General features: G+C 35.0%; 1 long non-coding RNA gene across 3 annotated transcripts; it reads right to left on the reverse strand.

The window, feature by feature from the left end:
- Positions 1 to 10,599: 10,599 nt before the first annotated feature.
- Positions 10,600 to 121,630, reverse strand: LOC306654182. Of its 3 annotated transcripts, XR_013761896.1 has the most exons (4): positions 121,397 to 121,630; positions 60,014 to 60,061; positions 57,058 to 57,145; positions 10,600 to 10,868 (listed from the first exon to the last, which is right to left on the reverse strand). It is a non-coding gene; the product is annotated as an uncharacterized lncRNA (long non-coding RNA). The 3 variants fall into 3 exon arrangements; XR_013761897.1 differs by lacking the exon at positions 10,600 to 10,868 and having other exon boundaries at positions 56,332 to 57,145; XR_013761898.1 differs by lacking the exons at positions 10,600 to 10,868; positions 121,397 to 121,630 and adding an exon at positions 116,272 to 117,160 and having other exon boundaries at positions 56,332 to 57,145.
- Positions 121,631 to 121,896: the final 266 nt, after the last annotated feature.

The raw sequence follows: 121,896 nt of genomic DNA on the forward strand, positions 1-121,896 counted from the left end.
TATTTGTCTTCTTGTTGTAGAGTTTTTTGAGTTCTTTATATATTCTGGAAATTAGCACTCTATCTGAAGTATGAATATGCTTGGGTTTCTTATACTATCTTGTAATTCAATGATTTTTCCCAAGACTGATTCAAAGTTTGCCATATTTCAATCTTTCTTAAAGGCAAGAAACAATCAATTTTTTGCAATTCAAGGGTCTTCTTTGCATTTGACAAAATTTGGGGGGGGGAATAAATATAAAATTTTCAAATGAGATACAATTAACGATAGTTTCCCAAAATGATAACAAAGTAAGCCCATAAATAAAAAAGGAAGAAGCATAATAAAGATAACATCACACATTTTAATTCTTAGTTATACTTACTGGTCACTTTGTATGTATTGATCTCTACCTCCTCATTAGATGTGTTTTAGCACTTGAAAACCATGGCAAGGATTTTCCTAAATTTGGAAAACAGTTATCCCATGTCTTCTAAGGTAACTGGAAACATACACAATGTCCTGGTGCCTCTTCTTTCAGACTGGTTGTTAGTTTGACACTTAGACTTCAGATTTCATATCTTATACTAGGTCTTGTTTCTGGAATGCTGTCTAACACGGATTCCATTCTTAGGTCACTCAGAGATCTAAGACCGAGAAAAAGCACCCACCCCGACACCCAGGCTCTGTGCCTAAGACCCAAATTCAGATCTAGCCTAGATTTGGTGAGACACAATAAAACCTGAAGAAGACTGGTGATATGACTTCTAATTCTTCTCTATTTCTCAAGTATCCTCATGTTGATGGTATATTGCCCATTAAATGCTAGGACTGGTGGTGTCCTCAAAAGTGACATTTAGTAAAATGATCCACAGATGGCAACTCTGAATTTACCAAGAGCGTTAGAAGAGCTGATAAAGATGGTTGGGTTTTCATCAGTTCTACAGGATAAAACAGAGTTAATTTTTTTTATATATAAACAGTTGACAGAATCATTAGGAGCACAAAGTGTATAGGAAAGGATTTTCATCCTTCTTATATTTTTATGCTGCTCAGGCTCAAAACCTTAGAAGCTTCCTTGAATCCTTCCATTCTTTTACTCCTCACTTTCTGTCAGGAAATTCCATTAGTTCTACCTCTAAAATATCCAGAATCCAAACGCATTTTTACCAAGTTCAATGCTAAATCACTATCATTTTTCATCTGGATTACTGATATAATTTCTTAATTGGTCCTCCTGCTTCTACCCTAGCTAGAGTACCTGCTCAGCCCAGTGCCTGTCTCCTGCAACATGAACAGCAGATCAGGTCAGCCCTCTGCTCAACCTCTTGGCTCCTGACTGTACTCAGTGCAAAAGCTGAATTCCTGGCCATGGCCTGTAAGGTTCAGCGCAATTCCTGGTGCTTTCCTTTTCCCTGACTCATCTGCTATTATTCTCTTGTTCGTTCACTTTGCTCCATCCACTTTGGTTTCCTTGTTGTTTCTCAAACAAGCATCAAACTTCAAATACATCCACTTCAACCTCTTTCCATTTGTTGTTTGCTCTGCCTGAGTTGTACTACCCCAATACTCTCTACTCCTTCACTAAATTCTTTGCATCCTTCATAATCTTTGTTCCAATGACATCTTATCAATGAACTCTTCTTGACCACCTTATTTGACTACAGTTTCACCTGTGCCCTTATGTTACTGCCTGCACCCTCATTCTCCCTTAACCTACTTATTTTTTGTCTCCCCTTACTAACATGTAAGTTCTATGACAGTACCAGTGTAGAACCCAGCACATTGGGGGTGTTGAACAGGCATTTGCTGATAGAATACATTTAAAAAACAACACAATGAATGATGTTATGGGTTTTGCCCAAAACAAATGCTACAACTCAAAGGCAACTATGTAAAAAGAGAAAAGAAAATAAGGAGTTGAAAACTCATTTGGGTAAGCACCCAAGGAGCACAAGTGTCGACGGAAGCGAGGTGTCTGATTCTGTAAGAAACCACCTGTCAGTCACAGTGGCTGTATCTTTCTGCATTCCCACTAGCCTTGCGGGAGCTCCATGTGCCACACCTGTGATCCCAGCAGCTGGGGAGGCTGAGGCAGGGGGATCGAGAGTTAAAGGCCAGACTCAGGGGCTGGGGAGATAGCTCAGGCGGTGGAGTGCTTGCCTTGTAAGCACGAGACCCTGAGTTCGATTCCCCAGCCCCCCCACCCCCCAAAAAAGGCCAGACTCAGCAATTTAGCAAGGCCCTAGGCAACTCACAAAGACCCTGTCTCTAAATAAAGTATATACATACTTTTTAAAAAATGGGCTGGGCATGTGGCTCAGTGCTTAAGGGACCCTGAGTTCAATTCCAGGGTATTAAAAAAAAATGTTCCCATGGTTCTTTCTTCTCCCCAGCACTGGGTGGTGGTGGTGCTGTGCACTCTGGCCATTCTCACAGGCACGTAGTGCATCTCATATTGTTTTAATTTACATTTACATTTCCCTGGTAGCATATGATGTAGAGCATCTTTTGATTAATTAATTAGTTAATTAATTTTAGAGATAGAGTCTTGCTATGTTGCCCAGGCTGGCTGAGAACTCCTAGGCTCAATTCTCCCACCTCAGGCCACACCTGAGTGGACTGGAGCGTCTTTTCATAGACTTATTTGCATCTATATATCGTCTTTGCTAAGTTGTCTGGTAAAGACTTTGTTCTCTTTTCACCTTCTCCCGTCCCCTGCCACTACTGGGCTTCATGCATGCTAGGTAAGCTGAGCTACATCTCCAGCCCCCCCCCCCCCTTTTTTTTTTTTTTTTGCGGTGCTGGGGATTGAACCCAGGGCCTTGTGCTTGCAAGGCGAGCACTCTACCGACTGAGCTATCTCCCCAGCCCTCCAGCCCTTTTTTATTTTGAAACAGGGCCTTGATAAATTACCGAAGCTGGACTCAAACTCAGAATTTTTCTGCCTCAGCCACCTGAGTAGCTGGGGTTAAAAATGCATACCACCAGGTCCAGAGAAATGTCCATTTCTTGCACAAAGGTAGCATTCTACATACGTGTGTATATATATAGCATTCTATATCTAGCTTTTTCATGGAAAAATATCTCCTGGTCCAGCATGGTGCACACAGGTGTGTGCACACCTGTAACTCTAGAAGCTAAGGTGAGAGGATCTGAAGCTTGAAGTCAGTCTTGAAACTTAGAGAAAACCTATCTCAAAATAAAAAATACAAGACTGGGGATGTAGTTCAGTTGTAGAGCACTCCTGGATTTAGTCCCCAGTACTGATGGAAAAAAAATGTTTTATTTTAAAAAGAGCTGGGACGGTAGCTCTGTGGGAGAGCACTTGCCTCACATTTAGGGGACCCTGGGTTTAATCCTCAGAACTGCAAAAAACAAAACAACTTCCTGACAATCATCTCCAGTGCAGACATTGTCCTTGTTCTTTTAACAGCTGCATAGTACTCCATAGCTGGAGTTGATGCAAGGATAATTTTTAGAAACCATAGAGAAATGTTGTGTCCCACTTGAAGTTGGATGTGGGAAGAAGAAGAGGTCACCAAAAGGAACTCAGTCACATGCGGGTGACATAAGGTTGAAATAAAGCCATACCCTGTGTGTAGAAGATGGCCTCCCGAGAAGGGATTGATCCTTTGGGACTTAGAAGGGAAATGAAATCTTTGAAGGAGGACCTTTATTTCTGTTCCTCTGGAGCCTGAGCTCTAATGGATTTAAACTGGCTTTTGATTGCTCCTTTGCTTAAAACCATTCATACACACTCTATTGCTGTTAATAATTTATCATGATTTTCCAGGGCTGTGGCAGATGCCTGTAATCCAAACAACTGGGGAGGCTGAGGCCAAAGAAAGATGAGTTCAAGGCCAGCCTCAGTAATTTGCCTATCCCCTGCCTCAAATTAAAATAAATAAATAAATAAAAAGGGCTGGGGATGTGGCTCAGTGGTAGAACACCCCTGGTTTTAACTCCCAGAACTGAAAAAAGAAAAAAATTAAAAAAAAAAAAAAAAAAAAAAAAAGAAAATAAGGTGAAAGAAAAGCAATCATTCTCTTACAATTTATTTGATTTAATTTATTTATTTTGGTACTAGGGATTGAATTTAGGGGGTATTCCACAACTAAGCTATTTAATCCCAATCTTCTTTATTTTTAGTTTGAGACAGGGTCTTGCTAAGTTGCTTAGGGCCTTTCTAAGTTACTCAAACTTGCAATCCTCCTACTTCAGTTTCCCGGGTCACTGGGATTTCAGGTATGCACACTATGTCTGGTACAATTTATTTTAGATGAGCACAGAACTAGAGAGAATACGTAACAGCTATGTAAGGCAACATTAACTGTGATTATAGAATAAAAAGTGATTTTAAAGGTAAAAGATTACTCAGTAAAGGATTGTCCTTGGCATGCTAAAGCAACCAAAGAAATGAAAACTTCATCTCATTATAATTATATTTGAATCATTAAGTACAAACAATGATTATTTCAAGTATACCTAAAAAAGAGTTTAATTTGGCAATAACTGCTAAATTTTACTTTAATATTTTATATTTTATCTTAAAACTGTAAATCATTTCTACTTACATGTAGAATATAAATCATTTCTACTTAAGTCTGAGTGAAAACTACTATAGAATTAAGGAAAGTATCTCCAACACCTAGCATAGTATCTGAGCTATGAGCGCATGGCAGTTGTTTGATAAATGCTCATTAGTTTATAGATCATGTGTCAACATACTTCCAGTGCTCACCTTGTTCCTTCTCTCTCTGCCTATGTAGACTTTAATAGCACCTTAATAAAAGGGGGAAAGTAATACAATCTTCTTCACCTACCTATCATATATAAAATATAAAATTGCAAAAGTTGGTCAACTCTTTTAAAAATTATTGTTAAATGAATATAAACACATTTCTCCCACTCAACAGTGCAATGGACTCAAGATCAGATGAGGGAAAATGAGTAACACCCCTCCTTTGTAATCTCAGGATTTCTCAACCATGAGGTAGAAACAAAGGAGAAAAGACAAAGGGCAGATGCACATCAGAGAATTTTGTTTCAAGGGATTTCGTTAGCACTGGATTAAACTCCTCATAATTCTGATGCAAAAAAATTAAAAAGGCTCATAAAACAAGCAAGTCCTGTGAATTTAGTTTGTGAATTATCATAATGCCAGTTTATGTGGTAATTCACTGAAAAGGTTAATGGAACTTATGGCGTGTCTGAGAAGCATCATGAGGGACAAAAAATAGCTCTCTCTACGTAGGATACCTTGTGTCCTTTGTTAACTTAGTAGAGATTGTCAAAATTATGACCTCCCTAATAAACTTAAATATTTAAATATCTTTAGCCCAGGCTTATTACCAGATGATTGTCTACGTATCAGAATAATGTATGTCTTTTACAAAATGCTGTAATACCAGAGCGCAGAGATCCAACAAAGGGTAAGGAAGTATGTATAACCCAAATCATTCATTATGGTGGAAAATCTTTATTAACAACAGCTAATACTTACTGAGCCATCATGATGTGTCAGTTACTGAGCTAGGCATTTTATCTGCATAATCTTATTTGAGCCTCACAAATCCACTATTAGGCACTATTCTATTTTAAAGATAAATACACTGGAATTTGGGAAGGTCAAGTAACACACTCAAGGCTACACAGCAGACCTGGGACATTAGTACAGGGCTGTATGCCATTAAACTCATGCAGTCTTAACTACTAAGTCATATTACCTTAAATTTCTCATCTTAGGTTCTATTACTTGTCCCCAGCCCATCTTATATAAAACATTTATACTTATTTAGTGAAGTTTCAGAATCATTCTAAATAGTTTTTCCAAAAATTTTAAGAAGATGCAAACTTAGAGTCAGATTAGTGTGGTAGAACTTCAGATTTGGAGCCAATAACCCAATTTCGTGCCTTTGGCCAAAATACCTTGTGTTATGGTTTGATTATGAGGTGTTCCACAAAGCTCCTGTTAATGCAGGAAGTAAAATGATTAGATTATGAAAGCTGTCACTTAATCAGCCCATCCTAGTTTGAATGGACCAACTGGGTGGGTAAGAAGGCAGGTGGGATGTGGCTGGAGGAGGTAGGTCACTGGGGGCATGCCCTGGAAAGTTTTATATTCTCTGTGGCCCCTTCTCTCTCTCTGTTTCCTAGCTTTCATGAATGGAGAAGCACTCCTCCGCCACATCCTTATGCCATGATGTTCTGCAGAGCAGTGGAGTTGACCTACCATGGAATGAACCTCTGAAATCTTTTTTTTTTTTTTATTGTAAACAAATGGGATACATGTTGTTTCTCTGTTTGTACATGGCGTAAAGGCATACCATTTGTGTAATCATAAATTTACATACAGTAATGTTGTTTGATTCATTCTGTTATTTTTTCCCTTCCCCCCACCCCTCCCATCCCTCTTTACCCTTTATACAGTACTTCCTTCCTCCATACTTGCCCCCCTCCCTAACCCTAACTCTAACCCTAACACTAACCCTTCCCTCCCACCCATTATGTGTCATCCTCCACTTATTAGCGATATCATTCATCCTTTGGCTTTTTGAGATTGGCTTATCTCACTTAGCATGATATTCTCCAATTTCATCCATTTGCCTGCAAATGCCATAATTTTATCATTCTTTATGGCTGAGTAATATTCCATTGTATATATATACCACAGTTTCTTTATCCACTCATCAATTGAAGGGCATCTAGGTTGGTTCCACAGTCTGGCTATTGTGAATTGAGCAGCTATGAACATTCATGTGGCTGTGTCTCTGTAGTATGCTGATTTTAAGTCCTTTGGGTATAGGCCAAGGAGTGGGATAGCTGGGTCAAATGGCGGGTCCATTCCAAGTTTTCTAAGGAATCTCCACACTGCTTTCCAGAGTGGCTGCACTAATTTGCAGCCCCACCAGCAATGTATGAGTGTACCTTTCTCCCCACATCCTCGCCAACACCTGTTGTTGCTCGTATTCTTGATAATCACCATTCTAATTGGGGTGAGATGGAATCTTAGGGTGGTTTTGATTTGCATTCCTCTTATTACCAGAGATGTTGAACATTTTTCCATATGTTTGTTGATTGCTTGTAGATCTTCTTCTGTGAAGTGTCTATTCATTTCCTTAGCCCATTTGTCGACTGGATTATTTGCATTCTTGGAGTAGAGTTTTTTGAGTTCTTTATAGATTCTGGAGATTAGTGCACTATCTGAAGTATGATTGGCAAAGATATTCTCCCACTCTGTAGGCTCTTTCTTCGCATTGCTGATAGTTTCCTTTGCTGAGAGAAAGCTTTTTAGTTTGAATCTATCCCAGTGGTTGATTCTAGCTTTTATTTCTTGTGCTATGGGAGTCCTGTTAAGGAAATCTGATCCTAGACCAACAAGGTGAAGATTTGGACCTACTTTTTCTTCTATAATCTGCAGGGTCTCTGGTCTGATTCCGAGGTCCTTAATCCATTTTGAGTTTAGTTTCGTGCATGGTGAGAGATATGGGTTTAGTTTCATTCTGTTGCATATGGATTTCCAATTCTCCCAGCACCATTTGTTGAAGAGGCTATCTTTTCTCCATTGCATATTTTTGGCACCTTTGTCTAGTATTAGAAAGTTGTATTTATTTGGGTTTGTGTCCGTGTCCTCTATTCTGTACCATTGATCTACCTTTCTATTTTGGTACCAATACCATGCCGTTTTTGTTACTATTGCTTTGTAGTAGAGTTGAAGATCTGGTATTGCAATACCCCCTGTTTCACTCTTCCTGCTAAGGATTGCTTTAGCTATTCTGGGTTTCTTATTCTTCCAGATGAATTTCATAATTGCTTGCTCTATTTCTGTAAGGTACACCATTGGGATTTTAATTGGAATTGCATTGAATCTGTATAGCACTTTAGGTAGTATGGCCATTTTGACAATATTAATTCTTCCTATCCAAGAACATGGGAGATCTTTCCATCTTCTAAGGTGTTCTTTAATTTCTTTCTTTAGTGTTGTATAGTTCTCATTGTAGAGGTCTTTCACCTCTTTTGTGAGATTGATTCCCAAGTATTTTATTTTTTTCGAGGCTATTGTGAATGGGGTAGTTTTCCTAATTTCTCTTTCTGAAGATTCATCACTTATGTATAAAAATGCATTGGATTTATGGGCATTGATCTTGTAACCTGCTACTTTACTGAATTCACTTATGAGTTCTAAGAGTTTTCTGGTGGAATCTCCAGGTTCCTCTAAATATATAATCATGTCATCAGCGAACAGGGATAGTTTGAGTTCTTCTTTTCCAATTCATATCCCTTTAATTTCTTTGGTTTGTCTAATTGCTCTGGCCAGAGTCTCAAGAACGATGTTGAATAGAAGTGGTGAAAGAGGGCATCCCTGTCTTATTCCAGTTTTTAGGGGGAATGCTTTCAGTTTTTCACCATTTAGAATGATATTAGCCATGGGCTTAGCATAAATGGCCTTTACAATGTTAAGGAATGTTCCCACTATCCCTATTTTTTCTAGTGTTTTGAGCATGAAGGGGTGCTGTATTTTATCAAATGCTTTTTCTACATCTATTGAAATAATCATGTGATTCTTGACTTTAAGTCTATTAATATGGTGAATTACGTTTATTGATTTCCTGATGTTGAACCAACCTTGCATCCCTGAACCTCTGAAATCTTAAGCCCAAAATACACTTTTCCTCCTCTACATTGTTCTTATAAGGTATTTTGGTCACAGTAATGACAAGCTGGGTGACACAGAAATTGGTGCCAGAAGTTAGGCTTTTGCTGTTACTAGACTGACAATGTGGTTCAAAAGATTTTAGAACTGGTTTTCAGAAGTTCAGAAAGGTTCGTAGATGCAGACTGGAGAAGTCTTAGAATGTTGTAAGCAAAGCTTAATGGGTGATTCTGGTGGGACCTCAGAAGATTGGCATGCTGATTAGAATGCAGTCAGTCAAGATTATGATCATGAAGTTTCAGAGGGAAATGAAGACTCTATTGAGAATAGGACTAGAGGTCATTTGTGTTACATTCTAGCAAAGAACTTGTCTATGTTTTGACCATGTCCTGAGACTGTGTGAGACTGAATTTAAAAGAGATGGGCAAATTAATCTGGAAGAGGAAATTTCAAGGTAGCCTGACATTCAGGCATGGCATGGATATTGCTGGCAGTATATAGCCAGGTTTACTGTGAGAATTGAGAATACAAAGAATAGTTCAAAAATTTTTAAAAAACATTCATTTTGACCAGAAAAGTGCCTGTAAAATTGGAGCCAAGGAAGCTATGGTAGTTAAAGAGATTACAGTCAGTAAAGAGATATTAAATACTTTGCACAGAGACAATAGGAAAGTTGCCTTGAGGGAAACTCAGGAATTTGCAAGACAACACTTATTCCAGGTTTATGGGTGAAGAAGTGAAAATTCCTTTAAGAGATGATGGTGGATGGACTAAGGACCTCGGAATCAGACCAGAGACCCTGCAGATTATAGAAGAAAAAGTAGGTCCAGATCTTCAACATGTCGGCTTAGGACCAGACTTCCTCAACAGGACTCCCATAGCACAAGAAATAAAAGCAAGAATCAATAACTGGGATAGATTCAAACTAAAAAGCTTTCTCTCAGCAAAGGAAACTATCAGCAATGCGAAGAAAGAGCCTACAGAGTGGGAGAATATCTTTGCCAATCATACTTCAGATAGAGCACTAATCTCCAAAAAACTCTACACCAAGAATGCAAATAATCCAGTCGACAAATGGGCTAAGGAAATGAATAGACACTTCACAGAAGAAGATCTACAAGCAATCAACAAACATATGGAAAAATGTTCAACATCTCTAGTAATAAGAGAAATGCAAATCAAACTACCTTAAGATTCCATCTCACCCCAATTAGAATGGCGATTATCAAGAATACAAGCAACAACAGGTGTTGGTGAGGATGTGGGGAAAAAGGTACACTCATACATTGCTGGTGGGGTTGCAAATTAGTGCAGCCACTCTGGAAAGCGGTATGGAGATTCCTCAGAAAACTTGGAATGGAACTACCATTTGACCCAGCTATCCCACTCCTTGGCCTATACCCAAAGGACTTAAAATCAGCATACTACAGAAATACAGCCACATCAATGTTCATAGCTACTCAATTCACAATAGCCAGACTGTGGAACCAACCTGGATGCCCTTCAGTTGATGAATGGATAAAGAAACTGTGGTATATATATACAATGGAATATTACTCAGCCATAAAGAATGATAAAATTATGGTATTTGCAGGCAAATGGATGAAATTGGAGAATATCATGCTGAGTGAGATAAGCCAATCTCAAAAAACCAAAGGATGAATGATATCGCTAATAAGTGGATGATGACACATAATGGGGGGAGGGAGGGGTTAGTGTTAGGGTTAGAGTTAGGGTTAGGGAGGGAGGCAAGTATGGAGGAAGGAAGGACTGTGTAGAGGGAAAAGAGGGGTGGGAGGGGTGGAGGGAAGGGAAAAAAATAACAGAATGAATCAAACAACATTGCCCTATGTAAATTTATGATTACACAAATGGTATGCCTTTACTCCATGTACAAACAGAGAAACAACATGTAAACCATTTGTTTACAATTAAAAAAAGAGAGATAATGGTGATGCCCTGATTACACATGGGTGCCTAAAAAGTTGTTTCCCCAGGATTTGTTTCACCATGCATGGCTACCCAAGCACTCAGAGATTGTTGCAGCTTTGTTTCAAGGCAGCCCACTACTGCTCAAGCTGGTGGCAGAACTTGGTGTCATTCCCACTGTGCTATTTCTGCAGGAATGCAGGATGCTGAAGCTAGGAGGTCATGGAGGTTTCCAAGGAGATTTCATAGGAAGGTCTGGGAGGCTAGGCAAAGTATAGCAGGCTGGAATCCCTGTGGGCAGCCCCTGAAAGGGATATGAGTGAACCTGTAAAACTGAAGCTGAAGCTGGAATGGAGATCCTAGAAAATAAGAGATGCCAGTAACATTGACGGCTAAGGAGAGCCAGTAGCCATGGAGAGCGCCAGGCTGAGAAAGACCATGTAAGCTCCAATCAACAAGGTCAAAGGGACAGGACTGCCCAAGTCCTTTGGAGTCACATCTGGCCAACATATACCCTGGATGCTGGATGTGGAGTTACAGGATGTAAAGTTTTCCTGACTGGGTTTTGGTCTTGCTTTGGTCCCATCTTTCTCGCTATGCCCCTATTCCTCCAATGGGAATGGAAATGTTTACTTTGTGCCATTATATATTGGATGCACAGAACTTGCTTTTGATCTTTACAGGGTCTTATGGCAAAAAGTCTGTCTTCAGCCTAAGATTAAATTTTGGACTTAGACTCTAGAGAAATGTTGGAACTGTTAAGAGTATGAGCACTCTTTTTTTGTCGGGGGGTAGGCACAGGGATTGAACTCAGGGGTACTTGCCCATGGAGCCACATCCCCAGTCCTATTTTGTATTTTATTTAGAGACAGGGTCTCATTGAGTTGCTTGGCACCTCACTTTTTCTGAGGCTGCCTGAACTGGTGGTCCTCCTGTCTCAGCCTCCCAAGCTGTTGGGATTACAGGTGTGCATCACCATGCCTGGCTATGAACACTCTTTGAGATAGATTAAATGCATTTTGCATTGTGAGATGGACTTAAACTTTTGGGGAGGAGGAGTAGAATGTTATGTTTTGGATAGGAGATGTCCTAACACTTCTGTGTTGAGACAGAAGGCAATATGATTAGTTTACGAGAGGTATAATATAATCAGTCCATCCTAGTTTGAATGGGCTAACTGGGTGGTAACTGTAGGCAGGTGGGGTGTAACTAGAGGAGATGGGTCACTGGAGGTGTGTTCTGGAAGGGTTCATCTCCCCTGTAGTCCCTTCCCCTCTCTCTACTTCCTGGCCATTATGAATGAAGCAGCACTTCTCCACCATACCCTTCCTCCATGATGTTCTGCCTCACTTTGGCCCAGAGCAATGGTCAGCTGATCAAGGACTAAACTGCTAAAACTGTGAGCCCAAAATAAAATTTTCCACTTCTAAGTTGTTCTTGTCAGGTATTTCAGTCACAATGATGAAAAGTTGACTAACACACACTGTGAAGACAGTTTTCTTATCTGTAAAACAACAATCATCATATCTATATTTTATGATTATTAAAATGACTTTAGGTAATGTAATATGCAAATATTACATAGAGTACAAGAAGATAACATGCAAATATTATCTATTAAATTCTAATGTTGAATCATCTGAAAAAAATTATGATTCTATGAATGAAGGAAATGTTTTGATGATATAGCAACTTTTTTTCTTCAAATATTTGACAGCTTAGTTTCTCAAGAATCAGGGTAGGAATTTTTTCCTTTGACTCTCATTCTATTTTTGTATTTGGTGCTGTTGATTTTGTTACATAACTGAATTAAAACTTATTGTTTCTTACAATAGTCTGGAAAAGTATAATTAATAATTTAATACTAGTGGAAAGGTTAATTTAGTGAGTTCTTTTAAATCATAAAATTACTATTTTGTCACAGTTTACATTCATATGTAGCATAAAGTTAATTATCACATTCACTTATTTATTCAGTAAATTTTTTATATGTATTTATTTTAATTAAAAATCATAAATTTACATAGGGCAATGTTGTTTGATTCATTCTGTTATATTTCCCTTCCCCCCCACCCCTCCCACCCCTCTTTTCCCTCTATACAGTCCTTCCTTCCTCCATTCTTACCACCCTCCTTATCCCTAACCCTAAACCTAACTCTAACCCTAACGCTAACCCCTCCTACCCCCCCTTATATGTCCTCATCCGCTTATCAGCGAGATCATTTGTCCTTTAGTTTTTTGAGATTGGCTTATCTCACTTAGCATGATATCCTCCGATTTCATCCATTTGCCTGCAAATGCCATTATTTTATCATTCTTCATGGTGGAGTAATATTCCATTGTATACATATGCCACAGTTTCTTTATCCATTCATCAACTGAAGAAGATCTAGGTTGGTTTCACAATCTGGCTATAGTGAATTGAGCAGCTATGAACATTGATGTGGCTGTATCTCTGTAGTGTGCTGATTTTAAGTCCTTTGGGTATAGGCCAAGGAGTGGGATAGCTGGGTCAAATGGTGGTTCCATTCCAAGCTTTCTGAGGAATCTCCATACTGCTTTCCAGAGTGGCTGCACTAATTTGCAACCCCACCAGCAATGTATGTACCTTTTTCCCCACATCCTTGCCAACACCTATTGTTGCTTGTGTTCTTGATAATCGCCATTCTAATTGGGGTGAGATGAAATCTTAGGGTAGTTTTGATTTGCATTTCTCTTATTACTAGAGATGTTGAACATTTTTTCTTATACTGTTGATTGCTTGTACATCTTCTTCTGTGAAGTGTCTGTTCATTTCCTTAGCCCATTTGTTGATTGGATTATTTGTATTCTTGGTGTAGAGTTTTTTGAGTTCTTTATAGATTCTGGAAATTAGCGCTCTATCTGAAATATGAGTGGCAAAGATATTATCCCACTGTGTAGGCTCTCTCTTCACATTACTGATAGTTTCCTTTGCTGAGAGAAAGCTTTTTAGTTTGAATCTATCCCAGTTATTGATTCTAGCTTTTATTTCTTGTGCTATGGGAGTCCTGTTAAGGAAGTCTGATCCTAAGCCAACAAGTTGAAGGTTTGGACCTACTTTTTCTTCTATAAGATGCAGGGTCTCTGGTCTGATTCTGAGGTCCTTGGTCCATTTTGAGTTGAGTTTTGTGCAAGGTGAGAGACAGGGATTTAGTTTCATTCCTTAACATTGTAAAGGCCATCGACGCTAAGCCCATGGCCAATATCATTCTAAATGGTGAAAAACTAAAAGCAGTCCCCCTAAAATCTGGAATAAGACAGGGATGCCCTCTTTCACCACTTCTATTCAACATCGTTCTTGAGACTCTGGCCAGAGCAATTAGACAAACCAAAGAAATTAAAGGGATATGAATTGGAAAAGAAGAACTCAAACTATCCCTGTTCGCTGATGACATGATTATATATTTAGAGGATCCTGGAAATTCCACCAGAAAACTCTTAGAACTCATAAGTGAATTCAGTAAAGTAGCAGGTTACAAGATCAATGCCCATAAATCCAACGCATTTTTATACATAAGTGATGAATCTTCAGAAAGAGAAATTAGGAAAACTACCCCATTCACAATAGCATCAAAAAAAATAAAATACTTGGGAATCAATCTCACAAAAGAGGTGAAAGACCTCTACAATGAGAACTACAGAACACTAAAGAAAGAAATTAAAGAAAACCTTAGAAGATGGAAAGATCTCCCATGATCTTGGATAGGCAGAATTAATATTGTCAAAATGGCCATCCTACCAAAAGTGCTGTATAAATTCAATGCAATTCCAATTAAAATCCCAATGGTGTACCTTACAGAAATAGAGCAAGCAATCATGAAATTCATCTGGAAGAATAAGAAACCCAGAATAGCTAAAGCAATCCTCAGTAGATAGAGCGAAGCAGGGGGTATCGCAATACCAGATCTTCAACTCTGTTACAAAGCAATAGTAACAAAAACGGCATGGTATTGGTACCAAAATAGACAGGTAGATCAGTAAATTTTTATTGAGTGCTTATGTGTGCCAATCATTGAACTAACCTAGAGAAAGCATATGTCTACTGATGATATTTTATAAATAGGACAATGGACTCTGATTTTTGATAGGATGCTTATTTAGCAAGGCTGAGTGCAAAGGGAAGAATCTAGGCTGACTTATGGGTTTCTAGTTTAAACTGGAGGCACAATTTGTAAAGTGATGTGCTAACACAGAGTATTTTCTCCTTAACATCTAATTCATGGAATCATTCATGATATTTAAATCTATAATAAAAATGTAAGGGATAATTATATCAAATTTTGGTAAAAGAAGATTAATAGAAAAAATAAAATGCTAACAAACATAACTAGTCACATCACCATTATAAAAATTAGATGTAATACTTTAGAATGATAAAAAAATCATTGCAAAGATAGGCAGAAATATTAGCTTACTGATTTATGAATCACCTTGAATTTTCATTTCCCCTTTGTTCTATAGGAACAGTCTCCTGTGTCAGCAGTAGGTAGTCAAAAGACATAGCTTACATTCATCAAAAGATATAGCTTTAATGTTCTCATTAGAGTGAAACTCAAATTTGGTTCATTATACCCCTCAAAAACTTTGAGACTTGTGTTCCAGAGTCATTTCAGCACCTGTGTGTCCAATTTGCTGCAATTATAGCAAAGCCATGTAGCAGAAGAAAGGATATAGTCATCGGATAAGTCTGCTCTTTAAAAATCTAATTAAAGTTTCAAGTGCAAGCTGCTTGCTGAACAAGAATCCTCAGACACAGTCAACCACAAAATTTCAACTGAATCTCAAGAATTTTACAAAGAAATGATATACTGTTTGTTCAAAGAGAATGAAACACCTGTTTCTAAGAGTGATTTAAGTCAATAACTAATAAACTAAATCTTTGTTCTGAATGCATTCTGGTGTCTGAATGACTGTTGCCCTTTCGGAGGGCAAAGTGCACAAAAGATTCAGTGACCTTCTGACTTGACAGTCAAATAACCACCATTATGTTCAGTCAATGTAAATAAGCATGGCTGACAATTTGCTAATTGGCCGCCTCTGGTCAGCCAAGTGTACTTTTGACCTTAATGAGAACCTAATCAATTAATACTTAGGGCAATAAAGACCTCTTGCTGATTGAGTTAGACAGAAATTATCTTTTTCTAACAGGATTAATGCTGCAAAGTGGCAAACTTTTAATTTAATATATGATAATCCTCTCTTTTAAAAGGACCCTCCTATTATGCTAGCTTTGTGAAATTGAATTATAAAATGTTAGATCTGTGATTCAACTATGTTTAAAGCTTTTTAAAAGAAAAAAAAAAAAAAAACCCACAAACAAGCAGTGTAATTTAGATACTAAAAAGAGAACTTCTGGTATTCATTTGAATTATATGGTAATCAATTAATCATGATAAGATCATTGAATTGAAAAAACACAAATTTTTTTTTTTAAACCCAAAGAAAGTCCACATTAAAATTCTAGAGAGAATAGTGAAATATTTAATATGTATGTTTTTCAATTTGGGGTTCTCTTCTGGCAACTATAAGATGATAGTAGCTAGCATTACAGGGGCATTAAAGTTTCCCTTTTCATTATAAAGAAAGATGTTACTATTGGCTTTCATGAAGATATAAAAAATGCTTTTAGAAATGGTTCATTATGTTACAAGAGAAATTGTCACAGAGTGGACTGTTCTCTGTAACATGGCTGATATAAAGCAGCACTCTTTAATGCACTCTGTAGAGTAGGTAAATACTCTCTATGCTGAAATGCAGCCATAATTCGTAGGAACTTCCAGAATTACTTTCTGTTTACAATATATGATATCTGACTTGGCAAAGGAACAAGTTTATCATTTTGGGTTAAAAATTTATCACTTGGACATAACATCTAAAAATTTATAATTCTCCTCTGTCAATATGCTTGCAACTCCTTTGGCTCAGACCAAATATGTATGTATTTTATGTAGTACAGAAGACATGATTCTTTTAAAAAATAGTTAAAAAGCAATAGTTGTGTATCTGCAATAACTGTTTCATGAGGCTTTTAATACAGATAAATATGCAAATATGTCATACTATTTTTAATACACCATTTTTACGCAGTGTAGTGACTGAAAACAGAGCAAACATTCTGTGTATTTAAATTCATAATGAGAAACATTCACTATTCAAAACTGGAATTATTGTCATGTTGTAGTGAGTAATAAAAATATGTTTTTGGATGGTAAATAAAACAGTGCTAAATCATAACAAGAACATCGACATTCCAGGGCAGATTCTACTACCATGTCATTGGTATTGTTTAAAAAGCTACAAAGCACTGCTCACATTTTTCTGTTGATGAGGTAACATCAGGTTAACATCTAGTTGTATTTTGTAATTAATAAGTAATAATGCAATTTTATCTATATTCTACGTTATGAAGACAGGACCAACTAGGTTTCATAATTTAGGTTAGTCATTGAAGTAGCTAAGTCAAGAATCGTATGAGAAATGCATAATGCAGTTAGAATTAAATTCCACAGGTTTATTTGAACCTTACTGTGCTTTTTTTCCTAATAAAATGTGCAATGATTTTTCACATTAATTATAAAAATGTCAAACACCAAATTAGAGTTTTACACTGAGTATCTGTAGCACCACTGATCATCATTACCATTTCAAGATATTTACTGCATCATATATCTACCACATTTCTTTTAAATTTTGACCTCCTTAAAAAAAACAGTAGACTGTATTTTGGGGTTAATTTCAGTGTTATAGAAAATTGAAGAGGAAAATGCAGAACTCCCACATATCCCAACACTCTCCCTACTTTCCTCTATTGACATATTGGATTAGTGTGGTATATTTGTTACAACTGATGAGTCAATATTGCTAAATTATTATTACCTCAAATCTATAGTTTATGTTAGAGCTCACTTTTTGTGTGGGTATTCTACAAATTTTGACAAATGTATGACACATGAACATCATTACAGTGTCTTAGAATAGTTTTATTGCCTTAAAAAAATCCTCTGTGCTCCACCTGTTTATCCCTCCCTCCCTCCTCTGAAACTCTGGCAATCATTGATATTTTTTATTGTCTCTCTAGTCTTGTCTTTTTTAGAATGTCATATAGTTGGAATCTTACAGCAAGTAGCATTTTCATATTGGCTTATTTTTACTTAGCATCCATGTCTTTTTGTGGTTTGATAGTTCACTTTGGTGTTGAGTAATATTCCATCAGATGGATGAACTAATGTCTATTCACTCATCTGTTGAAGGATATTTCAGTTGCTTCCAATTTTTAGAAACTATTAATAAAACTGCTTTAAATATTCATGTTGGTTTTTTTCAGTTGATTCTACGTTTTCAGCTCATGTAGGTAAATAGCAAGGAGGACAACTGTTGGACTGAATACTAAGAATATACTCAGTTTTGTAAAGAACAGCAATCTGTCTTCCAAAGTGGTTGCAACGTTTTGCATTCCAATCAGCAATGAATGAGAGTTCCTCTTGCTCTATATCATTGCCAGCATTTGGTGTTGTCAGTTTGGGATTTTAGCCATTCTAATAGGTGTGTATGGATTTAATTTACATTTTTTATTGGTACTTTATGGTTGATGAGATTCATTGTTACATATTTGTACATGTACACAATATAACAATATAATTTGGCCAATATCATTCCTCAGCATTTTCCCCCTTCCTACCTACCACACCTTGATCCCTCTTCTCTATCTATCTCCCTTTGATTTTCAGGAGATCCATCCCCATCTTTGTTTCCCTTTTTCCTCTCTAATTTCTGCATTTGAGAGAAAATAGGACCCTTAACCTTCTGAGTTTGACTTATTTCACTTAACATGATGGTCTCCAATTCATTCATTTTCCTGAAAATTCCATAATTTCATTTTTCTTTATGGCTGAATAAAACTCCTTTCTTTATCCATTAATCCATTGATAGGCTATTGTGAATTGTGCTGCTATAAACATGGGTATGCATGTATCACTATAGTAAGTGGACTTTAATTCTTCAGAATAAATTTTGGAATAATTTTATATTATAGAAAAGTTTCAAGGATAAAAGAGATGTTTCCTTTATACTCTTCAACCAGTTTCTCACAGCATTAAGATCTTAAATTTCATGGTACATTTGTCAAAACTAAGATATCAACATTACTACATTTATGGTAACTAAACTACAGATATTATTCATATTTTATCAGTATCTCCATTAGTATTCCTCTTGTTCCAGGATCCATAAAGGCTATCATACTGTACTTAGTAATTTTTTCCCTCGTGTCTTCATGTCTCTGAAAGGTACTTGGTCTTTCCTCATCTTCAATGACTTTGAGAATTTTGAGGCAATGTACATAACTTATCACTGGTGGTAAGTTCAATCATTTAAGGCAATATTAATAAGATCCCTTACTATAAAGATGCTATTCCTCCCTTTCAAACTCTCCTAGTTGGAAAAGAGTCATTAAGTGCAGTTCACACTCAAGGTAGTAATTATTTATATTAGTATGGACTCACGTATATTTATTTTATACTCTGGACTTTGTTGATTAAACTATTTCAGCTTTGGATACTGAAGGCTTATTCAGAGTGGCTTCCCTGTCTACTTGACATGTCCCTGTCCTTTTTGTGTTGTTGTTGTTTGAATATTGTATTTCCTTATTTTCTGACATGACATTAGCTTAAGGCCCATCTTGTATTCTCCCTGATGCAGAAGTAGAATCAACCATTTCTTCAAGAAGATCTGGTTCTTTTTGTTAGAGTATGGTATTTAGAAATCAAGATCTAGGCATTATCACTATTGTGTTACCACAAGTTTTTTTTTAAACTAGCAATGTAACATGAGGATAAACTTTTGAAAATTCAACTCTTAAATTAAATACCTGAGAAGAGTTAGATCAGCAAACTACTTGAATTTTTTTGTTTTATTTAATGTCTTAAGAAAATGGTACTATTCTCAGTATTTTTATTTGGAATTTTAAGCAGCTTTATTTGAAGCTTTAGAAAAAATTAATTTATTATATAAATGACCAAACATCAAGAATAGCTGTGGATGCATAAGCATCTATTTAGTGTTAGCTATCTTCTTTTTTGTTTGTTTGTTTTCTTTTAAGCTAAAAGACTTTGGTCTCCTGTTATATTTTTTTCTGGATGATGAAATTCTTTCCTCTGGTACTAATTAATATCTTTCTTTTATCCTCATATACATAGATTTATCAAAATTAATTTGTTCACTAATTAACTGATATGTGAGAATGCATATCCTACATACATTTTAAAAAGGTAAAGAAAGAATGTGGGGAAAAATTCACACTTGTTCATTGCTGGTGGAGTTGCAAATTGGTGCAGCTACTCTGGAAAGCAGTATGGAGATTCCTCAGAAAACTTGGAATGGACCCACCATTTGACCCAGTTATCCCACTCTTTGGTTTATACCCAAAGGACTTAAAATCAGCATACTACAGTAATGCAGCCACATCAGTGTTTACAGCAACTCAATTCACAATGGCTAGATTGTAGAACTAACCTAGATGCCCTTCAACAGATGAGTGGATAAAGAAAATGTGCTATACATGCACAATGGGATATTATTAAGCCATAAAGAAGAATAAAATTGATTCTACTTCTGTATCAGGGAGAATACAAGATGGGCCTTAAGCAAATGTCATGTCAGAAAATAAGGAAGCACAATATTCAATTTGCTGGTAAATGGATGAAATTGGAGAATATCATGCTAAGTGAAATAAGCCAATCCCAAAAAACTAAAGGCCGAATGTTTTCCCTGATAAGTGGAAGATGATATATAATGGGGTTGGGGGTTGGGGTTGGGGGGAAGAGAAGAATGGAGGAACTTTATATTATGTAGAGGGAAATGAGAGGGGGAGGGGCAGGGGTATGAAAGATGGCGGAATGAGACAGACATCATTATCCTATGTACATGTATGATTACATGAATTGTGTGAATCTACATCATGTACAACCATAGAAACGAAAAGTTGTACCCCATTTGTGTACAATGAATCAAAATACATTCGGTAAAAATTAAAAAAATGCTTGAGGGATTTAAAAAATGTCAATTATAACACATTTTAATTAATAAAATTAGAATTAGAAAAAAAGAATAACACAATTATGGTTGTATAAAAAGCTCTATATGTACCAGTCAAAATGGCATATCATCAAAATGGTCTCACGCATAGTGAAAATAATACTATCCCAAGACTCAAGAAGTCAGGGATGCTCTCTCTCTCTCTCTCTCTCTCTCTCTCTCTCTCTCTCTCTCAGTGTGTGTGTGTATGTGTGTGTTTAAAATGCTTCTTTAGAAAAGAATCACAGTACAGTACAGAAATGTACAGCAAGGACAGCCAAAATTCTCTGAAATCCTAATATTCAGAGATAACGACTTTCACTCTTTTAGACCACTCCAGTGTCCTTTTGGACCACCTTTTATTTATATGGAACCACACACATGTGGACAATGGAATAATTCAGTTTATATATAAGCATTAATGTACATGTAACTTTACATGATGGGACTATATGACACATACTGTTCTGCTATCTGCTTTACTCATTGACAATAGTCATGGAAATCTTCTCTTGCAGATGAATGTAGATACAGACATGTAACGGCCTTTTTAATGCTGCATATTTTCCCAAGGTACTATTATGTTATACTTTATGTATTATGTTTCTACCAGAGGATAGTTAAATTGTCTGCAAAGTACTGTTATAAATTATACAAAGATCAACATTCTCTGTTGTCAGAGTATTTCCTTAAAATAAACTCTGAGAATCACAAACTTAAAAGATATGGACATTTTAATCAGCATAAATATTTTTAAATTGTCCTTTGGAAGGGTTGATCAAAGTACACACTCATCAGCAGAATTGTATTTTAAGGTGTTCTTGTCATCTATTTTTCCAGGTTTAAAACACCATATATTCAAATGTGTATTTCTTATTTGTTCTGCATGAGAAATCTTTCCTTAATCCTGGAATGATCTATTCGAGTACTGATTTAACTCCATTCTAATTAGTTTTTCTTCCAGAGCACTACTGGACACGTGTCAGAGATCCCAGTTTCTATCTTTCATGTTTTTAACTTCTGTTCCATACTATCCACGATTTTGTCTTGCTGCGCTGCACTCTGGATAACTACTTCAGCTCTGCATTTCTGTTTGCTCGTTCTCTTTTCAAATGTGTCTAATTTTCTGTTAGTTCATCCTCAGAATTTAAAATTTAGTTCTAATGACCTATTTTTACTTTTAAGAAGCTCCCAAGGTTCTAATTCTGCTGATTTGTTTGCTTTCCTTTTCACCTCTTCATTTGTTTTATGTCTGATGATCCTTCTCTGTAGTGGCTTGTTTCTTGATGTATTTTGTCATTTGGCACAGTGTCTAATGGTTGTGTGACTTTTTCTGTGCAACTACTGTAAGACTTGGATTCAGTGTGCATTTCTTCGAAGGGAATTTGAACTAGCAGATGCACTACACAACCAATTTACTGATTTGGGATGACTTGAAATTCATTAATCTCTTTAAGATTTTCAGGCCCACAAGTTCAAATTTGAGGGAAAACGTACATGTTTGAATTCCCAGGGGAGTGCTTTTATTTTGGTTAACTCACCATCTGAGCCATGACAAACACATTTCAGACTGTATCCTTTTGTTGGTGAGCATATTTTCTTAGTCTACCGTTTTGTGGAGATTCTGTAACCTTCCAGAGCCATGGCTTGTAGAGAGGCCTCAGATCCTGCTCACCTCTTTGTGCCCTCCAAATCTTTGTTCCTAAATGGCCAAAAACATGCATTCTGATTACTATGATCAGCTGTTAATTTCCATAGTTTAGGTTTCAGTTTACCAAATTCTCTTCCATTTGATCCTCTAAATATTTCTTTTACTTTCTTAGGAACTCAGTTGCACATTTTAAAAGATAGTTTGTCTTTTTAATAAAAGTCCAATAGTTCTAGTTGGGAATTGAGGATACTTTTCAGATTACTTAGGGTTGCAAGCAATACAGGATGTCCAGTTATGTACGAATTTCAGATAAAAAAGGAATACTCTTTCAGTGTAGATATATTCCAAATATTTTATGGGCCATACTTACACTAAATGATTATTTACTTTTTATGTTAATTTAAATTAAACTGGCCATTTTATATTTTTATTTGATCTATATGACAACTGTGGAATTAAATGCATCACATTTTGGAAATGAAAGTCTGAATTATGGCCTAAGTAAAATTTTACCAACTCAGATGTGAGTCCTGCATTATATATTAGAAGTATAATTTTTGTCTTAAGAATATTGTTATTTAATACACGTGGCTTATACCTGAAAATTCTATAGAATGTGTTCCATCATCTTCATAATTATAATGTGAAAAAAATCTGAGCCCCAATACCTCTTTTTAAGAGATCTGCTTCTTTCTAAATTCTAAACTTTTTCTTTACCCTTACAGTTTAATAACAAATATATATTACAAACTCATTCATTCTAAGGATTTTTCTATAACAAGTGACATTTTTTGACCTATTGATTTGGGTTTTCATTTTTAGTCCTGGAGATTTTTCTTTTAATTTTTGTGTGTTCATTTATTTTGATTCCCACCTCCATCTCCATTATATAATAAGTAGAAGTTGGCTTTCAATTGTTCTTCACATCTACTCTAGCATGTTTTAAGTGCTTGACTCTTGACCTCGTTTTTTAAAGTTTTTTCTAAACTAACCCTTTGATTTTTAAATTTTTAATTTTTTTTCTTCTAATTAGTTATACATGACAGCAGAACACATGTTGACTCATTGTACAAAAATGGAGCACAGCTTTTCACTTCTCTGGTTGTACATGATGCAGCCACACCATATGTGCAATCTTACACATACATAGGGTAATAATGTCCTTCTCATTCCATCATCTTTCCTACACTTATACCCCCTTCCCTCCCCGCCTCTGCAGTATCCAAAGTTTCTCCATTCTTCCCTTATCCCCCGTCACTATGAATCAATAACCACTTATCAGAGAAAACATTTGGCTTTTGGTTTTTTGGGATTGGCTTATTTTGCTTAGCATGATATTCTCCAACTCCATCCATTTACCAGCAAATGCCATAATTTTATTCTTCTTTAAGGCTGAATAATATTTCATTGTGTAGACATACCACAATTTCTTTTCTCATTCATTTGCTAAAGGGTATTTAGGTTGGTTCCACAGTTTAACTATTGTGAATTAAGCTGCTATAAATTTTGATGTGGCTGCATAGTTGTGGTATGCTGATTTTAAGTCCTTTGTGTATAGATTGAGGAGTGGGTTAGCTGGATCAAAAGGTGGTTCCATTCCAAGTTTTCTAAGGAATCTCCATAATGCTTCCAGAGTGATTGCATCAATGTGCAGTCCCACCAACAAAGAATGAGTGTACCCTTTTCTTCACACCTCACCAACACTTACTGTTACTTGTATTCTTGATAATTGCCATTCTGACAGTCATAAGATGAAATCTTAGAGTAGTTTTGATTTGCTAGTAGTTTCTAATTGCTAGAGTTGTTGAACATCTTTTCATATATTTGTCAATTGAATGTATATCTTATTCTGTGAAGTGTCTGTTCAGTTCTTTAGCCCATTTTATTGATTTCATTTTTTGTATTTTTGGTGTTAAGTGTTTTGAGATCTGTAAATATCCTGGAGATGAGTGCTCTATCTGATGTGTATGTGGTAATTTTCTCCCATTCTGTAGGGTCTCTCTTCACATTATTGATTGTGTTCTTTGCTGAGAAAAGCTTTTCAGTTTGAATCCATCCCATTTATTGATTCTTGTTTTTATTTCTTGTGCTTATGGATTTTTGAGATTGGCTTATCTCACTTAGCATGATATTCTCCAGTTTCATCCATTTGCCTACAAATGCCATAATTTTATTATACTTTATGGTGGAGCAATATTCCATTGTATATATATGCCACAGTTTCTTTACCCATTCATCAATTGAAGGGCATCTATGTTGGTTCCACAATCTGGCTATTGTGAATTGAGCAGCTATGAACATTGATGTGGCTGTATCTCTGTAGTATGCTGATTTTAAGTCCTTTGGGTATAGGCCAAGGAGTGGGATAGCTGGGTCAAATGGTGGTTCCATTCCAAGCTTTCTGAGGAATCACCACACTGCTTTCCAGATTGGCTGCACTAATTTGCAACCCCACCAGCAATGTATGAGTGTACCTTTTTCCCCACATCCTTGCCAACACCTATTGTTGCTTGTATTCTTGATAATCGCCATTCTAATTGGGGTGAGATGGAATATTAGGGTAGTTTTGATTTGCATTTCTCTTATTACTAGAGAAGTTGAACATTTTTTCATATGTCTGTTGATTACTTGTAGATCTTCTTCTGTGAAGTGTCTGTTCATTTCTTTAGCCAATTTGTTGATTGGATTATTTGTATTCTTGGTGTAGAGTTTTTTGAGGTCTTTATAGATGCTGGAGATTAGTGCTCTATCTGAGCTATGAGAATTTTTACATCTATGTTCATCAGAGATATTGGCCTGAAATTTTCATTCCTTGATATGTCTTTGCCTGGTTTGGGTATCAGAGTAATACTAGCCTCATAGAATGAGTTTGGAAGAATTCCCTCATTTTCTATTTTATGGAATAATTTGAGGAGTATTGGTATTAGTTCTTCTTTGAAAGTTCTTTGTAGAACTCAGCTGAGAATCTATGTGGTTCTGAGATTTTCTGAGGTGGTAGATTTTTGATGACTTCTTCTGTTTCATTGCTTGAAATTGATCTGTTTAAATTGTGTATGTCCTCCTGATTCAGTTTGGGTGGATCATATGTCTCTAGAAATTTGTCAACATCTTTGAGATTTTCTACTTTATTGGAGTTTAAATTTTCAGAATAGTTTCTAATTATCTTCTGTATTTCAGTAGTGTCCATTGTTATATTTCCTTTTTCATCACTAATTTTAGTAATTTGAGTTTTCTCTCTCTTTGTTAGTATGGCTAAGGGTTTATTAATTTTATTGATTTTTTTCCAAAGAACCAATTGTTTGGTCAATTTTTTTCAATTGTTCCTTTTGTTTCACTTTCATTGATTTCAGCTCTGTTTTAATTATTTCCTGTCTTCTACTATTTTTGGTGTTGATCTGTTCTCTTTTTTTCTAGGGCTTTGAGATGTAATGTCAGGTCATTTAGTTGTTGACTTTTTATTCTTTTAATGAATAAACTCAATACAATGAACTTTCCTCTTAGCATAGACTTTATAGTGGCCCAGAGATTTTGGTATGTTGTATTAGTGTACTCATTTACCTCTAAGAATTTTTTTTTGTCTCCTCCCTGATGTCTTCTGCTATCCATTGTTCATTCAGTAGTGTATTATTTAGTCTCCAGGTGTTGGAGTAGTTTCTATTTTTTATTTTATGATTTATTTCTAATTTTATTCCATTATGTTCAGATAGAATGCAGAATAGTATCTCTATTTTTTTTTTATATTTGCTAAGAGTTGTTTTGTGGCATAATATATGTTGACCTCTTATTTTTGTGTGACTTTTCATAATCCTGTCTTCTGTCACTGGATTTTCTATATTGCCTAATTTCTTTTTGTTGTTTTTAATACATTAAATTTTTTCCTGGGGTGTTATTTTCTTCTCACTTTCTTTCATTAATTTTGCTAGCTTAGCTTCCTTTTCATCTTATTCCTTGATTTACCTCATATTTTATCTATTACTTCATGATGCCCAATTTTCTTCAATTTTCATAAGTGTTCAAAGAAGTTTCAAAAATTTTATATTCTTTTGAAGTGCATTTTCTTACAAAGTGTCCTCTGTATTTGAATTTTACGTGTTCTGGTTCTTCATTTGTTTTTCCTTTGGGTGGAAGCAAAATGTATTTGATAGATCTCGTTTCTGAATAGGGTCATTTTATCCAAACCTCATTAGTTCCAAGATATGTGGGTGTATTCCCTCAGATTTTTCTTTCTGAATATCCAGAAACCTAATAAATTCTGTATATGCAGTGGGCATATGGTAGATTTCAGTGATCTGTTTTATGTCTCAGATGTCATAGAGAATTCTATTTTTGATAGACCCTCCTTAATCCTCCTGATATATTGGTTAGCTTTGCAGGTGGGTAGTTCTCTGTACGTTACTTCGTTTCCCTATTTTAGCATAATGCAGATATTTCTTTTATGATCTGTATGGCTTGACCACATATTTATTTCACTGACTTCATTAGTTGCTGCTTGCTGCTCATGATCAGGTCAATTGTGCATAGTGATTATTTCCTATTTCTCTTTTTCACCACTATTGGACCCAGAACAGAAAAGACTAAACTTGGTGGCTATTCAAACTAGGGATTGAGGTTACTGTATTGAAATAACAAGGGAAAGGGACTTCTAAATAAAACAATCAACATATTTTTCTCTGCCCTATTTTTACCCCTAATTTCCGCACCTCCAAACTGAAATACAATTGGGACAATATCAGTGAGTTTTTAAAACACTTTTTAAAAAGATAGAAACCATATTCTTCACTTTATATTACTTTCTAAAAGAGGAATTCAGTGTAGATTGCCACCATTTTATTTCAATTTGACTTAAAGTTGTATATTTAGATAATGACTTTTGATCCTTCTTTAGATATAGCATTGGTCATTCTTCTTTTGTTTTCACTTCTTTTTGATAATTTTTGTAAGTGCTACAAAAAAATGTGAAGCTACTCTTACATTGCCTGCCATTTTTCCTCTAATTGCCAATTATTTTAAAAAAAGGTTTATAACCTCGGGAAAGTCATTTTACTTCTTGAGGCCTCAACTTATAGAATGAAAGAACAGACTAAATGTGGGGTCCTATCCATTTCCATAATGACATGAATCATTAAATTATATTTTTTTCGATGCCAACATAGAGAATTAAATGGCAAATCTGGCACTCTGTGTCTTGTCTGGCAAAGATTACTTGCTTTGTAATTAGTATCCCTATTTATGACTTCAGATTCCCTTGTCTGAAAATTGGTCTAAGGTATGTGCAGAGAGTTCATCTGCAGTAAGAGGAGGAAGGTAGGCAGAATATTAAATGTGGAAGGGAAGAGTGTGGAAGTTTCCCTCTGATGACTTCTATTTTCTCACTGAATTAAAGTCATCCCCAGAAAGGAGGAAATACTGAGCATTTGGAAGGAAAGGAGAAACTGAACTAGTCACCAAAAAATGTCAGAGAGGGAATAAATTTGGGAATATAGTAAGACTGCTAGTTTAGTACAAAGTGCATGGTTAAGACAAATACTCAAAAATTCAAAGTGAGAATAGTCAATATAATGTGATTTTTGTTTGTTGGCCATGAGTGTGTGTTTGCATTTCCCATGTTTAATTATCCAGATGCCAGTGAAGAGTCGAAAGTGAATTGATTTTAACTGGCGTTTTGTTGAGTGATCATAATATAGGAAGGAAGAGAAAGAGAGGATGATGAGGAAAATTCATGCAGTGATCATAATTATGCACCATGAGATCTACCCAGGGAAAGGAAGAGAATATAAGAAAGGGCTTAGAATGGTTAGGAGATGCAAGGATTGGTGATTATAGGCCCCACTGTAATGAGAGCATTATAAGAAGTGGAAAGAGGAGTCGGCAATCAGAGAGTAAGATACTTAAAATGAGACTTGCTGTTATTGGTGGACAAAGATCAGTGTATGACCATGAGATTCAGTGACTGTGGATAGAGAACAGTTAGGTCAGGTGTTGGAAAGACTGCCTAGTTTACCTTGGGAGGAAATGTAATCATCAGGCACTGATAAAGAACCTGCAGTTGAAATGTTCAAGGAATGAGGGAGAATAATCCAAGTCTAGATGACTAAAATAAGAACTTCTGTGGTATTTTTCCTCTATCAGATATGCAAAGATAAAATAAAGATTGACAGGTTCCAGAATTGGCCAAGTGTGGGAGGAGTATGGTACAACATTTTCATAGGCAGTTTAGCAATATTTATCTTAACTCTCATACTTTGACTCAGCAATCCATTATAGGGAATTTCTCCCACATAAACAGTTGAACAAGAATGCAAAGACATTTGTACAAGAATGTTTAACTGAAGGAATGTTTGCAGTAGTGAAGAACTGTAAATAACCTGGATCTCTATCAATAAATAATTATTGAATGAATCATTATATACTCACCAGTGGAAATTATACAGGGGTATTACATGAAATAATGCAAAATATTACAGGGACTCACAAAGGAGTATTACATATATAGACATGAAAAAGTGCCCATGGTATTTTATCAGCATGAGGGGAGATGTAAAATAGTTCTAAGTTTTTTGTTTTTTGTGTGTTAAAATAATTTTGAAAAATTATTAACTTTAGAAACATATAGAATAAATATATTTAAATAGTAAAAAATGTAAAGATATTCTAATACCAATGCTATAAAAAGAAATCACTATTGTATAAACAAACAAAAAAAACCAAAAACTCATCAAGAATTGTCAAGGGTTTGTGGGGTGCTCAGTGGCTTCAGTCCAAGAGCAGAAGTGGAGAATGGAGACTGCAAGAATCAGAAGGCCAACACCAGCCGAACACTAACCTCCCTCAGAGAGACACAAAGGGCTCTGCCTGAACTTGACCCTGTGCCCCTTCTACTGTACCCACCTCTCCCCTCATCACTCACCACTCCAACCACTACCTTTTTCCTCTGTTCTCTAGTTGGCTGTTTATTATTCCTTCTTGCCCTTGGGTTTGATTCCCACTGCCTTCAATACCCTGGAACGTTGCATGTCCAGCTTCTTCTCATCAATCAAATGACCCTGCAAACATCACTCTTGAGATAAATGTTCCCCTTCCCCAACTTCAAGTTCATCCTGTTTTATTTTCTTCATAAGCTGAACCACTTGCTAAAGATATCTGATTTGTTCGCCTCTTGATTACTGTGTATGACCCTCCATCTGGGGCAGCAGGCACCCACTATGTTTTGTTCACCATGTACCTATTATCTGGTTCATAACAGGTGCTTGATATTTATTGACTGAACACAGGAAGGAATGGTTAGGACACAGTCAGAGACCTCTGGGTCTAAGCCTCACTCTATGGCTGTCCTAGTTGGATTTAAGGACGTTCCTGAAGACATCCAGTTAAAAAGCCATGCCTAGTGACAAACCTCTGTACCAAAAGAGAGTGTTAGCGAAGTTTTTTTTTTTTTTAATTTATTTGCAGGGGTTGGGTGATGAGGTGACAGTGGTGGTGGTATATATTATGCTTTATGCACCATAGCCTGTCGTCTGGGAATTCCTTTTACCTCTTTGCACTGAAACTAATTCTGCTAATTCCAATTGCGTTTGCAACTTGACTCAAACACTTTCATGTCTATAGCATGAAAATAGTTAGGTTCAGAATATAGTCAACCTAAATTTATAGTAAGAATAAACCATTAGTGGCTATTTGCTAATTTCTCCTGATATGTATTTCTTCTTACTTTCTACTATTATCCTGAATGTCTAAATCATGACATATGAACAATGCTGATTCCATTCATGGAATCAACAGGAGCTGTGTGAACTTAAACCAGTTTTAGTAACAAACATGTAACAGGCTTAAGCCAATGAACATATTGCATTTCTCTGACCTTATTAATTGGAGTAGGATTGGGCATGAGACCTAGACTGTATCAATGCAAATAATTCAGTATTTTTGTTGGGACAGTTAGGATACAAATTCCCCCTTTTCCATTTGTGCTTTGTGGTATGAGTATATAAAACTTGGAACTGCTGCAGCAATGAGAGAGATGGAAGGTCCTATCAGGAGGAAGTAAATCCAGGGGACATAGAGCTGAGAGATGGAATCTGATGGTGTTGTATGAACATGTATCAAGCTACATCTGAAGAAAGAATTATTCAAGTTCTGTACCCTGGAGTCAAAATATTCTTAACTGATTTCAAGGAAATCCTAAATCTTAAGTCAGCTTCTACTTCAATCTCTGGTATCTGGGAGACAGTTTGTAACAGACAATGTCAGTGCTCTGTTCAGTAAAACTTTTACCATTTCTGTGCATGAAATTCCCTTTGATGTGAAAAATATATCCCTTGGGGATACTGGAGCTTCTGGGCCCACAGGTAACAGAATTCCTGGGAATTTCCCAGTGACTGTCTATTCCAACAGTAGAAAACTCCAGTTCTCTTCCACTGGTTGAGACAATTTTGCTCTAGGTTGCTCTAGGTTGCATCTTTCCTTTCCTGCCCTGAGCAGTCCTCATAAACATTTGCATACAAATTTTTTATCTCAGAGCCTGACTCTAGGATGGAGCCTCATCCATGGTTTAAAACTTCAGAATCATTAAAAGTTATAGCTGTCCAGATTTTAGCTTTTTAAAATGGAGAATCATTTTGCAAATACTTGAAAGTCTATGTACCAAGGTATCTGCTTTTAAAATTATTTTTATTATAGTATGCTATATACACTGTGGTAAATTTGTTGTCTGGGTCACAGGAAAATATGCGTCTATTGCCGGATATTCCACTTAGAAACTACCGATTGTGCCTTCAAAGTTTAGTATGTGGTATATTTTCTTAGTTAGAAAAGAACCCTCCCCCCCAAAAAAACTGTGACTATTAATATACTAAAATAACACTACCACATATGCTTATTTTAATGTGTAATAAAATGAAATTAACTAAGTGCTTTCTAATATACTATTTATGTAGCACTACACAGTTTTCTGGTTTTAAATTATATTCTCAGTGTCAATATACATACAACATAAGATGTAACATATTAACTCAGCATTACACTACTAATGGAAAAGGATTGTACAAATTTGAATTCTGTGCCATTATAAATGTCATTATAAAAATAAGAAGCTTCAAATTAGATTTTGGTGAAAATTTTCACACAGGAATATATGTTGGATGGTTAAAAAATATGGGCCATGGAATCTCTTAAAGGAATTTGCCACATTGTGATCACATGTTAGAAAATGTTGTACTGTAGATAATCAGGTATCTGCTATTTATTACAGCTATCTGCTATCTATTACAGTGGTTGTCTGTGACTTTGTGTCCTTTCTGTAGGCCTGTAAGCTAGTATAATTTAATGAGTTTTGAAAATTATTAGTAGTTGCTTTAATTTATAATATACTCTGGAAGATGTTTAGTTACTCAATGTCCTCAAACTGGTACCATTACGTACTACTTTCTGTCGCCCTTTATGTATTCTGTTAATAAACACTACTTGTATGTCAGTTAGGAAAAAAAAAATTGGCTCACCCATACTACTTCTTCTGATAAGTTGTTGAGGGAACTGGTCCTGAGTATTCTAAAAAAAGAGTTAAGTGGTTAAGAAAATCTTAGGGAAATTTAAAGAAATGCTACTCGTTAGCAGTATAAACCTCTTATCACCTCTGAATTTCACTATTGGGACATCATACTTCCGATACAATACAATTATGGAAGTGTTCAACATAATATCTGTAATGTTTCAAATATAATACAGATAATAAGAAAAAATATGGACCTTTGGGGTTAGATCTGAGTTACAATCCAGTTATTTTCTACTTAGGAGCTATGTGAACTTAGGTCATCTAGTTAACATCCCTCTAAGTATCATTTTAATGATATGCAATAGCTCCTTTTATTATCTGTGGGTAGGTATTCAGAGATTCAACCAATCGTGGATTGAAAAATATTAGAAAAAATTATGTCTATAGTGAACATGTACAGACAATTCTTATTGGCCTTATCCTCTAAACATACAGTTTAATGACTATTTATATCACATTTACATTATATGAAGTACTATAAGCAATGTGGTGAGGTATAAAGTATATGGTAGGATATGCATAGATTACATGCAAATACTATGTACCATTTTATTTCAGGGACTTGGATATTCATGAGAGGTCTCGGAACCAATCTCCATGGATACTGAAGGACAATTGTATATAAATAATGGGATGAAAATATCTTTCTGTAGAGGTTGGTGATGTGGGCAATGTGAGTTAATGCATAGAAAAGTTCTAGCTAGCTCTTAATAAACAATAGTTGTTAGTGTTATTTTTCATAGTGATAGAAAATTCATGAGATTAGAAAATTAATTATGGGCTGAATGTTAATCTTGACCCATAGTGACATGAATCAAATCAGGATAAATGGTAAGAATTTATAGATTGTTCACCTGGCCTTAGGTCCTGTTGACTTCTTTGTAATAATCCATACAATTCAAATCAATATTCATTTTTCAAGTGCCTCTTAGAAGAATTTAAGAGATTCATGCCCCAAACTAGTTTACAAGCCAGATGGGATAACTGCAGTGAACTGTAACATAAGGCAAAGATGGTAAGAGCTCAGGGTTTTAAAGAAACCGTTGTTCTGTTTCAATAGTGATAAAGGAGTAAAGTGAAAGAAAGCAAAAATCACCATCATCTTTTACTGTGACATTAATTTTCTAAAGATGAGAAAGAGAAATATTTGGTCATGTAGCTTACAAGTAACAGAGGCAGAATTCAAACTGTATCTGCTCAATTCCCAAGTTCATGATTCCAACTTCAGTACTAAACACCTCAGCCTGTCTCCATGCTATAAATGTCATATTGTACACCATAATTAATGCTGACTTGGGGAGTTGGAATGGATGCACTTAAGGAATTGTTTGATGGTAATCCTTACATAGAGTTTCCCCGCATTTCTTGATTTGAAAACCCAGCATACAAAGAGTAACCATTAAGCAGTAAAGTCTTGCTGTCAGGACTGCCAGGCAAGAATTACTTCTTACAAAATCACTTTATCAGCAGTGGTTGCCTTTCTTCACTACTGGGCAACATTTTATTACAACATTTCAATATGCTTCCTGCTTTAATTAGCTATGCAAATCGTACATCACCTTCAGGAGTTAATTCTACTGAGAACTGAGCTCCTTGGGGAGCCAATTTCCAGATCTGTCACTCAGTAATGAGATTATTTGGACAAACCTCTTCATGTATCTGTGGTTCTCTGTATCTCCTCGGAAATCTGGGACAAAACAATGTTGTCTATTCAACTCAGTCATATAACTCCTTTCTATTTTGCAACACAATTATTTATAAACTATTTTTATTTGTCTTACCAATGTGTAAGCTACTTCAAGGCAATCGCTAATGTACAACCCTGCAAGAGACCAATAATTATTTGATAGATGATTCGTAAAACTGAAATATTTTCAGTAAATGTTTGGGCGTTTAATGCTCAAGAAAATAACTATTGGATTATAGTTCAGAATAGTCATGACAGCTTTGAAGAAAAGACACTTTTAGCTTTTAAGCTCCTTGAAGGCAAAAGCTGTATACAAATGTCAATTTTTCATGCTCAGATAGGAGTGGGATGTACAAATGATATTAGTTAATACTTTCAAATCAGTATAAAATGTAAATGATTCATAATGCAATCAGCATTTCAAGTTTCTAAATTACTGCTTTCTATGGCATTTTTGCCCCCCTTCTATTTTTTCTCCCCTGTGGGAATTAGAAAGAATCCCTTGAATGACCTCTTTAAACGACAGACCTTCTCTATAGCACTTTAGTGTCAAATCTTTTCTCCTTCTGAAAGCTAGAGGGAACTTCCTAATGATTGATTGGTGAGGTGTCCCCTGGACACACTGGTGCAAACACCATGCAACCACTGATTGATGGGCTCTCTCTTTCACGATCATATTCATTTTCTCTTCTCTAACTCACACAATTTATTCATCCCACGATGCATTTATACATCTATTTTCACTGTCTTTCAGTCTTTAAGCAGGTGAAAAGATAAAAAGTTAATGCTTATAAGGCGTAAGGCAAGCCTATCTTAAGTAAAAAAGCAATCTTCCCACATATCCAGAAGAATATTTCTTCCAGAATTTCTTTTATTCTAATTAATTAAAATTCAAAACAACTTTGGAGTGTGCAAGAAGAAAGCTCAGGGTGGAGGAATGAATGTAGAGGTAGATGTCTTGGAGATCAGAAGATCAAAATTCTAGATAAGCTTCTGTAAGTCTGTTTGTTTGGAAAAGTCAATTAAACTTTGTGAGATTCAAAAGTAAAATGTGAGGATTTAATTAGATGGCTTTGAAGGCTCTTTCAAGCTAAAATGTTCAGTGACCTTGTTGCTGCCACTGACAGCAGCATCATGAAGGATTTTGATATCCACAAAACATTTAGATCAAAGTGGTCACGCTTTGGGGGGAAGAATAATCATGGCAGATATCATTAATGGGACTCAAATATGCACATATGCCTGATCAGGAAATATATGGACAATTTATAAGAGAATCTGTCATGTAACTCTGTAAAAGCAGAAACAATTGTCTAAAAGGCATATAGTTTAGGTGCAAAATTAGTCTTATGAATATTTCTGGGTCATTGTTTACACTGGGATAAGAAGGGAAAATTTTGTGAAGGAAAGTAGAAATTGAATTCAAAAACTTATTAACTTCTGTGTTTGCAAAGGAGAAACAGTTTCATATGATGCAAGGAAAGACTGTTTTCATTTTCTAAGGATATTTATTTTCATATGGCTTATACTCCCATGAACTGAAGAACAGTTTTCTCAAATTAACCAGATCAACACATTTTAAGTATTTATGAAATTAATATTTTGAAGTGTTTTAACTCAAGAACCTCCCACAATAAAACAATGTACAGTGCTACTATCAGATGTTATTTACAAGTACAGAAGAAGGTTAAATGGTAATATTCAGAGCATACTTAAATACTGAGTCTAAGAGAAAAGTTTTATTACCAGGCTAAAACATGCTATTGAACATTTATTTCTTCATTCATTAATTCAAATATTTATTGAGCTTTTCATTGTCAAGCACTTTCATGATTTTATTTTTCCAATACTCTTACTGGACATGACATATATTCAGTAGATAATTTGGACATTCAGTTAGTCCCCATTTCCTGCTTCCTTTCCCCATTGATATCTCCCTTTCCAATAGTATTTTTCTTCAAAGCACTGCCTGCCTTTTACTGAGCAATAGGATTAGTGCCAGACTGCAATAAGCAATTTGTTCATCCTTGGAGAGCACATTTGCACTACCCCATGATACAGGCATTTAAATGATTTTATTCGTTCACCTGTGTTGAACATTAAGGGGGTAAATTTTCAGTCCAGGGATTCGGCTTTAAAACTCCAATTGATGTTAATGAGAGTTGGTAATGAGCCCCTTCTTCTTAATTAGTGGCACCATACCTGTGACTGTAGGAGGCATGGCTCAGACGTGGGGAGCTTAACGAGGTGATAACAAGGAGAAAATGTTTAAGCCTGGATTTTGGCCTGGTCCATACTTTACTATGCAAACATACTTTAAGAGCTGATGCTTTACAGTGAATTTATTACCTTGCTTTTATGGCTGTGTAGGCCTTCCCTAAGAACAATTCGTCTTTTCTATAAAAATTCTCTTGCTCCATAGAAAAAGAGTGAGGCAGAAGAAGCTAAATCAAAAGAGCAAGAATATGATCTGATTTTTCTCTCCTAGTTTGTATAGAGCAATTTTTACATTGAAAAACACTATCTCTTGCTGATTAGGCTTGCCTCAATTAAGAAATTCCAGTTTATAAACCTCATTCCACATCAATTGGCAAAATTCCTTCCTTTAGGAAAACTGAGCCTTTAAAATATTATTCATAATATTAAGGGATGATTTAAGGAAATCAGTCTGACTTTTACAGCATCTTTCCTTGAATATTATATGATTATTATGGCATGTTGGTAAAAACACGTTTTGATCTTGCTTATTCTATCTACTTGAGCTGCTTCTTTTTCCTATAGTACATGACCTAATCTAGCAAGAATGAAATGATCATAGAATAATAAAAATTTTCACTGTACCTAGAGAAGGACATAAAAGTTGGATTACTGATTTTGTTTGAATGATGTGCTGTAATTTCATACGCCAACAGAGTGGAGCACAAATCCTGGCCTGCCAGCTTTCATTACTGAAACTCACTTTCTTGCCACCAAGTAAATTCTACCAAGTCAAAAGATAAATCTGGATTTCTTAACTTACTGAAAGTATCTCTTTAGCCTCAAACAATTAATGGAAACTTCAGGACTATTGAAGATCTCCTTCAATCAGGAGGAGGAAAAGAAATATCTCAGTTGGAGACTTTACTATTTCCTCTGCTGTGCAATGATCTCTGTGCCCAAAGATAAAGTAATATGCTTTCTCAATCTTTACTCCTCAATACTGTTTTTGGTTCATTCAACTAGTTTCATTATGTTAGTTTAAAAAGTAATGATGATAAAAGTAAAGAAAGAATCCTGTACATCAAAATAGGAATTGGGTTAAAAGATCAAAGCAGCCAAGTGTTGTTAAAAACACAATTTTTAACATGGAGCCAAGTCTAAATCCCTTATTAACTGTCTACCAATTAAATCTCACTGATTCTACAGATAAAATGTGTGAATGGCAGTATAATATCAATGGTGAATAGTACAAAATGCATTATGTAAATTTGCCAGTAACACAACCCTTATGGAAAGAAATACACATATGAGAAGTTCATGTGTAACTAAACTTCTTGAATATGCTCTACAAGTCACAAACCATTATTGACTGAAGTGGCAAGAGTTTTGTTAAATAAATGATATATGCCAATGATATTAGAATTTTACCCAATCTAGAGGAGCTGTGGATATCATTCCCAGTAATGGTTATATAATTTAAAGGGCAAATAATGCTTAAAGTTTCAAGCAAGTTTTTCTTGCTTGCTCTAATAAAATTCCTCATAAGAATGTGTCTAACATGTCAGAATTAACAATGAATGCAGAGAGAGGACTTACAGCACTAGAGAAAACTGAATTACAATACGGAATTCCAGACCTTTGGAGTATTTTAAAAATACTTGCAGAGGAAGTGATCTATCTGAACACGAAGGTTAATATAGTGACTGAACACATTAGGAATATATATTTTTTAACATTTTTAGTTGTAGATGGACACATTATCTTTATTTATTTTTATGTGGTGCTGAGGATCAAACCCAGTGCCTCACACGTGCAAGGCAAGTACTCTACCACTGAGTCACAACCCCAGCCAGGAATATATTTCTTTTGTTGAACAACAGGATGGTCTCCGTACTTACAAGAGTGCAGCCCCTGACTTGATTTTCACAAAAGCATCGCCTTATAAAACTTGTTTACCCTTGTAGATGAAATTTTGCCACCTGAAGGAATCCTAAGATATTATTGAGAATTAGGAAAAATATAATTAGAGAAAAGTATCTATATTGAAAACGTTGAGTATTTAAATAAAAACAGCTTTGGAAAGTGAGAATTATTTTATGGTCACATTTCCTTGTCGAAACAAAATTTCCTTTTCTTAAAGAACTCTTAGGGATACTTAAGGAGATACATAGCATAGAGCTACATTCCTGGGGATAACACAGATAAGGATAAGTTATATTATGTAAAATTCTTTATGATGGAATGAACAATTATTAAAACTTTTAAGATCTTCCAGTTTTATATTGGTTATATTTTACTTTTCATGTCTTCACAGGTGAGATTTATAATCTTAGTATTGCTTAAATAGAGTATATAGCAGAAAGTAAAATGTGGCTCCCGTTTGAGAGTTAAAGAAGACCCTTAAAAAGAGCATATTAGTTCTGAATTTGGAGCTGATAATGTCTTTTCTGTTGTCATTTAAGATTGTGAGATGTGTTAGAGAAGGGGAAACTGGCAGAACATAAAAGTAAATTTAAATACTTATAAGCACAGCATGAGGTAACAGGAAGAGCAGTCAACCAACTTCTGATAAAATTGTATAAGATATAACCTAATGACTTAACATCTCCAGAAACTAGAGCTTCCTGTGTCTTCAAAGTGAAGGCCATGCCAATAAGGAATTCCACAACAGGAAAGAGAGGCTTATTACTAAAGTAGATGATTTAAATTGTCCCTGCCACAATGTGAAGAGCTGTACAAACCAGAAAAACTGGCACTTAATAAACATCAATGAAGAGTTTGGGTTTATTTTTCCATTAATGTTCATGTAACATGGCAGATCAAATGTATGTTGTAGGCCAATAAAATCTCAATGTTTTGAAGGTAAAGAAACACATTATGCAAAAGTTATCATATGATATTTTATAATAATATTGCCTAATGTTTTGATTTTTTTAATTTTCAGAATGAAATCATAGTAAGGGTTTCTAAAGTACAATATACTCAAACTATTTATTAAGCACCTACTATGTGTCAAATGCAGATGGATCTGGAAATATAAGACAAACAAGATCCAAGAAACTCAAAAGGGGAAAGGAGAAAAAGACGGGAGGGAAAAACGTGAAATAATAAATGTAATCAAAACATTGGAAGATCTTTAGCTGAGTGTTGGGTTTCATAAAACAATACCCTAGAACATGGCACTTTGGTATAGCTTGAAATTGTACCAGAGTAAGCTATCATGGCTGATAGCTTGAAAGTGAAAGACCTTGGAAAGCAGTAACTGCAGGGAGAGGATTCCTCTGAAGTTCCCTTCTTGACCTCCAAGTCTGGATCCTGCAGAAGGTATTCATTTGTGAATCCCTTCCCCAGATATCTCATCAACATGGGGAGGGAGATTTATTCATATTGGAAGAAGGAAGACTAGGATTTACACCTTGGCCAAAGCCCAGACAGACTTTGCCAAAAGCCATCACCTCTTTTTCAGGCCCATTCTTCTTCTCGAAAAATCATTGACAGGGCGATCTAAGATGGTGGGCTAGAGGGTGACTGCATCTCCTGTTGCTCCAGAACCCAGGATTCAAGAAGGGGAGGCATTGAGAGACTCAGACTAAAATAGAACCACAGGGTGAGTTTCCCCCACCCAGTGAAGCTTGGCCTGGGCTACAGGCCCGGATTTGGGCGGCTTATTATAGTAGGGCAGGGCAGCTAGAGTCTCCCCCAGGCAGCCCTGAGCACTCCTGCGGTGGGATCCTCCCACAGGGCCAGATTCTCCAGCTTCTCGGAGCAGGCCCCCCAGTGAGAGCCTTTCTGCACAGAACCAGCTCCAAGTCCCTGAGCCACCACGGTGAGTTCTAGCCCCCAGGTAGGTTCAGGGACCAGGACAGGGCAGCCAGGGACTTCCCCAAGCAGCCTAGCTCCCTCTGGCAGGAAGCACCTTTCTAGGCTAGCTTCTTGGAGCAGACCACCCAGTGAGAGCCTTTCTACACAGAGCCAGCCACAAGTCCCCAAGCCAGCGGAGACCTCCGACCCGCAAGCAGCCTCTGGGACCAGGGCAGGGCAGCCAGAGATCTCTCCAGGTCTCTCTCCCTGGAACCAGTAGCGGGCTAGGGGCAGCTTTCTTTGGAAGCACTGCATTATCAAGTTACTCCAAGACTTCAGGCTACTGAAGGCAGGAAGGTGATACACTGGAAATCTACAGGGACACTACAAGCCAATAGAGGAAATCTGCAATATCACAGAGTCCCACTGACATCTGACCAATATGAGAAAACAAGGGAAGAAAATGTCCCAAACCAACCTATATACTATATCAATAAAACCCAATGACAGCACAGCATAAGAAATGTCAGAAAGGGAGTTCAGAATGTACATAATTAAAACAATCAGTGAAGCAAACGAGGAGATGAAAGAGCAAATGTAGGCATTGAAGGAGGAGATGAAAGAGCAAATGCAGGCATTAAATGATAGCACCAATCAACAGTTAAAAGAGCAAATATGGGAAGCAAGAGATCATTTCAATAAAGAGTTAGAGATACTGAAAAAAAAAAAAAAACAAACAGAAATCCTTGAAATGAAGGAAACAATAAACCAAGTTAAAAACTCCATAGAAAGCATAACCAATAGGATAGAACACCTGAAGACAGAACCTCAGATATTGAAGACAAAATATTTAATCTTGAAAACAAAGTTGACCAAACAGAAAAGATGGTAAGAAATCATGAACAGAATCTACAAGAATTATGGGATATCATGAAAAGACCAAATTTAAGAATTATTGGGATTGAGGAAGGCTTAGAGAAACAAACCAAAGGAATGAACAATCTATTCAATGAAATAATATTATCAGAAAATTTCCCAAATCTGAAGAATGAAATGGAAAACCAAGTACAAGAGGCTTATAGGACTCCAAATATACAAAATTACAACAGACCCACACCAAGGCACATTATTATGAAAGTATCTAACATACAAAATAAAGACAGAATTTTAAAGGCTGCGAGAGAAAAGAATCAAATTACATTCAGGGGAAAACCAATAAGAATATCAGCAGATTTTTCAATCCAGACCCTAAAAGCTAGAAGGGCCTGGAACAACATTTACCAAGCCCTGAAAGAAAACGGATGCCAACCAAGAATCTTATACCCAGCAAAACTTACTTTCAGATTTGATGATGAAATAAGATCCTTCCATGATAAACAAACGCTAAAGGAATTTACAAAAAGAAAGCCAGCATTGCAGAACTTTCTCAGCAAAATATTCCATGAGGAAGAGATGAAAAACAACGATGCAAATCAGCAATGGGAGGAACTAGCCTAAAGGAATAGCCAAATAAGGGGGAAACCAAATCATGTCAAAAAACAAAAATGAGTCAAATGACTGGGAATACAAATCATATCACAATAATAACCGTGAATGTTAATGGCCTGAACTCATCAATCAAAAGACATAGACTGGCAGAATGGATTAAAAAGAAAGATCCAACAATATGCTGCCTGCAAGAGACTCATCTCATAGAAAGAGATACCCATAGACTAAAGGTGAAAGGATGGGAAAAAACATACCATGCACACGGACACAGCAAAAAAGCTGGAGTATCCATCCTCATTTCAGATAATGTGGACTTCAAGCCAAAACTAGGCAGAAGGGATAAAGAAGGACATTAAATACTGCTTAAGGGAAGCATAAATCAGCAAGACATAACAATCATAAATATCTATGCCCCGAACATTGGCTCATCATGTATGTCAAACAAATCCTTCTCAATTCCAGAAATCAAATAGACCACAACACAATAATACTAGGCGATTTTAACACACCTCTCTCACCACTGGATAGATCGTCCAAACAAAAATTGAATAAAGAAACCATAGATCTCAATAACAGAATCAACAATTTAGACTTAACCGACTTATATAGAATATACCATCCAACAAAGAACGAATACACTTTCTTCTCAGCAGCACATGGATCCTTCTCTAAAATAGACCATGTCTTATGCCACAAAGCTACTGTTAGCAAATACAAGAAGATAGAGATACTACCTTGTACTCTATCAGATCATAATGGATTGAAATTAGAAATAAATGACAGAATAAAAAACAGAAACTTCTCCAATACCTGGAGATTAAATAATACACTATTATATGATGAATGGATAACAGAAGACATCAGGAGGGATATAAAAAAATTCTTAGAAGTAAACAAGAACAAAGACACATCATATCAAAATCACTGGGACACTATGAAAGCAGTACTTAGAGGAAGATTTATTTCCTGGGGCGCATTCAACAAAAGAAGTAGAAATCAACAAATAAACGACTTAACACTACAGCTCAAAGCCCTAGAAAAAGAAGAGCAGACCAACACCAAAAGTAGTAGAATACAGGAAATAGTTAAAATCAGAGCCGAAATCAACGAAATTGAAACAAAAGAAACAATCAGAAAAATTTACAAAATAAAGAGTTGGTTCTTTGAAAAAATAAACAAAATTGATAAACCCTTAGCCACACTAACAAAGAGAAAGAGGGAGAAAACTCGAATTACTAAAATTCGGAATGAACAAGGAAATATCACAACAGACACGAGTGAAATACAAAACATAATTAGAAGCTATTTTGAAAATCTATACTCCAACAAAACAGAAAACCTCGAAGACATCAACAAGTTTCTAGAGACATATGAATTACCTAAACTGAACGAGGAGGACATACACAACTTAAATAAATCAATTTCAAGCAATGAAATAGAAGAGGTCATCAAAAGCCTACCAACAAAGAAAAGTCCGGTCCAGGTGGGTTCTCAGCCCAGTTCTACAAAACCTTTAAAGAAGAGCTCATTCCAATACTTCTCAAAGTATTCCATAAAATAGAAGAGGAGGGAACCCTCTCAAACTCATTCTATGAAGCCAATATCACCCTGATACCTGAACCAGACAGAGACACATCAAGGAAAGAAAATTTCAGACCAATATCCTTAATGAACATTGACGCAAAAATTCTCAACAAAATTTTAGCAAATTGCATACAAATATATATTAAAAAGATAGTGCAGCACGATCAAGTGGGTTTTATCCCAAGGATGCAAGGTTGGTTCAACATCCGGAAATCAATAAATGTCATTCACCATATCAACAGACTAAAAGTTAAGAATCACATGATTATTTCAATAGATGTAGACAAAGCATTCAATAAAATATAGCATTCCTTCATGCTCAAAACACTAGAGAAAATTGGGGTAGTGGGAACATTCCTTAACATTGTAAAGGCCATCTATGCTAAGCCCATGGCCAATATCATTCTAAATGGTGAAAAACTGAAAGCATTCCCCCTAAAAACTGGAACAAGGCAGGGATGCCCTCTTTTACCACTTCTATTCAACATCATCCTTGAGACTCTAGCCAGAGCAATTAGACAAACCAAAAAAATTAAAGGGATACGAATTGGAAAAGAGGAACTCAAACTATCCCTGTTTGCTGATGACATGATTATATATTTAGAGGAACCTGGAAATTCCACCAGAAAACTCTTAGAACTCATAAGTGAATTTAGTAAAGTAGCAGGTTACAAGATCAATGCTTATAAATCCAATGCATTTTTATACATAAGTGATGAATCTTCAGAAAGAGAAATTAGGAAAACTACCCCATTCACAATAGCCTCAAAAAAAATAAAATACTTGGGAATCAATCTCACAAAAGAGGTGAAAGACCTCTACAATGAGAACTACAGAACACTAAAGAAAGAAATTAAAGAAAACCTTAGAAGATGGAAAGATCTCCCATGTTCATGGATAGGAAGAATTAATATTGTCAAAACGGCCATACTACCAAAAGTGGAATACAGATTCAATGCAATTCCAATTAAAATCCCAATGGTGTACCTTACAGAAATAGAGCAAGCAATCATGAAATTCATCTGGAAGAATAAGAAACCCAGAATAGCTAAAGCAATCCTCAGTAGAAAGAGCGAAGCAGGGGGTATTGCAATACCAGATCTTCAACTCTATTACAAAGCAATAGTAACAAAAACGGCATGGTATTGGTACCAAAATAGACAGGTAGATCAATGGTACAGAATAGAGGACATGGACACAAACCCAAATAAATACAATTTTCTCATACTAGACAAAGGTGCCAAAAATATGCAATGGAGAAATGATAGCCTCTTCAACAATGGTGCTGGGAAAACTGGAAATCCATAGGCAACAGAATGACATTAAACCCCTATCTCTCACACCCTGCACAAAACTCAACTCAAAATGGATCAAGGACCTCAGAATCAGACCAGAGACCCTGCATCTTATAGAAGAAAAAGTAGGTCCAAACCTTCAACTTGTTGGCTTAGGAGCAGATTTCCTTAACAGGACTCCCATAGCACAAGAAATAAAAGCAAGAATCAACAACTGGGGTAGATTCAAACTAAAAAGCTTTCTCTCAGCAAAGGAAACTATGAGTAATGTGAAGAAAGAGCCTACAGAGTGGGAGAATATCTTTGCCTCTCATACTTCAGATAGAGCGCTAATTTCCAGAATCTATAAAGAACTCAAAAAACTCTACACCAAGAATACAAATAATCCAATCAACAAATAGGCTAAGGAAATGAACAGACACTTCACAGAAGAAGATGTACAAGCAATCAACAGATATATGAAAAAATGTTGAACATCTCTAGTAATAAGAGAAATGCAAATCAAAACTACCCTAAGATTTCATCTCACCCCAATTAGGATGGTGATTATCAAAAACACAAGCAACAATAGGTGTTGGTGAGGATGTGGGGAAAAAGGTACACTCATACATTGCTGGTGAGGTTGCAAATTAGTGCAACCACTCTGGAAAGCAGTATGGAGATTCCTCAGAAAGCTTGGAATGGAACCACCATTTGACCCAGCTATCCCACTCCTTGGCCTATACCCAAAGGACTTAAAATCAGCACACTACAGAGATACAGCCACATCAATGTTCATAGCTGCTCAATTCACCATAGCCAGATTGTGAAACCAACCTAGATGCCCTTCAGTTGATGAATGGATAAAGAAACTGTGGCATATATATACAATGGAATATTACTCTGCCATGAAGAATGATAAAATTATGGCATTTGCAGGCAAATGGATGAAATTGGAGAATATCATGCTAAGTGAGATAAGCCAATCTCAAAAAACTAAAGGATGAATGATCTCTCTGAGAAGCGGATGAGGACATATAATGAGGGGTAGGAGAGGTTAGCGTTAGGGTTAGGGTTAGGTGTTTAGGGTTAGGGATAAGGAGGATGGTAAGAATGGAGGAAAGAAGGACTGTATAGAAGGTAAAGTGGGGTGGGAGGAGTGGGGGGAAAGGAAAAAATAACAGAATGAATCAAACAACATTGCCCTAAATTAATTTATGATTTTTAATAAAAAAATAAATAAAAATCATTTACTCTTTTTCTAAAATTATTTACATTCCCCTTCTCTCTCCCCTGTGAAAAGCTTTAAGTCTCATTGGGTTACTGGGTACTAACTTTCCTGCAAAGCCCCCAAATTGTGATAAATTCATGTCTTATTGTCTCTGATTAGTTAATTTTCATAGACTCAGATTTTCAAACCTTCAGGGGACAGAGGGAATATTCCCTTTGCCATGTGTAAAGTTTATAAGTATGCAGATAAAGAAACATTTTTCAGTATTATTTTAAAATTCATATGTGACATTTTACATTTAATTTAAAAATTATATTCCCATATACTTCCAGTAAGTTACTTACTGGAAGTCATTTCTGATCGGTATTATCAGTAGCTCTTATGAGTTGTGCTAAGTAATCCACATATCAATTAGTGCCCCTTCAGAAGTATTGTTATAAAACTTCTAGCATGCTGCAGACAACATTTTCTGTTTAAAAACTCAGTATCTTGATTTATAAAACCAAGTTGAATCACCATTGATACAACATCCCAAATTTGACATGCCGGTCTTATCCTTGGTTACTCCATTTTTCTATTTCCCTTCCTTCAATTAATTGGTCATGGATTCTTGTCAATTCTCTCCAGAAAGGCCTCTTCAATATACGGACCCTCTTCACTCTCTCTGCCCACCTCAGTTCAGACTCCTATCACGTTTTCCTGCCTCGCTTTGTCTTTTGCTCCTCCAGCCCCTGCTGCCAAGTTTTCTTTTTAAATAAACGAAACTGTACATGCCATTCTTATGCATAAAAATAGTGACTTTCTTTGTTCTCTGTGGTATAAACCTCCACATTCTGAGCATGAACTCTAGGTCTTTACTTTGACTCCAATCTGGCTTGCCAGTGTGCCATGTCCCCTTGCCTTGTTCATGATCCTCTGCGTACTCTCCTTCACCAGAGAAGTTAAAGTCATTTTCTTCCTCTAGAATTTCCCTACTTATTTTCTAGCTAGTTTCTCAAAGATCCAGAAGCTTGCTAATTCTCAGTTTAGGAATTGAGGTCCTCTGGAGTTGACAATACGCCCTTTGTCCTCAGCGCTCCCACAGTCCTTGTCTGTGAAGTCCTTGTCTATGAATTGGTCCTTATCACTTTGCTCCATAATTCTTCAGCTGACATGTCTGCTTCACCTCATTTAAGCCAATTAATTCATAGAAACCTCAATTCCAACCTAAGTCCTTTAACTGTATATGGTGTACTGCACAGCTACACCCACTAAACCCAGATGAATAAAACCGTGGCATTGGTCTTACAGAAGAATAACAATATGAACAATATGACTATTAATAAATAGTACCAATAGAAAGCACTTAGGTTACACAATGTGATAGACACTATTCTAAGTATTTTACATATATTAGCTCATTTAATACTCGTGCCAGTATATTACCTACACTTATAGATGAAGAAATTGAAGTGTAGTGAAATTAAAGATGTTCTAGCATTCTCCAAATTTCCAAAAAAGATGGTAGTTGGTTTTAAAAGAAACAAACATATAGGTTAAAAAAATTAAGTTCTTGTGTTAAATTCTTTGTAACTCCTGGGTTAAATTGAGCTAAACGAGTGTTTTCTTGTTTTGCTTAATTATTTTTTAATTAAACAACTTCTTGGATCTGTTACCCAGCCAACAAACACTGTGATGATATGAATTTCTACTAAAGGTATATGTGCCCTCATTCTCAGGCTATAGAACAACCTTTTGGTGGTCAAGCACCTTGTGGAACTAGTGATCTGACGAACACACTTAAAGAAACACTGATGCGAGGTTACTTAAGTAAAACCTGTCATCAGTTAAGGCTTATGTGGCTCTTTTTTATTACCTCTCCCTATGTGGAGATAGGTCATAAGTTCTGAGGCTTATAGTGAACAAATTCACTGTATAGGACAAAAATTAATTTCCTTTATTTTATTTCTCAATTTTTAGATATTTTAGTTATACATCAAGAAACACATATTCTGTATAATTTTTTTTACTGGTATCTAGTTTGTTCTTAAATTGTATTATTAATGTTTTTGTACTCTGATACTAGAAAACTTAAGATATTTACTATATCCAGTTGAGAAATGAAGAATGAGCTTCAAATGAGCTTCTGTGTGTTTCTAAAGGCAGAAAGCAGGGTGTATACAGGGTTTGGAAAAAAGAGACCTGAGCTTATAACAGTTACCTGAGAAGTCTTACTATTGCCTCAGTTTCTTTATGAATGTATGAAGGGTATTTGAATAGTGGTCTCTCAAATATCATCTAATTCTAAAATTCAAATACACACAAATGACCCCTCTAAATTCATTGAAGCATAGAACAAAAAATATTAACTAAATATCTAAACTACATTGGTGGGATTTTCCTTCCCATTATCATAAAGAAACTTCTGCGAATGAAATTAAATATAAATAGTAGATTGTGGAAAGCAACATCAAAAGACATGAAGAATGGGGGGAAAGGAATAAAATTTTTACTACCTCCTTGGTATAGACAATTTTTTGAGGCTGGAGAAATGGCAGATTCTTATAGTCTGGTGTACAGGAACTATATGAATAAAACATGGTTGTGCAAATGAACTCACAACCTTATTCCAAAGCACCATTCGGGAATAATACATTTAATGTCTCATCAACTTCCCCAGAAAAGTGAGAGTAAACCTGTGCACACAGACAAAACAACCATAACAGAAACCAAGGTAGAAATAAATCTGCTATGGGGAACAGATTTGATCGACATTTGAAGGTTTTCAAAACTCTAAGTAATATGCTAGTCACTTAAAAATATTCCCACATTTCTGCTTTCTCCAATCATTCTATGCCTTAAGATTCATCTGTCAATTTTGACGCATCTTTTAAAGTCCCCCTCCAAGCCTAAAAATCCAGACCACAGAAGAGCCCTCTTTGCTTTGAAACGATCTCATCAATCCATAGATCATTTACCTGCAAGGATTATTTGGTGAAGTTAAAGCGGCACATCAACCAGCAGCATCTGAGGGCTGAGGCGGCAGAACGTCAACAACAAATTGTCATTGGCATTCCACTTATGAACCTTCAAACGGCATCAGATCTTTTCCATGGGAAACCAGATCAGGTCAGACTAGAGCTGAATATTTCTTAACAAGCTAACCATCAAAAGAATTTACGTTTTGAATAAAAAGGCTATCATTTGTTGATTTGAATATCAAAGGGATCCACTGCAAACTCCCAGTCTAGAAAAACCTCCCTAAGCTACACTAGACAGGTGTTTAATAATCTATTATTAAGGCACTATTTTAGGTTACTTGGAATTATAAAAAATAGCTGTAACTGTGAAGCTGCAAATGGGACTGCACAAAGAAACGAATGCTATTAACATACTATTAACAATTCAAAAGAAAGAGTTGACATACCAATCAAACTTGTTAATTGACTGTCAATGGCCTGTCCCTGAATATACAACATGACTGCATTATAGATTTCAAATGCTGACAGGAAGACAGTTCCATTTGCATTAACTTCATAAACTGATCAACAACCAAACTGCCACATACATTTATAATGGGAAGCTGAATCATTTCAATATTCATGGAGCCCTGTAATTGTAAATTAGGTACTGGCAAACAATACAATACTGAACATACTCTAAAATATCCTAAATTTCATTGACCTACTTTCATTCTGATTTTAAAAACAGAAAAAAGTTTCATCTTGAAGTGATCATTACTTTAATTTATGATTTGTGCCTTAAGCAAAATTTGTTTGCAACCCAATTTGCAACTACTGTTTACGGTTGCACGTTAGTAGCATTGCTGGTTTGGAAAATATGATATAAAAAAAAGTGGTGATGCAAAAGTGATTTTGACTTTCTTGGGGTTTTTGAAAACAGAAAAACAGAAAACAAGACAGTATCATATTTCCTCAGCTGACAGTTGAAGATTCTTTGACAAGATATTTCACAAAGAATCATTGACATAATGAAAACAAGGTTATGTATTAGTCCTGCACTAGAGCTTTCTTAAGTCCCCTCAAATAGACCTGCTATTCTGAAACCAGACTTTAAAATCTTTAATCATCCATCAGTTTGGCGATCGATAGAGTAAAAGAAAAGACAAATGAGGGCTAAAGACTCTTCCTAACCAAAGGCTTCATGATAAATGGTCTGAAATTCAGTAGTGATCAGCAAGGAGTTATTCCTTTCAAATGCTTCTATGACCTCTCCAAGAATTTACACAGATTTTTTTTAAAGCTGTTTCCCCAGAGATAAATGTTATATTAGCTTCCAATATTTGTCTCTGATCATTAAACATGAACCCCTCCACCCCCTACCCCAGACACTAGAACTTCCTCAAACTTTGAGGAGCAATTCTAGAAAACTCAAATGTGTCCTCACAACTTTGGTTGTGTGAGTTTACTCTCAGGATATTTAGTAAATAAAGGTTGCATTGAAATTTTTTGTTGACTTTGCAAATAACCAAATGAGTTTACTGGGGGATGGGAAGGTTATGCTTAAAAATTTTTTAATGTTTTTCTTAGATTACTCATTCTATCAATTAGAAATTTTTTCCTTTGCCTGACTAAACAATAATATGTACCTCATAAAGGTAAGTAACATACAATTTGTACACATATCTAAACTTGCTAATATGTATAAATATGTAAATTATATAATGTACATAAAATATAGACATGCCTCAATATCCATGGGGGATCAGTTCCAGGATACCTGTAGATATCAAAATCCACTGATTTTCATGTCCCTTATGCAAAATGGTATAGTATTTATGTATACCCTGTGTACATCCTTGTGTACTTTAAATCATTCAGATTACTTAAAAAACCTAACAAAGTAAATGCTATGTAAATAATTGTTATACTGTATTGTTTAGAGAGTAATGACAAGAATAGTAAGTCTGTACATGTTCAGTACAGACAATTTTTTCCCAAAATATTTTCTAGCTGGTTGACTGAGTGGATGTAGAACCCACAGATGTGGAGGGCTGACTATATATGTTGTATATATGTATACACAACCATATCTACCTAACATATATCTCTTTAATAAACTTTTAATTTTAGAATACTTTTAGATTTATAGATAAGTTGCAAAGATAGTAGAGAGTACCTGAATTACCCAAATCCAGTTTCTGTTCTTGTTAACATCTTATTTTACCATGATACATTTTCTACAATGAAGAAATATTGATATATATTATTATTATTTGAAATACACCCATGAATATTTTATACTCTTAGCTTTACTTCAGTTTCTTTTTCTGTTTCAAGATCCTATTTAATTAATGTATTGCATTTGGTTATTGTGTCTCCTTAGGCTCTTTTGATCATGACATTTTCTCAGACTTCCCTGCTTCTTGATGACCTTAAAAATTTTGAGTAGTACTGGTCAAGAGTTTTATAGATTGGTCTTTGATTTGGGTTTTCTGATGTTTTTCTCACGGTTAAATCATGGTTATGGATTTTTGGGAAGAAGACCACAGAGATAAAGTACAAGTCTCCTAAGTCATACATTTTTATCTTTGATGGTTTTCAAGATACCCTGTGAACTTTAAAAATGGTATTTTGTCTATTTAGAAATAAAAAGCAATTTATTTCAAAGGCAGTAATCTATATAAAAGGCTAGGTACGTGGACATAAAAAAAGTGTTCCATTGATGGTTAGTATGTAGCAGATGTCAAGACCTATGTACACTCTAGAATTTGGCTATGTCTGGACATATCAAGACTAGTAGGTTAGTTTTCCAGGGTCCCATTTACAAAAGAAGGAATCAGGAGGCTAAAGATAGGATGGAAGAACGTAACTCTGATCAAACGGGAAATAGAAATGTTTACAAATTTGGTTCAGGGTCAATGGGCAAGCGTGTTTATATACATGTGTGGAGGTAGTTGTGTTTGTGTTTGGAATAATGGGGGATGTGGTAGTTTTGACTATATCAGTTTAGGGCAAACAGGCCAAAAAAAAAAAAAAAAAAAAAGCATGAAGAAAAAAGGGGAGCGTTTGTTAGACATTAAAGGCACTGGTGCCTGCTATTTCAGCATTGATGGAACAGCAGTGATTAGTGATTTGATAGTGACAGGAAAGTGCTAGTGACTTGGAATAAGATTGGGTTTATTAGCATAAAATTTAGTGTCCTTCATACCGGGCACTGTAAAGGTTGGTAATGACATGAGCAAGTATCACCCCTACCAGTGACATTAGCAGAGAAAGCATAGAGAGGAGAAACACAGTAGATGCTCCAGAAAAGAACTACCAGATCAGGCAATTGTTTCCCTATTGATCTAAAAAACAGTCAAAATGCCTCGGGGGAGGTCACTTAATTTCTCTTAATTTTCCATACTCATGAAATGGGATCTCACTTATTTTAAAAGGTTGTTGGCAGACTCAGTAGAGATGGGAGTGATTCAGAAAATACAAGTTAAGGTAGTACACAATTCAGATTTAAGAATACAGGGGACCTTATAGGAAATGGAACCTCAGAGAACTCTCTCTTGAGTACTGGAACTAGAGTCTTGTTTGGGATTGAATGCAGTTATAAGAACAACAGCAGTTTTCCAGGAATCTCCGTTCTAGCATTCAGACAACACAACTGTTATTTCCTTGATCTCAGTTTTTTTATATGCTGTCTTACTTCACTTATAATTACAATGCACAGTAATAATTCACCTAGAAAGTATTAGCTATTGATATTTGTGATACTCCTAAACAATTTGAATGCTATCTTTAGAATAAAAAGCAAGCAATAAAGGGAACTCTACCAACTGGCTACTTATTCCACTCTTCAATAGAGCTTTTCTATCTATTAGGGTTTGATTTCTCATATATTTTAGCTCTCCTGTAGGGACATCAAGGTCCCTCATATTTTATAACATCTTCTATGCTTTCTTTTCACCTTAGGAATCTAGTACTGGTCCAACCCAATCTTTTTGGGCAAGGTATTAGTAATATTGTCTTTTAGTTTGTGCCAAGTCCCTTGGTAAGTCATTGGATTATTAATGGATTGATTATCCTTGAACATTTCTTGGACCAGAAAAAAATCTATGATGTTAAAGATGGGGATGGAGGTCATATACCTGCACAAAGAGCAGTCTAGGACTGTTTTCCTTACGAAGGGTGACTATTGTTTTTTCTAGAAGGGAAAGATGAGCATGGAAGCTTTCAGAATAGTCAGAAGTAATATAAGACATGAAAAGAGAACACTTTGTGACATTAGTTGACTATAAAAATTCTAAACCAATACTCTGGTATGTGCTCCTCACAATTCATAGAATTTTAGATTTAGAAAGGGTAGTAAAAATAGTCTAAGTCATTTCAAAGTCTGAGGTAAGTACAGTCATGTACAGTATAATGATGATTCAGTGAACAATGGTCAAAATGTGTAAAGGTGGCAAATAACATAGAACAGAGGAGAAAAATTCATGGAACCTACTGATATCATACCGGTCATAATGTTTTAGCACACACATTACTCACATCTTTGTGGTGATGCTGGTATAACAAACCTACCATCCTGCAGTTACATAGAATATAGTACATATAAGTATGTATAGTACATAATACTTGATAATGAATGATAACAACCATGTTACTGGCTTAGGTACTTAATATAACATTGTTATCATTATTTAATTTAGTTAATTAAATTAATTTCTTTTCTTTGGTATTGGGGATGGAACCCAGGGCACTTTAACACTGAGCTACATCCCCAGTCCTTTTTATTTTGAGACAGGCTTTTGCTAAACTGCTAAAGCTGGCCTCAAATTTGTGATCCTATCTTAGCCTCCTGAATAATTGGATGGGATAATAGACATGCACCTGGAATTTTTAAAATCATTAGTTTAGTATATACTCCTATTTATAAAAAAAAAAATCTACTGTAAAATAGTATGCTATTTCTTCACAGCAAAGGAAACAATCAAGAACGTGAAGAAAGAACCTACAGAAAGGGAGAAAATCTTTGCCACCTGCACCTCAGATAGAGCATTAATCTCCAGGATATACAAAGAACTCAAAAACTTAACACCAAAAAAACAAATAACTCAATCAATAAATAGGCTAAGGAACTGAACAGGCACTTCACAGAAGAAGCAATATGGATGTCACAAATATATGAAAAAACGTTCAACATCTCTAGCAATTAAAGAAATGCAAATTAAAACCACACTGAAATTCCATTTCACTCCAATCAGAATTATCAAGACTACAAGTAAGGATAAATGTTGAGGAGGATGGGGGGAAAATGGTACACTCATACATTGCTGGTGGGACTGTGACAAGTTCTTCTGTATGGTGTAACCACTCTGAAACAGTGTGAAAAATTCCTCAGAAAATTTGGAATGGAACCACCATTTGACCCAGTTATTCCACTCCTCAGTATATACCCAAAGAACTTAAAATCAGCATACTACAGTGACACAGTCACATCAATATTTATAGCAGCTCAATTCTCAATACCTAAGCTATGGAACTAGCCTAGGTGTCCTTCAACAGATGAATGGATAAAGAAATTGTGGTATATATACACAATGGAATATTACTCAGCCATAAAGAAGAATGAAATTATTGTATTTGCTGGTAAATGGATAGAACTGGAGACTATCATGCTAAGTGAAATAAATCAATCCCAAAAAACCAAAGGCCAAATGTTCTTTTGGATATGCAGATGCTAACACACAATAAGCAGAGTGGGGAGGTGGGGGGCAAGAATAGAAGTTCATTGGATTAGACAAAGGGGAATGAAGGGAAGGGAGGGGGGATGGGAACAGGAAAGACAGTAGGATGAATCAGACATAACTTTTCTATGCTAATATATGAATACACAGTCAGTGTAACTCCACATCATGTTCAACCACAAGAATAGGACCCTAATTAGAATAAGTTAAACTCCATGTATATATAATATGCCAAAATACATTCTGTCATATAAATCTAAAAAGAACAAATAAAAAAGAAAAAAATTAGTGTGCTATATTATGTTGTCAGCAGCCTCATACATCTCATGTTTACCATGTCTCTTGATTACATCAAGATAGCACATTGAATGACTGACCCATCCCATCTAGTTTTATGCAAGTACACTTGAGGATGTTCCCACAATGAAACAATTCCCAATGATGCATTTTCCAGAATGTATCCCTGTGATTAAGTGATATGACTATTCCTGCTAAAGTTTGGAAAGCTCTTTAGCAACAAAGCTGGGTTTAGAACTTAAAGTTCTCTTTTGTACAAGCTATCTCAGAAGGCATTTATTTATTGCGAATACTTGGACATTTATCTTATTATGGTTTCCAGAGGACTACCATGAAAACAGTGTTTTCACTAGCTGAAAATACCTATACTTTCTTTAGTTTTCGCAGTCCTTTCTCCTTATCCTATATATTTATTGTCCTTAGCATTCCATATTCTTCTTCCCCTTATGATTCATCCTACATGATCACACCATCCTCTCTTTCCCTTCTTGAATTCCTTAGGTGTGTTCTAATCTCTACCATCTCTCTGTAGAGGCAATACTTCTTGCCCAACTTCTCTATGAAACCTTGTGAAACCAAGAACAAGGATTGACTTAACTGTGAATTATTCAAAGTGGAAATTATGCTTCAAGAGTGACTATGTAGAGCCCGGCACAGGGGTCCACACCTGTAATCCCAGTGGCTTGGGAGGTTGAGGCAGAAGGATCTGAGTTTAAAACCAGCCTCAGCAAAAGCGAGGTGCTAAGCAACTCAGTGAGACCCTGTCTCTAAATAAAATACAAAAAGAGCTGGGGATGTGGCTCAGTGGTTAAGCGCTCCTGGGTTCAATCCCTGATACCAAAAAAAAAAAAAGAAAAGAAAAGAAAAAAAAAAAAAAAGAAGTGTCTATCTACACAATACTCACTAGGAGGCGCTATCTTTGACACATAAACCATCATTAAAAAAAAATACATTCTGGGTCGGGGATGTAGTGCAATAGTAGAGCACTTGCTTAGCATATGCTGGTTTGGATATCTGGCATGGTAAAACAGAGCAACTAGAAAAACAAAATTCCTATAATTAATGACAGTATTTATTATAAGTAATGAAAGAATAAATTTTCAATTATAAAATTTTGCAGGATCAGCTTCTGAACATGCTCTAAGTCCCTTTTTATATTTGAAACAGTGACAACATAGACAATTTCAAACATGTTAACTGATACACAGAAGTAGCGTCACAATGTTTATTGTACAGAGGATAGTCCATAGTGTTGAAGTCAATTCCTTCCCACCTTCCTCTCCCAAATAAAGTCATCAAGCAGTCAATGCAGATCCTTAAAAAGCCACAGATGCTTAAACTCATAAAACCTTAGTATAGGTTCCCAGATGTCTCCACAAAACTCACTTTATTTTTGTGGTGATTATAGCAAGCTTCTTTGTTTAGAGGACATATTGCATCTACATAATATGTGTAGATGCAACAAACTGAGAGAAGTGGGGAGGGAGTCACCAGGCTCAGGTTCATGAATGACACCAAGAAGTGAAAGCAAGTCAAGCAGCAGTGAGGGAGGAGATACAAGGATTACAATAAGCAAAATCAAATGCTCAGCCATCTAAGCAGGGAAAAACTGTCCAATTAACCCCAATAGCCTTTGGGAGAATTACTATTTTTAAAGAAAAATAATTGATGTTCATCTTGTCAGCACTAATCAGAACAAGCAAATTTTTTTAGTATATTCTTAACATGCAGTATAAAGTGAAATGTATTTTAGAAAGATTTTTATTCAAAATATTTCAACAACAAGTAATCTGAATGCTACATTTATTTAGGTTTCTTCCTTGTGAATTTAGGATAGATGATGTGTTTTTACACAGTACTTCCTCAACTCACTTAAGTTCTAATGAAAATGTAGGTACTAATTTTCATTTATTTTACCTAGGTCCCTGCCCTACCCCAAACACCCTTCATTCCCTATCTCAATGGGAGAGTTCCTTTACAACTGTGCCTCCTTTCTTATATTTTATCCTCTGATCTCAAGCAATCCATTTCAGAAAGCCACTCAATTGCTTCAGATTATTCTTTTCTTTGTTTCAGGATCTCCTGGGCCTAACAACATCCATATGATCAGTAGAGGATTCCAGCAAAATTGTTACTTAGTGATATTCATTAATTTTGCTCAAAGAATTCTAGATCACTCTTTTCATTTTATATATTCCACAAACATTTTAACACTTGCCTATCCTTAAAGTTATTCATGTCTTGACTACTGATTTTTATGAAAAGAACTTTCCAGAAGTTAAAGCCCACAAAATCATTTCCTCTTGGAATTCATTTCTGCCTACCTCAGTCCTTCTTATCCCATCTCCTACCCAGAAAACTGTTTTTTCCTTTAACTGGATGCCCCCAAAACATTCCTTAAGCAGTGTCCGCCTGCTTTCATGGAGAGATTTTATTCTTCTTGATGCTGATGGAAATAGAATGCTTCTGAGCACAGGACACATCATTGCACTGCTCCCTTCCAGGACTGCAAACATTCAGTGGATCTGAATTTCAATATTACCCAGAAGTCTTTGTAGGTTTTAAATGGTTTCATTTCCTTCCTCCTTCTCTTGAAGATCTTGTTTGCTCTGCTTTTAAATTCAGGTTGCTGGTGTCACTGCATAATTTCTCCATATTTAGTAGATTCACTTTGATCATTAATAGAGTTCAAATATAGATTTGGCTTTTTAAAATCATTAGACATAAGCTTTATATACATGATAGAAGTGCTTATAGAACCAGGGGTCCCAGGATGAAGTAGGAATGTAAAGCTAGTCTGTGGAAGAGGAAAGCTCTTCCTCTAAATTACAAAAAGAAATGGGAAAAATGTTCAGTGATCTTGATTAGCTTTATTTTGAATTCTATGTTTGGTCAATACTACACAAATTTCCCCCAAATGGAAATTTTAAAGTGGTCCAAAACATAAATCAAAATATTTTACCTGAAGTTATATAGTAGTGGGAGAGAAGTGAATACCACATATATTCAAAAGTTGTCATATTCAAATTTTTCATGTAATCTCCAAAGTGCTTCAAAATAAGACAAATACATTTCATAAAAATCTCTAATTCTAATAATGACTCAGAACATATTTAATCCGTATTTACTAATTTGTCTTATGTCTTTAAAAATTCTAAGTAATTTTTTATAAATGAAAAAATTATGAAAGAATAGTCATTTATGCAAGATTTTCTTTACTACTAATTATATAAACATCTCTGTCAAACTTTGTAGAGAAATCTTTAAAGTATCTTCCAGGAATATGCCAATAGAATAGCCTCATGTTTACTGATCTTAAAGTGGTAAAATTGAAATGGGAGAGTAATAAAAATTTGTCCTCACAAATAATTAGAAAATTAAAATTGTAAACTAAAATAAGGACTATGCCTATAAAATATTCAAGTCTACGAAAATTACAATTTGATGTGGATATTTATGTGCCCAAAGAAAAAAGAACAGAAACTTTCTAATGAAGACAGACCTTTCACTGGATTTGAACTCACTACTTAAAACTAAAAAAGAATTTTATTCACTGGTTTATTGTACCAACTACTACTCTATCTACATATCACAGTTCATTCAGAGGTCTCTGACATTTTACAAAATATCTCATTAATCTCTACAAACCCCCAATGTGACTATAAGACATGGGAATACAGTTATTAAATTAACTATTGAAGATTCTTCCATGTTGTCTCTGAATTCATAAAGGAATAATGCCAGGAAAATATTTTAAGTGGAAAATAACAACTTTTAATTTTAATGACCTTTCTCCAAGTGCATGCTGACTTTTCATACAGAAAATTCATTTATATGAATCAAACCACATTTTTTTTATTCAAAGAAGAAAGGACGGACACAAGTATAAAAGTAAGTATTTCTTAAATGTCATGTTTTCTTTTATTTCCCCTTTAGAGCAAGAAGCAAAATCTATTTCAAAGAATTAATGCAGTGTATTTCTTGGCTGTTTTATAAAAACAAGAACTAAAGGTCTGTTTGTTTTCTTTAGTACAATCTGCTCATTAGGAATTAGATTCAATTTGACCTTCATTTCACCTAAATTTTTCTTTTTCTACTATAGGCAATGTCATTCTTCCACTTCAATATTATCAAAGCTTTGCTCAAAATAACATTTAAAGTTTCTACCTGATCTGACCCAATACTTTAATGCCTTTTCTAAATTATTTTGTGGCCATACATAAACCATAATGGGCTTTGATTATTAGACCTCTCTTCTGGAAACACTGGTCTCTAAGTGCTGTTTGAAAAACAAAAAAGCATACTGTTTTTCATTTTAACTGAAGTCAGCAAAGCAATTCCTTAGGTAGCTCCTGTGTCTCCCTATCATGATGCTGAACTTACTCTGAGAAACCCAGCAAGCAGTCATTTGCAATGACCTCTTAAATTTTTAATTTTTGTTTTAATTAAAATTTTAATTGACACATAAAATTGTACATATTGGAATAGCCTTTAAGTAACTTATAAGTTTAACACAACACACATAACAATTTGTTCATTTGAACAAATATTTACTATGCCAGGTATCAAGAATACAAAGATAAATGTCATAGGACCACAACTATATTCCCAATACATTGTCAATAAAGTGTGTAAGGTGTTCTGAAAGCAGAAAGGGAAAATATCTACCTGTGGTAGGGGTCAGGGAATGTTCCATTGACAAAACCTTTAGCTTCCGATTGGCAAATTATGAGCATAATATAAAAAGAAGGGTTTAGAGAGTCTTGTTGAATAATCAGAAATAGTCAAATGAAAGCGTATTGTTCCCAATGTTCACAATTATCAATGAGAGAAATAATTATACTATTCTATACTGGGTGATGCTGTCTGTAGTCCATTTAGAAAAATAATCAAACGTAAGCTACTGGTTCTAGTGATTAGAAAACACAAAATAACAGTACTGTTTTTGACTATAAACATAGTAAAATAACCAAATTACATCTACACTATAATGAGACTCAAATAAGATAATTCTAAAATGCTTTGAAAAGGAAAGAGCACAGTACAATGTAAAAAAAAAAAATTACTATGAAAAAGGAGTAAACTTTCAACCCAGTCATAGAAAGCCAAACACTTCCTTTTGATAACCCTTAAATTACATTTTTCAGAATGTGTCTCTTTTCTTGAAGACATCCACAGTCTTTCACATGATGCCTAAGTGTAGCCAGACTGAACTGACATTCTTTAGGCATTTCTTCAAAGAAAGGAATAAGATCTGACAGATTCCTTTGCACAGGGGGAAAAGGCATAGAAGGACAAGGTCTGGTATGAATCTTAACATTGCTCTCCATCTGCAAGAGAGTCGTCCTCTGCTGCGCTATAATAATAGCTTCTGAAGGTGTTAGCACCCAGCAAGACATTTCTCTGTCTTTAAAAAAAAATCTATAGCTTTAGCTCTTGGATGGAGACTAATCTATTGTCTTTAAAATCACACACACTTACCCAATAATATATTAAGAATTCAGTTTAGAAATACAAATTTTCACCACTTGACAGGTAAAATATGGAACCAATGCAAAAAGCAAACCAAAAAGAGTAAATTGACAAGTTAAACAAAATCTCTTTTATATTGCTGTCATGTGACAGTCTTGTCATTAGCAGTATTTTGAAGTAACATTAAAGTGTAACTGACTGAATGTAACAAAACATCTAAATTGCCTCATTAATGTTGAAGTATGTAGAGGGCTATTTCTACAATTAACTTTACTTTTAACTGTTAGAACAATTGAAAGTATTCCATGACTCATGTAGAAATACATTTTTGTAAAATTATGCACAATCTAAAACATATACACCTTGTATTAGGCAGTTTTTCATTGATGCAACCAAAATACCTGATAAGAATAACTTAGAGGAGGAAAAGTTTATTTCAGATTCACAGTTTCAAAGGTTTCAGTCTATGGTCAGCAGACTCCATTGTTCTGGACCTGAGGTGAGGCAGAGCATAGAAAAAAGCAATTCAGGACATGGTAGGCAGGAAGCAGAGAGAAACGGGAAGGGACCACAGAGAAGATGAACCCTTCCACACACTCTTCTTGTGGCCTATAGTTCCAGCCATGTCCCAACTGCCTATAGTTACCAGTCAGTTAGTGCATGCAGGGGTGGACTGATTATGTTATAACTTTCATAATCTAACAATTTTACCTCAGAATATTCCTGCATTGACATAGGAGCTTTTGGGGGACACCTCACATCCAAAACACAATATGCCCCAAATTTCTTCTACATAAGAAGTAATCAGTAAGCACTTTAATCAGTCATTCTAGGGGTATAGGCTGCTATTCAGTAGTGCTTGCTATTACAACAACTGCATGGTTACAGAAGCGCCAGTGCAGATAGTTATGTACAATGGACCATGACATTTCAAATATGATGCCATCAAAGTCTGAAATAGTGTACAGATAGCCAATCATATATATGTAAACAGGAGAGCCATGGTAGCAGGAGGAAAAAAAGAAGGTGCATTTGAGTTAAACATTACATTTCTGTGATTGGCTTTCATTGGTTTTGTAGGTCGATCTATTTAAAAGTTAAAATATATATAATATATGGCTACAGGCCAACTGTTAATCTCTGAACAATCAGAAATTAAACTTTTAATTTATTTTGATTCTGAACTAGTTGGAGTTTGCACTGTCCATGTGTTACATAAATTTGATACCTTACCAGTTAGAACCTATTCTCATCTGTCAGTGCCATTTCAATAATGATTGCTAGGTATTTTGAATATTATTCCTGGTTCATTTCAAATGGCCAAAGGAGGCAGACCAGGCTACATGCTTTCATTATGATTTTGTTTAACAGTACTGTGTAGATATAACTTAAGAATAAAAAAGTAATTAATCAACTAAATTATTTATAATTGCTTTCTATTATTATTTCTAGCTCTATATTTTACAAATAGGTACTACACTAGGAGCTTTACTTGAAACAAAGACATGGCTTATTCATTAAATGAGTCTACACATATGTATATACACAAATTTGTACACACAAAATCTTAGTTAATAATTAAGTGTAAAACAGGATAGATTTATGGATAAAAATCATAGAAATTCAGGAAAATTTATAATCAGTGTGGGCTACAATAGTAGAAGATTTTGTAAAAGAGGCCATTCACAACCTGGTCTTGAAAGAGCACCAAGGATTTAGTTATATAAAGGATGAGATAAAGGAAAATCATAATCCAGGAAGTGGAAATGTCTGGACACTATGCAATGCAGTGAAAAACAAACAAAACAAAACTGAGAACAGTGAAAAATCAGGCTGCCAGGGGCTTGCTTCCAAAGAGTCTTGTAAAGTGTAGTGAGTGGGCACAACCAAGCTGCTAATCAGATTGGGCAAGATGCCTTGATTTGGACTGGGCTACTTTAACATACATGGGCCAAAAGGTCACACGTGTGCCAAAAGGTCACATAGGAGGGTAAATGCTCTTTCTTGCTTTTCTTTGGCCTCTGACAAGACTTGCAAGAGAATTCAGGTCTTCTTCTTGGGTCAGCAAGTTCTCTTCCTGCTGCTGCTGCTATTTTCTCACCCATCAGGCAGAAGAATGAGCCCTTCTCAAGGCAGGCACTTATTCTTAACTCCATACAGTCTGTCTCTCTGTCTGTTTTGTCTTCTCCAATTCTACCAACACTTAGTTTTCTAAGAGTTATAATTATCTTGACTTCATAATTTTTTTTTCTTCAGGAATATCTGGCCTTGCAGAATAGGGAAGTTATTTTTTAGATATAACTCTCCAATTGCTCCTAATGTTTTAGAAACTCTGTTAATATAACATATAAACTAAATTTATTTCTTTGCCATGAGTCCTTTATCTCCCTTAGGAACCTTGTGAGGACCAGGGGAGAATGGTAGAGGCAGGTATGGCAACCCCTGGATTTCTTAGTTCAGTACTAGAATGGGATCCTAATGCTACCAATATAATCTACAGGAAGATACACAAAATAATTTCAATTTTATGTTGTATATAGAAGAAAACTGGGGCCGGAGGTATAACTCAATGATATAATATAAGCTTAGCATTTGCAAAACTCTGGGTTCAATCTCCAGTACCATACAAAAAAAAAAAAAAAAAAAGAAAAGAAAAGAAAAAAAAAGAAAGAAAGAAAGAAAGAAAAAAGAAAAATAAAAGAAAAAACACAGATTTTTTTAATGTCACTCTATTTTCAGGACTAATTAGGAGACTAGAGCTAGGTAGACTAAAGAGGAGGCAATTGAAATTGTAGCAGGGCAGATATAAGGAAATAAAGATGACCAAGGTAGGAATGAAGATGAAAAGACAGGTCTGAAAGGAATTATTAAGGAAAGGATGGCAGGCCAGTGCAGTGGTGACAATGAAATATTCGAAGGCGACTTGAGGGTTCTTATTTGGGGAACCTGGAAGATTAGTGACTTTGCAACACCAAACGTGGGGAAAAGCGTATGCTCATACCATGTTGGTGGGACTGCAAATTGGTGTAACCACTCTGGAAAGCAGTAGGGAGATACCCCCAATAAACTAGAAATGGAACCACCATTTAACCTAGGTGTCCCACTCCTTGGCATATATCCAAATGATTTAGTATCAGCATACTACAGTGACACAGCTACATCAATGTTTACAACAATTCACAATAGCTAAGCTATGAAACCAACCTAGGTGCCCTTCAATAGATGCATGGATAAAGAAATTGTGGTGCAAATACACAATGGAACATTACTCAGTCATAAAGAAATACTTTATGACATTTCCTGGTAAATGGATAGATCTGGAAACTATCATGCTAAGTGAAATAAGCAAAAACAAAAGTTGAATGTTTTTGTTGGTATGTGGAAGCTAAACCACAATAAAGGGGGAGGAAGGGAAGAAGAGAAATTCATTAGAGTAACAGAAGGGAATGAAGGGAAGGGAGGAGGGATAGGAATAGGAAAGACAGTAGAATGAATTTAATGTAATTTTCCTGTGTACATATATGAAAACACTTAAGTGAATCCCACCATCATATACACCCACAAGAATGGGTTCCTAAATAGAATAAGATATATTTCATGCTCGTATAAATAATCAAAATGGATTCCACCATCATGTATAACTAAAAAGAACCATTAAAAATAAAAGAAAACACTGAAATAGGTTTTTTTTTTCTGGGAGCTATAGAGAAAGTGACTGCAGGACATCTTCTAAATATGTATATATATATTATACATATGTTACATATAGTATATATAACAAATTAGAAGACAGGAAATCAAACATGAAGTAATTTTACAGAACTGTAGGAATAGATGGGCTAAACAATAGAAGGCATAAAAAATGAACAAAACTAACAAAAAGAACAAAGGTTTAGGCATTGGATTTTGTGGGACTAACCACTATATAGGGCATGTGAGGAAGAAAACCAGACAGAAAATGCAAGAACTGCCTAATGGAAGAACCATTAGCAAAGAGGATAGAATACTAAATAGGTCACATGTAAAATAATGCCAAGATGGGTGTTTTCAACATGAAAATCACCTTTTTTTATTAAATAAATCTCCAAGCAAATAATTATATTAGTAGTTCATTTAAAATAAGTATTTGCTATCAACTTCCAGGTCTCTGCTGCTATTCAGACTTATCCTATGGTATTCTATAAAAAGAGAAGTATATTAAAAATCTAAATAAAATTCTTGTGCATATTGGAAAACTATTAATTGTTGTTAAGGCAATTCATAATTCCAATTCCTTAAAATCTGTATTTTTTCTTCATGGTTGTCTTATGAACTTTTCCAAATTTATGACTTATTCTTTGTTTTTAAGATAAAATATCTGGTTATATGGTCTGACTCAATCTTTTAATAATATGGAGATTTTATTTAATCATAGAAACTCTTGAATATAATGGGATAGTTTAGACTTAAGTACTTCATTCTTGTGGTCAGTAAGAATAAGCCTGTTTCTATAGATTTCAGGACTTCATTTTCTGTGTTATTTTTTTACACCTTATTAAGAGTGTGTTTCTAGACTCTTAAAAACATTAACTGTAAGATTCAATTCAGAGTTGGAACTACTATTGATTAGCAACCAAAGTAATGATATCCATTGGCACCAACTAGGAAAGTAAGAAATATGGAAGAAAAACAAACAATGAAAATGAAAGATTATTTGTTAAAACTTTCGGTCTATGCTGCATTGAAGTAGAAGAACATTGTGATGTTATGAATGAGGTGCCTCTAGTTCTGCTAATGTCATCAGATATTTTGTTATTTGTGCTGTTGGTTGAAGGCAAGATAATTTCAAAGGTAAACAGAAATATCTGGGTTTTGGTTTCCAACTCTTAGAAGTAAGCAGGATCTAATGCTATACTTATTTTCTAGACTTCACAAATTGTATCTCCAGTAGCATTTTCCTGATAATATAGTTCTAACTCCTTTTTAGAAGTTATTTCTATATAGCTTTTGGACATAGTTAATGCATTTGGTTCACAATAGTAAAGAATTTGTCTATTTCACTTTTTAGGGCCATCTGGAAAATTCTAAATTATTTCTCTACTACAGTCTAATATCATGAAGTACTAAATGTTTTATCAAAATGCCTTTGATATGTAGGAAATGACAACTTTCTAAAAGGATACAGTCTACTACATTTTTTTTTTAAGGTCATTGTTTTAGTCAACTGTGGCCAAAAGACCTAACAAGAACAATTTTAGAGGAGGAAAAGTTTATTTGGCATTCAGTTTCAGAGGCCTAGTCCATAGGTGGCTGACTTTATTTCTTGGGGCTTGAGGTGAGGCAGAGCATCATGGTGGAAGTGTGTAGTGCAGGAAAGCAGCTGGGAGCATGGCAACAGCAAGCAGAGAGAGAAACTTCTTCTCTCACCAAGGACAAAATATATACCCCAAAGGCACACCTTCAGTGACCCACCTCCATGAGCCACAGCTACCTGCCTATAGTTACCCTCTAAGTAATCCCTGTCAGAGGATTAATGCCCTTACTAGGTTAAGTCTCTCATGACCCAATCATTCCACTCTGAACTTTATTGCATAAAGAACCAATCAAATACAAATTAATAGTGAAAGGAAGTCTAGTAGAGTTGAGGAAGGAGAAGGGAAGGGGGTGTGCAGGAGGGAAAAGTGGGGATCATGGACTGAAATTGATTTCCATGCATGTATAAATTTGTTGGGATGAATCCAACTACTATGTATAACCATTAAGCTCTAATTAAAATAAACAAATAAATTAAAATAACTCAGTCATTTCACTCTGAACTTTCTTGCATTGTATCATACAAGAATTTTGGGGGACACCTCATATAGATAACAGTCATATTGTCTTAAAAAAGAAATTGGGGAAGAAAGCCATATAGTTGAACTTCTAACGTAGACAAAATACTTAGAAACATTTTATTAAATTCTCAAAGCAGGTCTTTAATATAAAGATTATTTCCATTTTATAGTTTAGTACACAGGCTCAAAGAAGTTCAGTAACTTGCCCATAGTCATCTAGCTTGTAAAATGGCAGAAGTGAGAGTTGAAGCCAAGACCAACTGCCTACAAAGCACATGTTCTTTAGTTGCTGGTCTAATCAGATGAAGAGGAGTTAAAGTTGAGGTAAAGTATGAATATATCTAGGAAATCACTGGTAGCCCATTAGACTTTCATAAAAGATTAGTTCATTCAAACTTATTTTACATTCTGAAACTAGCCCTCATTCCTTCAAAGCTGCCATGCTGCCAAAACCATATATAGTTCCCTTAGGAGTAAGGGAATTCAAATAACAGTCCATGAGTTAAACCAACAAGCTTTACCTACCCTTTCTGGATTCTCCCTACCCATTGTATACTTTCTTTTCAGAATTTGAAGAAAAAGAGGAAAGCAATATATCCTTCACAAATAGTTCATCAGAGAAAGAAGAGAAGCATTTGATAAAAATAACTTAACAATTAAACTTGCTGCCAAGGAAGACATCTGAATTGAGGTGCCACTCCAGGAGAGAAAAACAGTAAAACAAGATGAGTGAACACAAGGAAATGGTGATTCATCCATTTCTGCAGTTAAAGTAATACACAGTGACCATTTATTTTGTCACTTCTTCAATCAATAATGTCAGGCACTTTGCAGGGCAAGGCTGACCCACATTGGTAGTGGAATTATTTTTTCAGATATACAGGATGGAAACTGAAAGAATTGTAAACATGGACACTCTGTGGGTGATGGTAGACATGTTTCTCCACGTGGATGGAAAAAGCAGAGGAAGCAATATAGGAGGCAAACACCCAGGCAGTAGAGATGGGAGGCCTGTTAGTTTCAGTGTTCAAGGGCATGTACTCTAATCAGACAGCAATGTTCAAACCTAGCTTCATGACTGATAAGCTATGCGACTATGGTCAAGTTACTTATTCACATTTTCTACTTTCTTTTCCTCATTTATGAAGTGGAAGTAAAATAGTTTCTATTTTATAGCATCCTGGTGAATATTAAAGACAATACCTATAAAAGGCTTATAATAAGGCCTGGTGTTTTGGAATTTAGGAAGTATAGTGTTATGGAATGACCCCTGCCCTCACCCTGCCACTACCACTGAAGGAATATATGAGCCCCAAGCCCAGATGTGACTGTATTTGAAGATAGGGATTTTTGCAGTCAATTATGGTAAGACAAGGCAATTAGCGTGGACTTGGAATTCAACAGGATTGGTGATCTTATAATAAGAGGAGGAGAGAGTGTCTCTCCACATTGTACATGTCAAAGAGAGGCCATGTGAGGAGGTAGCTGTTTGCAAGTTACAAAGAGAGTGCTCATCAGAAACTCGATTTTCCTGGTACCTTGATCTTGAACTTCCCAACATCCAAAACTGTGAGAAATAAATTTCTGATGTAAGCTACCCAGTCTAGGGCATTTTGTTATGGCAGTTCAAGTGGATTAATACACTGGACCTAAATCTGTGCTATCATTAGTATTCTCTTTTAGTTCCTGGTTCTAGTTCAACCTAACCTTCTGAGAGCTAGCTAATTCCTGTCTTGAAGTTTCAGAAGATAGTACAGCATCATAATAAATTTCCTCTTGTTTGTCAGAACAGTTTTAGTTGTCTTCTGCTACTGATAATAAAAGAATGTTCACCAATCAACAAATTATATTGGAGGTTAGGGCAGAGAGGTCACTTGTAGATCATAACTGAAATTATAGTATCATGGAGACATGAGATTTAAACTGAAATATTAAAAATGGTTAGACTTTTAAAAGGTAAAGAGAAAAAATACACTGATGACTAGCATAGAGCTCTGCATATTGTACATGTGCCAAGAGTACAAATTAGCCTTAATAATAATCCAAATCTGAAATTTGGCTTGTTTAATATTGAGTCTCCATAGCTAAAAAGAACTATTTACCAATTTGCATGTTAAATATGCAAATTTAAACTTTAAATATTTAGGCACTTTAATAAAACATTAACAAATTAACATTAACCTAAAACATTATTAAATAGATAAGGTAAAAATTATTTTTCTCTTTTATGTTATGTTCATTGAGAATGGGAATCCTATGAATTCCTTCCATTTTATTCTTAATTCTCATTACAAATAATTGATTTTTAAAAGTTCAAGTTGCCCTAAATACGATAGCGAATTTGTTACCTCTTCTAGATTTTTGTACAGATAATTAACCATTTTTCTATGCCTTATGCTGGTGAATGTTTTTTCAAATAAATAACTATAATATTAAAATATACAAATAATTATCTGTCTTTTAGCACCACTTCATTTATAATTCTGAGTGAACTATCCTGTAAAAATTAAAGGGCATCCAAGTCTTTATCCCCCAGGCAAACTTGTCTGTAGGAGACCTCAAAGGTGAATTTCATTACTCCTTCCTTTTAAAACTAAATATAATCAACCCGTATTAACACAAATGCATATCCCCTTAAATAGCTCAGAAAATTAAAGACCCAAGAAAAACATTGTCTAAAATCTATTATTTAAATATTGTCATTTAAAATGTATATTGATATATTTCAACCACAAATAAACTTTAAATTCAAAAATATGTGCTAATAAATTTTTCACTAAAAAAGTGATGGAAAAGAAATCTGTCTTTGTTTTGGGTAGGAGGGTAGAAGGCAGGGAACTTGTTTTCTTTTCCATGGTGTTTAACAAAGACATAATCTCTCAATATCAATTCTTCTGTCTAGAGCACTGATTCCCTGTTTAGGTGTCATTTTTTTTTGTTTGTTTGTTTTTGTTACCAGGGATTGAACCCAGGGGCAATTAATCACTGAACCACATTCCCAGCTTTTTTATTTTTTATTTAAGATAGGCTCTCACTAAATTGCTTAGGACCTTGCCAAGCTGCTGAGGCTGGCTTTGAACTTGGAATCCTCCTTCTTCAGCCTCCTGAGTTGCTAGAATTACAAGTGTGCACCACTGCACCTGTGTCATGTTTTAGAAGGGCATCCCTGAATGTCGAGGCTGAGTAGGAAAGAGACTCATTCATTTCGACATTCAATCACCCCTAAAAGTTACTGACTGTCATGTATGAGTCAGGCAATGAATTTCCTAGAGTCAAACATTCCACCCCAGGGAAGAAGGTGCTGTAGAGGCCTGCTAATAGAGACATCCCCATTGTCTATACCTCAAGTGGCCTGTGTGGGCTTTTCAATGCCCTCTTTTCAAGGTATTCTCATATGCGACAATCATTTGTTTGGATTTCTTGTTTTGTTTTTTTCGTTTTCTTGTTTTCAATTATATCCATTTCCTTGTACTCACTAAGATGTTTCATGTGATGTGAACAACATGATATTCAAGAATACAATATTCAACTTCTTAGTCCTTGTTTCTCTAAGACTATTTCCAGTTCTGGTCTCTCCTCATATAAAACTGAATGCCCAGTTCATTATTTGCTTTTGTTAGTCCTACTGCATGATTCACTTTCTGCACTGGTTAAAAAAGAAACTCTTTTTGCTCTTTTTTTATTGGGTTCCTTCTTGAATTTGAAAAATATGATATAAAAACAGGTTTGAGGTCATATGGAGTTGAGTTTAATACCCTTACTCTACCAGGTATAGCTGTGTGTTTTTACACAAGTTATGCAATGTTTCTGAAGTTCAGTTTCTGTACCTAAAAATGGGGATAGTAATTTTCTCTAAAAATGAGATGACTGTGAGGATTAAATGATAAACTGCATAGCACAGCAGGAGGAATATACTCAGCCTCTAGATTTATAATCTGGTTCCTGATCAGTTTCTTTAGTTGTCCGAACAAACTTGTAGTTAAGAACAGTCCCATTAGTTAGGGGATTCGGGCTTCTTCACTTTTTTACCCATTTGCATTCTGGGTTTTCTCTGGTACTAGTTATATGGCCTCGAAGAGGAATACCATCTTTGGTGGCCCTCGACTGTCACATTAGCTCTATTTCCTAGTCAGAAGCGAGCTTTATGCGTTTTCCTGTTACCAGCTCTCTCCACTTCTCTTGGTGCTCCTGAGTGACGCATCACACATATGATTATTCCCTCCCTTCCAAATCCAGGGAAAGATTCTTTAGAATCCCATAACCAACACCCAAATATCTTCAACCTAAAATAGAAATAATGGCCACCATATAAAGCAAGAAAGATGGCTTACTTTTATTGATTGAGCAGATCACAGATCACACACACACACACACACACACACACACACACACACACACACACGGTTTTAGACAACCTCTGCATGTCCTGGAAAACACTTTTGACACCTATATATAAGATATATTCCATAGTGATATAAATTGACAGTGGGAAGTAATGGTTGTCTAGGGTTTATGTAGTGATTCTTCCATCTCTCTTATCTTGTTTTTATTAAGCATAAATTTTAGAACACATTATTTTTAATCCAGTTCTGGGGGGGCCAACAGGACCTAGCAACACACTATTTCTTTTCTGGGCACAGTTCTTTCCTGGCAACAGGGAAGCTTTCCATTTCAAGTGTGATCTCATCGTCTCCCATCATCCAGTTAGACTTTTCCCTTTTGTCATCTATTCTCACTCATCAGCTGCCATGCAATTTCAGAAACTTAGAAAGTTTGATGGCATCCCAACCTAATAAATGTATAGTATGATCTTATCACATATTTACAAATAGCAACCTTCCCATAAAATTTATATAAAAAAGAGATGCCTCTGAATCATCCATGAGGAATAAAATTGACATATATGAAGGAAACAAAAGAATATGTTTTTCTTTTCTAAGGTAAAATGTGTGTCATTTGTTTAAATACTTACCCCAAAATACTCTAAGGAACCTTGCCTATATAATGGAATAATAGAAGAAAAATTTTTCTGGGCTATAAAAATGGTGGTTTAAAACTTAATGAAGAAGAAAAAAAGTGAAAGAACTCACTGTTTTATTTATTTATTTTATAACTTCAGAAATATTTTACTGTGTAAATGATAAACATAACAAATTATTTTAAACAGCCAGTGGGCTCCTATGGGGGGTGATCTTGGAAATGTAAGAATGGAGAGGGAAGAGATACCTTCTTTTTTCCATAGTCCTTGTCTTGCACTCCAAGTTTGAACCAGAAACAAGTACAATGACTACTAAAAGATGCAAACCTGAGACGAATATAAAAAAAAATTCATGGATGACTTTCCATGTACACTTAGGTATGTTAAAGACATCCATCCTGGTGGGGAGAAAGAAAACTGTACCCAAAATAAATATATTCTATTTCTAACCTTGATTTCTTCTCATTTGGTAGCGCCAATGACTTTCCAAAGAATTTAGTCAGTTCTCTTTAAACTTTTTAAATTAAAAATTTAACAAAATTAGGTAAATACCCAATTTCCTTTAGAATTACAAATAAACACTTAGCATCAAATTCAGTGGATATTTGTTAAGCATTCCTGTTTACTCAAGGAAGTTCCGTGACTGTCCTAAAATATCTACACTAGGTGCCACTATTATACATTTTTCCTTATTCGATCCTTGACTGACTCAATTATCATTTTATTTTTGATTTGTTTTTGTTTTGAGAGTCCTTGTCCACCCTACAGAATTTTAAAAAACAACTTTGAAATGAAAGTAAAAGTGCCTAGAGTTAGCTATTGAAGCTGTGGCAAAGTGGAAAAACATTCAAACACTATTAATCATCTTTGAAGTGTTAAGTTTATTAAAGACAAGTTAGTGAAAGCAGAATGGAAAAATAAGTGTAGAATATTTCCTCAAGTATCTTGTCCTGGGCAAAAGATACTACTTTATTCTCAGAGAAATTAGTGATTTAGATTACATCACAGACGAGGTAGATAAAGACCACAAACTAGATACTTTTCTGTTAACATGAGAATTACCAGGTACTTTGATAATGCAGCAGCAATGAATTTTCCAGGCAGGCACCAAGAGCTGGATCCAGTCCAGATGTGACGATAGCACGTTAATAAGCTAATTCTTTTAGCTAACTCTTCATTTTCTGAGACTCATTCGCAGAGTGGCAATGCCATTAACTCTGGATGAGGTGCTTTGCCCAATAAATACCTCTTGATTAAATTCGTTGATTGGGCCTTCTCTGCTCACTTCACTCTATTCCTCTGGGAAATAAACTCTCACGTGACATCCTTCAAGGACACAGAAGCCCACAAACAGTGGGAGCATAAGCTGACTGAGTGAACAAGTGACTGAAAGAACAGCTTCTAAGCAATGAAGGTAAACTACAATTGCTGAGTCAGAAATCCCAAACTGGAGTAACAGACTGTAAGCCTAAAGACATGGCAAAAATTGATCTGTCTAGTACATTGCCTTGTTTATTCAACTTGAAACTTTGATTAAAAATAAAATTTAAGTCCTAGAGTACTAAAAATGTGGGAAGGAGGATGATGAAAAACTTTTTACTTTAAAAAAAACAAACAAACACTTAACATAATAATTTTCTGCCAAGAAAATTTTTCTCACCTTCTCTGAAGATTATCTAAGACTACTATGACTTTGCCAGTTAGGGGGAAATGCCACACATATTCTAGGCAAGACAAATTACCTGGCACTGAAAACACACTCCTGTGAGCAAAGAAAATTCACAAAAGCAACAGGTGCCTCTCTTATTTGCATAGTACTACCCAGCAAAGAGAAGACAAGAGAAAAAATAGTTAAAATGGGCATAAGACAATCAAAATGGAGTCTGCAATGCTAATGAATAATGAAACAATTATTATACCAGATGTCCATTTACATACAGCCACAAAGTTGAAATTGGGCTGAAATGTTACAACCCAACAATCAGGATGTATTAGAAAAAAATATTTTTATGAGTCAAGATATGATATATTAAGGAACTAATGTTCATAAAAGCCTAGTTTTTGACAATTGGTACCATAAAGCAGTTATTATCTCTGATTAGTAAAACAGTTTGTTTGAAAACAATCAGTTTTAAAGAATATAGACAGCAGGGCAAGTTTAAAAACATATGAGGTTTATATAGAGGGCTATTATTTTACAAACAACAAATGATTTAAAATGGTCTGAACTAACATTATGCAGAGTCACTTTCATGTTATAGAACTCAATAAATAATGCTTTTTAAAAACTTCACACAGTTCTTCTTGATTTACTTGTAATTATAGGGCATTATTAGTTTCATGTGTATCGTGTTTCTAGATACTGAGTGTTGAAAGATTTATTCATGGTGAGCTGTGCCCTAGGGTAATTTTAGTTTTCATATAACCTAATTCTACAATTATACCATCTAAAAAAAAGAGTATTCCTCTTATCTAACACTGTAGTAAGAAGCAACATTTTCATTATGTCTGATCCTCACAAGTGCTTATTTTTTCATTTTCCTTAAACTCCTTACTTAAATGTTTTTTCTTATTAGACCCTCAACCCACAAATGTTCAACTGTCACAAAAGATCAGTGTTACTGAACTGCCAACATTAATCTTTTGTTTGAAATGTATAAAGACAAATAAAGGAGACATTGCAAAATGTCTTTGTGCAGCAGTAGCAGATACCAAAATGATAAATAACATAACTTGTGAACACTAGTTATAATGTTCTTGTGTAGATAAATTTTCTAAATATCGAAGACAGTGGCATCACTGTCAGGTACTCCATGAATAAGCCCTGGACAATACCTGACATTGGACCTTTCATTCTTACAATGCTATGCTAAATAAACATGCTCCCTGTGCCTGTCTGAATTCTACATGCCCATTTCCAGAAATGCTGCTGCAGATAAGGAACACTGTCATGTTCGTTTTGTCAACTGTACACCGATTACCCTTTCCCATCTGCAGTTTGGGAACGTTAGCAAGGTTAGAAGCAATTTCTCAGAAAACCTTTCCTAATGTGGCTATATTTGATAATTTCTATAAGAACTGCCATTAAATAATCTTTGTGGAAATATGTATTTTCCACGATTTTACTCTTTTTAATTTTTTTTTTCTTTTTAGTTGTCAATGGACCATTATTTTATTTATTTATATGTGGTGCCGAGAATCAGACGAAGGGTCTCACACGTGCTAGGCAAGTGCTCCACTACTGAGCCACAACCCCAACCCAAGATTTTACTCTTTAGATCATAGAAAAGGGAAAGACTTACCAAAGCCTCTGGGAATTTAAAACTAAGAAAAAAATGAACTCATTCATTATACACATTTTTGTATAATACTGAGAAGTGATATGAGAGGACGGCACACCAAATTCTCTGAGATACTTTTACAATGATGCTACTTTCTCTATCTTCTTAACCTCTTCCTACTTATTTTATTTTGACAAATTGTTTATGAAGCATTTGCAACTGATGCACATATCACAAAATTATTTCTGCCAAGCTTCCTCTGTGACCTGCCCGTGGGACATGACATGCTCCAAGATGCATCGCTCTATCAACCCGAATTTTTCCAGGACAATGCAAATTATGACAAATTCCATCATCCTGCATTATGTGCTTCATGCTAATCTCACTAATTCTAAAGAATCAGGAGGGCTTGCTGTTCTGCTGAAGGGCATACTGTCTGATTGAATGATAGAAAAATATTTGCTTTCCCCTTCTTACAATCCCAGCTGTGGCCACCACTGCCCCACTTCTGCCAGACAACTATTCTTGCTGTGTAACTTCCATACAAGAATTAACTTTACATCAATGGAGTTTTTTGACAGGAAACTTCACATTATTGTAAAAATAGTTCTACAGTCAAAAAAATAAAATAAAATAAGCCCTTGGGGTATGCCTTTTACTAACTGTTGGATACCTGTAATTCATTTCTAACTATTGCAAATTAAGAGTTTAAATCAAACTTAGAATTTACATGATAAAAAACAAGACCATTTTTAGGCCTAGATACTTTTTTTCTTTGATCGGAAGTTTGCTGCTGGATCACTGCAGGTGATCACCTGAGAAGTCTCTTAAGAGGAAGACAACTCACCTTGCATACAATTCCTCCAGGCTTCAGAAGGTGGCAGTATTACTACATGAAAGAAGACTAAAGTCTGCACAATATTCCGTGGCCACAGTGCTGAAATAAACATGTTTAATTCCCAAAGAAACATATATTTTATCTGGTGGCATAATTTACTTATAACATTAAAACTCAAACATGGAGCAATTTGTAGCAATAACCATGATTATGCTGTTAGTGGCCCAAATGTCACTGTCTAGATTAGGTTAAACGATACCTAGCACCGAAGAGCTTCTATGATTTATTTTTTATGATCATGGGTAGAACTTGCATGTTTAAAAGGCTCACCAGAAAACTGCCTTCAATAAATAAAAAAGGTTGAAAATATTGAAAGAACTCATATTATTGTTCAAAGATATGATTGTAAAAAACAATTGTCATAGCAATGAGGTAAATTTCATATCTCAGAAATTCTTCTCAAAAAAAGAGGTAAATATCTTGAACATTGTGTTTTGTATTTTAAAATATTTTTTCTGTAAACAAATAACTCACTCTATAAATTAAAATGTATTTTAACTGTTCTGTCCTTCATGTTTCCTAAAATGTTAGAATAAAATAAATGCTTTTTATTGCATAAATGCTTCTTAATGCATTGCACTAAAATTGATTATTTTAGCTATTTCTCAAAAATGTAGTGTATATAAATATGTTGGGAAGTGTTAAGACTAAAATATCCTATTTGAACTTTGAATAATTTACTTTTGGGGAGTCCTGTTCTAATGTGTACTTCTACCTGGAAACGACATATTACAGACCTTCTTGTACCCATTATCATACATCAAATTGAAGTTGTTATGCATAATAAAAAAAGGAATGTAAACTGTACTAACTAAAGTGGAAAGGAATGTAAGCTGTCCAGACTAAAGTTGAAAAGGATTTTAAAATGAGCGCACATTTTACCACTTACTACAATAAGGGCAAGTTGAAGTCAGCATTTGCATCTAAGCTTTAATGGAATATCACATAATTTGTTTAATGTTTAGTGAGTCGTTAGATAAACCTAATACATACACAGCACAAATCAACATTAAGGTACTACCAAGAAGAGACAGGAAGATCCCCAGCTTCCTATTTTACTTCCCAGTGAGCCTGAAAACCCTCAGAGGAATATGATGACGAGAACATCGTTTCCGCAAAGGCACTGGGCACACCCTGTGCATGCTGTGGCTTGTTGACATGAAGCAGGGCAGGCAGACACCAATAATACATGAAGTGCGGTTCAGAGGCAATTAGGATCAGTTGTCAAGGCCAGGCCATTAATGAAAGAACATGTCAGAGGAGCTGGAGACTTCAATGGTTGAGGGCAAGAAGGCGATTTAGTGTGACAGATCGAGTCCTTCCAATGTCCTCAGTGGTACATGCTAATACCAGCCTTAACAACCTTTTGTGGCAGTGTATAATGCGACTAACATGGACTTTGATTCAGCAAAATGACTGCTGCCACTGTTAGTCTGTCTCATTTTTGAACAACAGTAAAAGCATTGCTACAAATAATTACCCACTTCCGTCCCTCCCTCTGCCATTTAAAACACGCGCCCTTTGTGCATGCCATAGTTGTGTTACTAGAGGTTAGGGTGTTTTTCACTTTTGGTTCATGTGATTTTTTTTTTTTTTTTTTTTTTTTTGGTCAGTACATATAATCTGGACTAAGTACAATGGATTTCAGAAGGTAAAATAGGTAATAACATCCATCCCATTTTCATGTCGTTAATCCCAACACAAGTTAAGTTTGCCTAAAAGAAACAATGTCCACCATATAAGTTACCAAAAGGCAAAAAGGAAAGTTGTTTTAGGCTAAAAACCATTAAGAGAAAATTAACCTAATCCTCAAAGTGAAGCAGAATATTACAGAAGACCACTCCACTGCTACTTTAAAAAGCTACTTTAAAAAAAAGTGTTTGTAATTTGGTAGGAATTAAAACGTATGTACCTATAACTTGAAAGTCAGCAATAAGTAGGAAGAACATACTAAGTACTTACTACTCCTAAGTTGTCTTTATGTACTGAGGTCTGTTATTTGTTACTCTTTGGCTCTTCTACATTTTATTTTCTGTTTATTTGAATAAGATTTTTTATAAAAGGGGACATAAGTTAAAGGAAAAATTTAAATCAGTAAGAAAATTAATAATCTCTTAATTATGATCTTTTAATGTTCCCACCCCTCCCAATTTTCCAGAATTTACTTGTAGCATGTCAGCTACAAAAGATGATATTATGATATTTTAGGGCTTAAGGGAGATAGCTCAGCCTTATCTACTTACTAATTACTGCAGACATGAAGAATGGTATTTAGGTAGAGATTAATGGGAATTATGTTGTCAGGGTGGGACCTTTTTATGATATACAGCCCCCTGCCAGGTCTTATTTTCCTTCTCTTTTGAGAGTCTTCATATCTTTATTTCCTATCCCATATACCACTGTTCTTTGTTATTTTGTTCAGTTCTCTTTGTTCATTTTTTTTTCTGACATTCGCCACTGCCATTCTTTCCCTGTAATATGTGATTCATTACCAGCTTTCTTGATTCTTCATATAAGAACTTTAATCCTTTTGAGAGAGCTTTCAAAACCTAGCCTTAAAAGGAGTACTAGCAAAAAATATATATATCTAAACATTCACATATTTACATATATGTTTGTATTTGTATATTGGCAAAGACATCTCAATATTCAAATTACATTTTCATAATTTTGTGATAAAAAATATTTAGGAAAAAAGTTAAAATAATAAAGGTAAAAATATATTCTTTGTACCTGTGTTCAAAGAACCACACTCTAGACACCTAGCAGTGCCCACAAGCTATTAATACATTAGAAAATAAACTACAAATATAAGTGTCATAAATGTCTACCTGGTCTTAAGCAATGATGAATACAACTCCTTCTAGAGAGAAGCTCAGTAGACCAATGAACTACTCTTGCTCAGTCTGCAAATCATTTAGCTTATGATCAGCCCTCCATATCTGGGTCTGTGTTGGGAGACATGATTATTTCTCTACCTTAATATAAGAACATTTGATACCTGTTCCTCCCACTAAATATTTAGGACTAATATAATAGAACTGATTCAGCTGGTGACAGGTATGATCTTCCTTATTTTTTTTCAGACTTCTAGGCTTCATGATGCAGACATGAGCCTACTAGGCTAAAGTTAATATGTGAAGTTAGTTTCTACCCATTGGTGGGATCTCGATTTTAAAGCTCACTGAAATAAAAACCATTATGTATTTATTCATTTGGTTAATACAAAAATCAAGTCTATTAAAAGGAAATCCAAGAGACTTTCTATTTTCTTTTTTCAAAAAAGCACTTTATTTTTGAAGTGAGCAACTTTTTTTGAGATGGCATTTGATACTGTGTTCAGTCTCTTCTACCCTTTGTCTGAAAATCTGGCATTTCTCATCTGTCATAATGTGTTTACCTTGAATATATCATTTTAAAGACATTATTTTGCCCTCTAAAAACTTACTCCTAGAAGGTTTGTTTTACTTCACAAGCATAATTATATCCAGTTTCTTCAATCATTACCTCATATTTTAATAATATGCTGCCATTTGGGTACAGCTATAACTATAATAATGAACACAGAGTTCAAAGATCAGTAGATATATAGATGGCATGAACCATTAGCAAGAAATATTCTACAGCATAGCAATCTCACATTAAAAAACTCTGAAATGCACCATAGAATTTGCTATTCTGACTAAGGCATCTTCCTGTGTAATTAACATAAATCTCTTTATAAAACATGCTAGTTTTAATAACAAATAGGGACATTTTACAGGAAAAATAAAGAATAGAACACAAATAAAATTATAATATGAATAATTTAGTTATCTCCTCATATCTCATAATGACATTGTGCAGCTATAATAGACCTAAACCGGAACTATTCACTTAAAAAAATAGGTTTATCTCCTTTTCCTATATGTCATTGGTATTCATATCACCACTTCCACACAAAAACACATAATTAATTCTAATTGTTTCCAACACTCTGCAGAGGAGAAATGGAATCTGTGGTTTCTCTTTTATGTGTGTTAAGCCTTTCTGGCCACAAGGGCATCATTTAGTAAATTACTTCCTCTGAAATGCTGGCCAGTGCCCTCTTGGCCTGAAGGAGTTAATGCAGTTGCAAGAGGTGATTCACTGAATTCCTGTGTGACAGAAAGATGAAACTCAGTGATTGCTCAGAGGTGTCCTGCTCTGTTATGAATGATGATCCAGTAAAGGGGAAAAAATCACTTCTCACACGCAGGTCTTAACAAGACAAATGAAGAATATGTACTGTAAATGCACAGGGTGTGTGTGTGTGAGAGAGAGAAAGGAATGTAATGGTGTCCTAACGGGCAACAAAATTAAAATGGAAAAAGGATGAAATTTTCCCTTGTTGTGATTCTTCAATGTTGTTATGACTTTTGTCCATGATGACCTAGTTATATTTTACTGTCTTACAATATTTGTCTTGGGTGACACCTGCTAGCATAAGGTGTGAGCACCATTCCCATAAAACCTTTAGCATTCCATCCTCAGTTCTAAGTCTTACTTGGTGTGGGGACAGCCCCACATTTTAGTCAGTCAAGTTGTTTGCTCCAATTCTACCTAACTCTGTCATTCCTCAGATAACAGTCTTTGGCACAGCCACATTTCTAGAAGTGCCCCAGTTCCTGAATCTACTCTAAATATATCCCATTATTTCCTTGCTTCAAAATATTGAATGTTACTTTCTGCCCTACTGACAACCTAACTTTCCTTACATTTTATCTCCTTTCATCCCAACCCCACCGCTTCTTTCCTGAATCCACCATGTTCTCTCAGATGCTTCCAGAACCATAACAGTCGTTTCTTAGTCAAGACCAGGTTTGAAGAAGCTGACTTAAGTTGCCTCTAGACTTTCATTGTTCACCAAAATTTCCATCTCTCACTCATTTGGTGACTATTATTATTATTACAATAGTGTTTTTAATAGGTTTTGCTTTCAGACACTACGTTCTTAGTATTGTCCCTTCAAGACCAACTGGTCATATTCATAAGGATTGAGCAATAGACCTTCAAAAGAAGACATACTAATTGGGGTAAGAAGCCTCACAACTTCAACGGTATCTCCTGTTGGTTCTATTTAACTTCCTGTGACTTGTTTTCTGTTATCAATTTCTGAAGTAGTAATTAATTTATTAAATGTAACTCTGCTGAGCACCTACTATATGTCATATATTGTGTTTGAGACACAATAATGAACAAGAAAGGGCATAGCTCCTTTTATACAGAACCTAGTCTAGTAAAGTAATCAAACTCACTAAAACACTCCCACAGACAGGTGTAAAACTGACATATGGGGAAAAGGTGAAGTGCAAGGTGCTATGAGTCTGGTCAGGGAGATCCTCCTAAAGGTGTGAGGCTTGTGCAGAGATTGGACAGACGTTGAACAACTAGCTAGTCTCCAGGTTCAGGGTAAGATATGTGCTAAGGTCTTGTTGCTGAGTGAACTCAAAGGGCTCAGTGGCATTGCCTCTGCTCACAGCTCCAATCTTCCTGCCTATTGCTACACTGGCTACCTCAGGTTTGAAAGGAAGTTCCCAGAACTGCTTTGCTATTATAAGGCCATTCTTCCTCACCCAAAATGCCACTATTCTCATCTCTACAAACTAGCATGGAAAACCAAGACTGATAAAGAAGGATAATATGGAGTGACTAACAACCTTTCCCTAAATTCCCAACAAGACTAAATGGATTCACCTTTACTCTCAGTTCAAGCCTCCCAAGTCATTTTCATTTGACCTCATCTCTCACCCATCTCTATCTCCCAAAGCCTTTCCTGCACCCTAAGGAATCTCTCATCAACAAGACCCCTCCCATATTCACAATCCTTTCCTTTTCTTCACCTTTCTGCTTAAAATGAGACCAAGCTATATTTTAAGTTTACATCTTTCCTTGAGTCCTTCGAAATGGAGTTTTTTTTTTCTTTTTTACCCCCATTCTAGGACCTGGAGCTGGGGAGTTTTCCCTAGTGTTTTAAAAATTCCCACCTCTTAGATTCACAAACCACCACCAGCTTGCTACCGCTTCTCTTCCTTAATATTGTAAAGGACTTATCACCTGGGCACCATAATCTTTAATGAACCAATTGAGCACCTCTTTCACTATCTCCATGCAGTTACCCTATCAGCATCCTTGGTGGCCTCCACGTTTAGGTAGATAATCCATCTTCCATGCTTTGAATGTGTCCCCACCACAATTCATGCGTGTTGCAAATTTAATCCCGTAGATTTGTATGCCAATAGGATGTAAGAGGTAATTAGTATTAGATGAGGTCATGAAAGTGGGTGGGCCCCTATGAGGGCATTGGTGGCTTTATAAGAAGAAATCAATTGTGTTATGTGCACGTACAGATATGCTAAAATTAAGTCCATTATCCTACATAATATATGCTAATAAAAAAGATCATATCATATACCAAAAACAAAAAAAAAAAGATCTAAAGAGACTTGAGCTAGTATACCTGCCTCATCTCACCGTGGGTTGCCCTCTGCCATATTATGGTGCAGCAAAAATACCTTCACCGGCTGCCAACACCATGCTCTTGAATAATCAGATTTTATTACATGAAATAAGGTAAAGACTATTTTGTGAAAATTTCTTTCAGATGCATGTCCTATACAAACATGTGAACTGAGGATTTTTGAAAGCTACGTTACTTACTGTGTCCTTTCTAAAAAGTTTTAGAAACATTTATCAACCTTGTTATTACTAGTAACCACATAATTCCAAAATCCTGGTTTAAACATCCTATTTGTTAACTACCACTTTCAAATTTTAGAACATAATTATTCTAGTATACTTCCTCTATAATTTTTTAAACTCATTAAACTCATCCAGACTTCCAATTTTGTTGACCCTACTACTTCTTACTCTTACTCCACCCTGATCCCCATACACTCACATCCCTCCTTACCAGGTTCATATTCCAGGTTTTATCACTTAAATTATATCCTTAACTCCTTTGTTTCTTGCTACTTTGTTGTATTTTCTTGTTAAAATCTCAGAAGCTACATCCACCTCTCCAGCGTTGTGTTCCCATCCAAGCTACTGAATGTTGCTAGATAAAAACATAACTGTGCAGACAGACATCACATTAAATTTATGATTACAAATTTTGAGCAGGCTTTAATGCTGTTCAATTCTACTACACTTCACTAGTATTTTAACTTCCTCATTCTTCTGACACCATTTTATAACTCACCTTCCTAAACTGCTTTCCTGGCTTCTTGTTTCCTCTGATAAGTACCAATCTCCAAACTGAGTAACCCATACACTGCACCTTCCCATAGATCACAACAGAATCATTCTCCTATTTAAGACTAATCACTCCAAATTCCCATCCATCTTTCCAACACAAAAGACCTCTATTCTGAAGTCAATTTTCACTGTCCTGTGTTCAGTTTTATTCTCTGTAATAGATTACATCTGTTAACATAAAAATGTTGTAATGACTTCCAACTTAAAAATATTTTATTTTACTCCTTCTACCCAATTTCCACTGTTCACTGCAATATTTCTGTTCCCCTTTTTTAGCAAAATTCCTTGAAAGTGGAGTTCATATCCACTGTCTCTTCTTCCACTTTTACTACGAACAAATATTTATCAGGCATTTATATCCACCAATCTGTTGAAACTAGGCTTGTCTAAGTTCTCCATAATTTTGATTGTCAAATCTTGACGTCAGTTCCTTGTCTTCATTTTATCCTTTTCAGAGCAGTTTGCCCCATTACCTCTTTCCCTCCCTACTCTTTCATCCCCAAAATACAGTCTTCACATCTGAGATGTCATATAGTCTTGGTTTACTTTTTATCTTTAACAGAGATCCACATAAGGAGATAACCTGATCCTATCAAAAGAACTATAGGCCTTGATCCTTTCTCTTTTTTAAAAAATTAATGAGAACTACAGAACACTAAAGAAAGAAATTAAAGAACACCTTAGAAGATGGAAAGATTTTCCATGTTCTTGGATAGGAAGAATTAATATTGTCAAAATGGCCATACTACCTAAAGTGCTACACAAATTCAATGCAATTCCAATTAAAATCCCAATGACGTACCTTACAGAAATAGAGCAAGCCATTATGAAATTCATCTGGAAGAATAAGAAACCCAGAATAGCTAAAGCAATCCTTAGCAGGAAGAGTGAAACAGGGGGTATTGCAATACCAGATCTTCAACTCTACTACAAAGCAATAGTAACAAAAACGGCATGGTATTGGTACCAAAATAGAAAGGTAGATCAATGGTACAGAATAGAGGACACGGACACAAACCCAAATAAATACAACTTTCTAATACTAGACAAAGGGGCCAAAAATATGCAATGGAGAAAAGATAGCCTCTTCAACAAATGGTGCTGGGAGAATTGGAAATCCATATGCAACAGAATGAAACTAAACCCATATCTCTCACCATGCACGAAACTAAACTCAAAATGGATTAAGGACCTCGGAATCAGACCAGAGACCCTGCAGATTATAGAAGAAAAAGTAGGTCCAAATCTTCACCTTGTTGGTCTAGGATCAGACTTCCTTAACAGGACTCCCATAGCACAAGAAATAAAAGCTAGAATCAACCACTGGGATAGATTCAAACTAAAAAGCTTTCTCTCAGCAAAGGAAACTATCAGCAATGCGAAGAAGGAGCCTACAGAGTGGGAGAATATCTTTGCCAATCATACTTCAGATAGAGCGCTAATCTCCAGAATCTATAAAGAACTCAAAAAACTCTAGGAATACAAATAATCCAGTCGACAAACGGGCTAAGGAAATGAATAGACACTTCACAGAAGAAGATCTACAAGCAATCAACAAACATATGGAAAAATGTTCAACATCTCTAGTAATAAGAGAAATGCAAATCAAAACCACCCTAAGATTCCATCTCACCCCAATTAGAATGGCGATTATCAAGAATACAAGCAACAACAGGTGTTGGTGAGGATGTGGGGAGAAAGGTACACTCATACATTGCTGGTAGGGCTGCAAATTAGTGCAGCCACTCTGGAAAGCAGTGTGGAGATTCCTTAGAAAACTTGGAATGGACCCACCATTTGACCCAGCTATCCCACTCCTTGGCCTATACCCAAAGGACTTAAAATCAGCAAACTATAGAGATACAGCCACATCAATGTTCATAGCTGCTCAATTCACAATAGCCAGACTGTGGAACCAACCTAGATGTCCTTCAATTGATGAATGGATGAAGAAACTGTGGTATATATATACAATGGAATATTACTCAGCCATAAAGAATGATAAAATTATGGCATTTGCAGGCAAATGGATGAAATTGGAGAATATCATGCTAAGTGAGATAAGCCAATCTCAAAAAGCCAAAGGACGAATGATATCACTAATAAGTGGATGATGACACATAATGGGTGGGAGGGTAGGGTTAGTGTTAGGGTTAGAGTTAGGGTTAGGGAGGGGGGCAAGTATGGAGGAAGGAAGGCTGTATAGAGGGAAAAGAGGGGTGGGAGGGGTGGAGGGAAGGGAAAAAATAACAGAATGAATCAAACATTACTGTATGTAAATTTATGATTACACAAATGGTATGCCTTTACGCCATGTACAAACAGAGAAACAACATGTATCCCATTTGTTTACAATTAAAAAAATACATTATTTAAAAAAATTTTTTTTCTTTATTTTTTATTTTTTTATTGTAAACAAATGGGGTACAATTTGTCTCTCTAGTTGTACATGAAGTAGAGGCATACCATTTATGTAATCATACATTTACACAGGTTAATGGTGTTTGATTCATTCTCTTTTTTCCTCCCATCCACCCCTCCCACCCCTCTTTTACCTCTATGCAGTCCCTCCTTCCTCCATACTTGCTCCCCTCCCACCTCCCATTATGTGTCATCATACGCTTATCAGTGAGATCATTTCTCCTTTGGTTTCTTGAGATTGGCTTATCTCACTTAGCATGATATCCTCCAATTTCATCAATTTGCCTGCAAATGCCATAATTTTATCATTCTTCACGGCGGAGTAATATTCCATTGTATATATATACCACAGTTTCTTTATCCATTCATCAACTGAAGGGCATCTAGGCTGGTTCCACAATCTGGCTATGGTGAATTGAGCAGCTATGAACATTGATGTGGCTGTATCTCTGTAGTATGCTGATTTTAAGTCCTTTGGGTATAGGCCAAGGAGTGGGATAGCTGGGTCAAATGGTGGGTCCATTCCAAGTTTTCTAAGGAATCTCCACACTGCTTTCCAGAGTGGCTGCACTAATTTGCAACCCCACCAGCAATGTATGAGTGTACCTTTTTCCCCACATCCTTACCAACACCTATTGTTGCTTGTATTCTTGATAATCGCCATTCTAATTGAGGTGAGATGGAATCTTAGGGTAGTTTTGATTTGCATTTCTCTTATTACTAGAGATGTTGAACATTTTTTCATATATCTGTTGATCTCTTGTAGATCTTCTGTGAAGTGTCTGTTCATTTCCTTAGCCCATTTGTCGATTGGATTATTTGTATTGTTGGTGTAGAGTTTTTTGAGTTCTTTATAGATTCTGGAGATTAGTGATCTATCTGAAGTATGGTTGGCAAAGATTTTCTCCCACCCTGTATGCTCTCTCTTCACATTGCTGATAGTTTCCTTTGCTGAGAGAAAGTGTTTTAGTTTGAATCTATCCCAGTTATTGATTTTTACTTTTATTTCTTGTACTATGGGAATCATGTTAAGGAAGTCTGATCCTAAGCCAACATGTTGAAGATTTGAACCTACTTTTTCTTCTATAAGATGAAGGGTCTCTGGTCTGATTCCAAGGTCCTTGATCCATTTTGAGTTGAGTTTTGTGCAGGGTGAAAGATAGGGGTTTAGTTTCATTCTGTTGCATATGAATTTCCAGTTTTCCCAGCATCATTTGTTGAACAGGCTGTCTTTTCTCCATTGCATGTTTTTGGCACCTTTGTCTAATATGAGAAAACTGCATTTATTTGGGTTTGTGTCTGTTTCCTCTATTCTGTACCATTGATCTACCTGTCTATTTTGGCTCCAATACCATGCTGTTTTTGTTACTATTGCTTTGTAGTATAGCTGAAGGTCTGGTATTGCGATACCCCCTGCTTTGCTCTTCCTGCTAAGTATTGCTTTAGCTATTCTGGGTTTCTTATTCTTCCAGATGAATTTCATGATTGTTTGCTCTATTTCTGTGAGGTACATCATTGGGATTTTAATTGGAATTGCATTGAATCTGTATAGCACTTTTGGTAGTATGGCCATTTTGACAATATTAATTCTGCCTATCCAAGAACATGGGAGATCTTTCCATCTTCTAAGGTTTTCTTTAATTTCTTTCTTTAGTGTTCTGTAGTTCTCATTGTAGAGGTCTTTTACCTCTTTTGTGAGATTGATTCCCAAGTATTTTATTTTTTTCGAGGCTATTGTGAATGGGGTAGTTTTCCTAAATTCTCTGAGGATTCATCACTTATGTATAAAAATGCATTAGATTTATGAGCATTGATCTTATATCCTGCTACTTTACTGAATTCACTTATGAGTTCTAAAAGTTTTCTGGTGGAATTTCCTGGTTCCTCTAAATGTATAATCATGTCATCAGCAAATAAAGAGACTGGCAGATTGGATTAAAAAGAAAGATCCAACAATATGCTGCCTGCAAGGGATTCATCTCATAGAAAGAGATACCCACAGACTTAAGGTGAAAGGATGAGAAAAAACATACCATGCACATGGACTCAGCAAAAAGCCAGAGTAGCCATCCTCATATCAGATAATGTGGACTTTAAGCCAAAGTTAGTCAGAAGGGATAAAGAAGGACATTTCATACTGCTTAAGGGAAGCATAAATCAGGAAGACATAACAATCATAAATATCTATGCTCCAAATAGTGGCTCATCTGTGTACATCAAACAAATCCTTCACAATTCCAGGAACCAATAGACCACAACACAATAATACTAGGTGACTTTAACACACCTCTCTCCCCACTGGACAGATCTTCCAAACAAAAATTGAACAAAGAAACCATACATCTCAATAACACAATTAATAATTTAGACTTAATGGACATATATAGAATATACCATCCAACAAAGAGCAAATACATTTTCTTCTCAGCAGCACATGGATCCTTCTCTAAAATAGAGCATGTCTTATGCCACAAAGCTACTGTTAGCAAATACAAGAAGATAGAGATACTACCTTGTATTCTATCAGATCATAATGGATTGAAATTAGAAATAAAAAATAGAATAAAAACCAGAAACTATTCCAACACATGGAGATTAAATAATATACTATTGAATGATGAATGGATAACAGAAGCCATTAGGAGGGAAATAAAAAAATTCTTAGAGGTAAAGGAGAACAAAGATACATCATATCAAAATCTCTGGGACACTATGAAAGCAATACTTAGAGGAAAATCTATTTCATGGCACACATTCAAAAAAAGAAGAAAAAAATCAACAAATAAATGAGCTAACACTACAGGTTAAAGTCTTAGAAAAAGAACAGAGCAACACCAAAAGTAGAAGACAGGAAATAGTTAAAATCAGAGCTGAAATCAATGAAATTGAAACAAACGAAACAATCAAAAAAATTGACAAAATTAAAAGTTGGTTCTTTGAAAAAACAAACAAAATTGATAAAACCTTAGCCACACTAACAAAGAGAAGGAGAGAGAAAACTCAAATCACTAAAATTCAGAATGAACAAGGAAATATCACAACAGACATGATTGAAATACAAAACATAATTAGAACCTATTTTGAAAATCTATACTGCAACAAAATAGAAAATCTCAAAGACATCAACAGGTTTCTAGAAACATGAATTACCTAAACTGAACCAGGAGAGCATACACAATTTAAATAGATCAATTTCAAGTACTGAAATAGAAGAAGTCATCAAAAGCCTATGAACAAAGAAAAGTCCAGGACCAGATGGGTTCTCAGCCAAGTTCTACAAAACCTTTAAAGAAGAGCTCATTCCAATACTCCTCAAAGTATTCCATGAAATAGAAGAGGAGGGAACCCTCCTAAACTCATTCTACGAAGCCAATATCACCCTGATACCTAAACCAGACAGAGACACATTGAGGAAAGAAAATTTCAGACCAATATTCTTAATGAACATCGATGCACAAATTCTCAACAAAATTTTAGCAAATCGCATACAAAAATATATTAAAGAGATAGTGCACCATGATCAAGTGGGTTTTATCTCAGGGATGCAAGGTTGGTTCAACATCCAGAAATCAATAAATGTAATTCACCGTATCAACAGACTTAAAGTCAAGAATCACATGATTATTTTGATAGATGCAGAAAAAGCATTTGATAAAATACAGCATCCCTTCATGCTCAAAACACTAGAAAAAATAGGGATAGTGGGAACATTCCTTAACATTGTAAAGGCCATCTATGCTAAGTCCATGGCCAATATCATTCTAAATGGTGAAAAACTGAAAGCATTCCCCCTAAAAACTGGAACAAGGCAGGGATGCCCTCTTTCACCACTTCTATTCAACATTGTCCTCGAAACTCTAGCCAGAGCAATTAGACAAACCAAAGAAATTAAAGGGATACAAATAGGAAAAGACGATCCCTGTCTCTTGACTTCTCTCTTTTTCTTTTTCTTTTTTTTTTCCCCCTGAGGGGCGGGGGATTCGAACCATGGCCCTTGCGCATGCTAGGCAAGCACTCTACAAAACGAATCATTTCTTCAGCCCCGCTTCTCTCTTTTTCTTTATAGGAAACTTTAATTCCCAAATTTTAATTACCATCTATATGCAGTGACTTTAAATTTCATACTTATTGCCTCTCCTTTAGTTCCATACTCATATAATTATCTACATGTTAGATATGACCATTTAGCTATCTATCAGATACAGAAAATATAAACTAACCTACCCCAGTCAATCCCTACTCCCTAAGAAAATTTGATTTTTTCCACTCCTACCAAACCTGCTCCTTCTCTACTCTTTTGCATTTCAGTGTATAAGACTACAGTTCCCTTGATGGCCAAGGCAAAAATCTAGCCATCATCCTTAATATCTGCCTTCCCTTTAGTACCCCATCAGCAACCTCTATTAGCTCTACCTCCAGAATATGGGCCAACTTCATACACTTTTATCTCTTATCACCACCTCCTACCTCTCTCTCACTTTATCTCTATTTTCCTTCAAATTCACTATGTCCCTCTCTTACCCCAGCTCCTTCCTGCCTCTCCCCAATTCTTCACCTAGCAATTCCTTGGGGAAAAGACTTCCTTAACTTTCTAACTTACAAAATGGATCCCCCACAATTATTCTCTATTTCTGTGTCCTGATTTATTTTTCTTATACTATTAGCCAGAATCTGAAATGATTCTATTTGTTGGTGTGCTTACAATCAGCTTCTCCACTAAAATCTAAGCTCTTTAAGACCAGGGATATATGTTCAGTTCATAGGCTGCAATTGAATGGAATGGGATGGAAAAGGAACATAGGGGTTCACACATACATACACTTAAAAAATATTACCCTGGTTAGAGAGCCAGAGTTGATACCAAGAGACAGGTAAGGAAGCTGCTAGAACAGTCTGTGTAAATGATAAGGGAAACCTGTGCTAGCACTATGGGGGGAGATACGATAAGAAGTGAATGGATTTCACAGATATTTAGGAAGAAAATCACTTGTATCACAATTGAATAAGAAAGATGAGGATAAGGGAAAGGAATATTTAAAGAGTGTGATCAAGATTTTGTTTTATGCCTCACGTACTTAAGGACATTAGAAGAGGCCAAGGAATAAATAAATCACGAAATGTTTGGGGGTATGCTGTACAAGATTTTTGTCCTTGAGTGCCAACCTTTTTTGTAGTGATACTGGCCTTCAGATTCCCCAAAGATTCTCCTGACTATATAACATGGTTCACTTTATTACATGTGAAGTAGCATGGTGTAGTGGGGGTAATGAGCAAGAACATCTGGGTTCAAATTTTGTTTCTGTCACTTTCTAGTGAGTTACTTAATCTTCCTGTGCTTTGGTTTTCTCGTCTATAAAGAGAGAATAATAGTAGCATCTATCTCATAGGACTGTTGTGAGAAACAGAATTTATTTAAAACACTTAGCATAGTCCTGGTACATACATACAGGAAGTGCTCAATAAACGTTAGCTATTAATATGCTATTTGCCATAGTCACTGAAAAATCTGGCTTCAAATCATCATTGCTCGTCTATAACCATCACTGGTGGTAGGACAGGGGTTAGAGTGAAGGGTGAGTAGAAATAATATTTATTAGAGTAGACAGGCAGGACTCTGAAAAGATAATCTGATTTGCAAAGAGAAGCCAGCCATACAGAGGCAACAGTAAATGAGGACAAGCTTTGCATGCTGAATGAACCTAAGTAAAAGATGGTGTGGCTGGAGTATAGTGAAAAAGAAGAGGGTGGCAGAAGATGAGGTAGACAGGGATTCTATCATGTACTGCTCACAGGCCACAATGAGGAGCTTAGATTTTATTTTAAATGTAATGAAGCTACTGAATTATGTGATCAGATTTATTACAGTATTGGAAAATCATTTTGAGTTCTATGTAGAGAATAAATTGTAGGAGAGGGGACAAGAGAAGTGGGGAGACCAAGTAACATTGCTACTATAAAACCATGGAGATGAATAAAGGCATCTTGACCTATGATTGTACAGGTGGAGATGAAAAGCAGCAGGTAGATTTTGATGGGTTTTGGGAGCAGAAGTGGCCCAATTAGTTGATGGATATAGTGAACAAAAGAGGGAATGTGAAAAATCTAGGTTTTGGATCTGAGCAACTGAGTGAATATTTACCCTTTCTTCTGAGATGGGGAAGGAGAAACAGATGGATCTAGGAGATGGGTGGGAGTTCAGTAATAATGAACCATCATGTTGCAAATTATCTTTTGCCCTAAGTCATAAGTCTGGATATTATTTCCCACATGACTCTGGGGACTGTTTCCTTCAGTTAGTACCAAGGACTGGGCTCTTATATTCTCTGCAACACTGAGAAGTAAAGAATCCCTTTGACCTTGATTTTCTGGAACCCACGTAGGTCTCAGACACCTATGGTATCATCATTATGCTGGGTCCTGGACTTTACTTCCCTCCACTGAATACTAATAGAAGGATTCAATTATATTTTTCATCTTTCTCTGTAAGGATATGAGAAAAATCATGTACTTTCCAAGTTAAGACTGAAGGGTCACATTGGAATTATATGAGATTACTTCTTGACCTGAGCAACAACAAAATGTTTTCATTTCCAAGTGAAATAAAGAATCATATGAATCAAGAACCAAGGATTTTCAACCTAACACTAAACTTCACCAATTATTTTAGATAGTGCTATGTATGTTAAAAGAAATTTTAAAGTACATATATTATTAAAACATTTCCTCCCACTATTCTTGACCATATACTTTAATGGAGGATCATGCATTTTTGTTATTCAAGCAAGGACATTTGTGAGAGTAAAAGAAGGTGCTATAAATAATTACAAGTAAATGTTAGGATCTCTGGGCATACTGGGATCTAAGATCATTCCATTCATAAAGCATGAGAACTTAAGAATAAGATCTCAGATAGCATCTGGCTAAATTAGGTGGTAATATAGAAAGGATAAAATGAAAGTAAAGTCAAGGATTCTGCATTTGCTTAATTTTCTTTCTCTTCTTTATTATTTAGTTGATTTAAATGCTAATTATTGACCAAGTTTGTTAATTTAAATTTGTAGTAACAAATTCAGGTAAAATCCTCATTTTATTATGTCAACCTAGGTCTTATATTAGGGCTTTAAAAATATAAATAGGATGCTAAAAAAACACCCATTATCTATATCTTAAAAGGAAAATTAAACTAATTTCAAAGGCCAAAACAATAAAATGATAAAGATTAAAAGAAAAAAAAAACTAATGTATTGTAGTCAATACATAAAATGTTTATAAAAATATAAGCATATAAAGGAAATGTTTCTATATAGTGTAATCATATCCGAAACTAAGCCAGATCAAGCTGAATGCCACATGTTTAGTAACCAAAGGGAAAAGGTTCCCTCCTAATGTAAATAGATACTTCGGATGTTTATTTTCTCATTTTCAGTTATCATTTTCAAAATATGCTGTATTTTCTGTGTAACCCATTTTTCATCTGCCCAATTACTAGCAATCTTTTTTCTACTATCAAAAATGATCATTTGTTTCTTTATTGTAGTAGATAAAACATCCTTTCATTGTTTCAGCTCACAAGCTGTGCAGATCCTACCCACTGTTCTTGCCTCCAGCACTTCACATTATTGGTGTATTATTTCATGCATGCCCTACTCTTTTATCAATTGCTTTTGAAGTAATGTTAATAGACTAGAAAATTGAGACATTTATGAAGTATAGGCAGTGTTTATGAAAAAATCCATAAAATATGACACAGGCAAGACAAGATAAAAGCAGCATTTTAATAGATTATGGCAAAGAGATCCTGTCAGAGTTGACAACTGACTCCTTCGAGATCACTAATTTTTATGGGATTAATTCTGTGTTATAAAAAATGAAGTTAAATGTCCTAATTAATCTGTAAATAGCACACCCACAATTAAACCTTGTGGCCCTTTCTTGGATTGGGACTGCAATTTTTGAAAAGTAATTATCTCATATTCATAATGAAGAAGGTTTTTCTTTTTTTTTTTTTTTCCTTGTGACATTGTAGCTAAATATGTACCTGGATTCCAACTAGAATAGCAGTCTTCTGATATTCAAATCAGTTCACAGCTTGGTGTGGAGCCACATCAATAATTGTAAGCTATATATTTATTAACAGTTTATATATTAAAAATAAAATTTGGGGAAATAGTGTAGGAGTGTGATAGTAGAGGAAAGTTAGGATTTCTATATTTGAGGGCAACTATTCTTTGCTCTACAATTTATAGCAACTAGGGAGGAATTAGTTTAGAGAGGAATAAGTTTTTTTTTTTCTTATGGAAGTTTGATGTGGTATGACCCTATCTCTTATGAAGGAGTTAGAAAGTCCATTATGTAGTACTTTAAAAATAAAGTACTGTCTGGCTTTTCTATCATGCTGTGGCAGAGCCCTCAAGAAATACCAGTTCCATCCCTCTTCCTTCTTCTCACCTTTAATATTTTAATTTGATATCATTTTCTGTAAATGTATGATGTTATCTGTTTGTAATTAGATGGAAGTAATGCAATGTGTTAAATATAAATATTTTTAAATATTTTAAAGAATATTAATAATAATGCATACCAGTCTTTAGGATTTACCTTCGTTATTTCATTTGATCCTAACAGAAGCTCCAAAGACAATTATTACTGCTACTGCCCTATTAAAAATGAAGAAATTGGGGCTAAGAGAATTAACCAAATCTCATTGCTGCTCCTTTATTTAAGATGAAGTTATGTCCTAGTAAACCCACAGTAAAGTGAAAATATCATAGATTAAAAATACATTTATTACACCTAAACTGCTGAACATCTTAGCTTAGCAATCTGGTATCCTGTAGAGGTTGGTTGTTCCCCTCATGATCCCATGACTGATTGGGAGTTGTGGCTTGTGGGTGTTTTCCAGCAGCACAAAATAGTATTAAACTTCATATCCTTAACCTAGGAAGAGACCAACATCCAAACTTTGAAGTATGGTTTCTCTTGAATATATATATATATATATTTGAACCATCACAAAATCAAAACATTATCTGTAGAACCATTATAAACTTGAGAGTGTCTGTATATAGTAGGTAATAGAACAGATTCTGGAAGGTAGCTCTCCTGACTCTAAATTTTCTGTGTTTGTAATCATAAGTATACCCTAAGGTTATGTTTTTGAAATCAAAATTAACCTGTTGATAAAGTATCAGTTTTTGTGAGTAGTGAATTATTAAAATCAATAGTTCTTATATTTAAAAAAGAGGGTTAGTTGTGCATTCACCTGTTTTTCATTACTACATGAAATACCTGAGATTAAGTAACTTTACAAAGGAAAGAGTGTCAAAGATGAAGGTCCAAGACTGCCACACTCAGGGTCAGTCTTCCAAAACATGAACCCTTGAGAGATAAACCACATTCAAACTACAAGTGACTACTTTCTTTGCATTTAAATATTCTGCTTTTTTGAGGAATAGAAATATAGATGTCTTTTTAAAAAGAAGGACAGTTATATTCTTCATGAATCCCAAAAGAAAGATTGTGAAAGCTAATCATTTTATCCCATTTAAACTCTATAGTCCTAGTAATAGATAAGCTGTGGTATATTCTGAAGATAAAACTGCAACAAAATGGTATAATACCATGGTGTTTGAGAGAAAGATCTTTTATTTTTCCATTATTGGGAAAGTAGTGCAAATATTAAGAAAGCAAATATTGAGGATCCCAGATATAACAAGCTAGTTTTCTGATACTTATAGTCTTAAATTTTAAGCCATCTATACAATTACCATATCAACTGATGATTTGATTAAATGGCATATTTATCTGATTATCTAACTGAATGAACTATATAAACTAGCCCAAACCTCTCATATTTCACAGGTGAAAACAAAGAATTGAGATGCAGTATGATTTTCTCCAGAGCATGTACAAATTATGTTGCAAATTTTTTACTGGGATTCACTGCTTCTGATTCTAAATCAAAGTTCTTCTTTCAATCAATTACCTTACTTAATTTTATTAGATGATTATTCAGTCAAACCCTCAGGAACACACATTCTAAGATTTTAGAACATCCTTTGATGGAACATCTATCAACGGGTGAAATACTAAGAAAAGATAGGCCCAGTAATATAAACAGGATTGCAAAGAGAAGTTCTAACCTGACAGAAAGAAAAAATAATAAATGGCACTTTTTTCATCTCTAAACTCTCTAATTCCAAGAAAACACCCTAAAGCCTTTGCCTTGGGTAAAAAATATTTGAAATGCCAAATCTGGTTATCAATTCATCTCTATGTATGTTGGGAAGGATTACTCTCCTTAAGCATATTCTAATCCTGTTTATACCCGGTATTACTCCTGATGTTCCAATAAGAGTGCCTATTTTTATTTTCAAAGTGACACTAACCTGAGAAGAAAGGAAAAAAGCGTATGTTTAAGCCATATTTAAAGCTCATCTCTATGAAGCTATTTTGATAGTTAAAAAAAACAAGCTGCTGCTACATTAGTCTCACTCTCACATTCTTTTAATACAAATAAAAAATGAATGTGAAGCACAAAGATTATCAAACTTGTAATTCTGTTTATTTCATACTGTAACTATGCCCTAGAATTAAAAACAGAGACAACCAGTCACAGAGGGACACTTTTAATATTGCTGTTTTCATATCTTCAAATGAGAATGAATGGGGAAATCTTCTTAGTAGCCTGGTGCATACACATGGAATTTTCATATGACAAAACCATGAACTCAAAAATGCAAAAGAGGTATGAATAACGGTTTTTAAGTGATTAATCATATTTTTTGAATTAACAAAATTACATGCCTTTGAGTCAGGTAGTACGCTATTGATTCTGTGATATATGATGCTTCATTTTAAACATCTTTACTGGTTTTATAGTAACTATTTTCTAGGATGTATAATGCCTCAAAATAATTATCAATAACATTGCTTACACTCGAAAAGTGTTCAATACTATTAAATAGAAAACCGTGATTACAGTCTTAAAGAACATAGAACTATTTTTCATTACTTCAACCACATATCTATCCATATTCTACAACATTTTCTAAATCACTTATGTGTTTAGTTTCTGATTACTCTTCATGATTCAAACCACTTACATTTTCAGTTTCATATTATTCCTTTTTATATTCAATTACCACTTAAGAGGTTCATAATTGATTTGAGATCTATCATCTATTTGCCACAGAATCCTGTGTTAGGGTTTGAGGAAATTTGAGGCAAATATAGAGGAAATTACAGATTCTTGGTTACCATGTTTGACTATATTAAGAATCTACAAAAGTTCTCATACCAATAGAACTGTATGTATATTTCTAACAAAGATTAGTTACAATTTTATTTTCAACTTTTATAGGAAATTCTGTTCTTTTTTTTAATAGCTATCATCCAGGAGACACAAACTAAAATATATTAAGATAAGTATAGAAATTTAAAAATTAGCATTAAGGAAAAGAAACACACAAAGAGACCTTAAGGGTCAATGTGGTAAATAAAGTTCTACAATTTTTTTTAAAGATTATTCTGTTATTCTTATTCTTATGTTGGGAAATAGTTTTCTTGGAGCAGTAAGTCTTTAACATCTGTGCACTTTGGATCACCTTAAGCCAGCTGGTTTCCCCTCAAAACTGCTCATCTTTTGTTCTTAAGATGTTCTGACCGGGGCCTCTAGCCTTAAGACAGCAATGTGCTTTCTGAAGCCAGGATATCCTCTTCAAGAGAGTCGGACAACTTCAAATGATTGATGTGCTAGTCTGGTGCTCTGGTATTTTTCTCTTCAGTATCAAGTAAATCTACAGCTTATTCTGTAAGAAATGCTAATTAGACCTACTCTCACTATCTTTCTGCACATTTTTCTTCTTTTTCTGTTTCTTGAAGGTGAATTTGAAGTTTATAATACAGTGTGTCGCCAAAATAGTTTTTACAATATTACATATAAATAAAACATATTTCCCACCATGGGAACCAATTCAAGCAGTGAATTTAATTGGCTCTCTTCTTTCCAGGACTCTGCTATGCATCCATACAGCAAGCCTGAAGCATGATTCCTAGTCCTTCTCTGAAAATTAGAAATCATTTCATTACTTGTTTCTTACTTCTTTTCTCCTATGAGTCCTTATTGTGTATGTTAGTTATCTTTCTGAACAATAGCAAATACCTGGGATAATCAACTTATAAAGAGAAAAGATTTATTTTTGCTCATAGTCTTAGATATTCTAGTCCATAAACCTCTGGTGGAGTTGCAGGAAAATATGATAACCATTTGGTAGAAAAATTGGGAAATACCTGACTGAGTTATGAAAACACAATTTCACTTGCTTTGTATTAGATACAGGTCACAAAACTTCAATATGCCCATTAGGGAACATCACACACAAACAAGGCAAAGACTTTTTATTATCAAAATTAGAATTCAGGCTGGGGCTGTAGCTCTGGGGTAGATCACTTGTCTTGCCACATGTAAGGCACTGGGTTTGATCCTCAGCACCACATAAAAATAAATAAATAAAATAAAGGTATTGTGTCCATCCATAACTTTAAAAAATTTTAAGTATTATTATTATTTTAAAGTATTATTTTCAAAATTGTCAATGCTATAAAGACAAAGAAAAGCTTCATAGAAATGTTCCATAGAAGAAAGTAAATGTAGTGATCCTAGGTCATGTCCTGCAGTATAGGAAAAATAATACTGTAAAGAATATATTGAGTTAATTTATAAAATTACAATACAGATGAAAGATTAGAATGCATCAGTTTTAAATGTATGTAAGACAATATTCATATTTTTAGGAAATAGACACTGAAGTATATGGGAATAAAGGGCTGTGCCACTAACTTTTGAAAGGGTCAGAAAAACGTATGTGTGTATACATACATACATGTTTGTACATACTATATATATACATGTTTTATATATCTATATACTATTAAGTAATGCATATACATATGCAGAAAGAAAAAGTGATGAATGTACTCTTCTATAAAGCAAATGGGGCAAATATCAAAAACAGGTGACTGTGGGCAGAATATAAATATATGAGCATTCTATGTACTATCTTATTTTTGCTATTTTTCTTACATTTAACTGCAAAATAAAACTCTGAAGATACAAAAACTGCTTGAGAATGTCAAAAACTTCTACAATATACCATACCAGAAAGCATGTGTAACGGATATGTTGATCAGCTTGATTTAATCATTCTACAATATAAATGTGTATTTTCCATAAATATATATATAGATATACATATATATAATTCTTATTTGTCAATTAAAGATGAAGTTTTAAAAATCCAAAAACAAAAACCAAAACAGAAAGATACAGCCAGCTATGGTAAGGGGTAGGGAAGACCTGAAAAAGGGATGAAATTTGTGAAGTAGACAGAAACCTCTTAAGTACCTAGTAGTTCAATTGGAATAGCAATTCCTATTGAGATTAGAGTATACGCTTATGCTTACAGAAGATTCTTTATTCTTCACATGTCATAAATACTTAGGAGTGACAATATCTTGCATTGTTTGTACTACTACACACTTAATATAATAAATGTAATTGGACTGTAACAATAAGATGATCATCACTGTGAATAGAGTTAATATGTGTTTATCTGAAAGTTAGCAGATAAAGAGACATTGCTGTAATAAATTAGCCAAAAAGTGAGACGGGACAGTCAAAGTACATTATTGTGCTACTAGAACATCTGGTACTAACACTGTCAAGTTTACATATGTTCTCAAATACTTATTTATGTAACAATCAAATGCTAAGCATTCCAGCTGCACTTGTAAACTTTTTATGAACTGAAGTCATATGCACAAGCTTAGCTAAATATACTTCACGGAGGATGGAGCGTGAGGAAATTATTAACTCTCACAACTGAAGTTTGATTGCGGTCAGGCCTTCTGGCAGTGTTATGGACCTGGGACTGGTATGAGGGCTGAGCTGCTGGCTCAAGTGAGATTCATTTCATTTTAGCAAGTAGAATCATAAATATCGAACCAATGGGTCATGACCATGACTTGACAGTTACCTTTTTTGGACATTATTTACTCAGGAAAGAAAATGGTGTAAGGGGAACAATTAGAGCAAATGACACAATAAACTCATTAAGAGAAAGAGCATTTGATATTAAAGTGAACAAAATATTGTTCTCAATCCATCCTAGAGCTAGAACAGGTAGATTGTGGCAATGAAGAAAGTAGAAAAGATAGCAAAAAAGAGGAGCCATTTTGGTACCATAATTATCTAATATTACTCTTAGTCAAAATTTGTTGTGTGAAATTCCCTCTTAGATACAGAATCAGTAGAAATAGCCTTAGAGCCATTTTTTTAAAAAATAAGAAGGCAGAAACAAAGAAACAAGCATTTCTATGCTCTATTTTTCTCTTTTTCTAACAAGGAAGCAGATACACCTATTTTTGCCAAGGTTTACCTAATCATTGCTTTACTGCAATTTCTAGAATATGAAATATTGCAAAATAGAACTAACTCGCCATGGTCTTTATTTTATGAAGAAGATCTTAAAGTGATTTCTGTTGAGTTGTGGTTAAAAGATCATATTTGGGGTGGGGATACAGTCCCTTTCCACTCTTGATATGACTGGCCAGATTCTGAAAGTTCACCTTTGAATTAACCAGATATTTCAGAGATCTGTTGATCTTGAGGGATGAATAGTTATAATCTGTGGGATCCTTCTGCGTGTACTTTTAAACTGTCAGTAGCAGTTTACTGGTTCCAACATTGCAATCACAAATCTTGAGCCTGTCATAGTAACTTTAGCACAGCAGCTCTCAACTTAAGATGCACATTTGAATCATTTGGGGATTTGGGGAGCTTTTATAAATTGCAAACCCAGGTCCTATTCCAGACCAATTAAACTGGAATGAAACTCAGGCATCAATACTACTAGATTGTGCTGCCAAGGTTGAGAACATTGGTGAGAATGAATATGGTCATTCTTTATGGATCGTGGCATTAGTTTCACAAAAATGGAATTTTTGCAAAATAATTGAAGCACTAGGCCCTTCTCATGGTGCCTTTTCACTGGGCTCTGGAAATTTGAGAGTTATAATTACAACAGTTCTGACTCTTCAAACTTCACCTCTTTTCAGATCTTGGAAACAGCTTCAATGCATGTAAGTGACTATCTGAGGCCAGGCATTCTTCTAGCCTTCCACACCCTGTGTTTTTCCCTATTTTCACAGAGGAAAGGAGGAGCAAAGCAAAACAAATTGACCCCCACCCTCTGCATTTTTGACATATTATGAAAAAGTGGCAATTTTTGCATTCAAAACTACATTGTACAATGGTGAATGTGAAGAGGGTAGGATATAGGTGGGAACATAAATAATAAGCAGAATAGGACATAATAGCTTTTAGGAATGCCTATTAGAGCTATTTGAAACAGTGTGGCATATATATGCAAATTTCTGGGTAAACAGCATAACAAATAGAATTCTATTCAGTTTAAAAAAGGACTTGTAAGACCTGGTCTGCCTGGATTGTTCCCATTAATTATCTACCATCTCAGTATAATTACTCATAGTATCTTCTTTGACTCTCAGTGTTCAGATCATAAATTATACTAAAAAAGTTGAAGAGTTCTTATTGAGCAGAAAAGTCCAAAAGTAAAGACAAGATACATGAATTGCACATGGTATGTACTCAATAAATATTAGCTGCTATATGGTTATTGCCATTATTATTAATTCAGAATAGGTTTTTAAATACAATCTACAAGTATAGAAAGAAAAAAAATACATGCCCCTTAATTCATTTGCATATTGGAAATTAAAGATTAGTTTTCTTTATATCCCCGCAAATGGTTATGCAGCAGTCTTCTTACTCTTTTTTCTATACAAAAATATAATTTAAGATTATTATATAGATTTCTGTCTTCAGAATGTCAGAGCAATTTGTATATGATAAAGACAGTGTTTTAATCATTACCAAAATGATGCCCTGCCTATGATTATTAAATCAAATTCAGTAATTTATGTTCAATGCTTTGGTACAAGAAAGCAAGAGATGGGGGGAGAAGGAGGGGGCAGGAAAAGGAGGAGTGGCACTTAGATCTGCTTTAAGTACAGCTATCTGAAATGTTCTCTTGTTTTGACGTATTCCAGAAGGACAACTAGTAACAATGAGTAAATGCGTATAAGTTACAAGGAGGCATATTTTAGCTCAACATAAGGATTTTTAAAATAGAGTTGTCCAACAGAATGGATTGTTTCAGGAAATGATGAGCTCCTTTACTGAAGATATCCAAATTGAGACCGGATGAGCATATGCCAAGGATGCTGCAGGAAACATTTCTGTACTGTGTGGGAGGTTAGCCAACAGAAGATGATGTCTTAGGTTCCTTCCAACATTAAATTTTATAATCTCATGACTATTTCCAACATGAATAACTATTTTAATGATAACAAATCTCAAGTTTGGTTAAGAAAATGAAAAACAACAACAACAAAACCTTATTCTCCAACTGAATTGCAAGAAATTATTTACCAAATTATTTAATTGTACAAAAGAAGAAGATAAGAATCTAGGCAGAAAGCCAATGAAGGGCTGAGCAAGGGTTTTCACAGTCTCACAGTCCTATAGAGACAAAAACTGAAGTTCAGAAACTTCTAAGGGGGAGAAATCCTGACTAAAATTCCCAAGATCTCAACTAGGGATGCAGGTGTCCACATACTAGAAAATCAGAGATAAATAAGGGGCAGACTGAGTATTATAAAATCTATAAGTGAGTCCCAGAATTAGAATAAAGTAATTGGCCAATACTCTGTTGTTTAACCAAATACATGGAACGCAGTAACATTATCCAGAGGCAGTATAGTTTAACAAGCATAATACTTAGCATTAATAAAAAAAAGATGCAACAGTTAAGACACAAAACAGGACAGGAAACAAAACAGATACATAGATGTCTCATTTATTAGAGTTATCCAGTTGGATAAAAGTAGCTATGATTAAAATGTTAAAAAATGAGGGACATGGTAAATATTTATAGATTCCTAAGATCTAGAATTTATAAAAAGGAATAAAATAGAAATTCTGGAACTAAGGAAAAATAAGAACTGAAATTAAGAACTCAATAGATAGGCTAAGTAGAATATTAATGTAAGGATAATGATCTGGAAGAAATACCAGAAAGTATTTATGCTAAAATTAGGTGATTCAAAAGGGTAGAAATATTGGAAAGATTATAGCTGCTAGTATTGCACTGGTACAAAGGCAATCCTAATTGTACCCCAGAGAGTATGCAAGAGAAAAAATTAGAACTAATTGAAGAAATAAAAGTAAAAAATTTCTAAAGTGAAAGATATTAAAGCAAAGAAAAGCACACCTGAGTACATCACAGTACAACTATTGAAAATGAAAGACAAAGGAAAAGAAAAAAGAAAAACTTGAAAATAGCTAAAGGGCAAAATATATATTACCTTCCAAGGTACAGCAATAAGATGTACAGTTCATTTCTCATGAGAAATAATAGTAGACAATGGGATGATATTTTCAAGCTGTTAAATGAAAACTGTCTTCCTAGGATTTTATACCTAGCAAAAATGCTCTCCAAAAATGAATATAGATAAATATTTGCAAATAAACATAATTCAAGTAAAAATTTCACCAGCATATATTCAGTAAAATAAATATTAAGGTGAATTCTGTTAGCAAAGGAAAATAATTCTAAATGGAAAGACAGAAATTTGGTAAGGAATGAAGTATGACAAAAAGAATAAAAATATGGGTAAATACAAATGCAAATATGGGTAAATACAAATATTTTATTGACTACATAAAATAGTAATTATTCTATCTTCTGGTGAATAAAACGTGGGACTAAAATGATAGAAAACAATAATACAAAGGATGGTGATATAAATTAAACTATTCTAAGATCCTAGTCTCAGTCAGGAAGTGTCAATGTGTGAAGTTATATTTGGTTGCAGTAAGTCTTGGCATTATGCTGCATTCATTAGGTTATGTACTAAAAACAGTAAAATAATGTTTAACTAACAAACCAATAGGAAAGGGAACAGAATAATAAAGGATTTCTAATCTAATTACCCTTATATGATGTAAAGAAAGAAAAAAAAAGGAACATTAAAACAAGTGAGACAAACAGAAAATAGATAAGCAAATATATCAGTAGTTGCATTGAAATTATTCCAATTAAAAAGTAAATGTTTTAAAATTGGATTACAAATGCAATAGGATGCTACTTAAGAAATATTCCTAAATGTAGAATGGTGATTATCAAGAATACTAGCAACAATAGGTGTTGGCGAGGATGTAGAGAAAAAGGTACACTTATACAATGCTGGTGGGGTTGCAAATTATTGCAGCCACTCTGGAAAGCAGTGTGGAGATTCCTTAGAAAACTTGGAATGGAGCCACCACTTGACCCAGCTATCCCACTCCTCAATTTATATCCAAAGGATGTAAAATCATCATACTACAGTGACAGAGTCACATCAATGTGTATAGCAGCTCAATTAACAGTAGCTAAACTATGGAACCAACCTAGATGCCCTTCATTTGATGAATGGATAAAGAAACTGTGGTATATATATACAATGGAATATTACTCAGCCATAAAAAATAATAAAATTAGGGCATTTGCAGGCAAATGGATGAAATTGGAGAATATCATGCTAAGTGAGATAAGCCAATCTCAATAAAACCAAAGGACAAATGATCTCACTGATAAGCGGATGATGACACATGATGGGGGTAAGAGGGAGGCAAGAATGGAGGAAGGTGGGACTGTATAGAGGGAAAAGAGGGGTGGGAGGGGTGGGGGGAAGGAAAAAAATTAACAGAATGAATCAAAAACTATTTAACCTGGATAAATGTATGATCACACAAATGGTATGCCTCTACTTCATGTACAAACAGAGAAACAAGATGTATCCCATTTGTTTGCAATACAAATTTTTTTTTTTAAAAAGAAATACTCCTAAATGTAAGAAGGAATAAGATATACCATGGAAAAATTAACCATGAGAAAATTTACATATTGTTGTATTATTAATGTAGAACGTGTGATAAAAGGAAATCTAGTAGCATAATAACATAACTTTAAATGTGATTTCACGTACCTTCAATATCTAAAAAATTTGTAAAAGAGTATAAAATAGAAATTCTGGAACTAAGAAAAGAATGTTGGGCATGGTGGTACACACCAGTAACCCCAGCAAATTGGGAGGATGAGACAGGAGGATGGGAAGTTTCAGTCAAACCTTAGCAACTAAGTGAGACCCAGCCTCAAAATAACAAATAAGAACAAATAAAAAGGATTGGGGGTGTGGCTCAGTGGTATAGTGCCTTTGGGTTCAATCTGTGGTACCAAAAAAGAAAGAAAAAATTAGCAGGGATGTAGATCTAAAAGATGTTTTAAAAATAAACCTTATTTAATTGGCATATAGGGAATATGACACACAAAGACACAAAGATAACAGAGTTAAACATTCTTTTTAAGTATTTATGATCAATTGCCAGGACTGGTCACGTGCTGGGCCATAAGGCAAACCTCAAAAAGTTTTAAGAGATTAAAATCATATACTGTACATTCCTTGATCACCATTTAATTAAGCTAGAATTCAATGACAAAAAAAAAAAATAGCTTGCTTCACATTGTAAACTATTTACAAAAAAAAATCTGCCAGTTTTCCTTGTAGAAAAGGATCCAAGATCATTTTAAACATTTAAAACTGAAAATTATAAAATTTAGAAATTAAATTTATATTTATTTTCTATTACCAAAAAGTATGTATTACATGTTTCAAATATCTTTTTATAGATGAAATCATATATAGGCTTGGTTTTCTTAATTTTTTTAGCCTACAAATCAAGTTGCCCAATTTTAATGTTGTCAATATACATACCTGAGATCACTAAGATTTATTTGTAAACTTGGTTAATACAAGAGCTAAGTGGTCAACTTACTTCACATACGTATTTGGTTGCCACAAAAGAAAGAAAACCTTAAGCAAGTCTACTAACCTTGACAGACCAATTATTTGGTCCATGCTAGCTGGTGCCCTCAGAGAAATAAATACTCTTGAACATGAAATGTCTGGAGTGTTCTCACTCCAAAGAGATCCTGCATATTCAGAGTATTGGTCTCATCACCAGTCTTCATGTCACTTGGGTAGACAATGCAATCTATGAAAAAATACTGGCTTCTACACACTCCCTAAAAAAGAAATTTAGCAGAAAGGAATACTGTTAAGTGAAAGGAAGAAGGGAAGGCAAGCAGACAGGCAAGCTACCTATTAAATGTGGAAAGATTGTTCTCTCCAATCTTAAAATTATTGTTGTGATGAAGGGCACCTAGGTTGGTTCCATAGCTTGACTATTGTGAATTGAGCTGCTATAAACATTGATGTGGCTGCTTCACTGTAGTATGCTGATTTTAAGTCCTTTTGGTATAGACCGAGGAGTGGGATTGCTGGGTCAAATGGTGTTCTGCTGCAAATTTTCTACAGAATCTCCATACCGCTTTCCAAAGTGGTTGCACCAATTTGCAGTCCCATCAGCAATATATGAGAGCACCTTTCTCCCCACATTCTCATCAACATTTACTGTTGCTTGTATTCTTGATAATTGCCATTCTGACTGGAGTGAGATGGAATCTCAGTGTAGTTTTGATTTGCCTTTCTCTAATTGCTAGAGATGTTGAACATTTTTTCATATTTTTTTAACCATTTGTATTTCTTCTTCTGTGAAGTGCTTATTCACTTCCTTTGTCCATTTATTGATTGGGCTATTTGAACCAACCTAGGTGTCTGTCCTTCAACGGATGAATAGATAAAGAAAATGTGATATATATACACAATGGAATATTATTCAGCCATAAAGAAGAATAAAATTATGGCATTTGCTGGTAAGTGGATGGAACTGGTGACTATCATGCTAAGTGAAATAAGCCAGTCCCCCCAAAAATAAATATCTCCTTACTATATGGATCCTAACCTGTAACAGGGAGGGTAGGCAGGGGAAGAATAAAAGTTCATTGGATTAGACAAAGGGGAATGAAGGTATAGGACAGGGGAGGGGAATAGAAAGAACAGTAGAATTAACTGGACATAACTTCCTTATCCTTGTATTTGAAAATATGACCAGGGTAACTCGGCATCATGTTCAACCACATGAATAGGATCCTAATTAGAATAAGTTATATTCCATGTATGTATAATGTGTCAAAAATATTCTATTGTCATGTATATCCAAAAAGAACAATTTTTTTAAAAAAGATCATTGTTATGGTTCAAGGTGACTGATTGAACCTAGTTTATTTCTTGTCCCTCCAAAAATCCAGTGAAGTAACAGTAGAAATACAAATCTAAAAGCATAACTTTAGCAAAACTATAAGTTAGGGATGTACTACCAGCATATAAGGAAAAGGAATTTATGGAGGATATGAAGCAAGATTAGAAAGACTGATAAAGAGTTGCAACAAGGGTAAGAATCTGCAGATTCCCCTCTATGCCATTTTACATGGGGTTATGTGACAATTAGGTGTTCATTCTTCTGGTTCACCAAAGTGAACTTTAGTTGCTTCTATTATTAAGCCTAATTACTGATTATATCATTTCCACCCCATGTCCTCCCTCACCAGATGTATTATCTGCTTGAAGTCACTAAAGATAAAAAGTAAAATAATTTTGAAGTTCTTTTTGTTTACAAAGTTAATTTTGTTTCCCCACAAGTTATAGTAAGTATGATATCTCTTTGAACTTATGTTGGTTATTCTTCAATGTTTGATTCTTCATTTTTTATTTTTATAAACAAGGATCTTGACCGCTGAGTATTATTAACTGGAGTGTATTTTAAGAGAGAGTGTTCGCCTGGCTCTGATGGTGAAGATGATTAATGACTACATGGGCACTGGGCACTGTTAGGCTGGGTTGAGTAGGTGGTATGCTGCTATGGTTTGGATGTAATATGGGCCCTGAAATCTCACATGTGAGACAAGGAAAGCAGGTTCAGAGGGGAAATGATTAGGTTGTGAGAGCCTTAACCCAGTCAGTGAATAAATCATAATTGAGTTGTAATTGAGGGCAGGTAGGGTGTGACTGGAGGAGGTGTGGCATTGGAGGTGTGGCTTTGGGGTATATATTTGTATCTGGCAAGTGGAGATCTCTTTCTCTGTTTTCTGATCATCATGTGAGCTGCTTCCCTCTGCCACATTCTTCTGCCATGTTGTTTTGTCTCACCTGGAGACCTGAGGAAGAAAGCCTGTTGTCAATGGACTGAAACCTCTGAAACTGTGAGCCCTCACATAAACTTTTCCTCCTCCAAAGTTGTTCTGGTAGGGTTTTTTAGTCATAGGAGCAAAAAAGCTAACTAAAATAGAAAATAGTACCAGAAGTGGGGTTGTTGCTGTGACTAACCTGACCATGTGGTTCAAAAGATTTTGGAGCTTTTTGGAATTGGTGGGAGGAATTTTGAGATGTTTAGCAGTGCAAGCCGGAAAGTTTTAGATTATTGTAAGTGGAGCTTAATGGACAATTCTGGTGGGAGTTCAAAAGACCAGAATGCCAATAAAACTGTTAACAGTAAATACAGGGTTCAAGAGGTAAAAGAGGACACTACTGGAATTTGGAGCAGAAGCCATTTGTGTCATGTTCTAGTTGAGGTCCTGAGACTTCCTGTGAAGCTGATTTTAAAAGTGATGGCCTTTTGTTGTTGTTGTTGTTAATTTGTTGTTTTTGATATACATGACAGTAGAATGCTTTTGACATACCATACATACAGGAAGTATAACTTCCCATTCTTGTGGTTGTACATGATATGGAGTTACACTGGTCATGTATTCATATATGAACATAGGAAAGTTATGTCCAAATCCTATCTCCCCTCTCTTCCCCTCATCCCCCCTTGTCCAAACTGGAGAACCTCTTAAAAGTGATGGGCTTCTTAATGTGATTTTAAAAGTGCTGGACTTCTGAATTTGGCAGAAGAAATGTCTAGGCAACATAGCATTCAGGTGGTGACATGGATATTGCTGGTGAATTTTAATCAAATTTATTGTGATAATCGGGAACAGAAAGCAGAGCAGAAAGATTAGAAAAACTTGAACTGAGACCTCTGAAATTGTGAGCCATCAAATAAATTTTCCCTCCTCTAAAGTTGTTCTGTTTGGGTCTTTTAGTCACAGCAGTGAAAAAACTAACTAAAAACATGCTTTTTGGGTGGGTACACTTGCTTCTTTTTCCATACCCACACTCAGGGACTTTTTAACCAGTAAAAGTCTACTTTGAGAGTACCCTTCATCAGATTTGGAGTTCCATACTTGTGACTTTATTCTGTACATAGTCAAGTTAACTGCTGTGAAAGAAGGGCAAATTCAATTGCTCTACCAGCCTATAATTGATTAAATGACTAAACATACATAGCATATTCCTTCCAGTTCCCTATAGTCTTTTTCTTGGGATTATTTCCATGATCTTTTTGGTTTGGAGGATCTCTTCTACCTCTGTGGACCTGCAGAGTCCACTTTGTTGGAATTTGCCATTCTACTTACACTATTTCTTTTATATTGTTTAGAATTCACACTGATTAGCCTCAAAAAAATAAAATACTTGGGAATCAAGCTAACACAAGAGGTGAAAGTCCTCCTCAATGAAATCTACAGAACACTAAAGAAAGAAATTGAAGAATATCACTCAAGATAGAAAAATCTCCTATGCTCTTGGATAGGCAGAATTAACATTGTCAAAATGGACATATTACCAAAAGTTTTATACCAATTTAGTGTGAATTCCAACCTTAAATTATACTATCAAGCCATAGTAACAAAAATGGCATGGTATTAGCACCAAAAAAGACAAGTAGACCAATTGTACAGAACAGATGACATGGAGACAAACCCACATAAATACAGTTATCTCATACTAGACAAAGGTGCTAAAAACATACATTGGAGAAAATACAGCCTTTTCAACAAATGGTGCTGGGACAACTGGAAATCTATATGTAGTAATATGAAATTAAGCCCCTATTTCTCACCCACCACAAAAATCAACTCAAAGTGGATCAAGGACTTAGACATTAGAACAGAGACCCTGTGCCTAATAAAAGAAAAAGTAGGCCCAAATCTTCACACCAGCTTAGGAACTGACTTCATTAACAAGATTCCTGAAGGGAAAGAAGTAAAATGAAGAATTGATAAATGGGATGGATTTAAACTAAAAAGCTTCTTCTCAGCAAAGGAAACAATAATGCCATGATACAGCCTACAGAATGGGAAAGAATCTTTACCATGTACACCTCAGATAGAGCATTAATCTCCAGAATATATAAATAACTCAAAAAAAATAGTAGGGCTCGGTTGTGGTTCAGTGGTAGAGCACTTGCCTAGCATGTGTGAGGCACTGGGTTTGATGCTCAGCACCACATATAAATAAACAAAATAATGGTCTGTCAACAACTAAAACAAAAAAAAGCTTAATATCAAAATAAATAAAAAATAAATAAATAAACAAACAAACAAATAAATTACCCAAGCAATACATGGGTTAAGGAATTGAACAGACACTTCACGGAAGAAGAAATATAACCGATCAACAAATACATGAAAAAATGTTCAACATCTCTAGCAATTAGAGAAAGGCAAATCAAAACTACACTGAGATTCCATCTCACTCCAGTCATAATGGCAATTATCAAGAATACAAACAACAATAAATATTGGTGAAGATGTGGGGAGAAAGGTGCTCTCACATATTGCTGATGAGACTGTAAATTGGTGCAACACTCTGGAAAGCATTATGGAAATTCCTCAGAAACTTGGAATGGATCTACCATTTGACCCAGCAATCCCACTCCTCGGTCTATACCAAAAGGACTTAAAATCAGCATACTACAGTGAAGCAGCCACATCAATGTTTATAGCAGCTCAATTCACAATAGTCAAGCTATGGAACCAACCTAGATGCCCTTCAACAGATGAATGGATAAAGAAATTTATGGTATATATTCACAATGGAATATTACTCAGCCTTAAAGAAGAATGAAATTATGGCACTTTTCAGTAAACAGATGGAACTGGAGAATGCCATGCTAAGTGAAATAAGCCAATCCTGAAGAACCAAAGGCCTAATGTTTTCTCTGATATTTGGATGCTAATTCATAGTAAGTGTGGCGGCTAGAGAAGAATAGAGGTACTTTGGATTAAACAGAAGGGAGTGAAAGGAAGGGAGGGGGTATGGGGATAGAAATGATAGTAGAATGAATAGAACATTATTACCCTATGTGCATATATGATTACATGACCTGTGTAACTCTATATCATCTACAACTAGAATAATGAGAAGTTATACTCCATTTATGTATGTGTCAAAATGCATTCTACTGTCATGTATAACTAATTAGAACAATTTTTAAAAATAACAACAAAATAAAAAGAAATCCACATTGCTGATGGTGTCCTTCCCTGCTTTTAAAAGTTGTTATGGATTTATTACTGTTTTATAATTTTCTTTCATTTCAAAGGAAGTTTGATAGAGAGGAAACTAAAAAACAGTCAAAATGTTCAGTGAGCTCTCTTGAACCAATATATAAATTTCTCTGTCACTTCCTTTGCATTATCTGAGCAATTAAATAAATGAAATCTAATGGGACTTTTTGGTTTACTAAGATGGGAGCCATCTGTCTTAATTTCAATTCTGTACTCCACTAATGTTTTAGTAAATTCACACAGCAGCTCCTTCTCCAATCATGCTTCAGCTTAAGTACACTAACTACTCCCCTCTCATCCACACATCTTCTTCTCTTTTCTTTTGCATCTCTTTCTTGGGTTTCTTCCTTTCTACTACTATAGATGATAAATCTTCTCTATTCGAAAGCAGTTTCCTCCATTTTACCTCCTCCTATCCTGCACAGAGATATATTTCACAGAAAAATAGTATTGTCTCATCAGTGAATCATTTTTTGTTTATTTACTTATGATGGGTCTTCAGTTGTTTTATAGGAGGCCTATTATTTTTTATCTGTAAGCTTGTCAAGAAAATGTTTTTCTTTCTTTCATCATTCTATTATAACACAATGTATCAGAATTACATGAATGTCTGCTTTTCTTTAAAAAAAAAAAAAAGCAAAAATCTTCCTATAAAATTGACAGCACTATGGAAACTACTGGAATTTTCTTTAAGTATTTTCTATTATACAATAAAAACGATGTTCTTTTCTTCTTTCCTTTTTTACCTTGAAGTTTATTTCAAAATAATTGGAATTAAATATGATTCAATTTCCTTATTTAGTCTCATGTAAGCAAAGAAACAAAACGTACAGTGTTTGGTTGTTTGAGATTATGTCTGAATCCGGGTCTGAAAACATGCCCAAATTAGACCATTTGAAAATAAGTACAGACTGGAGGTGTAGAGGACAGATGAACAAGGGAAAGAGTCTCCTAGATCTGTGAAGAGTCCATCTTTACCTGTCCAATATTAATTTTTCTCTCCTTATCTCCCAGAATCCCTTTACTCCTTTCATTGTCCTTTCCTTACATTTCTCCTTTTCCTTGGAGTTGTAGAATGTGAGCCTGACAGCATCCAAGAATAGTTCTGGGTGATGAGTTTTAATATGAATAATCATGTCTTTTTAAATTAAGGATAATTTTCTTCTATTTTCAAAAATTATCTTTTCACTACTACCTATTTTGCTTTCTTTAGAAGTAAGGTCTCCTAGAATTTTCTTTCATATCTTTAATTTTTTGTCCATATTATTCAAAGAGTTTTATATTTTGGAACATATCTTGGATTGATATGAAGTTACCAGAAAAGTCATCAACTTATTCATTCATTTTAAACTATGTTATGTGACTCTGAAAATTATGTCAATCTCAGGTTATACCTATTCGATTTCTGGAATCTCATCACAATCTGAAAACTCTACAGGTTTCAGAACAAATTTATCAATGTCTTTGAAACATCTGCATTTTTGCCAAATTTAAAAAATTAATTCAAATATTATTTAAACAAATGAAAGAACAAAAGAAAAATGATAAAGAAAATGCTCATGGATGAGTTTGAGAGGATTTTAAACCCTTTAAAAAAATCTCATATGGTAGAGACACGAAGTAATTAAATTGAATTTTTAAAAAGTTACAAGGATCTAAATATGGGATATAAGAAATCTATTTAAAGATGATGTTTTGAAGGTATAAGAGGCTTTAGACGTGGCATTTCCCCATGAATGCCTTTGAGTCAATGTTCTTATGGACAATTCTGATTTTATGTTGGCTTTAAACATTTTTTTGGTTTTCTTTCAATGAACATATTTGTGGGACTACAGCCAAGAGAATGTTCCACTTAGGGAAGGAGGGGAAACATTTTGTTTCCTTTTTTTATTTTTTCCCTAGGGATATTTTTGTTTAGAACACAGGATGCCATCTAACTTCCACATCTCAACGGCAGAGGTGACTTTGTCAGTATCACTTTGCTCTTGAAGTCAGTAGCTTTCCAAAACAGTGCAGCTGCCAACTGACCTCTAGTTACTGTCACATTTGGATGCTGAAATAAAAGCCTATTGTTCACCTTAAGATGTATCACTCTATCTTTATACATTGTGTACCAAAGGTGAATTTATTTATAAGTAAGGATTAATTTGCCATCAAATTGCTTTCACAACACTGGGGAATTATTTTCAGTTACTAATAGACTAAACACAGCATCAAAATCCACCAGCATTTGCTGAATGCTGAGAAACTATTGCTATCAACATTGCATTTAAAATAATTGTACAGAATATGACAAATTTCTATACTTAAATTTCATGCTTAAAATTTCATATCAAAGTACTTCCATTCTTACAAAAATCCTTCAATAACAGGTTATAATATATGTACATTGCTGACCTGTGGAGTAGACATATTGCACAGAGTTAAAGTATAGGTATTAGAGTCACTGCGGTTGAATATATTTCACCAAGTTATGTAAACTTGGGGGCTGGGGAGATAGCTCAGTCGGTAGAGTGCTTGCCTTGTAAGCACAAGGCCCTGGGTTTGATCCCCAGGACCCAAAAACAACAACAACAACAACAAAAATACTCTTCCTAAGTTATGTAAACTTGGCTTAGTTAACTTCTAGGTGACACAGTTTCATCATCTGCAAAATGGGAGTGATAATAACATATAATATATAGGATTGTTGTAAGGATAAATGAGTAAATAGAATACCTGGCACATAATAAATATTGTATAAATTTAGTTAATTCCTCATCCTTTAGAGTGGGGAAATGACAGTAGAGATACAAATGTATCATACAAAGTTATAAGGCAGCTTTCAAAATAAATAAAAATTGTTAATTATAGAAATAAGAGAGATGGAAGGGAAAACAGACCATTATTTTTTTCTTAAACTCAAGAAAAATATAATATAGAAGAATATAATAAAGGACATCAGTTACTAAAATACAAAATTGCTCCTTCCTCCCACTGTGTCTTTTAATTTTGTTACTTCTGTTATTCTCAATCCTTTCTACCAGATATTTCATCTCTCCCTCTCTCTCAAACTTCTGGCATTTAGACCTGTTTCTTCTCCTATTCATCCCAAGTTCTAAGATTTTTGTTGTATTTAAACTTATATTTAACTTTCAAAATGGCCAGTTTTGGTTAAACAGATATATCCTCCTTAATTCTTCTGATACTAATTATAATACTTAGTTTTCTTTTGTTAAGCCTTTTTGTTTGTTGAGTTTGATGATTTTCTTTCCTACCTGTGTTGGTTTTACTCAAATTTTGATGATGTCGATTGCTGTTTATAGTTATGATTAAGCATCTAGATTCCTGATTGTCACTAGCTACCATGTATATCTCCAGTTACGATGACAATCTTCTCTCCTAATTTGGGTGAAGTCTGACTGAATGAGCTTTGTTCAAGCTGCCATATCAGTTCTAATAGGTTCCTTATCTTTTGAATTTTAAGCACACCTTTTTTTTAAGGTGACCCTAGCCTACATCCCTGGTTCCAAATCTCCCTCTAAGAATTTGTTCATGGGAGTTAGATTCACATACATACAGCTTTGACCTGGGTTTAGATGGCAAATTCAGCTGCTTTGAGAGTGAGAACCCGATGGAATTGTCCTACCATTTATAATTGAATAAGAGGCCAGACAGATCCTATCTTTCCTAGTTTATAACTGCCTTTAATCGCGGGTTTAAAAATTTCATGCTATTTTGCTTTATATATTTCTGAAAAATCCCCAAAAATTAAATAAGGAATTTAACAAAAATTAAATAAGTAATTTAGCAAAGGTGTATGAAGGATATATCAAATTCATGAATGAGAAGTTTTAGTATTACATAAATCTCAATTATACCCTCATTAGTTTGTATATTTAAAGTAGTTCTCATCTGAGAAATATTGTTGAGGGGTGTTGAAATTGATATACTAATTATAAAGTGTTCGTGGAAATGCAAAAGATGAAAGAGAACCAATATAATTTTTAAGAACAAAACTGGACAGTTTATTCTACTATCAAGACTTACTTACAAACTACTATGATTCAGATATTGTGGTATTAGAACAATGATAGGCAAATCTACCAACAGAATAGATCAATGAGTTTGGAAACAAAGTTACAGTTTTATAAATACTTAATTTTTGAGAAAAGTAACTCTGTAGAACTCTGGAGAAAGAATTATCCTTTCAATCTTTAAATCAATGGTGCTGTTTCAACTGTATATCCATTTGGAAATCATAAAATCTGAACCTTACATCATATGTATAAAAAATCAACTCTGAGGGTAGAAGACTGTAGATCCAAATGGGAGACATAAACAATAAAGCCTTCTAGTATATGTGATAATATTTCTTCATAGTTTTGAGCTTAAAAATGTTTTCTTAAATAGAACACTGAAAGCAGTAACCATAAGGAAAAAGTGATAAATTATTCTATAATAAAGTAACAAATTCTGCTCATAAAAGATACCATTAAGTGAAAATGCAAGCAACAAAATGGGCAAAGATATGTACAGCACATGTTTGACAAAGATATAATATCTAGCACATATAAAGGATTTTTATATATGAAGAAAAGGGGCATACAATAGAAAAATAGACAAATAGGCATTTCACAAAAAAAGGTATCAAAATAATTGATGAACATATAGGAAGATGTTCAATCTTATTAGTAATTAGAGAAATACAAATTAAAATCAAAATGAAATACCAAAGCATATCTGGAAGAGACAACATTTTAAAAAATCAAAACAACTATACCAAGTGTTGGCAAGGATACAGAACTAAAACAAGACTCTGCTGTTTGAAGTGGAAATCGCACCAGTATTTTAGAAAACTGTCAGTATCTTCTGAAGTTGAACACTTGGAGATTTACACTACCTCTTACCTTTACTTTTTTATTGTATACCTTTTTGTAATATTTAATTTTTTTCACATCCATACATAAAAGTGTGGAAAAACATTAAGTTTTAGGATTTAGTTCAGATATTTACTAACTTAAAACATTACATCATTATTCTTGAATACAAACAAAAACATGCTGATTCCTATTTGTCAAATATAAAATACCTATTAAAGTTAAGTGGTCTTTGAAAATCATGTAATGGAAATATTATTATAATTTCAAAATCAAATTTTCTTTTAATTTCTTTTGAATTTATCAAATTTATCTCATTGCAAATTTTTTTTAAATATAGAATTCAATATTTATTGAGGACCTTCCTCCCTACTCCACTGCCTCGACCTGCATGACTGAACCCAAGGTCCAGGTGAGGGGTGATAGGGGTGATAGGGAAATAAGAAAAACACACACACACAGATAAGAAGAAAAAAAGGCAGGGATCAGGTGGAACACTGCTCTCTGATGGAAGAACAGAGTCTAAGGAGTTCGCCCAGCAAGTTTATTTATACAGGGTCTCATAATCAAGAAGTAAAGGACTATAGAGGCATTGCTCTTTGTGCACTAGAAAGTTACAGGGCAAGAAATATTCTTGTAGATATTTTACTGTTGCAAAGTTTGAAGCTCACTGCAGTACTCAAGAAGCCCACTGTCTAAAGTTACTGTTAATCAGGCAGGCTGGGAAGTAGCAGCACTGGTGAAACATCTAGTTATCTTGCAATGTTCAGAAACTATCCCTGGGAGCTGGCATCTGAACTCAAAGCCATGAGCTAATGAAATCTATGGAAAGCACAGAATTCTCCTTTTAACAGGGGTCACCATCAACTGGGCAGTTTTCAATCAGCACCTTCCCACGGAGAAATTCCTGGGAGTGGTGTCACCTCTGTCCAGGGATCAGTTCAAAGTAATGATTCATTCACCACTCCTGATATTCCAAGGACTTATATTCTAGCTGAAAATCAGAGACAACAAATAAAGCTGAAGACATAAAACATATTTCATGCTAGACACAGATGAGTATTAAAGAGATATTTAAGACAAAAAAGCAGTAAAGGAAATATCAGAACGAATGTAAGGCATTCATAGAGTAGCTAGGGAAGACCTCCCTGAGCCAGTGACTTGCCCCTAAAGGCAATGAAAGAGTGAGCTATGCCCATACTTGGAAGAACATTCCAGGTTGACTGAACTGCAAGTACAAAGACTCTATAAAATACTAGAAACTTCAACATAAGAAAGCTGCCTTCTAGATTTAATCATTCCAATCTTGTCTTCTGGTTCAGTGGTAAAGAATTTGTCTAGCATGACTGAGGCCCTGTGTTCATATCCTAGTACCACACACACACACACACACACACACACACACACACACACACACACATACACACACACACACACACATACAAAACCTTGCATTCTAGAACCTGTACTGGGTACATATTTGCTTTATGCTATAATTCCAGATGTGGCAAGCTTTTGCAGCAATACAGATTTTAGTTCTTACTTAGCAGTTATAATCTTGGTGGTAAAAATTTCCTAAAATCAACTTTCTAAAATCAAATATAATTTTTCTACCTAAAAGTAATAACTAAAATCTCTAGAGAAGATTCTTTAAATAAAGTTGAGTGTGAAAGTCATGGTTCTAGTCCCATCTCTGCTACTCACTTGCTGTGAGACATTGATCTCTAACTTCTTCAGTTTTCAGTGTTCTCACCTAGGAAATGAGATAGGTGGGGTGATTCAGGGATCTTAACTTCATGCTTCTTTAGATGAATAGAGTGCTTTGAATAGCTTCAGACTGAGCATACGTTCTCTAGTTTATCTTTCTACTTTGTCACGTCACAACTCAACACCTTATACCTGCCCAACTCCTGGTCAAATGATCCCTGTAGGCTTTCCCAGGTGTAGCACCATGAAGTCATACCTGGGCAGAAACATACCTGGGAGGCAAGCAACTACCTTTAATGAAGTTCACAGAGGTCAGGTGCTGGGAGAGTTCACAGAACAAAAGTACAATTAGAAACAGCTCATAGAGTTTATTTTTCTTACAAAAATACTCTATCTTAAACATTAAACACAAATTGGATATATAGATCACAAGGGCAGGACTTCTTCCTTAGTTATCTTTGTATCTCAGTGGTACAATAGTACCACATATAATACAGGCTTAATGCATGCTTACAGGATCAATTTATGTTAATTTTTTGCCTCTTCTGTCACTATTTTCAGGTACTATAATGACACTTTTTCTTACTTCTAGGCCTTAAAATGCTATTTATTGTCCCAGATAATTCCTTGTCTTACAGGCACCATATTTCTTATTTCTCCCATCTTTACCTGGTAACTATCTAGACATCTGGAATACAAAAATCTAATATACGTGCATCTCTCTCTCTTGCTCTATATTTGTCGCTGAGTGTGGTAGCACACGCCTATAATCCCAGTGACTTGGGAGATTGAGGCAGGAGGATCCTGAGTTCAGCCTCAGCAAAAGCAAGGCACTAATCAACTCAGTGAGACCCTGTCTCTAAATGAAATACAAAACAGGGCTGTGGATGTGGTTCAGTGGACAAGTACCCCTGAGTTCAACCTCTGGTACTGAAAAAAAAAAAAAAAAAAAAGATAATTTGAAATTAAATCTTAAAAAGTCTTTTAAAACTAGCGTGACATAATGATTGCTAAAAAAAGCTATAAGGTTGAAGACTCTTTATAGATTACAATTCTTAATATTAAGATTTATTTTCTATGAATTGTTCCAAATAGGAAGGAAAATAACGTCATTAGTCCAAGAAAGGACACCTCCTTAGGGGTCAGTAAAAAACATTAGAAAATATAAACTAATGATTATTGAGGTGTAATGAAGCTGGGTAAACCATAGTCTCAGCGGATGGCAATGTATATTAGCTATTACTAACATTCTGAACACATTGATTCCTAAGATTATAATACACAAATGCTATCTGGCAATATTTGTTTTTGTATCGAATGCAAGAAAATAGAGTTGAAAATTATGAGAGAAGCATCTGCTTTCAAGAAATTAATACAAGACCATAAACTATTTGCATTAATAAGCAACTTAATATTATTTAAGCTCAGTTGTAAAATTCTAAATTCCTAAATTTCTAGGTTTCTAAATTCCTCTGACAAAATGTATCTTCCTTGGGGATTATTAAATCAATTAACCTTGCAGAGGGAAGGTTAAAAGGACTGTGTGTACTACATTCTCACAGCATGAAAGAGAGCAGGCAGAAGCCTGAGTGAACTGCTGGTAGGGTTCAAGGCAAAGCTTGTATAAGCAGATGATCAGCTCTGTTCTTGTTAAAATTTGGCAAAGAAACACATTGTGGTTTCTTCAGATGACAGCATCGTAATTCATTTGACTTTCCCCTACCTTTTCACAAAAAGTCCAAAACCCCACAGGAAATGTGAGCACTGACATCTTCTACCTAGGATCAAAAACTCACCATTTTGCCAGAAATTGAAAACAATATAGCTAAAACAGTAAATACGTGGTAATACTTTGAAAGAAACAGGCTGCTGAACTGGTCAGTGACACAATTCATCATTTCTATTTTCACTTATGATGGATAAAAAGGTAAAAAATATGTTTGGATTGGCAGACTTCCATGCAAATATAATGAAAACCAAATAAATGTTAAAGAATCCCTTTGCATTAATTTACAGATTATGTCCCAAAGATTTATGCTACACACTATGCCTTTAATGGCAAGTTTGATTATACATTTCTAGCTGATTTCCAGGCAGTTAAAAGCTAGCTTAAGGGCCATCTAGAAGGCATGATTTCTTTGCTTCTTTATCATTCTGTATTCAGTCATGAACTCAGCTGCACAAGCCAAACGTAAAGATTTTATGGGCCAATCTATCATGCGAATTCGTGAACAAGAATACAAGCCTATTCATGCAGACACTAGGGGTGATTTCCATTTTTATGAATGAAAAAGAAGCCTGCATAAACATTCTTTATTTAAAGTTTTAAATGAAGAAAGATGCAAAACAAAATGGGAGCATTTTGTTTTATATGTCAATATCTTGTGAGAAGAGCAAAGTAAGGAATCTGGCTCACATGATTCCCAAGACAGCAGTATCTCCTTTGCATTAAGTACATAAATGAGATTTATGGCCACTGACCTAATCTCGGATGCCAAAATGTACAGCAGGAACAGCTTTCTGGAAAACTTAATTTAAAATTATGGTGTTAACAAAAGCACTTTAGGAAGCAAGACAACCTACACAGAACACATACACACATGCATCTAAGAGAACTGGCCACAGAAAGGCGCCAGGGTTATTTGAATATGGCTATAGAATACATTTCAGAGATAAATTTACAAATCTTACATCTTCTCCCTACAACATTGTTGTTTATGAATTCCAAAAAAATTCATATCAAACACCAATTTTAATCATTTAAAGTCATTTAATATCAGATATTCATAGGTTCAGGTTTGGGGAGGATAAAGAAACTAGTAAGTCAGTCAATTTACTTTTCTGTGTTTTAAAAGTGATTTTCCTCCTCACTAAATATTAACTAAAGTACCACCTTGGAGAGAAGAACAGGCTTGAGCAGTTACATAAAATATACTTTCTTTACTGATTGAGAGAAGTGGGCTGTGATGCTGCTGACCCACAGGTGATCACTGGGGGATTTCCCTGAACACACTGGTTTCTGACCTTGAAAAAGACCAAACAGGAACAATAATACCAACAACAAAAACCAACCCAGTAAGTGAGAGCTGTAATAACAAATGTCAGATCTACACTTTCCTAACATAATCCTAATATAACCCCGTAAAACAGAATCTTGGGGAAAAAATGACATCCTGAAGAATGAAATTTCATGTTCAAGAAATGTGTTACATTTCTTATCACTGGGTTCTAACAAGCGAACTATGCATGCTTTAGAGAAGGTAAATATGAAGTAACCAATATTTCTCAAATGATTTCAAACTTTTATTTTTAAATATGAATTTGAGCCACTTGTGGTGGTATGTGCCTATAACTCAGCTACTCAGGAGGCTAACAAGTTCAAGGTCAGCCTTGTCAAAATAAAATAAAACGGTAAAAAGGACTGAGATGTAGCTCAGTGGTAGAGTGCCACTGGGTTCAATTCCCCAGTACCCACCCCCCATACATATTTATGGAAACGATATGAACATTTCGATGATACATAAATCTATTGTCTCTCTAAAGCAGATAACTCATGATACTATGTAATAAGTACGGAGAGCTAAAAAATTTTTGTAAAGTGCATTGAAATTTTGAAATTAAAATGTACTATCCAAAAAAAAAATACTGCGTTCCATAAATTATTAGATCCAACTTTAAATTTCTATCTTAATTTGGATTATTCAAAAGGTGTCTAAAACTAGAAGTTGGATGTAGATAATTTATTTGGTAGATGAATCCCAGGAAGTAGACAGAGGGAGCATATGAAATGAGACAGAGAAGAAAAAGCCTATAATAATGCTATTGAGATGGTTTTTGGAAAACTTTATTTAAAATGATGATGTTAACAAAAGCACTTTAGAAAGCAGATGACCTACCTAGAACAAATGCACACATGCATTTGGGCAACCAAGGATCAATTCTACTAAGGATTATCCAGGGAACTCTGTAGTATGTGCCTCAAAATTGCTCATCTGAAGGATATTAGACTGGTGCATGTATTCACAAAATCTCGCCCTGTCTCCCAGTATCTGAAGGTTGCTGCAGATGGCAGTGACTCCCTCATTCTTTTAGGCTTCACTGACAAGAACTAAGTAAACTCCTTTGGCTTCAGAAAAGGGCCTAAGGCAGAAGAATAAAGAAATGCACAGCCGGAATCTATGGTAGAATATTGTCAGTGTGCCCAGATCTACTTGGCACCACTGTAGCTGGGATAAGAGCTGGGAAAACAGCCTGTGATACGGGCACAAAAGCCTGTGACTTAACATGCCAGGTCACCTACAAAAACTGTGATTATGCTGCTTTGAATCAGCTCCCAAGATGGAATTGGTAGGACTCTTCATAAATCTAATGTTTGTGTGTTCTAAAATACATTACTATTCCTAGTTTTTAAATCTGAAAACATCTGATTCATAAAAATAATTCATATGTCCATATATTCAATCTGATTTCTCTTCTAACTAGCATATATTTGACATGTGAATGCACATGGGTTTTTGAAAGAAACTGAAGCTAAAAACAACGCCAAATGATAAACTGAAATTAAAAGAAAAAGGAAAGGAGTTGATGACAGTAAAAGAGGAAGAAAAAGTATAACAACTAATTTTCACATTGTGTCTACACTGTAAAATGACTTAAATGATTTTAATGGAAAAGAATTTGATCAACTGTATTATTTTTTATCTCAACGAATAATCTATTTTGGATTAATTTCACATTTATAGAATCAGGAAAACACTTTCTTAATTGTAATTTTAAAAAGTCCATGTATCATATAGGGGATAAAATTGCTTAGACCTTAGGGGTCAGATGCTTATGTGAGAATTCCCACTCTAAAATTTACCAGGGATAAAAAATGGTGATAATAGTACTTAATAATATATTTAGTAATTGTCACTTTAGGATTCAGGCATATAATGCATATGCAGCTTTCAGAAAGGTTTCTATTTCATAATGGTCAGTATTATTAGTGATGATGATTATTATATTAGGAGGTAAAAGTCATATCAGCACATTTGTAATTATATGTCCATTCACAAACAATTATACTATATAGGAATAAAGGAGAAAAAAAAGAATATAACTGAACAAAATATTCACTCACTCTTATGTAGAAGGGGAGTCAGTAATGATCAGATGGTCTTCTTCCTCTAGTAGAGTAAGGATCTCATCCTCATTATGGTTCACCTCACATGGGCAGTTATACACAAACATCTTGTCTCAGGATGCCAAATGCTAAGAAAAAAAAAAAAAAAGATTAGCAAGCAGAATAAAAATAATGAGTCAGGAAACCAAAAAAAGCTGATAGCAAAGTGCAATTTACATTTACTCAGAGAAATACATAAAATGAGAAGTTTATCCATTAATACAAAAATAGTAATATCTTCAAGAAAACAAGTTAGTATTGATACAAATGTTCAATAACCAATGTAAAATCACTGAAAGCATACTGTAATCATATGCATACTTGCTACATTGCAAAAATACAAGAAATAAAAAGCATGTTATAATAGCACAGAACTGTGAATTACTAAAAGGGAAAATATTATATAGCCATTAGAGAGAAAATACAAATGTAAAAAGCATACATTAAAAAAAATGCTA

This window comes from Sciurus vulgaris (genome assembly GCF_902686455.1).
Source record: "Sciurus vulgaris genome assembly, chromosome: 2".
NCBI lineage: Eukaryota > Metazoa > Chordata > Mammalia > Rodentia > Sciuridae > Sciurus > Sciurus vulgaris.